The sequence below is a fragment of the Mauremys reevesii genome, linkage group 11 (genome assembly GCF_016161935.1).
Source record: "Mauremys reevesii isolate NIE-2019 linkage group 11, ASM1616193v1, whole genome shotgun sequence".
Taxonomy (NCBI): Eukaryota; Metazoa; Chordata; order Testudines; family Geoemydidae; genus Mauremys; species Mauremys reevesii.
Window position 1 is genome coordinate 38,594,100 of NC_052633.1, and position 123,273 is coordinate 38,717,372.

Consider the following 123,273-nt stretch of genomic DNA (forward strand, 5'->3'; position numbering starts at 1 on the left):
ACAAGAATATAGTATTGCAATTTTTTTATGGAAGGGGCCCCCGAAATTGCTTTAACCCAGGCCCCCTGAATCCTCTGGGCGGCCCTGGTTTGCCCTACTGGCAGGGCCGGCTTTAGGCCTATTCCACCAATTCCCCCGAATCGGGTCCCACGCCTAAGAGGGCCCCGTGCCCAGTGAGACTCCCTTCCCTGGCTAGAGGCGCCTTTTTAATTTTTACTCACCTGGCGGAGCTTTGGGTCCTCAGCGGCACTTCAGCGGCAGGTCCTTCACTCTCTCCGGGTCTTCAACGGCACTTAAGTGGTGGGTCCTTCGCTTACTCTGGGTTTGGGCGACACTTCGGCAGCGGGTCCTTCAGTGCTTCTGAAGACCTGGAGCAAGTGAAGGACCCACCGCCGAAGTGCCGCCAAAAACTCAGAGCACCGCCCGGTGAATACAAGCCCCACATGTTTTTTTTTTTTACATGGGGGTTTTTGTTTTGTTTTTTAAGTCATCCCTGCCAGGGCCCTGTCAAAACTGTTTAAATTGGGCCCCGCACTTCCTAAAGCTGACCCTGCCCTTAGGAACCCTAACCCTAGGAAGGGAAGCCCTACCCGTAGGAACCCTAACCCTAGCTGCAAGTGCCCTACACTTAGGAATCCTCACCCTAGGGCAAGAAGCCCTACACATAGGAACCCTAAGCTTTGGGCGGGGCGCCCTATGCATAGGAACCCTAACCCTAGCTCCAAGTGCCCTAACCCTAGAAACCCTAACCCTAGGATGGGAAGCCCTACCCATAGGATCCCAAACCCTAGCTCCAAGTGCCCTACACTTAGCAACCCTAACCCTAGGGCAGAAAGCCCTACCCCTAGGAACCATAACCCTAGCTCCAAGTGCCCTACCCATAGAAACCCTAACCCTAGCTCCAAGTGCCCTCCCCTTAGGAACCCTAACCCTAGGGTGGAAACCCCTACCCAGTGATGAGCTGCCAAAATCATAACAACCGGTTCTCTCCTCATCCCAGGAGGGATCATGCCCCCCCCCCGGACTCCTGCCCCAACCAACCCCCCACGTTCCTTGATGCCCCCCCCCCCCCCCATCCCGGTAACCAGAGTACCCTCCGCTGCCCCATCCAATCCCTCCTCTCATTCCTGATGGCCCCCCAGAACCCCTGCCCCATCCAACCACCCCTTCTCTCTGTCCCCTGACTGCCCCTGGAACCCTTGCCCCTGACTGCCTCCCACCGCCCCATCCAACCCCTGATCCTTTCTGACTGCCCTACCAGGACCCTTGCCCCTATTCAATCCCCCTGTTCCCTGCCCTCTGGCCCCCCACCCCAAACTCCCTACCTCTCTCCAACACCCCCTCCCTGCCCCCTGACCACGCTGCCTGGACGTGGCTGGCGGCGCTACAGTCCGGCCGCTGCTGGAGCCGGGAGCCCGGGGACGCGGGGCCGGGACAGGAGTCGCACAGCCGGAGCTGGAGGATGTGGCGGGAGCCCGGCGGCCGGAGCCAGGCGGCTGGCCGGGTGGAGCCAGGGAGGGCCGCAGCCAGAGCTGGAGCCGGGCAGCCGGGGCCGCCGCCACGCCCAGACCCGTGCTGCCGGAGCCCGGCCCCGTGGCAAAACAGCAGGGGCGGCTGGAGCCACGGGGCCAGGCCGGGCCGGAGCTGGGGGGCCGTGTCCAGAGCTGGGCATCCGGGTAGGTGGGGCACGGCAGGGCCAGGGACGTGGGGCCGGGGATGCGGCCGGGCCGGGGACGCGTGGCCGGGGGTGCCGGGCCAGTGGCAGTCGGGGCCGGGCGGGGACCCGGGAGGGGGCACGGCCGGGAACGCGGGGCCAGACAGGGGCGCGGCCGGGACGCAGGGCCGGGGCCGGGCCGGTGGCCGGGAGGGTTGGGGCCGGGCGAGACCCGGGACGGGGTGGGGCCGCGGCCGGGGAGGGTCGGGGATGCGGGGCCGGGCAGGGGCGGGGCTGGGGACAGGGGGGGTGCAGGGGACGGGCGGCCGGGAACGCGGGGACGGGGGGGGTCGCGGGGTCAGGGGGGGTCGCGGATGGAGACGGGTCGTGGATGGAGACCGGCCGGGGCACACGCCCCCCCTTAGTTTCCTACCTCAGCGTCGTCTTCCTGGGCCGGGGAAGCCTGCTTGCTTCTCAGCCCTCCCAGGCTTCCCGTGCCAACAGCTGATTCGCGGGAAGCAGAGGGGAAGGAGAAGCAAGGAGGAGCATTCATGTCAGGAGGTGGAGGCAGAGCTGAGGTGAGCTGGGGCCGGGCAGCAGGGAGCGCTTGTTAAATTTAAATGCCCTTTTAGAACCAGTTTGTCCCATGGGGAACAACCGGTTCTAAAAGGGCTTCTAAATTTAACAACCGGTTCGCATGAACCGGTGCGAACGGGCTGCAGCTCACCACTGCCCCTACCCATAGGAACCATAACCCTCGGAGGGGAAGCCCTACCCTTAAGAACCCTAACCCGAGCTCCAAGTGCGCTACCCATAGGAACCCTAACACCAACTCCAAGTGCCCTACGCTTAGGAACCCTAACTCTAGGCCGAGAAGCTCTACCCATAGTAACCCTAGCTCCAAGTGCTCTGCCCTTAGGAATCCTACCCCTAGGAACTCTAAACCTAGCTCCAAGTGCCCTACCCATAGGAACCCTAATACTAGGGCGGGAAGCCCTGCCCGTAGGAACCCTAACTGTAAATACTGTAATAAAATAAAAGATAATAGCAAACAACGTTGTTTGGCTACTTATTCCTATGATTACTTATATATATTTATTCACACAATCATTCATACAAGTTCTGTGTCGATATTATAGTTACCAGCCTAAAGTTGCTTGTGACAGAATACTGGCCAGGTATCCTGTACACAAGAGTGGAGCCAAGTCCAGGTCAGGTGCACCTGATGCTCCTTGAGGCTGGCAGCAGAACCATAGACTCAAAGTCCTCAGTCTTTAGAGTCCAGTTTTATAGGAATTTATTCCTATGTCAGTCCATGAGAGCTGCTTCATTCTGCTGTTGCTAAATCAATCAGCAGGTGGCCGGCTCCATGTTATCAGATGTTTGTTTTTCCTTCCTTTGAGGTATAGTGGGGTCGATTCCAGTTTGCCCTGGGGGGGGGGTGTCATCTGGTTGATCCCACTTGACACCTTCTTCAGCGGACACTGAATTCTTCAGGCTGGTAACTCCCTAACCATTCATTCATTATTTAAACTAGGCACTCATTCACATACATTCTCTATCTCAATCACATCTATTTCACTGTCTCTTTACCTTTTCGGGGTGTTACCAATTTAGAGAACAGACACTTAGAGTCAATTCATGTCAATTAACCAATTAACAGCTTACAGCTGCTGTTACAAAGTAAAGTAGTGACTACAAAGTTTCACTTAGAGAACAGGCACTTAGAGTCAATTGACTTTTAACAAGTTTTATACAAAGTATTTCTTTGAGCAGGCTTCACACAGACACAGCTGGTAGCTTGCAGGTTAGAGGCTAAATCTTGGGAATCACATTTACTTCTAATATAAACCTTCAGTTATAAAGTATCAATTCACAATAAATCATTTCTAACAATAAATCATTTTTCATATAAACCATGTCTAAAATAAACCTTTCCTTAATATCCCTACATAATCCCCCTTTTGACACTACGATATACACATGATCGTTAGTGTCACTTTCTATGTAACCTGTTTAAAAGAAGGTACTGTGAGGCAATATGGGTTTGTGAGCCCTATCTATTGTACATCCTTTTTATCCAAAAGCACATGCTAAACATTCCAATAATACAAATAAAATTCAATACCAAGACAACTATCAAGGGATGTAGCATTACTGATAGGATGCCAGTGGTGGTTGGGGACCATCCAGAGAATATATTATACCAGTGGTTGGTTGTAATTTGTAGTAAAAACAGTACTGACATTGCATTTACATTCATCTACTGGGGGGCTGCTAACACTCTGCCCCTTGATCTATGATCATTACAGTAGTTGTTATGGTAGGGCACAGGTGATCTGTTGTAAACAAACCAAACAAGTATAACCAGGTGAATATAACTAAAACCATTACAATTGACTAAACACCAGATATACCCTAAACACAAATCCAAACAAACAATTATAGTTATAATTGGGAATACAATAAAACCATAACCATTACAATAATTGGGTACATTGACACACAAGATGAGGCCCAAGTTTGATGCTGCAATAGCCATCAAACAATAAAAGTTACTGAGGTCAGGACCTCCTTAAGCACACACAACAAATAAGATTTTGTTGGAGGACCACAGTTGTCATGCAAGGTTAAGCTGATTTGGACTTAAACTAACATTTATTTGCTAAAATGTTGCAGAATTCCCTATTTTTAACAGTTGTACTTAAGAGGTTTTTGGGGACCTGAAAGATGGGGCCAAGGTCTTACAGGTTATGGGGGCCCAAGAACTACCCTTTAGAACTTGGGGAAGTAGAACCAAAGTGCATAGAGAAGTGTGGAATTAACAATACAAGCAAATGTAACTAACAAAACAAATGTATTAATAAAACCTAACAAAAAATAAACCTGATGCACTGGGGACCAAAGTTTTTTGGACACAAGTGGTGATTGATAAGTTGGATGGACATGGGGGAAGTAGAGAGAGGAAAATACATTTGCTCTGTCTAGTGTAGTATTTTTTTTTCTGGACCCAATGCTAGCACAGGACACCACTAGAGACAGACACAGAACATGCAACACAGAACACTGAACACAGACTTTGTCGCGACACTATAACCATGGTATTTTATAACTCTTCAGCTGGTACCAGCTCTTCTGATGTTCTGGTTTTAGAGCCTGAAAGATAGAAGCTTAGAAATAAATTAGCACAGTGCTTCCACATGGCAGACCCTGCTTAGTCTCTGCCACTGTGTGTTTGGTACTTGGGGCTGCACAAATGCTAATTAAGAGGTGAAAAAAAAATCATTTAAAATTCCCAGCCACTGTGGCCTGGAGGTCTGAGGCAGATGCAGGAATTCCCAGCCACTTTGCCATGGCATTCTGGCCCTGCGAGTTGGAATATACACAAATATCCCCCTTTCCAAACCCCGCGCCTCCCCCCGTCCCCGTCCCCGCGTTCCCGGCCGCGACCCTGGCTGGCCACCCGTCCCCGTGTTCCCAGCCCCGCGTTCCCTGCCGCGACCCTGCCCGACCCCGCATCCACGACCCTCCCCGGCCGCGGCCCCCCCCGTCCCCGGGTCCCCTGCCCGGCCCCAACCCTCCCCGGCCCCGCGGCCCCCACCCTCCCCGGCCACAGCCCGCCCCCCCGGCGGTGCCCCTGCCCGGCCCCATGTCCCCGACCCCCCCCGGCCACCGGCCCGGCCCCCGCCCGCGTTCCGGCCGCGACCCTGCCCGGCCCCACGTCCCCGACCCTCCCGGCCACCGCCCCGGGCCCCGCGTTCCCGGCCTCGCCCTCCCAGCCACCCGGCCGCGCCCCACCCGGGTCCCCGCCCGCCCCGACTGCCACCGGCCCGGCACCCCGGCCCGCGTCCCGGCCCGGCCGCATCCCCGGCCCCGCACCCCTGGCCCCGCCGTGCCCCCACCTACCCGGATGCCCAGCTCTGGACACGGCCCCTCAGCTCCGGCCTGGCCTGGCCCCGTGGCTGGCTCCATGTTATCAGATGTTTGTTTTTCCCTCCTTTGAGGCGTAGTGCGATGGATTCCAGTTTGCCCTCCGGGGGTCATCTGGTTGATCCCACTGCTGGTAACTCCCTAACGATTCATTCATTATTTAAACTAGGCACTCATTCACATACATTCTCTATCTCAATCACATCTATTTCACTGTCTCTTTACCTTTTCGGGGTGTTACCAATTTAGAGAACAGACACTTAGAGTCAATTCATGTCAATTAACCAATTAACAGCTTACAGCTGCTGTTACAAAGTAAAGTAGTGACTACAAAGTTTCACTTAGAGAACAGGCACTTAGAGTCAATTGACTTTTAACAAGTTTTATACAAAGTATTTCTTTGAGCAGGCTTCACACAGACACAGCTGGTAGCTTGCAGGTTAGAGGCTAAATCTTGGGAATCACATTTACTTCTAATATAAACCTTCAGTTATAAAGTATCAATTCACAGTCAATCATTTCTAACAATAAATCATTTTTCATATAAACCATGTCTAATATAACCCTTTCCTTAATATCCCTACAGAGCCGGGCGCCCTGCCCGTAGAACCCCTAACCCTACTTCCGGGTGCCCTGCCCATAGGACCCCTAACCCTATCTCGGGGCGCCCTGCCCGTGGGAACCCTAACCCTAGCTCGGCGAGACCTGCCCATAGAAACCCTAACCCTAGCTCCGGGTGCCCTCCCCATAGGAACCCTAACTCTAGCTCCGGGTGTGCTGCCAATAGGAACCCTAACCCTAGCTCGAGGAGACTTGCCCATAGGAACCCTAACCCTAGTTCGGGGTGTCCTATACTTTGGAATCCTAACCCTAGCTCCAAGTACCCTGCCCATAGGAACCCTAACCCTAGTGCCGGGCGCCCTGCCCGTAGAACCCCTAACCCTACTTCCAGGTGCCCTGCTCATAGGACCCCTAACCCTAGTTCGAGGCGCCATGCCCGTAGGACCCCTAACCCTATCCCTGGGCGCCCTGCCCATAGGTCCCCTAACCCTATCCCTGGGCGCCCTGCCCGTAGGAACCCTGACCCTAGTTTGGGGCGCCCTGCCCATAGGAACCCTAACCCTAGATCAGGGAGACCTCCCGTAGGACCCCTAACCCTGGCTTGGGATTCCCTGCCCGTAGGACCCCTAACCCTAGCTCGAGGAGACATGCCCATAGGAACCCTAACCCTAGCTCGGGGTTCCTTGCCCAGAGGAACCCTAACCCTACCAAGGGGAGACCTGCCCATAGGAACCCTAACCCTAGCTCGGGGTGTCCTATACTTTGGGACCCTGACCCTAGCTCCAAGTACCCTGCCCACAGGAACACGAACCCTAGATCCGGGCGCCCTGCCCATAGGAACCCTAACCATAGCTTGAGGTACTCTGCCCATAGGAATCCTAACCCTTTCTCCAGGCGCCCTACCCATAGCAACCGCTAACCCTAGCGCCGGGCGCCCTGCAAGTAGAACCCCTAACCCTAGCTCAGGGTGACCTGCCCGTAGGAACCTTAATCCTAGCTCCAGGCGCCCTGCCCGTAGGAACCCTAACCCTAGCTAGGGGAGACCTCCCGTATGAACCCTAACCCTAGCTCGGGGTGCCCAGCCCATAGGAACCCTAACCCTAGCTGTGGGGGGCCTGCCCATAGGAATCCTAACCCTAGCTCAGGGTGACCTGCCCATAGGAACCCTAACCCTAGCTTTGGGAGATCTGCCTATAGGCTCCCTAATAGTAGCTCCAGGTGCCCTGCACATAGGAACCGTAACCCTAGCTCGGGGTGCCCTTCCCATTGGAACCCGAACCCTACATCCGGATGCCCTGCCCATAGGAACCCTAACCCTAGTTCAAGGTGCCCTGCCCATACGTACCCTAACTCTAGCTCCGGGAAAGCTGCCTATAGGAACGCTAACCCTAGCTCAGGGTACCCTGCCCATAGGAACCCTAACCCTATCACTGGGTGCCCTGCCCGTAGGAACCCTGACCCTAGTTTGGGGTGCCCTGCCCATAGGAACCCTAAACCTAGCTCGGGGTGCCCTGCCCATAGGAACCCTAACCCTAGCTCGAGGTTCCCTGCCCAGAGGAACCTTAACGATACTTCCGAGTGCCCTGCCCATAGGACCCCTAACCCTAGCTCGGGGTGCCCTACCCATAGGAACCCTAACCCTTGCTCTGGGAGACCTGCCCGTAGGAACCCTAACCATAGCTCGGGGAGACCTACCCATAGGAACCCTAACCCTAGCTCTCGGAGACCTGCCCATAGGAACCCTAATTCTACGTCCGGGTCCCCTGCCCATAGGAACCCTAACCCTACCTCTGGGTGTCCTGCCCATAGGAACCCTAACCCTAGCTCGGGGTGCCCTGCCCATAGGAACACTAACCCTAGCTTGGGGTACCCTGCCCAAAGGAATCCAAACTCTAGCTCCGGGAGACGTGCCCATAGGAAGCCTAACCCTACGTTCGAGTGCCCTGCCCATAGAAACCCTAACCCTAGGTCCGGGAGACCTGCCCATTTGAACCTTAACCCTAGCTCTGGGAGACCTGCCCATAGGAACCTTGCCTCTATGTCTGGGTGCCCTGCCCATAGGATCCCTAACCCTAGCTCGGGGTGCCCTGCCCATAGGAATCCTAACCCTAGCTCGGGGTACCCTGCCCAAAGGAATCCAAACTCTAGCTCCGGGAGACCTGCCCATAGGAAGCCTAACCCTAGCTCTGGGAGACCTGCCCATAGGAACCCTAACCCTAGCTTGGGGTGACCTGCCGACAGGAAGCCTAACCCTAGTTCAAGAGTGACCTGCCCATAGGAATCCTAACCCTAGCTTGGGGTGCCCTGCCCATAGGAATCCTAACCTTAGCTCGGGGTGCCCTGCCCATAGGAACCCTAACCCTAGCTCCGGGAGACCTGCCTATAGAAACCCTAACCCTAGCTCGGGGTGCCCTGCCCATAGGAACCCTCACCCTAGCTCAGGATGCCCTGCCCAAAGAAACCCTAACCCTAGCTCGGGTGCCCTGCCCATAGAAAACCTAACCATAGCTCGGGGAGACCTGCCCATAGGAACCGTAACCCTAGCTCGGGGTTCCTTGCCCATAGGAACCCTAACCCTAGCTCTGGGAGATCTGCCTATAGGAACCCTAACCGTAGCTCCGGGAGACTTGCCTTTAAGAACTCTAACCCTAAATCGAGATGACCTGCCCATAGGAACCGTAACCCTAGCTCAGGGAGACCTGCCCGTAGGAACCCTACCCCTAGTTCAGAGTGCTCTGCCCGTAGGAACCCTAAGCCTAGCTCGAGGTGCCCTGCCCGTCGGAACCCTAACCCTAGCTCTGGGAGACCTGCCCATAGAAACCCTAACTCTAAGTGCGGGTTCCCTGCCCATAGGAACCCTCACCCAATCTCTGGGTGCCCTGCCCATAGGAACCCGAACCCTACCTACGGGTGCCCTGCCCGTAGGAACCCTAACCCTATCTCCAAGTCCCCTGCCCATAGGAACCGTAACCCTAGTTCCCGGAGACCTGCCCATAGGAATCCTCACCCTAGCTCGGGGAGACCTGCCCATAGAAACCCTAACCCTAGCTCTGGGTGTACGGGCCATGGGAATCCAAACCCTAGGTCGGGGTGCCCTGCCCATAGGAATCCTAACCCTAGCTCGGGGAGACCTGCCCACAGGAACCCTATCCCTAGCTCGAGGTGCCCTGGCCGTAGGAATCCTAAACCTAGCTCGGGGAGACATTCCCATAGGAACCCTAACCCTAGCTAAGGGTGCCCTGCCCATAGGAACCCTAACCCTAGCTCAGGGTGCCCTGCCCATAGGAACCTTAACCCTAGCTCGCGGTGCCCTGCCCATAGGAACCGAACCCTAGCTCGAGGTGCTCTGCCCGTGGGAACCCTAACCCTAGATCCTGGTGCCCTGCCCGTAGGAATCCTAACACTAGCTCGGGGAGACATACCCATAGGGATCCTAACCCTAGCTCCGGGACACCTGCCCATAGGAACCCTAACCCTAGCTCAGGGTGCCCTGCCCATAGGAACCCTAACCCTAGCTCGCGGTGCCCTGCCCATAGGAACCGAACCCTAGCTCGGGTAGACCTGCCCATAGGAACCCTAATCCTAGCTCGGGGTGACCTGCCCATAGGAACCCTAACCGTCGCTCGGGGTGACCTCCCCTTAGGAACCCTAACCCTAGCTCGAAGTCCCCTGCCCATAGGAACCCTAACCCTCACTCGGTGAGTCCTGCCCATAGGAACCCTAACCCTAGCTTGAGGTGCCCTGCCCGTAGGAACCCTAACCCTTGCTCTGGGTGCCCTGCCCGTAGGAATCCTAAACCTAGCTCGGGGAGACATTCCCATAGGAACCCTAACCCTAGCTCAGGGTGCCCAGCCCAGAGGAACCGTACCCCTAGCTCGGGGTGCCCTGTCAATAGGAACCCTAACCCTAGCTACTGGTGACCTGCCCATAAGGACCCTAACCCTAGCTCCAAGTCCCCTGCCAATAGGAACCCTAACCCTAGCTCGGGGTGACCTGCCCATAGGAACCCTAAGCCTAGCTGCGGGTGCCCAGCCCAGAGGAACCCTAACCCTAGCTCCAGGTTCCCTGCCCATAGGAAACCTAACCCTAGGTCAGGGTGCCGTACCCGTAGGAATCCTATCCCTATTTCCGGGTGCCCTGCCCATAGGAACCCTAACCCTATCTCCGGGTGCCCTGCCCATAGGAAACCCTAACCCTAGCTCCGGGTGCCCTGCCCACAGGTACCGTAACCCCAGCTCCGTTTGCCCTGCCCACAGGAACCTGAACCCTAGCTCTGGGTGCCCTGCCCATAGGAACCCAAACCCTTACTCGGGGTGCCCTGCTCATAGGAAGCCTAAGCCTAGATCCGGGTGCCCTCCCTATAGGTACCTTAACCCTAGTTCGGGGTGCCCTGCCCATGGGAACCTAGCCCTAGCTTGAGGTGCCCTGCCTATAGGAACCCTAACGCTAGCTCCGGGAGACATGCCCATAGGAACCCTAACCCTAATCCGGGAGACCTTCCCGTAGGAACCCTAACCCTAGCTCCGGGAGACCTGCCTATAGGAACCCTAACCCTAGCTCGGGGTCCCCTTCCAATAGGAACTCTAACCCTACTTCCAGGTGCCCTGCCCATAAGAACCCTAACCCTAGCTCCGGGTGCCCTGCCCATAGCAACCCTATCCCTAGCTCCGGGTGCCCTGCCGATAGAAACCCTAACCCTAGCTCGGGGAGACCTGCCTATAGGAACTCTAACCCTATCCCCAAGTGCCCTACACTTAGGAACCCTAACCGCAGGGCTGAAAGCCCTACCCAGTGGAACCCTAGCCCTAGGGCGGAATCCCTACACATAGGAACCCTAACTCTAGCCCCAAGTGCCCTACATTCAGGAACCCTAACCCTAGCTCCAATTGCTCTACCCTTCGGAACCCTAACTCTAGGGCGAGATGCCCTACCCGCAGGAACCCTAACCCTAGCTCCAAGTACCCTTTACTTAAGAAGCCTAACCCTAGGGTGGGCTCCCTACCCATAGGAACCTTAACTGAAGCTCCAAGTTCCCTGCGCATTGGAATCCTAACTCTAGGGCGGGAAGCCATACCCTTAGGAACCCTAACCCTAGCTCCAAGTGCCCTACCCTTATGCACCCTAACCCTAGGATGGAAACCCCTACCCATAGGATCCCTAACCCTAGCTCCAAGTGCCCTACCCTTAAGTAGGGCCTGGTTTAGGCCTAGTCCACCAATTCCCCCGAATGGGGCTCTGCGCCTAAGAGGGCCCTGCGCTGTGAGAATCCCTTCCCTGCCTGGAGGCGCCTTTTTAATTTTTACACACCTGACGGCGCTTTGGGTCTTCTGCGGCACTTCGGCCGTGGGTCCTTCGCTTACTCTGGGTCTTCGGCGATACTTCGGCAGCGGGTCCTTCAGTGCTGCTGAAGACCTGGAGTGAGTGAAGAACCCACCGCCAAAGTGCCGCCAAAGTCTCAGAGCACCGCCCGGTGAATACAAGCCCCACGTGTTTTTTTACGTGTGCTGTTTTTTTTTTTTTAAAGTCATCCCTGCCAGGGCCCCGTCGAAACTGTTTGAATTGGGCCCTGCACTTCCTAAAGCCGGCCCTGTCTACTGGTGCCCTTTCATAGTTAATTTGCCAGTTCTGGCCAGAGATTGCTTTCTCCAGCCCTAAAGCCATTTAAAAAAAAAAAGTACCCCAAAGCAAATGAGTTCATTAACTAACTTGCATAAAATTGTTTTGTGACAGTGACTTAATGCTCCTGTTTTTTCTCCTCAAAATTGGTGACCCTCCAGAGAGGGAATATCCAGCCCCCACACATGGAATGGTATGGGTGGATGTAAAGACAGACAAAATGACTTGTGCCACTTTATTAACCGTCTGTTGCTTTCCCCATAACAGGTTTGGCTTGTGGCCCTTTTATGTATTTATGATGTATAATGAAGGCTGCAAAGTTTATTTAAAAGTTAAGGTTTTTTTTCTGCTTGTTAGACTTAACATTCTTTTCTTCTCTGGTTTTATTGACAGTCAAATGTGAGATAAATGGATGTTCAAGGGGTTAAGAGTTCACAGTAATTGAAGGGAGTGAGGGTTGAACCTTTTACAAACACTTCCTTTATTCAAAATATTAAATAGTCAAGGAAGTTAAATAGGCTTTAGCAAAAACGCAGGAAGGAGAGAGGAGGTTGGATGGGGGTGGTGGTCAGGTTTAGAAAACTATAACTGATCACACAAGTCAGAGTCAGAAGGCTACACCTAGAGAGAGAGCTGGGTTCTCACCATTCCATGAAGCTTGAATCAGTCGGGGGTCCCAGGTGGTGGTGGTGGTGGTAGCCGCAATTCCGGAGTGCTGGACAGGCAGAGCCCCCAGCACGATCAGTCAGGAGAAGATGAAGTCCCAATGGAACTGATGCAGACTTTGGATCCAAGCATCAGAACACTTGAGCATGGGAAGGGGTTTTTGTAGGGAAACAAGAATGGTTCAAGGGAGAACACTAGATTTGTTTATGGGTAAACTGATGGCTCTATGGAGTATACTGAAGTTGTTTTATTCAGGCTAGACAGTAGGAACTGATCATTCCTGGCTATGGGTGTTGTTCTTTGGAGGGAGCCCACAATGCAGTTAGGGACCTTCACTATTTTGGATACCAATAAAGGATTTATTACTAGAATTGGTCTGATAACTACTGAGCTGTGTGTGTGTGCAGGCATGGGTTCATTAACTTCTGGAGCAGATCCCTCATCATGCAGTGCTTCCCTGCTTTTCTGGTCCCAGAGTTCCATGCAGTTATTGCCTTGGAATCTCTGTTCTCCATTCTGTATGCTAATGTCTCCCTGTCCCATATTCGATGCAGATGAGGCTAGGGGAGTTTTCTTAATCCTGTCACCCTTGTTCCAGGAGTTTAGGTGTGTCTTCCACTGCCTTTTCATTGCTTTTTTGTAAGTCTGTCTTCTGATCGGTTTTGGTTCAAGCAGAGGCGGCGGGGAGGTCTTTCATGAGTCAGACAGGCTGGTACTGCGCCCTAGTTCCCCAAGAACACAGCGCTGACAGGTAACACTGCTGACTTTGCATCAGTGTTGCTCCTAGGCCTCTCTCTGAGGCATCACATTGTAGCTCTAGCTGCTCCACAGGTCTGTAGTATTTTAGGTCTGATGCTTTGCTTATGGTTCCTGGGATAGCTGCAGCATTGGGAAAATAAAGTAGCTACTGTTTTCTTTGCTTTTTGCAGCTTTCTTTAATAGTCTTAGCAATTCTAAGTGCTTCTAACTTTGCATTTGATGGTTTTGGTATCATATATGATATGATATGTGGGTAAATCAGAGTCTGTTGTTTGATACTATATAGTTTGGGATACCAGACCTGCTGAAATGTTTCATTGCTGTTGTGATGGGTTCTCCCCTTAGTGCCACCTGGAACTGAGGTACCACTGAGCCCCCACCAGCCTGGGCTCCCTTTTACGCTGTACTGCTGTGACAAGCTGCAAAGCCCTCTCCAGCCTGCACTTTCACCAGCATATATACAGGTAGGGACACAACCAGGTGCAGTTACATGCAGGCTCATTGACCAGCCCCTGCATGGGAAGGCTACTGCTAGGGCAACTATCGGCTCCTCAGGCATGGACCCTCTCTGGAGTATAAACCCAAAATTATACTGTCTTGCACTGCACAGGGAACTGTACAATGTAAACTCATACAATTTGCCCCCTACATCAATGTGGAGAGGAATATGGAACAGCCTTTTGCCCCTGAGTTATGATTCCCACACACTGGTTTAGATAAAGTAAAAACAAGTTTACTAACTACAGACAATTTTTTTGGTAAGTGATGGCAAACAGATCAAAGCAGATTACCTAGCAAATAGACACAAAACACAAACTTACTATACTAACTAGATTTGAGTATGAATAGGAGATTCTTACGGGGCAAGCTGCACTCCGGATTTGGCCTGTGGTCTGCCTATTGACTACCCTGGCCTTAAATGACTGCAAAGTAGTAGTTGCTGTTTCAGCACACTTTAGGGAGGGCAGGAAGTTAACCTTGCTCAGTAGCTGTTTTGGTACTGGCAAAGGCTTCATTAAGTGCAGACATTCCTGCATGTATATACATTTCTCCCTTAGAAGCTGGAAGCGGCTGGCCACTCAGTAGTGAGTGCTGTCAGGGGGACAAAACTGTCAGTTTGAGCACCTGTCAAATCCAGGAAATAGAGGTGCCAGGGGTAAGCCAGGCTCAACCTGGGGAGTGGATCTCAGTACAATTTCCTGTAGTTTTACAGAAGGCAATGGGGATTGACTGGTAAAACACCTAAAAGAGGAATTGCAGAGTGGACGCCAAATGTCTTTGTGAGTTCTATTACATCACTGAACCAAAGACACTGTGTGAGCCTAGTGCCTATAGTAGCTATTGTAAGTTGTTATTTGTTCTTTCTTGAAGTTGTATGTGCTCAGTAATGAGGATGCTGAAATAACTGATTATGTAGTAAACAGAGGTGGGCAAACTACAGCCCCTGGGACCCTCCTGCCTGGCCCCTGAGCTCCTGCCCTGCTGTTCCCACTCATCGCACAGTACTCTGGGTGGCAGGGCTGCAAGCTCCTGGGGCAGCACAGCTGCAGAGCCGGGGCCTGACTTGGTGCTCTGTGCTGTGGCTGGGCAGAGCAGCTGCCTGACCTGGGTGGCGCAGGTGTAGTACTGCAAAGAGCTGGAGGCAGGGGGGTCGGGAACAGGGGGTCAAGGGGGGCAGGGGTCGGTTAGGGGGCAGGAGCTGGGCCATGCATCCCCTCACCAGCCCTCCATACAATTTTGGAACCAGAATGCAGCCCTCAGGCCACAAAGTTTGACGTCCCTGATGTAGTACAACTAAATGTTTTGTTTTAATTATCACTATAATACCCAGGGCGAGCCTATGTGAAAGCAGATCTCCAGAAGTCCCAATCTCTATCCCTGTATTTATTTTGTAAGGTTTTATGGATATATGTACTTCTGGGTGTAGGCTCTTCAGATATTTTCCTTTAAAATAAAAAATAGAACAGTGATATTAGTCCAGCTAGGGTGCATTATAACTGCTGTGCATTAATGGTTTATCTTTGGAGCCTTTATTCATAAAAAGGAATTTGAAATTGTGTGCACATGCCTGTAGCTATCTTATGGTAAAGACGAGGAAGAGATATTAAAAGGTGCTCAGTTACTGCCCTTAGTTAGCAAAGCAAACTGGCGCTGACTGCTCTACTGGAGGTAGCAGCTGTGCAAAGGGGCAAGCTATCCACCTCTGCAAACAGTGGTGACAAGAGGACAGCCCATGAGCCACTGAGTGATACTGGGCTGCAGAAAGCTGAAGTGTCTCATATATACAAGGCTTCTGTATCAGACTACTTGCAGGGAGTGAGGCCAGTAGGATTTGGCATTAATACCTAAATGTAGCATGTAAATCCTTCCCCTTTTATATAAACCCAGTGATTTTCAAGTAGACTAGTAAATTAAATAGTTCATCATGTATAGTTCCTATTTCTCACTTTAATTCATGCTGAAAATTACATATAGAGGAGGCTGGCTTTAGTTATAACACCTTGGTGAGCTGTGAAATCTAAGCACCACTTACAGGACAAGTTTCTTTTATCAGAAAGAATTTGTTAAACATAAAATAAACATTAGCAACTGAGTTTCTGTAAGAAATATACTAGTAATATAAAGGCAATGTGTATTTTAATTTAAAAAATTAAATTTTTTATACAAATATCCACAGGTAATTTCTAATTGTGGAATGATTTAGCATTACTAGTTTTGTGTATGAGAGGATAGTATACCAGTGACATGACAGGAGATGATATTTTCAATAGTCCTAAATTTTACACTGCCAAGACATCTATTATTTTGCTCTTTATAATAAAAGGGTGCCCCCCATACCTAACCATATGTTTTGTTTTAACAAGGGCTGCCACAGTCTCAAAATTCCACTTCTTAGCAACTGATGAGCTCAGTTTCTTGGGGTTTTGAGCCACTGGGAAAAGGAGCTGGAATTTTAGACACTGCTGTAGCTCTCATTAGGGAGACAGACTGACATTATGCAGTAAACAGCGATGTACACACACGTTGCAGAACAGGGGTCACAATGTAATTTCGGAAGTATGAGATTGAGGGAGGGGAGGAAATTATACATGGGACCTGTTAACCTTGAAGCACAAGAATGCAGCTTCTAAAATAACATTTTTAAAGAAACAAAGCTTCAAAAAGCCTGACTGAATGAAATAAATGAATAGTACAAAACAAAACCCTCCCACACAATTGGTGACCAGTCTTACTTGCTTCAGTCACCCCAGCAGTCTGCATTAGAACAATGGACTTCTGGGGGAAGGTAAAGCCAGCAGCTTCATCCCTATGCAAAACAATTATGCATTTTGTATATGGAATAAGAAATCTTAATTCTTATTTAAATAGTACCAACATTTTAGAATGTAGATTAAAAGACCCAATAAACTCTTTAAATAGCTCTTATGTTACAACAATTAGGTTACTGAGCTGCACAACATTGTGGCACTATTCTTACAATTAACATTTAGCTATATTTAGGACATCACTCAGTAGTCTCAAAAGGGATCAGCGCAGATCTATTCTTAAGGACAGATAGGAGCTTGTTTTCTTTCAAGTGCTATATAACATTTTCAGTAGTAGACACACCTTTTTCTAAACATGAAATCCATACAGAGCTGGAAAATTGTTTCCAGAAGCACCTTTCACTTTTTGTATTAAGTATAAAAATTAGATAGAAAAACCTATACATTTTGGATGTACAAAATAAAATTGAAATAGTCTCAAGCAACACACACATTATGTTACAGGAACATAATTAGTCATAGAAATGAAGGGCTGCAAGGGGCCTCAAAGTCAATCCCAGACCAAGTAAAACCTAGACCAGGCCTTACAGGTGTTCTTAAAATCCCCCACTGAGGGGATTCCATAGCCTCACTTGGAAGCTTATTCCAGAGCTTAACTATCCTTATAATTAGAAAGTGTGTTTTGTTTTGTTTTTCTTTCCTAATATCTAACCTCACTCTTCCTTGCTGTGATTAAGCCCATTGTTCCTTGTCCTGCCTTCAGAGGACAAAGAACAATTAATCATCGTTCTCTTTACAACAGCTTTTAACATCTGAAGACTTATTATTAGGTTCTCCCTTCCCCCCTCAATCGTCTTTTCTCAAAACTAAATACATGCCCAGTTTTTGTTTATATACACCTGTTGCTCATAAGTCAGGTTTTCTAAACATTTTATCATTTTTGTTGCTCTCCTCTGGACTCTCACCAATTTGTCCACATCTTTACTAAATCCTGCTGCATAAACAGAAATAAGAAAAAATGCCCCCACAAACTACTGGCATGAATGTTTCTATTTCAAGGATGTGCCAGTGATTGAAATTTTACATTTTAAAAAAAGCACTGGCACTCTTTAAATGCAGTGAAAGCTTCACGTCTAACTGGACTTTCATATCCTATTTAAGAACATCCATACCAATTTTAAAGTTCACTTAAAGTCTTTGGCCTAATTAGTCAAAGACAAATGGTTGCTGATAAAAAATAAATACAAGAAATAAAATATATACAAAAACATACAACTAATCCTCAAGCTTTTTTTAAAAAAACCTGTGTATATTTGGTGTGAGAAACATAACAACATGACCTATTGCACATTTAATTTAAGACACTTTAGGTTAAGCCCTCATAGCTGCAGAGTCTTATGACAAGAATAGCACATTCACAGATTCCCCAAATTCTATTTGAATAAAGTGTGTCAAGGCTACAGTGTGTTAATAGATTGCATATTGTGATTGGAGAATATATTTGGGACCAGATCCTGCATTCCTTGCAAATCCATTGACTTCAGGAATGCAGAAAAGGACCTTTTGTGACATTATAAACTAATGTGCATATTTCATAGAATGCTCAGTTCAATGCACCAATTTTGCTTCTTGTCTCTATCTGGAAGTTTAAATAATGCAGATAAAATCAGTCAAGCAATCTTAAATTTAGCTGTGCAAAACAAAAGCTTCAATATAAGTAAAAATATCTACATTCAAAAATATAGGTCCATATTGTATGTAGGTCTGAGTCCATCAGTATTCCATTAATGAAGAAATATTAAAATCTGAATTTGGAGTTGAGGGGGAAATTTTTCCCTATGAGTAACTTTCATTTTCATTCCATTTTGTAATCCATTGTTTTTTCTCAAGATTCTCTTTATGTTTCCCATCTTTGATCTGTCGCTCCTCTTTCCGAATTCTTACAGCATGGTATCGGGGGACACTGTCATCGTACCTGGAGCGCTGGAAGAATCCACACTGGGAAAGGGAACAGTTTAGGATTAAATTACAATCAAAGTACTGTAAGTATAAAGGTCAAAAACTCTTTGCTTGCATTAGTACAAAAGAAATGGCTTCTCTCAAGAAAGAAGTGACAGGCAAGGTAACGGAAAAGTTTAAAAAAAAAAAACGCACACCAAGAAGTGTCTACAGATGTGAAACTGTGTCAAAGTCTATAAATTACAACTATCAGCAGCAGGTGAAAGCAAACTGCACAATCCAACAATTCAAGAGTGTAAAACACATTCCTTCCATTAATTTTGTAAGTGTAATTTTAGATGCACAGTCTTGCAGCATTGTGCATTAATTCCTGTTGACTTCTACAGGATTACTCGTGTGGGTATGTCTGTTATAGTGCTGCTGTCTGTGCCACCATCACACTGCAGCCGCTTCCTGCATCGACAGAAGGTTGTTTTTTTCCATTGTAGATAATCCACCTCTCTCAGTGGCAGTAGGTAATTAGATGGAAGAATTTTTCCATTGTCCTAGCTGTAGCTACACTGGCAGTTACTTCACATAGGGCAGTTTTGCAGACTTGAGCAACATAGCTAATTTGTATCTGTAGACTAGGCCTTTGCATTGCAAGATTAAAACCCCGGTTCAAGAAAGCATCCCTGTGATAAATATGGCAATTCCTTGAAAAATACTTATTGAATTAAGTAAGTATCTTTGGAGGCAGTTGTATTAAATGCAAAGTTTATGTATTGTTGTGGGTCAGGAAGGAGATGTGATGTGAGGCCTGGGAGCTCAAAGGACTATATGGAAAATGTACCATACACAAATGGATTTCTGGGACAAGAAGTGTGAAGTGAATTTTCTGGGGAATACCTAGGGGGAGAGGTTAATGCAAATTCCCCAACCTTTGGTTATACAAACTCAGCCTTTTAAAGTTATGTGCAGAAGAATGGGATATTTTCTGCTGATTTACCTGTTCCTGGAGATGAGATACCAAGCCCAAAATGCACCAAGAAACAGCTGAACTACCCAGCGTGGGTTCTTCTGAATTTGTAAACATGGAAAACCCAGTTGTGGGTTTTGAAGGACTGACACACAACCTGACCTAGAAGTGACCTCTAAGCTTTTCATTGTTTTTAAATGTTTTCTCTGTAATGCTTTCAACTTAATAAATGTGTTTGCTTAGGAAGAGCTGTGTGCTACCAAACTGCGGACAGTTCATAGCCTTTGGAGAGAAACCAAAGTGCAGATGCTAGCCTGTCCTGGCAGTCTTGCTAAGAATATCAAAGTGTAGAGAGGGAACTGAGAAGCCTTGTTACCGGTGGTCAGGAGGGAAAGGGAAGAGCTGCCCATAAGAGATGATGGCTAGGAGCTCAGAACCTTTAAGTGAGTGACATCAGGAATGCAGGTGCAGTTAATCTGAAATGGTGATCATTCCTAGTCAAGAGAGCATTTAAATACATTCTTAAAGTTAAGTATGTGCTTACAGTACCTTCCTGAATCTGGAAATAATCCAGTTCCCAGTGAAGTCAATTGAAAAACTCCCACTAACTTCACTAGGCATTAAATTAGGGTCTCAGCTTTTGAGCTCCTAAGACTTACCAAACAATATTATGAATATAGTTGTTTAACTACAAATATCTTTATCAAGTGAGTCTTGTTTATTTTAATCAAATATTGGCTTAACTGATTATAGGGTACAATTTATTATGTTCATTCATCTGTAGACTCAAACTGAGGAGTCGAGGGATGCATTGCATTAGATTAGTTGACCAGGGTATTCCAGGTCTCTAAGGGAGATCTATTTTTAGTAGTAAAAAGAGTTCAAGATTGCAGGGTCAGAGTGGGAGATGTTCTCCATTAAGAATTGACTGAAGAAAAGCTGTGATGAACAGTTCACCATTGAGGCCCTGGTCTTCACAGTTATATATGCAGACACTTAACTTTGCACAATGAATAGTCGCAGTCCGGTCAAAGTTAAGCACATGAGAATGGCTTTGCAGGATCAGGGCCTTAGAAATGAAGAGAGATGCAGACAAAGAGTAGAGAGAGTTTACTACACAAGCTTTCTGAGCAGAATACTTATTCAGTGGTCTACTGCAAACTCATAAGAAATATCGCTCTTTAATTATATAGTACTGAAAAAAATTGTCACTTTAAAGATGATAAATGGTAGGAGAAAAGGTTGAGACCAGTATTCCAAAGTCTGGTGCTGTTCAGAGGTTTGGTTCAAGCTCATCTCTATTATCTACCCTTTCACTGTGTGCACAGTGTTGACAGATTTTAGTTAGATCCCAAAGCATCATCAGATAAGAGATATGTAGATATATCTACATACACACACCACATTTATGATTTCCTATGCTGAGCAAAATTTACGAAAAGCATAAAACATCTGGCAGTTTTCAGGAGAAACAAATGTATTCAGATCACAGCAGAGTATATTTTAGAATGTCTTAAGTAGTAACCAAAAACCCATTAAACCTTTATCAGTTTCCACAGCAATTAAAAATAATTATAAGGAAATGCCTTTTCATCATGAGCAGCACAAGACTTTTAGCATGCGTAAGAGGTTAATAAAGCAATTTATGTAACATCCAAATATCAGGAAACGCTAACACAAAACCAAATAAACTTTATTTTACATCTTAAAACTTTGCTCTCTGTAGTTACCATGTGTAAAGTTTCAAACTTTAAAATACTTAGTATACAAATGCTCGATAAAGTTATTTCATTGGGTAGAACTCCACTGTAGAGGTTAGGATTTTTTTGTTGAAACACACACACAAAAAGCATTTAAAGTAATATGTAAGAGCCTGTGTCTCTTCTCATGCACTGAAAAAGGTGATTATAAACAGAGTAAGCAAGCAGATATTGATATTTTGAAACCCAGCAGCAAGCTTCCCATTGTTAGCCACCACAACCCTAGCATGTCCCACAGCTAGAAATTAAAAAATATTGATCAATTACCAATTACAGAAGTAGATCAATACTATGCATCAGAAGTAAGCCTCTCTTTATCAGATGGCTGAGTATGGATCTCAGCCTTGTGATATGTAGCATCATAATGATTTTTCTTACTTCTCTTGAAGAAACCACACTACAAGGAAGCAAGGTATTTAGTCAATTTTATGGATTGGTACGTTAAGGAAAAAAGTGACAGCCTATTAAACCATTTTAAAGCCAATTCACAAGACAATCAAATGGAATGGACAGTAATTCTTACCATCCCTTTCACAAGAGCATCAACTGTGAACATAGGTGAGGGTGGAAAAAGGTATTTCAAAACACTTCCCAGGATAGCATGTCCCTCTACGCAGAACCAAAAAAAACCCCCAAAAAACCACCACCTCCTCTAGAGGAGAGAGAATTTGTTACACCAGGTTGTAGTTTCTGACTAATCTGTCAGCATCCTAGGGCACCTTTATGTCGACAGCATGCAGAGTCAAATCTTAACCAATTGTTTAGCAAGCATTTTAAAATATCTAAAACAGTATTGCAAAAATACAGATTAAGTATTAACTATTAAAACGAGTACTACAGAACACCAGGACATTATTTGAGAACCAAGAGTTTATGGATTGGCTCCAAATAAAGAATACACAAGGTAAGAGAAGGAATACCTACATTTTAAGACACCCGTACAATGCTCAAATGGTAGAAACACAAATGGGTCACATTAGGTCCCAAAAGACAAGTGGACATTTATTGTACTTTCACCCAAAAGGGTCATTTGTATGTCGTTTGCTTTGAGATGGTCACTTTTTCTTCAGGACTCTACTGAACTTCCCCCAATGGCGAAAGTTCTTGTTGCTTTTACATAAAAAAATTAAGTAAATCATTTTGCCCTTGTGGTGAGGTAGGCATATTATATTCTATTATCTTAAGAAGCTTTGACTTTTCTCTAGTAGTTTTAATTCTCCTTTTTGTATAAGATACATAGATGATAGATCTTTTATATTGAAAGAACAACAACTGCTTAATACAAACGACACACATGTGCGCAATCAATCCTTAGCAGTCAAAAAGTAGCACCTCAAGTGAGTTATTAAAAATTTAATCAGAAGCAATTTTTTTGGTGCAGTTATGTGCTGTTACTTTACAACAGAGGCTGATGTACCTACTAGAAGAAAGCATAACAGGACAATCAAAAGGGAATTTAAGAGCACCTTAGAAACTCTGAACAAGAGCACCTTTTATGGTCAGCAAACAGCAGCAGCTGTTCAGAGAAGCTATTTTCAAGTGAAGTTCCTCAGGGTCTCTTCTGAAAACATAGTAGAAGTGTCAGAGCACCAGATGGTACCAAGGACTGAAGGGATTTTCCTAATCCAGGAATTTGCTTCCTTAGCAACAAGGTCTAGCTAGGAATTTTGGAGTGTGGGTGGGAATCAGGAATAAGAGGATTGTACTCCTGCCACTTAAAATGATTCCTGCCCCACTACTGGTTTCCCCTGACAAGGGTGGCTCTGTAAGGAAGTCTTAAGTGATATACAACTGGGACACTGAGCCTAAGAACCAAACCGCCAAGAATGAAAGAATAAGGTGAAGGCCAAATGCTTATGTTTTTGACTTTATAAACAAAGCTTTAATCTCGTATTAACTTAAAGGGAGAAAGTAGGTTTTAAGATAATGCTGCATCTACAATCAACATTTTTCAGTAATGTCTGCATTATTAACTTCTCAGCACATTGTACATAAAGGAACAATGCATTCTGTCTGGGGTATTAATAGGCATCTATTATGTTTCATAATATTCTCAACCCACAAGAATGTATCCAAATGTTTTATCAGAACAAGAAGCTTTACTGTTCCAAGTACTGTAGATAGTACTAATTTGTGATGCATGCATTTTGACAGTTTCAATGAGCAGGCCAATTTGAAGTGGTTTGAACTGTAAACCCCAACCAGATCTAATCCACATACCAATCAAGTTAAATAACTTTTTATACTGTAAAATAAATGTTAACGTATCACCAAAATTTGCCCCCAAATTAGGATTTATAAAGTGTGTGTACAATATCTAACAAATAGAAATGTTCCATAAACATTTGTTTTAAACAAACATTTCCATGCATTTTTCTTCAGCCCAAATGTTGCAGAAACTGAAAATACTATTAATTTTTACTACAAAGCAAAAATACAACTTCACTGGTAGTTTTCCAAGATGAGAAATAAAAAAAACCCTTGATTTTTAAATTAATTTTCAGTAAGGTTTTTACTAATAGCATGAAATGAAACTTGTTTAATGATTAAGTAGACTATGTCCCTATAGCAATATTTTGAAAATGCAGTTTTGGAGAGTTGCTTAACTAGTTTTCTATCTTATTTCATATGTTGACCTGTACCTGGAAAGATAAGCGTGATCTGTAAAATAACTTACCTTCCATAGTAAAAACACCAACAGTGCGAGCATCAGTATTCCAGCAAGGATAGCCACCAAGATGATCCACCAAGGCACTCCTGTATGAAGTGCTACTGTCTTTGCAGGAAAAACAGTAAGTCGCACCTAAAGGAGGGGAAAAACTTTTGAGTAAGGGGGATGGAAAGTTTAACAAGTTCCTAATTGTAACCCAAAATTCACTTCTACAGCAGTGCCTTGAGCTTTTTGTGCTAGGGAGTCTAGTCACTAGTCTGAAGAGGACATCATGTCTCCTACAGTTCTTATATACCTACTTGAAGCATTTCTTATCACCCAGTTTTCAAGAGCAGCAGTTGACCGTGCCTGGCTCTTGAGAATGATGGTGGGGATTCCATGGGACATACTCAGGTGAGATGTATCCCAGTGTGCCAGTGAATTCTTCCAGACTAATGGAAGCTCAGAAGCATATAGGACCTACAAGCCAGAAGTACTGAACTCTTAGAATGAGAAGAGGCTATGGGGAAAGTACTGGATTAAACTAAACATTCACTAGAACCCTTCCTGAATTACAATTTTTTTGTGGATGAGGTTGGGGGGAAAGAGAGGTTAAAAAATAAACCTGCCCAACTCAAAGCAGGGACTGTCATTTTATTAATTATTTGAATGTCACACAACCAGGGCCATTCCAAGCCATTTGGGTGCCCTACGCAGCCCCCCCTGGGTCTGGGAGGCAGGAGCTTTGGGGGCCCCACAGGCCCAGAGTGGCCAGGGGGATTAACGAGGGGCCGGGAGCAGCCTGCTCCACTTCCTGTGCCCCAACCCCAGCCGTGTCGCTTGGGGGAAAAGGATCCTCCCACTCACTGGCAGCAGTGGGAAGCGGAGAAGCCCAACCAGAGCCCACTCTACTCCGCCAGCTCCCAGCCACTGGGCTCCACTTCCCGCCGCCGGTTCTTTCCCCAACCCGAGCAACATGGCTGGGACCAGGGCCACATCTCTCCGCTTCCCACTGCTGCAGGTGAGCGCAGGAGGCGATCCTTTCCCCACACTCACGGGCAGCGGGAAGCGGAGCATGGCGCTGGGAGCTGGTGCAGTAGAGCAGGCTGGGGCCAGGTTGCTCTACTTCCCACTGCTGCCTGTGAGTGGGGGGGAGGGTTATGTCACTGGAAGAAGGGGAAAAGGCAGGGCAGAGGGAGTTGTCCAGGGCCCCACACCCCCTTAGGGACAGCCCTGCCCCCTGCGGGGGTGGGGTGGGGGAACAGGGATGGGTCTGGTGCTGCCTAGCGCACCATGAAATTTGGGGCTGCATATGCCTATGGATGGCCCTGCACACACCACAATGGGGCTCTGATTCCGTCTCTGCCAATGCAACACAAAATAACGATCATCTCCCTGATCTTCAGTAATCCTTCTTTGGAGGGGGGAAAAAAAAGTATCTAGTCCAGCGGATTGACCTGGAATTATGTTATTCCTCCTCACAACCCACACAGCACATAACTGGATTAATTTCCCCTGGGTGATCCATTCAACAGACCACAGAATTAGAAATACTGCAGCTTGGGAGGCAGAATACTAATATGCGTATTTTCTCCTTCCTAAGCACCCCTTGCTCATGCAGCCACGAAGCTCTGAGTTTTGCAGTAAAAAATGTTTGCTACAGGTAAATCAGCCTCCTGCAAAGCCATGACCCATGGTTTTCCACAGCTTGTGGGGCTGGAAAGGCAGTGTACTGTTAGTGACCAAATCTAGCTAAAAATGACTGTGTACAACCTACACTATTCACTCTCATATCATATAGAATGCCTCTTGCTACAGAAGAGAAAGATCTATGGAACCAAAAGGTGACGATAGAAGCTTCTGGATTAGAATGTTCAATATGTGATCCATTACTCCTGAGGAAATTCTGTGCAATATTTTAAAATTCTGCCAAAATAACATACTATAATCATGCCATTTTCAATTATTTTGGTAATTTATTTCACAATAGCTGTCAGCAAGTATGTCTGTAACAATACAGACACCAAACAAGAGCCAGGACATGTTGTTTGACAAATAGATTCCTTACTAGGCATATCTATGCCTCTACAGAGCAGAAGGCATTACTAAGATTTCCATATCTGTCAAGCACAGAAGACTGTAAGGGTATGTCTACTCAGCAAAGAAAAACCCACAGCTGACCCATGGTAGCAACTAAGGGCTCAGGCTGTTTTGCTGCTGTGCAGACTTCCAGGCTCAGATTGGAGCCAGAGCTCTGGGACTTCCTACCCTGCAGGATCCTACACTGTAGCCCATCACTGTAAATCAGTGTTTGGGGCATGGTGGGGTGGGTGTCAGGATGCAGGGCAAGGGGCAGCTCCCCAGCCAGTGACCCCTCTGACTCCAGCTTGGGAGCAATGGGGGCAGGAAGTGGGGAGTGGAAGGGGAGTGTGTGCGGAGCTTCCTGAAGCCAGGGAAGTTTGCCAGGGGTGGGTGCAGGGGAACAGGAAGTCCTGTGCCAATCCAGATTAGCAGCTGGAGCCCCGCACAAGCTAGAAGCCACCAGCCAGGGCATCCCCAGCCCTGCCTCTCCCTAGCACCAAGCTCACCAGGATAGTGGGCAAGAGGGACAGTCTCTTGCAGGCACGCCCAGTCCCACCCTCTGAGGCGGTGATTTACATCTCCCTTGGCTGCTCCTGCCGTACCCACTTGGGACCACTGCCTGGGAGGGCACACGAATCAATTATACTGTTGGGAAAGAGTAAAATCTGCAGGGGACAGTAGTCTGCGCTGGTGCAGAATTCCCCCAGGAGTAATACATATTATATACACAGGAAACTTCACTACAACCCATGTTAAAGAAATTTTGAAAACTCACTTGAGCAACTTCATTTGTGAGCTTAATGTTTTCAGCTGCAGCAGGAACACTGATTTTAGCCCTAACGAGGATATCTAGATAGTTCAGCGCAGAATATTCCTGTTTCAAAATATAATGAGGATACATTAGAAGAGAAAAGACAGGGGAGTGCAAAAATGCCTCAAGAATAGCAATAGGACATACCTCTAGGAAGGTACTATTCCACAACCTTGAACGCAGTACAACCAATGCCATTCTGTCCAAGCCTTGCAAGGGACATTTTATATTCACACAGCGTGCATTCACATTACAGTCCTGTAATTTATATAAATAAACAAACAAACATACACACACACACACACACATCAAAAGTCACATTTTACAGAAAAATATTTGAAAAATTACAAGGTGGGTTAAAATAGCTGTAGCAAAGAAACAGGAGTATGTATGTCCAGTAGACTTACAGGTGTGGTCCCTTTAGAAGGCCCAATCCTTGGCTTGCTGAAATCATTGGCAAAATTGTTATTAATTTCAATGATAAGATAGGAATGGATACTGTCAACCAAATAGCTGTCAAAATGTAGGAATCAGTCTGTGCACAATTTCTTTACTTTGTTCTTATCAGTTATCCCGTTCCCTTTTAAAGTCCATTTCTGAAATCTAAATGCTTACCTAGATACATTGCTAATTAAATCTAGAGAGATGTATTAAATTGTTCTTTTACAGCTGTCTGGAAATTATTCCAATATACTTGCCAGATTTAGAAGAGAAAAATATTTAAAAAAGTTATCAAAGTCAAACAGAATATCTATAGCAGGCATCGGCAACCTTTGGCACACGGCATTGCTGATTTGTTTACCTCCAGGCCAATAGGGGCTGTGGGAAGCGGCAACCAGCACATCCCTCGGCCCCCGCCGCTTCCCACAGCCCCCACTGGCTGGGAGCTGCGATCGGCCGAACCTGCGGACCTGGCAGGTAAACAAATCAGCAATAAAGGTTACCAATCCCTGATCACAACAAAGTGCCTTCCTTCACGCTGCTAAACCTAAAAGAGTTCTGTAGGAGTAAAGGGAAGGTAAAGAGATGGAAGAGAAATTGTTGTTTTGATATGGAAATGCTTACCAGGGTCTTATATTTTCTTTCTGAAAATAAAGACATTTTTTTGCCATTATTAGTCTGCTTCTCTGCAACTTCACGTTTCCTTCTTGACCTATGGGACTCCTGTAAAACAAAGAATTACATATTGATAAATGATACGAAATTGATTATTAAGCAAAATAGAAATGTGCAAAAGACTCTGAATATTGGGCATTTAGATATTTAGCTTCTTCGAGGTATTAAAAAGCAATTCAAGTACTAAAGCGTAGAGATATAGGCCAAAAGTCAGGCATGTTTAGTGTCAGTTGCAGTTCCCATAATATAATCCCGTTTTCAAGGATGTATATACTGTAAACATAGCTCAGGTAAAAACAAGTTTTCCTTTTTAGACTTGAACAGACTTTCAGTTTCAAGAAGCAGGCCTAGGAATAAATACAGACAAATCTGAAGCTATTTCGCCACAATGTAAAATGTTCATTCTCCCATTAATTGGTGGCATCACAAAGGGTATTTCCTAAACCTGACCCTCCAAGTAAAAATACGGAGATGAAAGAAAAACACAGTGATAGTAGGGCTAGTGCAGGTGTCACACAAGGCAAATGTATGTGTCTGCCACATGACCACCAGGATTCCATATCTGAGCGCTGCTGCCAGAGACAGTGTTTCTATGCATTCCTGCTACCGCTGAATGCTATCACAGCAATTACCAGGATTTAAGATGTGACTTAAAAAAGTGATCTAAACAAAAATGGAGGGCAGTGAGGCAAAGTGTTTCACTTGCACTCTACTTCAAAGCCATTTCATTTTTTAACACACCAAAAAGTGAGTGTGCTATTCCTACTACACTCATAAGGAAAAAAAACTATTCTAAAGTTGGTCCAATGAAAGATATTACCTCACTCACTTTGTCTCTCTAATATCATGAACAACACTGCATATATTCCAAAGTAGGTAGATATGCTCCTGTTAAATGTGTTCACTGAGTATGTACAATAAAAGTGTTTCACACTCCACTGGTTCACCAATATAGCAAGGCCTGGCAAAGTGGCTTATAAGAGATGCATGTGTTACTAATTAGATTTCAATGGGAAATTTGCAAGCTTTTGCAAAACACGTAGAGAGTTCACGTTGTTTAAATGTAAAATGAAGGAGCCATAGTCTAATAGCTATGGCAGGATGTATATTTAGCATAGGATATTGATGCACTTCTCGAGTCACTGAAGATACAAAGCTCATTCCAAGGCAGGCACCAGTATCCTACTAACACGCTCCCTGTTGTGTTTTAAATGTTACATGAACTTGCTTATAAACAGGTGAAAGTACATTAACATACCTTAAGTCGCAAAGAGTTTATTTCATTTCGAGGTTCACAAGGGATTTTCTCCAATTCTTTGGAATCTACTTTCATCAAATAAAGCAGCCATTTGCCATTGCTGATTTCTTTTGGCCACTGGATGTCCAAGGAAGCTGTGCCAAATGTTTTAAGTGGTCTACCCAAGTTAGTTATCTGTTAGGAATACAAAATCCACAAATTCTCTTATAAACTGGAATTTACAGCTACAGATCTGCACTGACAGTTGTTGAAGAAGGGTTTTTCTGGCATTAAGAAAAATCATAGGAAAAACACAAATTCCGAAAATACTATACATTTGGGATTTGCCAAACAACTTTTGATTGGAAATAAAAGGCAGCTAACCTTCCTAGTTATAGAAATTATCACAGCATGATGTTCTGGATGATCTAGCATACAATTCTGTATAACAAAATCAGGAGAAACTAGATTTGCTAAAGTTTTATTTAAAAGTTCTATTGATAAAAATAAAACTAGAGTAGTTGCAAGACTTAGTCTATGAGATCTGAACAGAATACAAAGGTGATAAAGTAAGCAAAAGCATATATATAAAGACTGTGGCTGGCCTGGCTGATACCAGCCATATTTAGTGTAAAAATGTTTTCCAGTGCAGGAACAATTGGAATGTCTGCTCCCTGGGCCAGTAGTGTCTGAAAACATAAGTGGGATCTAGTCTCCTGTAAGACAGCAACCGGAGCCAGAACATTCTAGCAGTAGCAAAAATGTGCTCAGTTAAAGACAAGCAGGAGGATTACAACTATAAGGGAACATCTGATGCCACAGAATTGCACTTCTGTCCGTCTTGCTCCAGCAGTAGGGTAGTTGGTTTTTGTTGTTTTTTTAGTCAGAGAGCAATGCTGCAATATCTAGAGCTTTGTCATCACTGAGCCACAGAAACTACAAACTACTCCAAGTATTCTAATTACTGCATCAGCTATATGTAAAGAGAACAGCAGAAGGGAGTCTTCAGGAGCCCAAGGCAGGGACACAAATGATAAAACAGATCTAGGTGCTTCTGAACATGAGACATGCTCCTTTCCCTTCCCCTGAAATCCTTCTCTCCAACCCTCTAACAGAGACCATGAATGCACAAATTAACAACCTCGTCATGTGTCCACTGGGGGTCTGAGGAGAGGCGGCCAGGATTCCAGCTTCAAAACACACCACAGCCAGTCAGGATGTGTTTTGGAAGATGGGGAACAAAGGGGTGGTTCTGGTGCAAGAGCAGCCAGTCTTGGAAAAAAGGAATGGGCTACACTGAGCACGTGTGGAGCACAAACGTGTGGGTGGATGGAGGGAAATACCTGGAGCAAAAATTTACATTGCCAACACTGGAGCATTCAGGAACCTGCAGACCATGCAGAGATAGGTGGATATGAGATCCTTGTCTTAGTAATTAAAAGGCAGAAGGCCAAGAGAGTGAGCTCACGGCCATATCTTCAAAAAGGGCTGCAACACCGCTTGTTCGTGGATACTCGGCTTTATGTGCATAAATATCTGCACGTACTTTCTGAGCACTAACACTGGTCATACCATGGATGGGTTTTGTGCATGTAAGTTTTGTTACCTGTAGGCATGGATGTTTATGCTGGAAAATTGTAGGTGCAGGGGACTGCACACAAACAAATGGAAGATGCTTTTTGGAAGTGTGAACCTGAACTTTCAAGGCTGGAGGAAGCCCCAGTCTTGATGGATTAGTCAGGTTGTGTGTTGCAGAAGTGAGGAGGGAGATGGTTAATGCTGGTGATTCAGGTGCTAGGGCAGCCATCTTCAAATCAGCCAGATTTTAAAATATTAAACACAAATGTCAGAAAAAAAAATCAATCATGATTTCTTAATAATCTAGATCAACTCACTCTGAATTCATATTCTATTACGTTTCCAACATCATCTTCAGATTCCATAGCACTCTCACCGATTACGTTACCTCCAAAGTACACCTGGGAAGGCTTAGCAACTCTGTTCAATTTAAAAACAAAACAAAAAAAAAAACAGATCATATTTTAGTATGGGTTGCAGCAAAGGGTTTGTTCTCACACTGATTTGTTATGCTAACTATGAACACTTACCCAGTGAGTGACAAAAGCAATTCAATAACCACTTTAGCAGTAGCAGTAATTGGAGCCAAATTAACTTGATTGCTTGTTCTATAATGAAAAGGAAATGGCAGTGTTTATTTTAAATTTTAACAGTTTTCACATTACGGTAAAATTGCCTTTACAAAACAAATTGAAGCCATTCCTTAATGTTTACAAGTATATGGGAAAACACCAAGAGAAAAGGTAAAAACAAAAAACCTTACGTTTCCAATTTCAGATGAACATCCAAATCAGTTGTGTCAATGTTAACTTTAGTTGTACTTAAAATCAGATAAAAGGTTACCTAAACAAGAAAACAATCCACACAGTATGATGTTAGGTGAATACATTTTTGTAAGCATAAACTTTGTTTTATGAAAAAAAATATATCATAGAATTCTGACATGTTGAAAACCGGGATAGGCCCCAAATCAAACCCCAAAACATAAACACTCTTGAACTTAGGGAAACTTCAGGACTAGGTCCAGAATCTAACTTTATATATTAGGCCCATCTTTAATTAAAAAAAGAAAAAACAAGCCACTCACATTGGAATTTCTCTTGAAGGGATTTCCAAGTTCACACTCTGCTTGAGAACCGTTTTGATTGGCACCACAAGTTAATTGTTTTTCCTGAATTAAAGATGTGCAGAAGTCAAAACACAGTAAGTATTTAAATATATGTAATATACCTTTGTCCTGGTTTTCTGGAATACTTACAGGATAAGCCTTCAGCTCTCTGAAAGAAGAGTAGGTCAAGCTATCTGGAAAAGTTGCAACTAGTTTAGCTTCATGGGCATCTTCACCATCTTTTTGGAGATTTTTTGCATCTGATGGATTATTTGTCACAGTTATTTCTAGCGCAATATCCTTCTGATCTTTGAGGACAAGCACTGGAACATTGTTCTCACTATGGAAACAAAATATAACAAGTCTCACACATTAGGGGAAAAAAACACGTCCCTTCCAAACATCCACCCAAGTGTATTAATTTATACATTAGCAAAAATGAAGTCTTACATTGGTAAATAAACAAATCTGCCTTCATTTCCTTCTCTGGTACAGAATCTGTATTGAAGTTTTAGGTTGCTATTACATATGTTATCCTCTCCACAGCCTTCTTTTAAGAACTGCACCTATATAAAAGCCAAAAGTCAGTTTATTTTAGGACATATGACAATACTAAAAATCTATGTTCAAAAAACAAAACACAGTTGCTGACATATGCTACAGTTAGTTCAGAGCCACAGACACTTCATACACCCTTCTTTGTGCAGACATGGCCTTAGTCTGACTTCACCTTTTCAGCTGTAAGGAGATGGGGACACTATTGCTTTGCTGGAAATTTATCTTGTTGCTGCTAAGTGAAAGCATCATGTCATGTGGAAATACAAAATCTGGGTCAGTTTGGGGCCCACTGTTTCAAAGTGATATGTGCCTCTCCTGCTCATTACTTTAATGGGAGTTGAGCAAATACAGGTATGTCTCCTCAAGCTGGGGACTACAGCCCTGGCTTTAAGTGTAGACAAACCCCAAGTTCCAGGGACAATCGTTCCAGGGCACCCTGACCCTGCAAACATTAATTGCATAGTGCTCGTGTGATGTAGGACATGCATTCACAAGGATGAGACAACTCAATTAATTTTCACTTGTAACTAAAGCTAAATTTCAACCTGAGTCTTCTGGGGTGCAAAGTTAGTGTGTTAACCAGCTGTGCCATCTTCACTTCTGTTTTAGGATGATGCAGGAGCACGTTTTAAATTTCTGCTACCACAAGTGATGAGAGCCCATATAATCCCACAGCTGAGGTTATAAATTAATTGTATGTCACGTGCCTACTCACTCACTTCTCTTTGGTCAGAGCTTAGTTCTTTACAGCCTTTAATTCAGTGACTTCTGATACAAGTGCATGTGCCATGCGTGCGCGCACACACACATCCCTCTGAACTGGAGACTATACTGGAACTAATTACCTATGCAAATAACCCAACCTCTCCACTCTTCTGTCATACAAACTTTGTGTTTTGTTGGCTTAACAATCCACTTTGCATTATCTTCCAAAGATCTGTTCAAGAAGAGACTTACTTCTGAGTTCACTGTTTCTGGTTCGTTTGAATTTAGAATTGGAACAAGATCTGGAAGTGATCTTCCTTGTCTTCTCTTTGATGGTAAACTGGATTCTGAGCCGCTGATTTTAACGCCAACCGATACAGGAATGGGACGTAGTTTATCTTTGATATTTTCCTGTTAAACGTTTGAAATAGCTTATTTAATATACAATGTAAAAAATCCCACTAGATTTGGTAACTAAGCAATATATATTCTATTTTGTTTAAGAGTGCAAGCAAGATTCTTTCGCTATGTTTCTCAAGGGAAAAAATTGAATGTATTCATTATATGCATTGACTTAAAGAACATTAACAACAGACATGCTGGTAAGGGCCATCTGAACCCCAGGGCTCACTGGTTTACTAATGATCTCTCTCACAGGTAATGATCACTAGGAATAACATCTGGGAACACAGAGGTAAGCATCATATCTTTAATAACCATCCACTAGAAGAGGAAACAGTGGACATACTTCCCCGCTTCCTATAGAGCAGTGGTTTTTAACCCTTTTTCATTTGCAGACCCCTAAAATATTTAAAATGGAAGTGCAGACCCCTTTGGAAATCTTAGACATAGTATGCGGACTCCCAGGAATCCATGGACCACAGGTTGAAAACCACTGTTCTATTGTAATGGCAACCTTTCACGGACCCCTTAGACATAGTCTGCGGTTCACCAGGAGTCCACAGACCACAAGTTGAAAACCATGGCTGTAAAGGATTCATTCAATTGTGGAAGGAAAAGTGAAGCAAAAATTGGCTTGTAACAGTGACACTTCCAAGGCTGTTGCTTGGTCGCAGACTAGGCATGGAGTGCAAAGATAATTTTCCTGCCCCTCACACTCGGCCCCATGGTAGAGTCCTCCAGGAAAATAAATTTATAACAAAGTCCTCCATAACAATCCTTTTTCTGTCCACTAAGAACCACATTAAATGCCCAAGGCTATTTAGTTTTGGGGAATTCTGTGCCACTGCATAGGTAAAGAATACATTGTCTCCACAGATTTTTTTCCCCCCTTTTCAAAATATAGATTCTGCTGGAGAGGCAATGCAGTTAAACCTTTCACTCACCAGGGGTGGCTGTGGCACCAGAAGAGACAGCAGCCAGCTGTTGGCTGAAAGGTTGATTCCTCACAGGTGGGGCCAGGTGAGGAGACAGAAGGGACAGAGGGGGGCACATGGGGCTGCTGGGGGATCACAGACTGGGGTTCAGAAGAGCTAGTGGGAGGAACAGACTGGGGAGCTGGCTCAGGAGCCAGTGGAGTGACAACACTGAGCCAGGGGCTGAATGGGAAGGGAGCTGCAGGGCCACATGGAGACAGGGAGAGGAGGAGCAGCAGGGGATGAGGGCAGATGTGCTTGACTGAATGGGAGAGGCTAGAGGTCAGCCAGGGTCTGCATGAGGGAGGCTCCCTAACTCTGTAACAATCACTTCTCTCCAAATAAACTTGTTCCATACTTCTCCCACCCACCCACAACCACCCTCCAGGTTCACTCCCAGGTTCCTTCTCTCTCCTGCAGCTCCTCTGTTACCCCTGACTCCCCCAAGTCTTCGCTCTGCTTGTGAGGGGTGCAGGAAATATGTTTCTGTATTGTACTTTAAATGAATTATTAGTCAAAGTTATGTACTGATGTACTTAATAAGGAGTCTATTTGTCAAAAAGAGTTTCCTGAATTTTTTTGTTTTGTTTTGTTTATAGTTACAGACATACTTGCTGACAGGTATTTTGAAATAAATTACCAAAATAATTGAAACTGGTGTGATTATATTGTGTTATTTTGACAAATATGCAGAATTTTAAAATATTGCGCACAGAATTTTTATTTTTTTGGTGCAGAATTCCCCTAGGAGTAGCCATTGTTCTTGTGTACAGGTCTTCCATGAGGGTCCTCGGTTTTTACCCTCTCTCCTTTGTTTTGAAAGCCTCAGTCTGTTGATCTTCAGGGAAGACTACAAGGCTCATATGTTTTAATTCAGGCTTTTGGGGAGGTAGGAGATGGCATTTGTGAGAGAGTCAGGGTCAGTTTGAGCTTGATTTTGTTTCTTCTGGGTTTTTTTTGTTTGTTTTTGTTTTTCCCCCCCTCCCCTCACATTTTGAAGAAAGAAGGTGGTACTGGGTTTATTTTGTATGTCATACTTTAAATTATGTCAAAAAGGTACCTGGTACCCAGGATAGAAGTTTTTCTATTGGGTATAAATAAAAAATAAAATAAATACTCTCCCATCACTTTACCTGCATCACAAGAGAGGTTGTCACACATTCTTTTCTATTCTGTCCTCCTAGAGTTATACTTCCAATCAACTGATCAGACAGATGCTTAGAAAACTGAACTCGAGATGGCAGGCCTAACCGCCTCCTGTCATTTTCTGCTTCAAAAGTATAGTTAAGTTCTAGATAAAAAATAAAAGGAAAATACAGAACTACAATTAGGAAATATTATAGCACTAAGAATGCTGATTTATGAGTTGTGGGCTTGTCATATTAGCCAGGAGAACTACACACTGTCCAGTACTGGGCTTATTAACTACTCTCCTTTGTTTGCAAAGCCATCTTTGAAGCATAACCTTAATTATCTGCCTGTTTTGGCTATTTCCCATTTGACAGCCAGCTTCCCTTTCCCTGCACATGTCCAAAAGGAGCTTTCACAATTAATAGGCTTTTTTGTTGTTGTTGTTGTTAAAGAAAAGTTTCCTGTTCCGTGTATCAATGTCCCCTATGTGCACACTGTTGTGACAATACAAATGGTAATTACACTGCACAGCCAGTAGAGGCAAGGCTGGAACACAAAACATTGTGAAGGCCCCACATAAACTCTCTCTTTTTCCCTGATGTGCCCCACAAGCACCTGACTGGATGAGACAACAGCATCCACTGTCAGATATTTATATAGAGACTGTGGTATAAGCCAACCATGCAGGTCAGTGCCCTTCTAGCCACGTCTGGTTTTGGTAGATACAGACCCTGCTCAGTTTTAACCTGTACCCGCAGACCTGAATTAATATTACAGGGCCTGGCCAAGCAGCAGATAGGATAGGCTCTAATTGTAAACACTTATGCTTAGGTATGCATAGTCACTGAAGTCAACAGGGCTTCTAATGAACATAAAATTACTCATGTGTTTGCAGGATCTGTGCCGTAGTCAGCATTAGAGTGCTGTACTCAAGCAGTTCCCTGGGAATTTGGCTGCTTGTCCCCAATAAACACACACTGGAGATGAGGAGAAAAAAATAATTTTTAAAGCCCCCTCGTGTAAGATTTCCCCCCCAAAAAAACAAACAACCCCCACGCCTTCCCATGGTGCAACAAAAGCAGTATCTTGGTCACTTAAGAAAAAATAGAAAACATCTGAAATTGGTCTTAAACTTTTACAAGTTTATTGCACAGGCCTCCAAATCCTTACACACACAAGTAATCCTTACTCCAATTGCTGCTTCCAAGGAACCATTCATGTGAGGAACACCCTTAGTAGTAAGTTTGTAGGAAAAGTCCCTCGACAAACGGCAAATACTACTTATCAAACAGGATTTTAAAATTTTATATTTTATGGAGTGACACTGGTGTGTGAATAAGCTTTACTGTTCCTCTGGGAGTGTTTGTTGGCATACACTACATGGCTTTGAACCAGCCAAAACTCTAGCTTTCACCCAAGCAATTTAGTAATACAACTTAATTACATTTCTACAGAATGCTACACTTCTGGTAGCTCAGGCTACAGCTCTCGAGTGACAGCTAGTACTGGCAGCATGTACTGAATTACATTTTAGATCTGGCAGACACAGCGTGAGTGTGTTACATCATTTACATACCTGCCTCTGCAGATAACTTTTATTGGCCACATCTTTGTTCTTCCAGAACATTAAATAGTCTTAAAAAACAAGCAAATAAAAAACCTCATGACAAGCAGGTAAACATTCATAACTACTTACTTATTTTTGGATTGAAGTCCTTGGGGTTAGCAATATATTCAAAACATGCTTCAACATCCATGCTGGAAAGAGTCAAGAATTTAAAATTAACATTAAAAGCCATGATCCAACAGACTGAAAGTTTGAATATTTCATTAAACAATACAGTCACCTGTCCGTTATCTTGGCTTTTATAATACGATTCATATTATATGAATTAACAGAACTGGCATTTTGCTTCTCAGTGAATGGTAAATTACAAAGCCAGAAGAAAAAGTGCTTTTCTCTTTTACTCTTTCAGATACTTTAAATTAAAAAAAAAAAAAAAAAAAGCTTCAAGAAGTTTTTACAAAAGCAAATTGTTTTTCACATTTAAATAAATAAAAATCTTGTCTTTCCTGTATTTGCTGGATAATCTCTTGGAGAACTAATTGGATTATGACACTACAGGAGACTGAAACCTGAGACAGTGAGTGGGTAGGAAATATTTAGTCTGACTGTTTAACATGAATGGGCTTGATTCTTTATTGGCTGCATCCAGTATAGTCATTTACACTGGTGCCACAGCAGGATGTAAAAACATATTTTATTTTTTATGTATTTAATGTCTGCTAATGGGTCTTTACTATGGAAGTCTTCTTCCACTTGGCAAGTTCTAGCTATTAAATATCTAAAGTAGATAATTGCTTCTTGTGACTGTCACTATTTGTAGAGCACCTTATAAAAAGCCAGTGCATGAGGAGATAATAGCACCAAATTATGTTTATCAAGATCTGTTTTTCTATAAAACTAGGTTGGTTTCTAATTTACTTTCTGATACATGGGAAGGTATTTCCAGTTTCAGCTTTTCTAATATAAAACACCCATGTGATACTTCCCTGTGGACGTAACTCACAAGTTACCACCAATACACCCCATGCCTTCTACCCTCTTACATTGGTCCTGCAGCCTCAATATTTCATTAAGAGTAAGTATAGAACAGGGGTAGGCAACCTATGGCACAGGTGCTGGAGGTGGCACACGAGCTGATTTTCTGTGGCACTCACACTGCCCTGGTTCTGGCCACCAGTCAGGGGGGCTCTGCATTTTAATTTAATTTTAAATGAAGCTTCTTAACCATTTTAAAAACCTTATTTACTCTACATACAACAATAGTTTAGTTCTATATTACAGACTTATAGAAAGAGACCTTCTAAAAACATTAAAATGTGATACTGGCACGCGAAACCTTAAATTAAAGTGAATAAATGAAGACTCGGCACAGCACTTCTGAAAGGTTGCCGACCCCCGGTATAGAAGAATCAAGCCCTTCTTTGTATTACTCAGATTGAAAGGATCTGTTCTTTTTCTTCTGGTAGTTTGCATTTTTAGTTTGTTACAAAAAGAGTCAATGTTCATTTAAAAGTTATTTATTTTTGGTCTTTAAACTTCCATTTAGTGCCAATGATTAAAAGCCATCCCAGGTGCTCTAAAATATGCATGTATGTTGAATTAAACAGATAGTGATAGATCACATGAGACCAATACACCTATACATGACCCACCGACCACTTCATTCTTGCACTGAAGTTATATTAAAAACTTTTTAAAATGTAAGTTTCTAAGGAAGAGTATCATCAAATTTAATTATTGCCCAACATGTCATCTTGAAGAAGTCTACTACTCCTATTTACCTAACCTTTGCCTTTTGGGATCTTGATTAAGATATCTGCCATACAACTAATAGGTTTTCCAGTCTGGATAAAGCCTTAAGAGTAACAGGCTCTAAATTATAAAAGTTACAGGACAGGGAATAAATGCACATAGATGGCAACCAATGGAAACCCATTCTCCTGTTCTTACTTTTCAGAAGCAAAGCTAGTTATTGGACAAGAAGATCTGAATATGTTTCACATATATCAATCATACTGCATATGCCTCCCCAGCTCAGTGGGTCTGCATGCCCATCCCCATTACACTGAAAACATGAAGCACTCAACATGCCAAAGCTTACAACAAAATAAATATCCTACCAGATTCCACTGGGTTCCGAACAGGTCTGTCTGTTCAGGTCAATTTTGTCAGGAGATATCCTGATGGTTTTCTTAATGCTTATAACAGGCCGGGATCTTTTTTTTTTTGGGAGGGGGGGGGGGACAGGTGTGAGGAGGGGGAGGGAAAAAGAGGGAAAAAAGTTACAATTAGTAAAATAAATGATGTGTTACTCTGAGTTTAAACAGAAGCAGCAGACTCTTATACTTGCATTGATTTGCTGTGAAGATTCCCTACATCCCAGTACTATTCAAAGAAATGTTTTGAGTTTCAGAAAGGTTAGAAATAAAACTTACAGCATTTTGAAGAGACAAGGTGGGTGAGATAATATCTTTTATTGGACCAACTTCTGTTGGTGTGAGAGAGAGAGAGAGAGAGAGAGAGAGAGAAAGGGAGGCTTTGGAGCTTAAAATAGAGCTCTTCTTCAGCATTTTGTAGAGAAGCTGAACAACCCTGAAAACCCACGAAGGTCAAGTGATTTGTATTAATGTTTTTTAAAACACTATGTTAATGCAATGTTACGGTTGTCATTCTACATGCACAAGAAGTCAGGAAATTCAATGTGATGGTTCCCACAGCAATTGTAATTCAGACCCTGTGTGTATACAGTGGGTAGCAGAAGTCATTTAGATTAACATATATGTCAACTTTAATGTGCAGTGTGGATGGCTGAATTATGGCTGCTGAGACAAACATAATTTTTCATTTCCTGACTTTCATGCATGTAGGATTGCTGGCATAATACTGCATTAGCAGCTTTATTTTATTTTATGTTTTAAACATGAGAGAAGTACATTTCTTTTCTTTTTTAAAAATAGGCTTTTTTACACAGATGAAGAAAATGGCTATCCCTGCTCCCACTGAAGTGACTGAGTTTTGCCATTAATTGTAGCAGAACAGGGGCAGTAGGTACATTTTTTTAATATTTAGAAGCTGAATGCAGCTGTGCTTATTTCAGTGGAATTCTTTCACTGACTCACCCCTTTTACACCACACCAGATTCGTGTCCTCACCTCCTGTTTATATAAGGACTTAGACTGCCCTCATCAGCATAGTATTGAGAGACACCAAGTCTTGTATGACATGACTAATGTCCATCACACATGGGTTTTGCTCTCATCCTCTGCCAAGGGGGAGAATTGTGGGTGCAGTCGAGTGTCTTGTTTTTGTACTTTTCTTGGTATTTTTAGGGATTTTAATTATGTGCACACTGCAATGCTTATATTAGAGAAGGCACAGTCAATGATGGAATGGTCCTTAGGTCCCGTGGGAGTCTGTTCCAGTCTCAGACCGACCCCAGTAAAGCTCTGTCCCCTGAACAGACAAGCTTTAGCCTTGTTGTAGAAAGCTCCACTATGCCCAAGGAGCAGAGTTGTCAAACACGATCTTCATCCTGGGGCGATCTTTTAGATATCCTGAGCCTTGGCCATGAGTGCCTTGAAGATATGGACTGAGACCTCAAACTTGACTCAGACCTCAAAGTCCTGCCCATGTTTCCCCTTCCCCTACTACTTAATGTTAGTGGTTCCATATGATGACAGGAATTACGTTAAATGGCAACATTAAATCTTTCTGCAGCCAAATCCTATCCCCAGTGCAAAGCCTGAGTAACCAGGCTATAGGCTTAGGAGGTCAGCAAGGGGTCAGATTCTTCATCCCCAAACTGTTCTGTGGCCACGAATGTAACCTGAGAGCTTCAGTACACCCTACATCTACTGCACCCGCATCTGCAAGAGAGCCTGGGGGGGAGATTACAATTATTTGTATTATGGTAGCACCTAGAGGCAGCATGGGGGTCCCACATTATGCTCCACATGGTACAGAGTAAAAGGTGGTCCCTGCCCCAATCAAGGGATGACAGGTAGGTCTGCAATAGCAGATCCACTGACCCTGTTGCTCACACAATATTTCTTTGCAGACTAGTGTGAAGGGAGCCCCATGGAGCAGAGCTCCACATGTCAGTTTTAAGAGCTACCTACATGGGCTTTCTGAATTTAGCCCTTCACCCCTCAAACAGCAGAAATGCATAGATTCCTCAGTGTTAAGGCCTTACTTGGTCACGGTGGGCATACATGCATGCAGGATTTTCCCAATAGCCACTATAATTATCCCACCTTACATGCATCATTCCAAGAGCTCATAATCTACAGTTCTCTTAAACATTGCTACATTTTCTTGAGAAACACATAACAAAAGCTAAACATCAGAGATGTTAGGTTATCTTTCAGCCAGTTTTGTAGAAGAGTATGTCTACACTGCACACTAAGCCCAGGTCTGCGAGACTCAGGCCTGTGGACTCAGTGTTTCCAAATCCATGCTTGAGCATTCACACTACACTGTAAACCTGTGTTTAGTTGCTGGATCTGGCTCTCACAGCCATGCTGATAAGCGATAATATGCTAATATGTCTATACTGCTCTACACCAACCTCTCACCCAGGTGTGTGGCTTGAGCAGCATCCACACTGTAAAATGACAGAGCTTAGTCCTCAGTTCCAGCGAGACTTGGGCTCTGACCCACCCCCCTACCAGGATCCTAAGACTCAGGCCTTGAGTGCTTGCTGATCCAAGTCAAACTGATTTGTGTGTGGATGGAAGGGTGGTTTGGACTCAAATCTGAGTCAGAGCCTGGGCTAAGTGTACAGTGTAGACATACCCAAAAGAGACCAGACTGATATGTGTGTATTCTTCGTCAGCACAATTTTCAACCTCTGGAGGAAAAAAAATGCATTACGAACCTGAATCAAACCATTCATCTCTTCAAAGCAGTTCATTAGAAACCAATCTAGATTTAGTTAAAATACTATATACAGTACACACCTGTAAACAGAGACAGAATCTGAAAGTGACCCAACAGCAATATCGGGGTAGGAGTTTCTATCAAGATCCATATTTCCAGTAATAGAATAACCAAAATATTGAACACTGGATTTTTTGCCATCAAGAATCTAAAAACAAACAGATTGTTGGGAATAAGACATTTAAGTAATTATCATTGCTTTATACTCCAAAAATCTGGGAAAACTGGAGAAGTTTTCCGCATGTTCCTTTGCTCTGTTCTGTTTGTGCATAGGGCTTCCACCATTTGGGGAAGCCAGCATATGAGAAAAATATAACTGGCTGGTGAATATAACATGCTCACTTGCACTCTTCCTTTTTGAACCTGTGTTCTCAGTTATGGAAAAGCAGCAGATGACATGCACTTTTCCAAAATGCCATGCCTCTGAGGAAGTGCTCCCTTCAGGTGGCACTTGCTCCTGTTCCAGACCTTAGGTCTGGCAGATGCAAGGAAGTCTGAATTTGGCCCTTAAATATTATAGGCCAGATTGGCACAAAGCATGCACTGCAATATGGCCACTGTGTGGAATGCAAATTAAACCTCAAGTCATAGTAGCCAGCCAGGAAGATCGTACCAGCGTAGTAGGATCATTGGGTAGCTTAGATGTCCATCTCAGGGTTTTATGCTGCTTCTCATCACTGTTGTATCTAAGCACCATGATATATCTGTAGTAAGAGGAGGCCCTAAGATATAAACCTTGGTATCAGAGGCCTGGTATGAGGCCTGAGGCCTAAACTAAAGTAATGGTCAAGACTTTGCTAACATAAAGCAAAGTTAAGCTGTGAGCCAGAGGCAGGCCCTGCTCACAGAAGCTGGCAAGGAAAGGGCTGATGCTGCAAGAAGATATGTACCTAAAAGGTACTGAACACTAGATATCAGAACATTCACATCCTTGCACATTCCACACAGATAACAAAGAACAGGCTGGCCCATCCCAATGACAGGGGCAAAAGGGTAATATGATAGATAGAGTTGTTTTGATCGAACCAACATGTACAAGGTGAGAGGCGGCACCTTACTACGTAAAGGGGTTGTACCTTGCTGCGTAGAGGGGTTGCACCTCAATACGTCAGGTGTGATGTGTAACTTGTTTGTACCTGTGTATAAGAATGCATCCCTGGGGCGGTGTCTTTGTCCAGCCGAGGGGGCAGTGGAAAGTCCCGCCACTGACTGAGCTGAGTCCATTGCCAAGAGGCACTTTCTCGTAGTATGCCCTGAATTAGGCTAAGAAACCTACAGGGAACTGCCATTGTGTCCGAGGTCGCAATAAACCTAGTCAACGTGACTTTGCATCTTACTAGACTCTGTGGTTATTGGGGGTTCTCGTCGGGTCTGCTGTGTCAGCTATCTTCGAAGAACTGGGGCAGCACACAGAGGGAACACACGCACGCAGCCGAATGATATCAACATTGGAGAAAGCAGAGCACCACACCGGTAGCACTCTGACAACAATATCCTCTACCATCACCACTCCCTGCTGCCGGCATAGAAGATGTGGCTGGGTTTCCCTGTGCTCTGGTGACTGTTGTGTGCTACAATGGCTTCCTGGGAATCCTCAGGCTCCTTTAAACACACAGCCAGTCCAGGATTGGGGGGAAAAAAATCAGAAAAAAGAGCTAAAAGCCACTTTTGCGCACACACCTCCTTGAGCTTTGCTGTAGCCGAGGATCATTGCACAGAGCAATGCCTATTGTGGAGGTTGCCCAGTATTATATACTTTTGTGGAACAAAACTTCTTATGCTTATAATGCTCTGCAAGGCTGAGCACAGGGTGTTTGTTTACCTGTGCTGGCTTTGTATTTATTCCATTCTTCGATCCATGATATATGAACACCTTGCCAAAATCATCATAAGGTGCCCCCACTGCAATATCTGTTGAAAAGGAATTAGGAGATTTAGCTAAATGTTATCCCGATGAATGGTTACAGTCACGATAAGGTAAGATGCTCTGAATCTAGTTTTAGAAAAAAAATATATGGACATTCATCTTCGAAGGTCAATTTTCTCACCTGAGAATCCATCTTGATTAATATCACCAATATTTTCAACTGCGATACCAAACATAGAATCAGGGATTCCATTGAGGCGAATTGGCTTTACCCCTTCCCATTTGCCTTGTTGGTTAATGTAGATGTACACAGCACCCCCAATTTCTCCATCTCGGTCAAAATACTGTGGGGCTCCAACAACAATATCTTGCCAACTTTAAATGAAACAAAGTACAGAAATTTTTAAAGAATTCTGAGAAATAAGTGAAAATTCCTGGCGAGTTAAAAACTACAGGCTGAATACAATGTAAGGAAATTGGTCAGATAAAGAAGCAGTTGCTGAGCAAAGGTCACTAGGAAGCACATTAAATTGGTTCAATAATGGAAAATTAACCTGGCAATTTTTATAAAAGAAATAAGTTGAGTTTGTGGCTTTTCCCCCTCTTTTCTGTGTTGTATAAAGAAGACCTAAAAGGATTTTTGCTTGAATGTGATTTTTTTTCTGCTTGGTTTCTTTTACATATTACCCATTCACGTTTCAGTCAACTTTTCATCTAGCTGGATTGCTCTAACAATGAGTAGAGAAGACGTCTAAAACTATTCAATAGTCACATCCCTTCAAATAAATTCGGAGACAGCACCCAGTGTACTTCTCTGAAAAGGAAGCCCAGACTTAGTATGCCCTATATTGCTAATGTGAAAATCAAGCAGCAAAAACAAGCAAACTGGAAAGCTTTCCCTATACATCCTAAAGTCGGGGGGAGGGGCACACAACTCCATTCCTCCACTTTTTCGTCCATTTGCAAGTCATCTTGAGGTACACTATACATACAATGCACTGCAGCAATACAAAACTAGAATTTAATAGCATGAGCTTAACAAGAGCCTTACCCATCATTGTTGAGGTCCACAACTGCAACATCATAGCCAAAAGAAGAGGCCAGCCCTTCTCCTTCAAATATATGCACAAGCGAGAGTGCTCTCGGAATTTGGGTATCTTTTTTCAGCAGAACTACAGCTCCACTGTGGTTGGCTCTTGGTGCACCTGATACAAAAGTTGTCTCTTCTTGGGAAACGATACCTTTACCAGTATCCAAAGAGAAACCTAGAACAAAAAGAAAACAAAAGCCAATAACTAGAGTTTTTTATTGTTAAATCTGAAAATAATATATATGCACTATATTAAAGTGGTGCCTGGTAGCACTACTGAAACCAAGTTTAGCAAATATATCGACTACATGCTACCAATTTCATTTAGTTTTAAATCTGCTATAAACAATAAACACCTTATAAATGAAACAGTACAAGTGTGAATATAGAATGATATGAAGCATATATCATGTAATTTCTTTCTACAGACAAGACCCAAAGTCAAAGTTTTTAATATTACAGACATGTCTCTCTATCTCCACCATAACCATGTGTAGCATCTGTAAAACGTACAGATGATTGGTCAAACAAATCTGATACAAAAACACATCAATAGAGTATGTGTCTATAATGTGTGTGTAAATGCACACAAACACATCAACCATCTGTACACATGGTTATGGTGGATATTTTTAAAAAAATGTATAACTTAAAACCAATTTAAATAAATCTAACCACTTTAATACTGCTTAAGTACTTAGCCTCTAACAGAATGAACACTTATGAATTTCATACAAATGTTATTTTCTGTTATAAACATGCAAAACATTGTACAAGCACAGTATTTTATGTTAATGTTGGACAGTATTTGAGAATCTGCTGTATACAGTAGTGGTGAAATCAGCAGTAACATGCTAATTATGTCTATAAAGGACATTTTAAAAAGCATGCAGTCCTAAATATTCAGTTTAAATTCTAAAGTTAATACACCTCTACCTCGATATAACGCAACCTGATATAACACGAATTCGGATATAACGCGGTAAAGCAGCGCTCCGGGGGGCGGGGCTGTGCACTCCGGTGGATCAAAGCTAGTTCAATACAATGCGGTTTCACCTATAACGCGGTAAGATTTTTTGGCTCCCAAGGACAGCGTTATATCGGGGTAGAGGTGTACATCGAATTAATTATTATTTTACATATTTTAACAGGATTACTGCATACATATATTAGGATAATGCATGAATTTGTGCTATACATCCAAATATCAAAAGTCATACAAATTGTGAGGAAAAATCTAGGTTAGAAGAGAAGTAAATATCAAGCCCCCCTCGTCTCCTTTTCTTGGAATCCTTCACCACTGCCGTTCTGATTCTCAATTACAAAAATAAGACAGAGTTTCAGATAAGCTTGGTAAGAAGGCTACAGTATATTTTGAGAGCTACTTAACAGATCAAGTCCTCTCCGAAGCCCCTTACTTTATAAGCTATCCTTCATCTGAATCTCTGCTGTTACATGCTTTTTACTTGAATGCATTTGAAATGGGGGGAAAAGTAAATAAATAAAAATTATGTCAAAGTCTGGATACACACACACATATACACAAAAAGGTATGACCAAGACCATATATAATGTCACCTCAGGTAACAAACCTAGGTAGCTATTCATCATCACACCAGTGGACTTGTCCACCATTACATTGGGAGGCAATGTTTTGTATACAAACTGATCAGGATCAGTATCAGACACACTTGTCAAAAACAGAAGACCTGTGAACATATATGTGGGAGAAAGAGATCAAAAAAGAAAAATATGGTAGTTAGGCAGTAAAAATAACTGCACATCACATATAACCTAGGGCACAGCAACTGCCAATTAATGCCAGGCTGGCACGGCAGTACTTACCAATGAAAGAGGAAGTTAATTTGATTCCAAAGACGTGTCAAATCAAGCAAAGGAGCTTTTTAGAGTGACAAAGCCTCCAGGATATAAATGCAACATTAGCCTTGTTATGAAAATTTAATGCGGATGAACAGGAAGACAAAAATACTATTGTCATGCTTATTGCAGTCTTATTCTGTTCACAACAGCATGAAAGTTCCTCCATAACATTCCTAGTCCTGGCATTCCTGCCTCAATCCAAATGGACCATTTAGATCTTTAGAAATGCTATGAATTCATCTCTCTACCATCACTATTTATGGTCCCCAGCACCTACAAATTCTCGATCTGATTCCTGTTTAACTGCAACTGATATTCTATTTCTTCTTATAACAAGTCTCATTCTCACTTTCATTTCTTCACTCTAAGTGGCTCTCTCCGTGGCAATGCTCTCTCTCCGACGTGATGCTAAGAATGAATCGTTCTCTCTTTCCATCACCAGCTCTTCTGGCTTCATTTTACTAGCACTCCATTTTACTAACCCATTGCAAACGTAAAGAGTACTGGTGTAGAAGTGTCACACAAATCAGCATTTGGAGCAGAAAGACGCTTCTTTCTCTTGACACTATTCAGTTTTTCAAAGATCCCATTCAGCCTTTCTGGTTTGTAATAGCACCTCTCATTTGGCCTTTCTTCTTCATTGTTTGCATTAAGCAGGACAGTTTTCTTTTGCTTTTCATCATAAAAATCACACTACATTTTTATCAGTGTCAATCCATGCTAATGATTAAAGCTTTTAAAAACGTATCTGTAATTGCTATGTTGTATTTGAGTTATTTAGGACAGCCATTAGCTGTTCAAAGAAGCTTTAGGAGTTAAGGGACTGGTAGTTGGGTGCAATGTTTATGCTCTCAGCACACACACAATGCCGACTTAAACAGTTATTCTCAGAAACTCAGGCTTTACTACAGCTCCCAATTCTACATGTTGGTGGCCACGTGATCTAGGAGTATGAATCCACAGACAGTACTTACTGTTAGAGGGTGATTATAACCACATACTGAGAATTTGCAGGTCCTCATCACAGCTCTTAAATGTCTCATTACATTTGTAGCTCTTATAGGTACCTCAACGGAGTATCATTTTATACTTCACGCTAGCCCGTAAATGTAGAGGAGGATGTGAACGACCAAATATGGGTTGCATTTTACAGGGGCATAAAATAATTGCTTTCTGCTTTTATTTTTTGGTATTGCACATCATTTGGATAGTGAGTGTTCAAGAAGTCTGAAGAGTTTTACCATCTGTGCTTAATCCTACCTAAATAACTGTTAGCTGGAACAGGAACTAGATTCTCAGCTCGGCGACTCTCACTACCAACTTCATAAGGCCCATCATCAAAGATATCCAAAGCATAAAACGTTTGATTCTTTTGCTCTGCACGAACCACCCCTAAAGGAATGAAATGGTAAAATAAAAATGGATGAATGACAAGAGAAAAATAATAGATATATGGTTCCTGATTGACATTAGCAACATTGTCCTTGTGATCATGTTTGAATTGGGAGGAAGAATAGCACACAGCCTGAAGTTATGTTTTAAAATCTCATGGTATTGTATACATATGGGTCTCATGATGCAGCAACTTTAGGTTGCCATGCAATGATCTGGAAATTATGGTATACATTATTAAATTTGTCAACAAAAACATGAATAAACTGATCATCAACCCCCTTCACTCAGCATATCATTTAACTCTTTCAGCAAAGGCATTATAGAGAAAGCTTCTAGATCCACAAGATTTCAAAATACTGATAGTAATTTTACTATCAAATTATCACTAAATGCAGCCAATAATATAAATTAAGTAACATTCTTTTTTTAAAGGGAAAAAGAGCTACATCTCACACCTCTACCTAATCAAAATGGGTGCTTCTCTTTAGTCAGGCATATTTTAACAGTTTGCCAAGTACAGACATGTTTTTCCATGATATGAAAGCATATTCATAAAACTCATGTACTGCCATAGCAGTTCTTTGCAATTAACATAAAGCATATGCTCTTTCAGCTTGTTCAAATTTTCTTGACAGAAACAGATATTTGGAAGATTAAGTCTTCACAAAAAGTATTCCTTGTGCCAGAGCTTAACTCAAATACTTTGCATGGTTTACAGGTGTGTGAAAGAACACTGTATAACAGGAGTCAAAGATCAGACAGGCATTCTAAAGGAGAGCGAGGGAAATATTGTGCAGCTATTGGTGTAATGATGTGCAAAAAGAAATCTCTTAAAAAAAAAAAACGGGCCGGGCATTTGAAAATTTCTCAACATAAACCAAAGGATACAAATCTATCCATTTTTTTCCTGAGTTTTGCAACATTTGCTAGGTGAGATGTGCCAGTTGCCACAGTCCTTAGTTTTTACTCAGGCAGAACACCCATTAAAGTCAATGGAGTTTTACTGGAGTAAAAACATAAGGATTTGCCCTTGAATGTTTAAATATTTGCTCTGTCTCCAATCAATCTTCCCATGATCCTGCCATACTGAATGTGTGATATATTAGAGTATGTCTACACTGAGTTTTAAAAACCTGCAGCAGCGAGTCTCAGAGACTGACTACAGACACAGGCTGATGGGCCAGTCCAGACGTTGTGGCTCAGGCTGGAGCTTGGACTCCAAAACTCACCCACCTCCCTAGGCTTTGGAGCCCAAACTCCAGCCTGGGCCTACACTTCTGCCCTGATGTTTTTAGCATGATAGCACGAGCCCCACCACCCTGAGTCTGAAGACCCAGGCTCTGAGACTCGTGGCTGCAGATTTTAAACACATTGAAAGGTACCCCCAGTTTCTACAGAAGATGACTGATGTAACAAACACAAAAGAATGATCCAGCAATGTGCTCAATTAGGATAAACGTTTTAGTGCAGACGTTAGTCTGAATAATTGCTCAAATGCAGATAAATGAGATGTTGGCCAAATAATGCTAAAAATATGTATATACACACTCAGTGTGAAAGTTCCACCCTTTGAAACAAGCACTGAATCCTGCAAGAAAATTAAGACCAGTGAGGTAGGAGTTTCCTACAACAGCATGTTAACTTATGTAATCCGTCCATTAGCTATTCCAATTTTTTTAAATTCCCCTTACAACACTGGTCCCCAAATTTTTTATCTCATGCCCGCCCAGAGCTGAGGCCTGGAGCAGGGCCACGACTCCAAGAGGGGGGAACGCAGACGGGGTAAGAGGGCCAAAGTTGGGGCCATAGCTGGAGGCAGGGAATGGGAGCAGAGCCTCGGCCAGGGAGCAGCTGGGACCAGGGGCGCAGGGCCAGCAGCCGTGGCTGGAAGTGGATCCCCAGGCAGGCAGCCAGGGCCGGGAGCGGGGCTGGGTGGCTCTCCCTCACCACCCCTCATGGGGGCTGGCCCTGGGCCCCTGCCACACCCTCCCAAATATTCCTCTGTGCCCCCATCAGGAGGGCGCACCCATAGACTGGGGACCTCTGCCTTACAAGATTTTGATGTGACATGAGCTAATAATTTAGCATTTACAAAACGGGGGTAAATGCTGAAAAATGTAGGATGGGAGAAGAGAGGGTCATACCTTTCCAGTTATAAGTTCCTGGTGCACCAAATACAACATAATGATAGTCTCTAGTAAAAGTAGCAGCTACACCTTGCTGACATGAACCAAATTTCTCATGGCCCCTCAGTCGGCCATCACAAAAACTCCATTCTCCACCATCCATAGCAGACTCATCATCCTTAGGATCCTTAATAGTGAGATCCTGACTCAGCAGGTAGCACCTTCCAATGATATCACGAGATTCCTGAACTGTGTTTACATATTGCCTTTTCTCATAGCGATGTGCACATGTCTGCAAGAAAAACAGATACAGTCGATAAGCAAAATATTTTATGCCTTCTGTATTTTTTTCCTGCAAATTATCATTAAAACCAAATAATGAGAAGGCCATTCTCTATAAGCCACATACTCCCCTAGCAACAATAAGCATACAGACCAGGTACTTATGTCTCAAAGAACAGTGACAACAGAGACTCAGATGTTGAGTCACATCTTCTTGTAACGTCTGCATGCTACCAGGAAGAAAAAACACCACCACCGCATAGGCTTTGCTAACCCATGTAATGTTACTGTAACCTTGTAGATCACAGCACTACTATGCACATACTCAATATTTCACATAGGTTGGAGGGCGGGGGGCATGTTTGCTTCTCCCAGAAACGGCAGCATGGTTTGTGCAGAAGCCAGGCTGTCACTGGTTCCCTGTTGATGACAAGGTGAATTTGCCCCTCCCTCCATGCAAGTTAATACTGCCTCCAGCAGCATTACTAACTAACAGTTTTGGAGGGAAGGGAGAGCCGAGATAGGTGAGGGAATACATTTTATTGGACCAAATTCTGTTGGGGAAAAGGACAAGCTTGTGAGCTCCACAGAGCTCTTCTTCTGTGGAGCTCAAGAGCTTGTCCTTCTCACCAACAGAAGCTGGTCCAGTAAAAGATATTACCTCACCCACCTTGTCTCTCTAATATCCTGAAACTGGTGGCTACAGCACCACTGCAAACAATTCTGGAGGGTAGTAAGGTTGGAAGCGGTAGTTTTGCATGAGCATAGCAACATGGGGGAAGGATCCTCACCATGCCCGTTTCTGATCCTTAGCTAATGTACTGTAGTGTATTTAGCAATCAGAGCATTAAGATACAAAGATCTATGGCATCATTCTGTGGTATCTTATGAAAGTTTCTTCCCTCTGCACCGTGTAAAATAAGGGTATATGGACTTATCATTAGCATCTTTAACAGAAAGTAGAATTACAAAATGTGATTTCACTCCACAATCAGTGGAGTGAAAACAATCATCAGATCCACTGTTGGAGGCCATCAATTCCTTTGTAGTTATCACTCACCCATGGTGAACCTCAGACGGAGGTTTGTATTTACTAACATACTGACAACAAGTCCAAGAAAATGTGACATTTCTCCCAAAATCATACAAAAGAATTAGAAGGATAAAAAAAATTTTAAATGAAAAGTACTTTATGCTTTCATTTTAAAACCACACTTTAGTAACACCAGCCACAGAGATGCTTTACTAGTATCTACTGTCTACCCTAGATTACTCAGATCATGAAATCAAACCAATTCAAAATTCAGAGAATTAGAAACACATTCAAAAACTCTGCTGTTTTCTGAGTTGTCATGATGGGGGGAAAAAAAACAAAAAAACGTTCAGACTATCTGCAGTGCCTCATTCCTCTAGGGAAAAATGTAATTCCTTATGTTTAAGAATCTAATAGCAACAAAACCTAGAAAGAGTTCTATAAAGGTATAGAAAAGCAGACAACTTTAAAACATGCAGAATAAGCCTGAACAAATGCTAATGAATATTCAAGTCCTATAGACTTACCACCACTTTTCCTCCTGGCCCCTGACTTTGGACAGTTACACCCATCCACTGGTCTTCTTTACTCTCTGTTGCTGGATCAGCTGCATTATCACAACACAATTTTACACACTATGGTTAACTCATGTCAGAACATTTTGTGCTTTGATTATAAACATACAATTTTAATTCCAGTTTCAGAGGGGTAGCCATGTTAGTCTGCTTCAGCAAAAACAACGAGGAGTCCTCATGGCACCTTAGAGACTAACACATTTATTTGGGCATAAGCTTTCATGGCCCATAACCCACTTTATTTTTCACTCCATGCATCTGATGAAGTGGGTTATGGCCCATGAAAGCTTATGCCCAAATAAATTTGTTAGTCTCTAAGGTGCCACGAGGACTCCTCGTTAATCTTAATTCAGTATTTGTTAACAACGCCATACAGTACCTGAAACAGCCTTTAGGTGGCACTATCTGTACACTTTACCCATACAACAAAACCTTAATTGATGAGGAGGATTAGTTATATCAATGAAAAAGGATTTTGTTGTGGCTTTTCTTTTTTCATTAAGATATAACTTACACTTACTGAAGAACATGATCATAAGCAAAACATCTGGATTCAAAGTCATCAATATTGCTTTAGCAATTAAGCTAAGACTTGTTTTCAGTCAAAAAATAAATAAGAAAAGCTGTAAAAACATTTAAAGAGGATAAGAATAAGTTTTCCTTGTGATCACTGATTTTAAGAAAAAGAAAGATGCTATATTCAGTGGGAGAGACCACTGAGGCCTACATCTGATAAGAAAAAACAGGCAATTGCTTCACTCGAAAGAAAAATATGGAAAAGACTACCGTTATCATCAAAGAGGACACGTGTGCAATGCGTCTCTGGGGATGTAATGTCACAGCTATACAACCCTCCAGTTCTGTTGGCTTGCTGGGATGGAAAGGCTCTCTCCCGAGGTGCTCCAACCAGCAATCTGTTGAGAGAGAAATAGAAAATCATATATTTTGAGGGACTTGAGTAACTTGAGAGAAGCAACAAGAGTATAATCAGAGGATGCTATTTTGATCATATGTCAGTAGAGATCTGATTTGTAAACTATTGAAGGAGGATGGCATACACCATGACAATTTTTTTTTCCAAGTAGACCATTTAAAAATTGTGTCTCTCTCAAAGCATGGTGGTTCTATGAAAACTGACTACAACAATGGCATTGTGAGGTTCTCCAATTATCATCTAATATACTCAGTTTACAAATATTTTTCCTTAATTGCCATCCAAGCAAATTCAGCCTGACATCCGAGAATCAAGTTGGATTCTTTATGGCTAGTTAACCTTCAACAGTAGTACAGAAGGTGACCCTGAAAATTTAAAAACCCAGAGTTTATAGAAAATCAGAATTTACATCCAATGTAAAATTCTGTTACAGTATTTGGAAATTTGTTTTCCCAAATCAAGATGAAAAATTGAAATAAATTTTTTCACAGGATTGAGTTCCAAAAATTTGCTTCAAAATATTTCATTTTGACATTTCTGATCAAAACTAAACATTTTGACATTCTGGAATTGAAATGCTTAATTTTGGCTCAACACAACATTAATCTGTGTTCTCCTGACCTGCTGTGGTATAATGTGCTACAACCTGCTGTAGTTTGAGTGCCTTGTGCCCAGAGGCTGGGCTCCCCAGCCAGACTACATTTCCCATGAGTTTCTTTGCTCATGCCATTCCCACAACACAGCCTATCAATTCAACAAGAGGTCAGACCCTGGTGAATCATGGAAGATGTAGTTCAGCCCGGAAGCCCAGCCCACAGAAAAAAAATGAGGGCACATGGCACCCAAACTAGAACTCGCATGAGGCAACATGGCAACTCACGTACACATATATTAATGTTGAACTGACCCATAACAAAATGTTTTGATTGATTCAAACTAAAATGCTTCTATTCAGTTCAACCTGAAACATAATATTTTATTTAGATTTTCCTAATGGGAAAAAGTTTGCAAGATTTAAATTTTTCAGAACCTGCATTTTCTGCTGAAAAAAAATCAATACAAAATTCCCAGCTCTATTAAAATTGCTTCAGGCCTTCTTTACACATCATAAAGGAGTAAAAAAGAGAGCATACCTTTATTTTCTTCTCCAGGTTACTGGATTTTTTTTAAGGTATCTAAGTACTATCAGCTTGTGGTTGCAATAGCATAATCCCCAAAAGTCTAAACATTTTTCAAATGGTTTTTGCCTAGGCAGCTGCTGTTTGTCCTTTGAGACTATTACTGTACCAGGTTCATGAACCAAGAAAAATCTTGAATCATCTTACATAAATTACTGCTGAATGGTGCTGTAAATCTTAAATCTTATCAGATGCACAAGACAGTTAAACAATCATACACATTATAAACAGGCTCTAGTGAAACAGGTTTAAATTATTAGGTCAATACAATTGGTACATTCTAGAATGCATTTTCAAGTAGTGCCCAAAGAGGTATTAAAATGTGGTAGAACGAAACTATGCTGCGGCACTACATGTCTGCCCTGTACAGCACAGCAGAGTGGGCTAAAAGACCGTTTCAGCACTGTAGCACAGGTCATTGTAAACATGCTGAGAACTATTAACTTTACATTTTAATTTCTTTCATTCCTAATAACGTTCAATTAATCTTTAGTTCAATAAATCAAGCAAAACTTACTGTAATGGTTCAAGTCAAGCATCCCAATGCATGAACAATGCACTCTACTCACCCGGCATACCATTCTTAAATAGCAGAAGTCCATAATAGAAATTACTGTACTACCATCACAAAGTAAAGCTCAATCTCTGGTTTATGATGAGATATGCACAAAGCTAGTGATGCTGGGCCTTATGCACCAGGATGAATTTCATCTGCCTGAGGCAGTCCAAATGAATCAGATTGTATGTTGCCTAGATGAGTTCTGATGGATGCACATGAGTATCATTACAGATTGAGCATCTCTTTTTTACATCTGAGTAGTCATTGGACTGTTACTTATTCTACATTTTTTTTAATAAAAGGAACCTGAACAAAAATAAATGTGAGCTTATGTTGAGAAATGTAATTGCTTCTGCAGCTGTATGCATTCTGGAGTCTATTTTAGCTCTTTTGCTGGTGACCAAAACCCCCTCTTCCCAAGAAACCAGAACAAATGAGGATTTAAAAAAAATAATTATGTTTATTTTGGCAGGGGAAATAATAAAGATTAAAAACAAAATGCTTACTATGAAAATGGAGTTAAGTGAGTTCTTGAATTTTTCTGAGGATGATTTGCCTATTTATTGCAAGCGCTCCCTTAATGCATAATGGCTATGACTAAAACTTTCAAACACAAGTACCTAAAGTCAGGCTTCTAGATCCATATTTAGACACCTTCATAAATATAGTCTGATTCTGAAAATTGCTGAGTCAACAGGAGCAACATGTGGGTGCTCACCAGAGACTCAAAGGCTCAGGTTCTGTAACTGATTTTTCTACTTTATGTGCAGCTTAATATATTACCATTTATGTCACAAAATGTAAGCCATAAAATATAGATGTATAGCAAGTTAGCACCGCTGTCAGAACCTTAACTTTTTTACAATTTCAGTTGTGCAGACTTAGGGATGATTACTGGCAAATAACCTCAAAGGGACCATGAATACAAATAAGTATTCAATCCCTGCCAACCAGTGTGGTGTGTGTGTGTGCTTGAAGCCATGGCTCATTGTAGTTAAAAGTACTTTACAGAGTAATGCTGTACAACACTAATAATTGTTCTATACAGACAGAATTATGGAGACAAAACTTACTTGTTTTTTCCAAAAGTATATGGGGAACTATACTACTCCCCCCACCACCAAAGACAACAGCAAAATTCCTATTGATTTCAGCTAGAGCAGGATCCGCCCCATGATTTTTTTTAAACACACACATGCAGTCTGTATACATTTCTAATAAGTGAGAGGAGGTGAGAATTGGCCATCCAGACACTATCAGGGGGGAACTGTTGCTGATCATTGTTCACTGAAAAAAGTCTGAATTTCAAATAGATAAATGGGAGCAACCTAGTTTCATCAAACCTAGTCCAATTAAGTGCTTAAAAAATTATGAACAACTACTGCAATATCAAGCAAAACAAACCAACCAGCAATAGATTTCCAGTTTAACAGTCTATATGGAATACTAACCAGAAGACTATTTTAATTTAAATTTCCTTTCTGCTTTCATCAATAACACTTAACAAACTTAACAAGTGACTGTGATGGAACTGCAGCATTATATGCTTGCAGAATCCTTTATAAACTTTAATGAAAACTGTGGTAACGAATAGAACTCAAAACTATCCCAGTTTCCCCCCCTATTTTTTTCATGTAAACAATCCATCATTTGTGAAGTGGGACCTGCAGTCAAGATAAAAACCACATATCAGAGAGATTATTTTAAAAGTGTATTTGTTCATACCCCTCACCACTAACACTTGACCAAACTTCACTGGATGCTTTCGCAGCTCTAGTGAATGTCTTTATCTTGTTCATGTCTCAGTACTTTCCAAGAGACAATAAAATTTTGTAAACATATTTCTGTAAGAAATATAAATTCAGTGATTCATTACATCAACTTTAGACCAAACACTACGCTGCGTGAAACAAACTGAAAGGGAAAACATCCAATTAACATACTAGAAAGAAAATCCTGTTCATACACCCTATATTTGACATGCTCTTTTTTAAAGTGACAGGATTACGTTAATGATGCCAGCCTCATCACCATTATGCAGGCTGGAGGAAGCATAGAATGATAGAGTTAGAAAGGACCACAAGGCATTATTGAAAGTGTTTTCTGGCTAACAAATTACCTGCATCTACAAATAGGCTGAATAAAGTAGTCACAAGTATTTGCAGTTTTAATTTTGGTTATCTTCATCCACCACAAATATCCAATTTAAGGTTGCTATTACTGGGAACAGTGTAGGATATTGTGCATTACTGTACTTTTCAAAAAATTGCAGCATAAACACAAGTAGCACAAAATTAGGAAAGTGATGAAGGTAAGTGCTGCAGTGGCTGAACTTTCACTCTACAGACCGCTATGGAGGAGAGAGTGATTCTCTTCTAAATGCTTTTTCTCCCATAGTCCCAGTGCTTGGTTCTCAAAGAGTTTAATTATATTGACCAGAAAGAAGAGCTCTGATGACTATTGGTAATTTACAGACCATAGTTTAATCCTATTTGTGTTACCCACTCTCCCTCCCCCCCGCAATACACTCCTTTTGTTTGCCACACTCACTGGTTTCATATCAGATGAAATTTTAAGCTTTTCTGGGCAGAGACAATTTCTACCATAGTACAATATGACCCTGCTGACTGAGGCATCTGGATAACCTTCAGCAGGAGACTGAGTCTGAGTCTTTGTCCCCTAAGTTTGTGTGTCTGCCAATGCTGCCAATTAAGGAATCTAGTCCTTGAGCTGAAGCAGTAGATGCTCACGCTTTTAGCAGTGAAGATCCCAAGTTCAAACCTCTTTCTCAGCATAAGCAGGGGCAATTACATTCTTGCAACACTTGTAAATAATTCTATATTGAAGGCATTTATGAACAATTTGACTTAGAAGATTGCAACAGCCCATAACCATGAAGAGATCACAGGGAGAAAGTCAAGTGGGAAACATTCTGTGTACGGTCAGAGCAGATTGTGCCAGAAGTTAATGAGAGATTTGCATTGACCTCAGTAGGAACAGGATTGGCCCTGTGCGTGTGAAAGCACTGTTCCAACCCATTCTAGGCATCTATCTCCAAGTGAGCGCTGTCCCTATAAATGTCTTGACTGTTGTTGGCTTTTTAAAAACGAAGGTAGACAGCTCAACCCACACAACATTGCTAAAACAAGCTGGTCAATACAACACAGAAGTTTAATTTGAAATGTTAGTGTCACAGACACCATCTCTGCTTTATGATTGGATTCAACTCTCAGGGGTGATGAAAACAAACAGTACAGGTCACTGCCTACATACCTAGTGGGGTCTATTCTTCTCTCTGTATACTTGCGTAATTCCTGTTAACATGCACATGAGTTATATGGCATATCATCAAGAGATCAGCCCTCCTTCCCCCCGTCAACACCCAAGATCTCCCAAAAATCCAAGAGGTGTTTATGTTAGTGCAGAACTGCTTTGTGACACTTTCTACAAAGATAAACACCATTTACAGTTTGTACCAATGGGTATGTTTAGGTCATTAATACGTGACATCCTGCCTAGAGTACAGGGGACTGTACTAGAAGACCCCTCAAGGTCCTCTCCAGTACTATAATTCTATGACTCCACGGGTGTATTTTCAAATTATCAGTGTAAAGATGCTTCCCAGATACATCACTAACCTGTTTTCTAAAGCCCTGGTGTTTAAAGGATTGTGGTTTTCATGGCTCTCCTTAAAGAGCAGATTGCGTCATAGGGAATGGGAGAAGAAATGGACAGCACCACAAGGGATGTTTATTCACCTGCCTATCTGTTGGCTTGTAAATTCAGCATTGTGAGCTAACACAGGGCTGCAGAAGCATGTTGGCCCCTTCCGGGAGCGGGGTGGCCATGTGGTGCACTACTGGCTGGCAGTGTAGGGGGTGGCCCAGCTCGTAATTGGGAGGAGGTGCTGATGTACGTGAGTGGGGTCGAGGCAGGCAGGGATCCTGCCTTAGACCCGCTGTGCCGCCCATCAGGAGCTGCCCGAGGTAAGTGCCCCCCGACAGGAGCCAGCACCCTATGCCCCCTCCTGCACCTTGAATCCCCTCCTACATCCCAATCCCTGCCCCAGCCATGAACCCCCTCCCAGAGCCAGCACCCCATACCCTCTCCTGCACCAGCCCTGACCCTCCTCTCAGAGCCCTTATCCCCTCCTGCACCCCAACACTGCCCCAGCCCAGAGCCCCCTCCTGCACCCAAACTCCCTCCCAGCGCTTGCACTCCTCACCCCCTCCTACACCCCGACCCTCTGACCCAGGCTCAGCACAGAGCCCCCTCCCACACTGCAAACCCCTCAGCCCCGGCCCAAAGCCCGCACCCCCTCCCAAACCCCAACTTCTGCCCCAGCCCAGTGAAAGTGGGTGAGGGAGAGCAAGCGGGGGATGGAGTGGATGGGGCTTTGGGGAAGGGGCAGGGCCTCAGGGAAGAAGCAGGGTAGATCCTGGATTGCCCTTAGTGATCTTGGGCATAAAACGGTTGGAGACCACTGATCTACAGTAACAAGTTTGATTGCCATCCATTAGGTTAAATATTAAGTGTTTCATATTGAAAGAGCAGGGACCTGGTAGATACAGCATTTTGGCACAAACTATATTTTTCTGGCAAACTACAAAGATGAACTTTTGAACCAAACAAATCCTTTTAAAATGCATGTTTCCATTTCCTATGTGCAGTTCTATCTGTCTGACTTTGGAACAGGGTAGCCATTGTTCAAGAAGGACCAGTGGGGAGAGGGGAAGAAAGCAGGTGCTGCATTTTAGATCAGGAATCTAAGCACTTGTCTGATGTCCAGAAGGAGGTGAGATGCAGACCAGCTGAAAGTCTCTGGGTAAAGATAAAAGGGGTAGGGATGGTAGGGATCTATTACATAATGGTAGAGATCTATTACAGACCACCAAATGAGAAAGAGGATGAGAGATTTCTAGAATAGAAACATTCAAACACAAGAACTGGTAGTACTGGGAGAGTTAAACTTTTTCACACCTTTTGGGTGGAGTTCTGGGAGAGAATGTGTTTAAGTACTTGGAAGTCTGGAGGGCACCCAGAGCAGCCAGCCAATGGGGTCCAAAACTCAGAAACAGATGTCAGAAGGTCTGTGCCCTGAGAGTGTGCCTTCAGACCCCTAGATTATGGGCAGTGGCTTGACTGCAGGAGCTTGAAACATACCAGGGATCCAGAGCAGCAGAGGCTTAGTAATCTTAGAGGGTAGCTTGAAGGAGGCACTGGAATCTGTACCAGTAGATGACTCTGCAAAGCAATCCCACTGAAATGAAGTCAACAGTATTATGAGCTGTATTTGTCAAAGAGAAGCTAGTGATTAGGTTTGTCCTGCTATTGCATTTCATTTTTCTAATGACCATGATTTCACAAGCTCCATATTTCTTATCTGCCAGAAACATGCTGTAACTAGACTCACTTTCTATTACCTAAGATATCCTGAAAAGTCTGAACCTGTCAGTTATAGCTCTTGTTTTTGCATCAGCTTTTCTTCATACACTCTACAAAAGGCATCTCTCTTTCAACCAAGAGCCTTATAAAATAAAATGCAACACCCATGTACATAATCTACCGTGCTGCTTTTCTGAAATGTGCACTCAGAAGGGCAGTAACTAGAATATGGGAAAAAGCTGGTTTGCACTACTTTCCCAAAAGCAATTTGAAAAAAAGCTTAAAACGTCTAGTTGCTGGATATATTATATTCTCATGTGCACAGAAAGCTTTATTAGTTATATTCTGATCACCCAGTCTACGCACATTCACTATGAAAATGAACTATTGATTTTTCTCTATTGATTTAACCCCTTACCCAACTCCACAATTGTATTCACAGTTCTGGGTTTTGGAGTCTCTGCAAAGCAAATCTTAGCAGCTGGGAAGACAAATTTCAGTTCTAAAACCATATACTGCTGGCATTGTGCAGAATCTCTCACTACAGGCTTTGATAGCACTCTTTGGCCAAACATGGGTGAGCACCCACATTGCTGTCAGACTGTGACTTAGGCCTGGTTTACAGCTAAAACTTAGGCTGACTTAGCTACATCGCTCAGGTGTGTGAAAAATTTCAGCCTTGTGCAGAGTAGTTAGGTTGACTGAACCACTGTAGAAATTTTTTCCATTGATAGAAGAACTTTTCCATCAACCTAGCTACTTTTCCCAAAGGTGTGAATTTACTACCATGACAGAAACACCACTTCCATCCTATAGATGCTACTTTTATGACTTTTCTCAAATATTGGCAAACAGTTTGTGCCCCTTATAATTGTTAACTCTGCAGCAAATAGTCCCTTCTGAATAGCTTATTGGCATCATTATATATAGTTGCCAAAGTCAAGTCAACATACACACAAGCCAACAACATGACTCCAGTTATAAAACCATCATGGCCCTCAGTTAACTGCAGATTACAGGACAAAAAGGGTTACTATCAAAAATTCAAATAATAAGTTTGTAGAATTTTAATATGAAAATTCTTCTTTCTACTGCAATAAAAACTTTTCCTTGAATTCCGAGCCTAATCAAAAAGGAAATGTGGTATTAGATAAGTCACCCAAAAAGATACAATGTATTCAAATAAACTGAAAACGCGGATAGTCACCTCACTTGGAAGAGCACCAATCTGTTAAAATGTTTTATAGTAGTACAGACCATAGTTCAAAAGGAGTTGTATGTTTATTCAGAACACCCAAACAGCTTCTTTAGTTTAACTCCATACATACGTACAGAGTAGTTATCAAGGAGGTAAACTGAAATTAATGAGATATTATTAAAAAGATACAGATCTCCTTCTTTAGGGTGAGTAGGAACGGACAAACTGCATGGAGTTCAAGGTTTTTCAAGGTCTCAGAACAACTTACTTGTTCACAAAACTAACCGAAGATTGAGAGCTTAAGCCTCCGAAGTTAAAACCATTTCCTTATACAACACAGTTTTCTCCCCTGCTTTTTTCTTTTCAGTCTGATTTAAGCAGAACATGAGGCAAACAACACTGGAGCTCAAGTACAACTTTTGAGACCCTGATATTGCCTAACTTTCAGTCTGAAAGAATATGAGTTCTCCCTTTTGTAGTTGTTAGAACTCAGTTGGAACTCGGCTGACAATCGCTAATGTTTCCTTGCTACATGTGTGGGGAAAAAATGTGAAAAGAAAATAAACTGATTGCTAATCAATGTTCTGAGACATCACAGTCACAATCAACAAATGTCTCAGTCTCACCAAGTACGATTTGTGCTGATGAAAATGTAACTTGGGCTTATGCAGTTACCCCCTGTGCTCAAAATCCATCCAATATTACTCTCTGGTATGTATGAAAAAATTATGTATTTCTGACAGCTTCAAATGAGTGCATTGTGTCATCTTCACCTAAGACTTGGCTCCCATAAATAGAGAACAGCTCACATCAAGTGAATATGGAGAAGTTTATAAGTGGGAAAACAGTGAGCAGTTTTCATCATGTTTCACTGTAGAAAGCAAAGGCCAGGTGCAGCCAGTAGGTTTAACAGTTACAAAACTTTAGCACCATATAGTAGAACAGGGAAATAAAATTATAACAGTGGTCCTTTATCAAGAATGGTAGAAAATAAACAGCTATGAAAATTGAACCAAGAAAGCCTCAGACTTGCTATCAGCAACACCTGGTTGCCTAGTTTGGGTGTTCCCTGAATAAACATGCATTTTCTTTTGAACTTCAACCTGTGCTTGTGCTGCTGTGCAAACATCGCTTACTTTCAAGCGCACTGCTTTGTAAGTGTGATGCGACATTCAAAGGCTGTTTTCAGTTTTGTTTTGCTGTGCATTTACAAGATGTCATGCATCCGACGAAGTGGGTATTCACCCACGAAAGCTCATGCTGCAAAACGTCTGTTAGTTTATAAGGTGCCACAGGACTCTGCTGCTTTTACAGATCCAGACTAACACGGCTACCCCTCTGACACTTGACAAGATGTACTTTGTGGACCCAATTTTCAGAGGTATTGAGCACCCAAAACTCCAAAACAGAAGCCTACAGGAACTGCGGGAACTCAGCATTTCTGATAAAAATCAGGCCCCAACTCTTCATCAGCAGTTCATCTATTTACACAGCTATTATCCATTTTGGCACTCAAGTCCCACACAATGTAGAATGTTCTTTAGACTTGAGTCAGCAGATGAAGTTACAGAAAAGATGGTTCGTGATTACTCTGTCTTGGTATTTCCTGGTATCTCAAAGATTCCTCATTTCCTTGAAAGAAGGATGTATGAGCAAAAAGAAGTATACGAGCATAGTTTACACAGTGGCGTTGGAACAATTTTTATAGTGGGGGTACTGAAACTGTAAACTCTGTATATGATGGAAACAACTTCAAGCCAGGGGGTGCTTCCGCACCCACAGCATCCCTAGTTGCAGCTCCCCTGAGCTTAGAGGTTGCTGAGGAGCTTATTACTGACTGTAAAATACAGATTTCAAGTTCTGTATAGTATACTAAAACAGGGCTTCTAAGGCACTTTTCCATGGTGTATAGTACAACTAGAGAAAGCATCTTATGGAGCATCTCTCATTGTTGATCCTGGGGACCTCCACCCTTTCTAATGATAATATCCCTATAGAAACTACAGCAATTGCTTACAGAGGAAAGTAATATTATGAACATGTATTTTTAGCTGTGATTTAGCAGTTGGAAACAAGGAAGAGAGCCAACATCATGCACAGAGCCAGCTGTACATGGACCACATCAGCAAGTGCTTTGTGAACCACAATTTGAGAACCATCGCTTTAAGGTTTTACTAAGATTCCTGAGCACTGTACAAGTATAGTCTCTTTCCATATATTTTACAGCAGAATACTTCTGAGTTGCTCATTCAAATAAAATGGCTAAATTGGACTCTTGTCTGCAAAGCAAGAATACCTGTATGCAGCCTCTAAGAAGTACTGGGCACATATTGCTCTCATTTCTTAGATACAAGGGGATGTTCCATCTTATCACGAGTACCACACATCCTATGCTAAAGGTGCAGAAGGGCTCTGAGCACAACACACAAGTTAAGATACCTGAGGCGCCATTATTTTTAAGTGTTTATAACCTTTTTAGGGGTGATAAAGGTCAAAGAGAACAGTCATTTAAAAGTGACAGACACAATCCACTAAGACAACACTATAAACAAATCTTTCTTTTTTCTACTGTACAGCAGCTTGCTTGTGTATATCCAAAACAAATTACAATAATTTAATTTCTTAGAAATAAATACACCTCTACCCCAATATAACACGACTTCGGATATAACGCAGTAAAGCAGTGCTCCGGGTGGAGGGGCTGGATCAAAGCATGTTCGATATAATGCAGTTTCACCTATAATGCAGTAAGATTTTTTGGCTCCCGAGGACAGCATTGTATTGAGGTAGAGGTTACTCATGAATTTCCCATATCATTTTGTACAACTTGTTTCTTTCAAAATGTCCCTAAGTATATTTGCATCTTAATACCCCAAGTCTTAGCAAGCATACTACCAGAAGATGGTAACTTTATATCAAAATATATTTCATTGAAAAAGTTAAATACAGTCTGTCCATTTGGTGTGGATCATTTTCGCCTGCTTGTTTTTAGAGTCCATTAACCTACTAGCCAGCTTTCCTTTAGCCTAGTTTTATTCCCTTCCATCTCACCTTTCCAAACCACTTTGTTTCTACCAGTCCTGGGATACAGATGTTTTTTTCAGTTCCAACTTGATTTTGAAATGTTTTAAAAAAAAAAAGTGCCACAGAATAGATTTTAACAACAGTCATTCTACAGTGGATCTGGCTATTTCTATGAGCAATTTGCCAGATAACAGTCACATTTGGAGTGAAGCTTTGCCTAGTTTAACAAAAGAAAATTGGACTGGCGCACACACTGTGGCTGATGAAAGATTTACTTCTATAAAAACACCAGGCATCTAATCAATATACTGCTTTGGGAACCGTTCTGTTTTATTTTGCGAGATGGAGAAACCAGACAGCACTGAATTAGATCTGGAAACCAATCTCCTCTGTAATTAGCCTCACACGGAATACCATTTGTGGGAAGTCAGTCTACCTGCCCTGTTTCTGAATGACAAGTTATTTGCCTTATTTAAAAATCAAGGTTAGTTGTATATAAAAAAAGTGTTGCATGCAGCGCTTTAATCTGCTCAGCTATTTCTATAACAAAAATTTTGTGCAAGTCACTTAATCTCACTTTCCCACATTTTCCCTCTCTCTAAAAGGGGGTAACACCCACCATTGCAAATTGCTTTGAGATCGTCAGATGAAAGATGCTATACCAGTTGTTTTTAAGACTGTTTATTACCAAAACAGATTTCTAACAAACTTTAGATAATATGACTTTTTCCTCCACTTTGATAACCCCATTATGCAAATTTACAATGGCCCCAACCTATTACAAATTCAGTCCATCAAATGAGCCAGATCAAACCAACTTTATCTGAAGCTTCTACTGAAATCGCTAATTAAAAAAATATAAGCTAATTAAGACTGTTTGTCATACCTCCCATGCAAGGAAAGACTTTTTCTACCTGGGCATCATGATTGGAAGAAAAGGGTGAATTAGGGCTTGTCTGCATACAAAAACTGTACCACTTACCCTCCCAAGAGTGGGTGCAGATACATCTGAATAAAGATGTATATAGTTTATTCCTGTAGCAAAGAGGAAAGCGCTGTACGGATATAAGGCCACCTTAATATCAATCAATATAACTCCATCCACACTAGTGGTTGCAACTATGTAACTGCAGTACCAAAAAAAAATCCCCCTGCTAACCATAATAGTTAAATTGGTTTAAAAAAAATTGAGCATGGAAAAGGAGCAACTCTTCCTAATAAAAACCTGACATGCAATTGCAACAATGTGGAAATTCCTTCAATCTCCAAGATTACTGCTACATACCATCCACTTTGTTTCACCACCACCATCTGCATCTTCATCCCAAGCCCCAATACAGTTATTCCTTCTGCAGAGGCCAGTCTAAAAGCTTCTTCCTCAGCATATTTACGAGAGGAGAACTGAGATTGTGAGCAGAAGGTTTCTCCAAGTATAAATAAGACTCCAATATCTAGAATACTAGACCATACAATGTTCTTTCAAATGCTACTGTTATGGAGGGATTTCTAAATCTAAATGGCATGTTTGTCCCAAACTCTGCTCCTTTGAAGCAATACAGCATACAGCATTGTGGGCCCTGTTTTATGCACAAGACATGCTTCTGAAGGCACTTCCTTAAACCTCTTCATCTTGACACACAGATGCTCTATGCTCTCTCTTTCTACCTTTCTTCAGCTGACTGGGTCATAGTTTCACTCTAAAAAGCAATACAAATCTTCTTGTGCCAGTCAATGAGATTAATGCTGAAACTGGTGTTTGTGAAGCTGTTTGCCAGCTGAAGCTTTCAGGGTTCTGATTCCACACACAGCCTCAATTCTTAGCTCCAAGCACCATTTCTGTTCAGACTGGAATTAGAGAAAAACACACAAATAGCAAGTATGCCACAGCCACCATCATTCCTTTGGTTTCAGTTTTCATTTGAACAATGAGGGCTGGGGGACAGAGTCTTCTTCAGTTCTTCCCTCCTCAGACTTTTGCTGGTAACAGTCATGCTCTTCAGATAAACTTTATCCCATCCCATCTTGGATTCTCAGTCTGGAAGGTACCAGATGTTTTACTTATTAAAATGGATGTGTTAAGTATCATGACCCCTTTGGACAAAAGAATGATTCATCAATAGCTTCATTGAAGACATGAGGTTTACAGTTTAAGTAGGCAGCATGATTGTGTTGTGTGTCTGACTACATGGCAGAGCTCTGCCCATCTGTCTGTGCATGTCTACATCAGCCTAGTCTGGAAGAAAGGAGCAGAACAGCTGTGTTATTGTTCAGCCCTTTCTTTTTCCATTAACTTTTATGCATAGTTCTTGGACTGGATTTAAGTTCAATGATTTTTATAATTTACCACCTTTGCTCAAGGATAGAATGAACATTTGACAAAAAGAATTCTTTTCCTTCTGTCCTCAACCTGTACATTCAAATATTAATTTAAATTGAACAAGGACAACTGCCTTCTCCCTCTTTCCCCAGTTCAAGGTCTGCCCTTGTTTGCACTGACTATGTACAATTTTTGTTCCGTTTGCACTGGCCTACCCTCACCTTCAGTCTGGGAGTATGCAAGGTTAGTTTTTAGATCTGATTCCTTTCCTATTTCTGAGACATTTTTAATACTGTACTCTGATCACATCAGAATTGACTAAGCTAGCCATATATGGTGTTCAGAAGGTTGAATTATTTACTATAATATTATTTAATAAAAACTGTCTTGAATACTAAACTATAATCACAAATTCACCCCTTTCAGAAAGGATGAGTGCAATAAAAGGGAAGAGTAAGAACTTATAAAACTGTTCTTTTTACCAAAATTGCTTTATTTAGGCTTGGCTGAATTCAATTTTTATAATTAACAGATAAATCTTAAAAATAAATATTGACTTTTTCTGTTATCTGTTTAAATTCTCACGGTTGTACGAAATTGCAAAGGAGGTCAATGACAGCAGACACTGAGATTCAAAAATGTGAATCTTTATAACTGTTAAAAAACAAATTGTCAGCATTCTGTGTCAAAATATACAGATTAAATATCCTTAAATCAAACTCAAATTAGTTCTCAAGCAACATTTTTTTCACTTTGCCTATCAGTACATTTCAATTACCATGGATGGAAAAATTGCGTGTTGGTTTGGTGCATGCAGTGAAATTGATGTTTATTGACATTTACTAATAAAAATCTAATCCTTCCAAGCCTAGTTATATTATAAAGATGTTCTTACAAAGGCTGCCACATCCATGTTTTCTGCACCCAGTAATCTCAGCTTGCAGAACACTGTTAGTTATTGTTCTAAACACAATGTTATTGTTCCAACCTAATGAGAGACTAATAGAACTGCCTGAGACTTTTTAAAATCAGAAAGATGCAAGCTATCAACCCATACTGCTTCTTAGCTCATCATCTCTGCCATCTGCATATATCCTCTTTTCAGAGAGCCAAGGCCAGATTCAACACCCATATAAGCTACTGAAACTCCATCAAAGAAAATGGAATGGCATGGGCTCACATTAGGAACGTATTTGACCCTCAGCCTCAACATACTTAAAGATGAAAATATATTAAACCGAGCAGAGTGATTGGCTGTGTGAATCTTCCAATAGTTAAAAAAAAAGTTTTACAACCTTTAATTGTAGCTGCTGATCCAACTTGTTTTTTGAAAGTTGGAGACTATTTATCATCATTATGCACACTGGGCGAAATCCTACAGTCCTTCCTCAGGCAAAACTCCTCCTGAAGTCAAGGGAGCAAAGCAATGAATTTTTCTTTTATTTGGTCCTAATATTTAACAATGCTGTTTTAAAAGACATTGTGCTAAAGAAGTATGTCACCATGTTCTCTTGCTTAGTCAGAGTGGGTACAGTCTGAGGTCTTGCCTACACTTGAAAGTTTTACTGCTTTAACTTTACTCACACAGTTGAAGCAGCAATATCCCTCTACTGCACATGCAGTTTTACCAGCGTAAAAGTGTTCTTAAGTATAAGTGGGTGTATAAGTGCACATCTTATTCCAATTCAGCAAAGCAAAATAAGCAATAGATGTATAAAGCACCTTATACTGCTATAACTGTATCTACACTAGGGCTTTTTCCAGCATAACTATGTCAGCAAAATAAAATAAATAAAATCAAACCCCTTACCAGTAGAACTACACTGTATAACTTTTTGAGCGTAAAACTAGGCCTGAGAAATGGACTGCAGTGAAAAGCTTCATTGAGACCATGAAGGGCTGCTTATTCCAAGATCCCAATTTTACATTGTTCAAACATTCTCCACTGAAAAATGACACGTTCTACAATTCATAGTACAGTAGGTGCATGTGTTTGCAGAAATACATTGTTGCAGTGTTATCCTCCTCAATCTTTTGACATAATTCAGTTTCCCTTTTGCCTTGAGGCTCTCAAGATGCTCTAGGCTTCAGTGGCTCTCTCAAGTGGACAAAGTTGTGCCAATTAGAGAATCAGTTTTAAAACTAAAAATTAAACTTAAATAACTAGAGATGTGATTCTAAACCAGTCTGGTCATAGCCCTATGTGAACACTTATTTTTGATTTAATAATTGCTTGTTTCAATTTAGATTAAACCAGTTCCTGGTCAATTTAAACTAAACTGAAGTAAGCTTGATTTAAACAAAAACAAGAGTGTCCACACAGCCTTTTATCCCAGGTTAACTATATCACTTTTTTTTAAGTCACATCTTTGTAAAACCAGGGCAACTTTCTAGTTTAGATGAGCCCAGAGACCCCATTTGCTCCCAGTTCTCCTCCTACATCTCTGACCACTCTTTCAACCTCTCCTTTAGTGGGTGATGATCCTCCACCCATCACTGTCAATGTCCTTCAGAGTTCTGTCCTTGGACTCTGAAATCTCTCCTCCTCCATCTGTTGTAATAGGAATGGGAGTCAATAGCGACCCCTTTCTCATGACAGGAGTAGTAACCTTTTGCAACCCATGTCAAGAGACTGGACCAGGTAACGGGAATGGTGGTAAGAGACTGCTTTCTATGTGTGGCACGCTTATTACAGCAGATAGTTCCTTATCATCAACTGTCCCTTGAGATGAGCCACAGACAACTCAAATGCAGAGGGAAAAAACCTGAGCTCTTTATCTTTCCTTGCAAAACCTCCCTTTCTCCTCCACTGGTGAAAATTCCATAATTCTCCCTGCCACTTAGGCTAACAAACCAAATCGCTTTCAATTTCCTCTCTTTCTCCCATCACACTGATATCAATGACCTTATTACTTTTCCTTCTGTATCATCTCCAAAATCTGTCCTTTCTTCTCTATTGCTAGCACCAGGCCCTAATGCTCTCATACCTCAACTTCTGCACCCTATTTCTCCTCTCCAGCCTCTCTGACACTCATCTTGACCCCGCTATTCTGTCCAGAATGCAGCTACAAACTGATCTACCATCACACATAAAGGCGGGAAGGAATCCTTTGGATTAGGTTACCCAAGTATAGGATGTAGGGAGAGAACAGGTGTATGTCTACACTACAAGCACTACAGCAGCAGTGCTGCAACTACACCGCGGTAGCATAGACACTACAGTGACAGAATGGGTTTTTCTAATCACGCTAGTAAATCCATCACCTCTAGAGGTAGGTCAATGGAAGAATTCTTCTATCGACCCAGCGGGGTCTACACTGGGACTTAGGTCAGCTTAACTATGTCTCTCAGGAGTTTGGATTTTTCATGCCCCTAAGCAACATAGCTAGGTTGACCTAAGTGTTATGTGTAGATGGGGGAACAAGCACAGGCGCCAGCTTTCAATTGTCCCAGAGATGCTCAGCCCCAGGCCCCACCCCCACTCCACCAAAACCCCACCCCCAACCTGCCTCTTCCCACCCCCACTCTGCCCCCACTCCGCCTCTTCCGGCCCCCTCCCACAAGCGCATCCCGTCCCTGCTCCTCCCTCTCCCTCCCAACACCTCCTGCACACCATGGAACAGCTGACTGTGGTGGGTGGGAGGCGCTGGGGAGGGATCTTGGCTGCCAGTGGATGCTAAGCACCCACTCATTTTTTCCCATGGATGCTCCAGCCCTGGAGCACCCACAGAGTCAGCATCTATGGGCACAAGGACAAAATCCAAAGGATCAGACCAAAGGGATCACTCACCAACGACACTGGAAGAACAGTCAGAGCAGTAGGAGAATCAAGAAAGCATAGAGTCTACTCTAAGTGCAAAATTTTCAAAACCATTGACATGACCAGGGAACTTAAGTCATATTTTCAAAAGTGATATACGCATGATGAGCCAGATTAACAAAAGTATTTATGTGCCTAAAGATTGGGACCTGATTTAAAACTTATGTTGACATAATTACAGCACTCAGTGGGAAAAATCCATGGACCTACATACTGTTACTCAACACTGACAGAAAAACCATTTCCATCAGTCTAGACTGCGTCTACACTGTTGAGTTACAGTAGCATAGCCACAGTGCCACAGCTATGCCGCTATGGTGCCCCTGGTGGAGACATGGCCTCAGATAGGTAGTGGTATTTACAAAGGTGCCTAAGTGAGTTAGGTTCCTAATTCCCATTGATTTCAGAGATCTGGACTTTGCTCTCCATCCAGACAGTTTAACTTTCATCTAGGTCCTCAACATCTTGAATCTTGACTACTGCCATCTCCTCCTTTCTTGACAGAATGTTATCCCTTTAAATCTATTCAAAACACTAATTTCATTGGGGCTACTCTTGCACATAAAGTTACACACAGGCTTAAAGGCTCCTATGATTGGCAGTCTAAATCACAACATTCAGGCTGACACTCTTTCAATTTGTGTGACTTTGCAAAGAACTAAATCAAAAAGTAACCCATGGCAGTCAACATGAATTGTGACATTTTACTCTATCTACAAATATCATTATGACGTACATATAAATTCCTTGTTTTATAATTTTTTAATCATTAAATTAACTCTAGGAATATATATCCATTGCATCCCGTGAATGAGGAAAAGGATGATCAAAAGCAAATGCTGTGCTATATTAAAGGCAACTGCCCTTAGCCCTTTATCTCAGTAACACTTCTTCAGACTTCTCCAGCCCTCATTCTACTGATTTTAACAATTCTCACTCTGACTCAAACACTGCCAGTAGGGAAATGAAAATCATTTATCTTAAAAAACCTCATCAGACAAGGGGCAGGAGGAGGAAGAGATTAAGGAAATGTAACAGAGATAACTGTGGTTGCCTTTAATGAAATGTAGTTTGCTTTTATCACCCTTTTCATCAGTCACAGGCTGAAATGGGTAATATATTCCTAGATTCAAATAACGACGCCTGAGGCTTCTTTATTTGCTGCTTGGCGGTTGTTGGGTTGGTTTGCGGTTTGTTCGTTTTGGGGGGGGGAGGGGGGGTTGGTTGTTTTTGTTTTTTGCTAAAAGATCCAATTACATGGCATGAGACATATGTATCCAGTTTTGATTTTATAAGGTTTTTCAGTTTAGAATGAGGGCCCATGCCAGAAGATGTCACAGCAGTGTATAAAACTATCTTTACAAAAGAGCTGGAAAACATGCTGAAAAGGAGAAATATAGCTGGGGATTCACAGGTATTCCACCACCACTGCCCTCTCACCATGGCCTTATTCTCAGCTGCGACAGTGAAAAAGAGTCATTTTTACCAACATACGGGCTCAATTTCTGTCAACTTCTCTCCCACAGGTTGGCCTACCTCCCTGGAATACCTGGACAGTAGACACAACATAGCGACTGGTTATAGGCAGGACATGTTTGGCATAGCTTCCATTAGTATCAGTACCCAGTAGGCATTCCAAATAGGAATTATGAAAATGAGTGTCATTAATTTTGCAAACATAAGATCAAGTATGGAAGTCCTCATTTAGAATTTCTCAGGGTTTGTTTGGTTTTTTTTCCCCCTCTTCTCAGCAGAACTTCCATCAACGTCAATTAGATTTTTGTCTAAGTAAGGGCTGAGTAAAAACAGGTTCAGATTCTGATGTCATTTACACCACCGGTTCAATGGGTTACATCAGAAATTCGACCTGAGTGAGGAGTTCAGGATTTGACCCGCAGGATTTGACACTTTTCCTGCCCCAGTTTAAAAAATGTAAAACCTCTGGAAGGCAATATCATCATCATCTTGTAAGGGTTTCTATCTATCCTAATCTGGTCTCCATTACTGTTTGAGCACCACACAATCTTTCATCTCCTATTTATCCTCACAACAGCCCTGTGAGGTAGGGAAGTGCTATATCCTCATTTGATTTGCTCACAGTCACACAAGAAATCTGCAGCTAAGCAGGGAACAGAACCCAGGCTTCCTTAGTTCCAGGCTAGTATTCTAAATCACTGGACCATCCTTCTTTATTCTACATTTGGGAGAGTCAGATTGAGAGGAAAAAGTGGTCCAAATGTCTTTACATACCCAAAGTACCTAGCAGCCTCTGAATGTAGCACCCACAGTTTGGTTTGTCTTCTTTTAGAATTTTGTTTTTTTCCTTTTCATTAAAGTTTAGATCCAGAAAGCCATGTCAAAGTTGAAAGAATCTATGGGTTTTCTCCATCCACAGATTTGGATTACTCTCGGGTACGGAGAAGGCAATTTCATGCTAATCATTTTTAAGACGTTTCAGTTAAATTTCAGAGAGCTCAACAGAGTATTGTGACTGCCCTCCAAGGGATTATTAGTAACCCATGAATGACTGCAATTGTCCCTGCACATCCTGATACACTTACTAGCAGCACTGACAGTACCATGGGTTTCTAATAAACTTTAAGATAATCCTTTTACTGAGAAAAAGTAAAATGAGACAAGCTTTCAAGAATCACATGCATAAGCTGTTACATAGGGCCATGATGTATGAATCTAAAAAAGGAAATTCTGGGGGTTTAGATTTTCATTCTTTAGCATTGAAGTAGTTTATATCCTCAATAACTATGGAATTCTTATAGCTCAGGATTTAAACCCATGCAACCTCCCTGCAATCAATGTATAGGGTGCAAGTCAGGGCAGAATGTGGCCCTGGAAGTTTTAAGTAAGGTTATCAGGTAACTTTCTTGCTGGCTTCACTTCTTCTCTTATGCACTATGGATTCTTTTTGGACTCCATGCTCTTCTTTTTGAATTAAAATAAAATATTAGTTTTGGTCTTTCATAAATCCTCACATAGTCTTGTATCACCCATAGATACCATATACAGTAAAATCTGTAAATGTGTTCAGATTTAGAGAGACAAGGTGAAGTAATATCTTTTATTTGACCAATTTCACACAGGACCAAATACTTCTGCATTCAGTTACTGCATGGGCCTCCCTGAAGCCATATAAAGGAATGTTTTATTTTGCTATTGAGTCTTCCATGAACAGTGCCTTTATTATCATGATTACGTTGGCAACACCGGATTTATTTGCCCAGCCCTTCCTGAAGGAGCTCACTTCTGTAGTGTGGAACAGGTTCAGTCTTGAACACCAGTGATTTTATTGCAGAAATACACACACATCATCACTTGGATTGCTTTTGATCCAGTCATCATGTAAGTCAGAGAGAACCTAGGATGATTATTTTAACTCAAAAATTCAAATCACATTTTATTAGAAACAGCCTACTTCATCTCAGGACAATGTCTAGATTAATTCCTACATCAACAAAGAGCATGGATCAGCATTTTGTGATTATGCAGCAAGAGTACAGCTCATCAGTAGGGTTATAATATAAAGTGATCTGCACAAATGGGAGCAGATTTAAAAATCAACAGTAAATACTGATGATGTAAAACGAAAGATTTACTAATATGCATCAGTTTCATCATTTGCTTGAGTCTGCTTTTCCTTAAGAGGAGTGAGTACACTTGCTTTCCTGAGCCCTTCCTTCTGATGCCACTGCTGGCTGCTGGCTTGATTTAAGAACACTGAAGTCCTTTGGGGGCAAGGTCCTTTTGTTGTCATACGCCCCTTTGGAATTCTTTGTTCGCAGTGACCAAGAATGCAAGGTCAGTGTTTTCCACCAGGCTCACACGTCTCTCTGCAGTTTTGCTGTTCCCCCGAAGAAACCTCTTTAGTTTTAAATCATTATGACATGAAAACAATTGTGAGGTTCTCAACTAGACATTTATGACGGAGCTCCCCCTTGGCTGCTGCACCAGTGCACACCAGTACAAAGATTTTGGTTTGCCCCTTGGTTTTTAAACAATCAAGCTCAGCTCAGACATTTTGATTTAAACCAATGAGAAGACACAGTAGATCCTGTCGGCGGCAACACGGTTTCCCTGCTCTGAAAAGCAGCTGGTGTCCTCATCTACGCAACTTTTGCTAACAGGTGGTTGTTCCGCCCGTTAAATAAAAAGTCTCTTTTTCGTGCCCTGCAAGCAGAAGCCAGGACCAGCCCGCGCCCAAAGAGCCGCACGCACCTTGCGGAGAAACTCGCAACACGCACAACACGGGGAGTCCGTCCCTTCCGCAGCGCCGCCGCCAGCTTCCCAAACCCCAAGCGGTGCTGCCGCCCGGGTGTGCCAGAGCAGCGGCCTCACATCCAGCAGCTTTAGTAACCGCTGGCTTCGCCCGGGCCGCGGCAGCCCGGCCCGATACCCCTGAACCCAAGCGCACAGGGCTGCAGCGCCGCTAACCTGCTCCCACCTGCAGGGCTCGCCCGGGACCCCCAGCGCCCAGCCCGCAGCGCCGCACAGCTCAGCCGGGGAGCAGGCGGCGGAGTTTGAAACCGATGCCAAGGTCCCGCCCCGGGCGGGGACCCCCAGGCGGCGGGGAGCGGCTCCCGGCCGGGGCTGGGCGCAGCCAGCAGTGGCACCGGCTCGGCAGCCTGGCGGCGCCCTTGGCCCCTTTCCGCCTGCTCGCCCAGGAGCCCGCCCGGGGCGGGGGCCCGGGGACCCGCGCCGCACCGCGCCGCAGCGGGAAAGTTTCCGTGCGGGGGAGGGGGGGGAAGCTCCTGCCCCGGGGCCGGGGGGGGGGGGGCACTTACAGTCTCTTGTCCTCCGGCTGCAGCTGCCAGTGCATGGCCAGGGAGAAGCCGAACAGACTCCCCCGCTCCCCTTTCCGCAGGATCACATTGTCCGTGTCCAGGTTGAAGGCGGCGGCGAGCCAGGGGAAGAGGGACAGGTAGAGGAGCGTCTGCCCGGGGGCCATCTGCTCCGGCCTGGGACCGAGCGGGAACCTGCTGCTTGTGCCCTTCGCCCGACTACGGCTGCCGCTCCCCTCGCTGCCACCCGCTGAATGAGCCCGTTGTTCTCCTGAGACTCCCAGGCTTTGCACGAAGTGACGAAGAGAGGCGAGCCCCGCCTCCCCCAGCCACGCCGGCCCCGGCCCTCAGCCTCGCCTAGCCCTGCCCTGCCAATCTTCCAGCCCCTGAACAGCACCACGAGGCTCCTCCAGCCCGGAAAGGCGCCACGGTAAGTAACCTCTGCAACCGTCCAGGATTTAGAGCCTATCCCAGCCCTGCAGCCTGCCCTGTCCCCACCAGCTACCTCAGCCTTGCACAATTCCCCCAGCAGTGTCTTGCTGTAGCACTCCATAGCTCAGATGCTGCAATCAAGGGTCACCTAGAAGGAACCTGCAGCTAGATACTTATTCCTAGTATGTTATTCAGGATTCCAGTTCCTTATTCAAGGGTTCTGAAATTGAGTAACTAACTGAGGTTCCAACACATATAAGCAACAATAACTCCTAGGTTACCCCAATCATGTGTATTTGTGTCCATCAGACGTTTGGGAAAATAGCAATTAGAGTAGGGCTATCACACTGCACAGAAATAAAGCTTTGTGTCAGAGAGTGATCTTCCCCAGGCTGTTCAGAGCCCTCTGACAGATGCAGAACATATGAGTTGGGGTGACCCAAGAGATATTTTGTCATTTACATCTAGTCAAACCCCAGTTTCTTATTCAAATTAAGAGTCCTTGAATAAGGAACTGGGAATAAGGAACCAACACTAAACAAACATAAGGCAGCCTGAGCACATTGATTACACTCTCTTCTGGTGTCGTCTTGGTCCCCAAAAGCCTAAAAACCATATCAGACGCTGCAAGCGGAACTCCACCAAGGCCATCTCCCAACAACACCAAGCTGTAAATGACCCAGTGGAAGATGATGGGCTGGGGAAAAAAAACCAAATATGCTTGACCACAGAAAAGAAGTAAACCATAAAATACTGAAAACTGATTTACTAATATGGAACATGTACCAGCAATAACAATAAATGTCCAATAGTAAATACAGTCCAGGTCATGAGACAGTGACTACATGGTCTGAAACATTTTCTAAAACCATTGCCTCTATTGAAGATGAAGAGCCAGTTCTGGACAGCAGCACCCAGAACATCAGCTGTTTCTAATGTTCACTTTACATATTTCCCAAAAGACAAACTAAAAACAAAAATAAACCCACCATCAATGCTTTTCTGTATTGGTTCTTTTAGTCCCTGTTGCAAAGCATACAGAAAAAAACTCTACATATACATAAGTCTTCTCTAAATTGTCTTCAGGGCACTGTAGCCTCAAACCTCCATAATAGCTGAAGAGATCTGAGATTACCTAACTCCTAATCTATAATTGTTACTAAATAATCTGCAGCTGAAGCATCCCATGTCATTTTATCTTATGCAAATCACATTACAAAACATCTACAGGGATGTTTTGTAATGTTCATAACATACTGGAAGGTTAAAGAGTGTCAGTGGTGATTTTTAGTTTGTCTGCAGTTGACTTTTGTCACCACATCCTGTATTAATTTTCTTTTCCTAAAGTAAAATTTAAAAAAAAAACTACAAAAAATCAACAATGGCACGGCACAGTAGTCCTTCTTGGCCATTAGTTAGTATGTATTCTCTGAAAAGTAGGGGCAGACCAACTTTTAGCTACAAAGACTAAACAGCCATGAATCAGGAGTCATGATGCCTGTGCTTCCATAGCATGGGTTCTTCTAGGTCTTTCATCAAAATGCAAGTATCATTGTGACCCAAATGTTCTTATAACATGATGACAGCTTGTGATTAGAATCTACTAGACTTGAAGCTGACATGTTCAATTTAGTCAAGTTAGTTCTGTACATGACTGGTTTGAATAGGCTTGTATTTTTTCTCCTAAACCTTTTACCAAACCCCTATGGCAACATTGCTGTAGTGGAATTATTTTGGGTGCTAGTGTATGAGCAATTGAGTCTGCTTGAAATGCCATTCAGGCAGATTTTTAAAAATACATTTCACCAAGGTCCTCATAATACATTTACATATTTTCTTATGGTCATTGATACTGCAAATAAATTTTTTTTTAAAGAGAAAAGAAATCCATCTGCTGCTGTTATGAAGCCCCCTATCTGCTCCAGAAATGTGCTTCTGTAGCCTGGAAACCAAAACACATATTTGTTGATTTAGGCTCCAAGATATTCATTCCTAATAGAAGCCTTCTCTTCCTGCCTGATTCATTCAAAACCATAATCCAGTGTTCAGTCACATCACAATCACTCCCATGGCATGGACTTGTGTTGACACAAACACTAGACTGTGATTTCACAGGGACTGGGAGAGGACTGTACTCATAAGGGAGAAAGTTTATTACAATTCATAAATTTGATGGTAATTAGCAATTACTTGAAAACAAGTGTAAGCCCTTTAAAAATAATTTTGAGGTTTATATCAGAGTAGTAGGAATTTTCTCTGCAATAACATCCAGCCTACAAACTGTAGTACTTTGAAAAAGTAGCAATAGTTCTGAATAACTTTGGCAGGGAGGGGGTCATTCAAATACTCTTATACTGGATCCAGAAAATAGTTTGGACAATGCTGTTATGTTACATTTATTGGACCCCTCTTGCCAATGCTGTCTAGGCATTTTTTACTTGTTCACTATAAGCCATATCAGTGGTGAGATGAAAAACAATTTCACATTTTCTTATTACCAGAACTAACTAATAATGAACATTAAAAAATGTAGTTACATGATAACCTCTCCCAGGACCAACAAAAATGGATTGTTTATAAGGTGGAGCAGAGATGCACTCAAAACTTTTAGAATTACATTGGGATAGCCTCTTAAACAGGTGAGACAAGGTGGGTGAGGTAATATTTTTTATTAGACCAACTTCTGGTCATGAGAGAGACAAGCTTTCGAGCTACGGGTGGTCTATTATACAAATTTCACTTTATTTGCTTTAATATGTCCTACAGGGGGGAAAAAAGCAAGTTTGAAAATGTCAGTTTCCTTCTTTGTCCAAGTGGCCCATGATATTGCCCATCTGCAGAAAAACGATATGGGACATCTAGCAACCAACACAAATTTCAGCACTTCTTATTTTGTCCTGTCCCAGTAAAAAGGAGGATGAAAATTTGGTATGACAGCCAATTAACTTTGACCGCTATAATAATGCATAATAATGCAATGTTTCTGAAAGAAGCAATAGCCATGCTACTGTCTCAGTCAGCTCAAAGCCATGTGTCCTTTCTCTAACACATGCTCTGCCTTAGCTGAATTTTCAGCTGCCTGTTTTTTAATGGCATGTTGGTATTCTGCCAAATGGGCTGCAAGACATTGACCTGCTGTGCCTACATATTGAGGAAGCATCAGTGCCAGAAATGCTCTCCTCCTCAATGTAACAATTGTTTATTTAATTATAAGAACTAATTTTTCATTTTTAGAAACGAAAGTGGAGAGCTGAAGCCAGATAAAGCATTTTAGTCTACATTCTAGAGAAACTCTAAGAGTGATGCCTTGCATTGTTGACCCTTTATCTTTCAGATGAAAAAAACACCTTAAATTTATTTGGCATAAAAAGTAGAGGATCGTTTACTGGTACACGTGGACACACAGCTGTATATCTTTCATGCCGCACATTAAAAATTCTTGAAAAGCAAAAATATGTAGACATGTCCCCTTTTCTTCCTTAAATCAAATTGTGTGCTTATTTATTGTATTTAATTTCAGATGGAAAATTGACCCAGGCCTATAGTACTAAAACTAATTATAAGCTTCTCTAAATTCTTAATTGAATCAAACTTTGTGGGTTCAGAATTTATACATGTACTCAACCCTTCTGAATGATTTCTTTAATGCAATGGTTTTACAATGTTTAGAATTGCTGGCTTTCTCAGGGTTAGTTCAATACAGCTGATGCCTCTGAGCAGCTATAGCAATCAGCTGAATAGACTACTACTCTTTTGTGCACTAGCACATTTTTGCTAGAATTTCCACTACTGCTATCTTCAGTTCTGTTCCACCAGTGTTAGCACTAGCGAGCAGTAGAGTAGACAAGGTGCCTGCAGCTGTTGGCATTTTAAGCAAAATGTGCTCTGAGCAGATTAGATGTCATGGTGATTAAAATGCCAGTGGCTCCCTGGAGGCCTGTCTACACTAGCACTCCCATTGGTACAGCTCCACGAATTGAGCTGAACGTGTACTAGCAAAGGAGGGGCATTTATTTATTTATTTTATTTTTTTAGAATCCTAATGTAGACACCCTGGCCCAGATCTACACTGGGATTTAGGCGTCGCAATCACAAGAACACGCTGAAATCCACAAAGCCTGAGTTCGATGCATAGGCTCCCTATAAATAAATGAGGAGAGATGGGCACCTTACAGTGAGATCTACAAAAGCCAACATGCTAGGTAAGGAGCTGCCTAAAACATCCAATGGAGATGCCGACAAGAGGGGTGTGTTGTAGGCCCTGCCCCTCTCTCAGAGATAAGTGCCTAAATCCAGGCTGCAAGGAAGCATCTACCTCTGCATAGTGAGCCACAAAAAGTAACCCACCACCTGGAGTCAGGCAGATTAGGCGCTTAAGTAGTTTCTTGTGGGAATGAGTTAGGTGCTTTCCTCTCTCCATGCAAAACTGGATAGAGGCGGAATGGGGGGATGGGATTCTGCTAGTACCCAGCTTGTAACTTTTAACTCAGTGGTTAGAGCACTCATCTGGAATGCGGGGAACCCAGGTTCAATTCCCTTCTCTGCCACAGGGGGAAAAAAGCTTTTAACAGGAGTCTCCCCATAACTCTCAGGAGAGTGCTCTAAACCCCTGGATATTCTGACTTGGGGGTGTCTCAGTCTCTCAGTTTGAGCTGTTCCACTGTGGATAAATAACAAGAGTGATTGGGGCAGGGGTACTGTACCCTGGCCAGATGAGTGACCTAGCCACTGGATTTCAGTCTCTCTTTCTCATCCCCATCCCACCATGACTTTTCCACTGGGACTTCAGTGAGAAATAGGCATCCAGACACCTGGAGTGAGGCAGCATAGCACCTGCTCAGAGACAGAAACTAGGCACCCAGGAAACTTTTACACTGAAAACTTAGGCACCAAGTGAGTTTAGGTGCCTAGTGGATTCAGCAGGAATTTTGTGGATCTGAGCCTCCGTCCCTCCAGTGGGAGTGGAGAGAGATTCAAGCAGGGTATTGGTCTATGAGGACCCAGAGAAATCTCAGTAAATGATGTGGCAATAAGAAATGTGTAATTAATATAAAGCTTACTGCAAAAACATATATTTCTTAAAAGGGGGAGAATAGAGTGAGTGGGGGTGCAGAGTCCAAACATACTGACGTTTGCCTAGTACAGCTAAATGTACAAGGGCCGTCATGCCTCAGATTAGAAGTGCTGCTCCATTGGCATTATGTTGTCCCATAATATGTCTGCCATGGCTGACTAATTTTACATTTGATCCCTGTTTGTTTGTTTAGTGGTGGAGGAATATAGTCCCAATTCAACACATTTATTAAATGAACTTGTTAAATATACATAAACATTTCCAATTTTTCTTTCAATTTATCACCAACAAAATTAATTATCTTGTTCATCACAATTTACTATGCACACATAGGCCCAGAACCAGCCCCTCTACTCCCTATGCAGCTGGGAACAGGGAGAGGGAGCTGGTTGAAAAGGTGTCTGGAGCTCCCTGATCCTTGAAGTACTAGGCACGGAGCTATTCCCAAGGAAAAATTTCAGGCTGCTCTAAGTTGCAAGATGCATAGATAGCAGTGACTCCCCAAAAGTCCTTTCTAGCAGCTAGAGATCACCGCAGCACAAGAGTACACTGGCCACACTCCCTTTTCCTTGGCCGTGCCGCTGATGCCTGGTACTGCAAGTAGGGCTGGCTTAAAGCCAATTATGCCAGCTCTGTCCCATGACTGGAGGATTCCTCTATGCAATGGGGATCTCCAGGTGACCACTGCAAAGCAGTCTTAGTGGGGATGATGATTTGGCTGCTTAGTGTGTAGAATGACTTTTACCATAATACATTACCACAAATATTCTTATATAAAACAACTCAGGAATAACTGTCATTTCCAACTGAAGTCAAGAGAAAGAATCCCATCAACTTCAAAGGAAGTTGGATCAGGCTCATAGCAGACAAGGCTCAACTGCAAAGTTGACTTTTGCTAGAAACAGACTGTGAGGGAGGGTGGGCAAAGGTGGCCTTTAACTAACTTCACTTTCACTGGAGTCTGGGGCTGACTGGCCCCAGCATAGTTTGGCACAGCCTCAGGCCAGGACCGTGAATGAGGGACAGCATTTGCCCACAGGCCATGTTTCAGTAAACAAAAACTAAACAATACTGAAGAATTAAGACACATGCTATTTTGATCTCCTTACAAGACAAAAAAAGACTTTATAAAGGCCTTGAAAACAACAGGACCTAGATTGCCAGGCACTTGGAGTCTGCATCACCCCTGCTGCTAGTCATTGGCTTGTAGTCATGTCAATTCACCTAGTTTCCTTCATCTCTGCTCCACCAAAGCAGACCACCACACTATACCCATAATCACAAGTCTGCTGAGACTTGATTTCTATGACTGGTTCCACTTTCCCCTACCCCAACCCACTAACGCAGGGTTCCCGTTTGTCAGATTTTTAGACAACTCTCCCCACTCTTTTTTCACATTACAATTTACATTTTACTCTTTTTGTACATTAGACCTCACAAAATTGTAGCTGCAATTGACTGCCAGTGCAAATCCTACAGTGTAGATAGCTAAAGATGTGATTAGCACCCATTTGGGCCTGAGCGGCCCAAAGGAGAGAGGGGCTGTGAGCAAGGTTTTTGCAGCTCTCTGAGCTACCTGAGCCCAATGCACATTAGAGCTTCAGGGAGCAGCGGGGATCTTACGCCAGTGGAGGATTGAGCATAGAAGACTCGGTGCCCCCTATGGCAGGTAAGGGCCAAGGGTGGTTGACACAGGAGGCAATTGCGCCGTCTCTGCCAGCTGTACACCAGCTGAGTTCCGCTACACGTGAAGAATTCTCCACTGACCATCTCAGGCCTCCCTAACTTTGTGGATATATTTACACAATTAATCATTAAATGAAGGCTGCTGATGTCTAATTATCTAGCCCATTCTCTTTATTTGTTTAGAAATTAATTTCTAAAACTTACTTTTCTATTTGCTACTGGACTTTTCCTTCTTTTTAAAAATAAACTAACTGTGGCAGTACCAGATTAATAGATGTGCAAATCTTTAACATTTAGTTTCCCTTTTCTTTTAAATATATAAAAAACAACAACTTGTAGCACTCTACCAGATTAGTATTCCTTTACAAAGGAAAAACATACTCCACCTTTGTAGATAACGATTCAGACCTGAGTTACAATATTTCTGATCTGAAATCTTCTACTGCTGTATGATGTTTTCAGTCATCGTTTTAAAAGATATCCTGGATGAAGGAAAAATTTATGTTGAGAATTCCAGTTCACAGATTCTAGATTCACGTTGCTTTCAATGTTCTATATCAGCTCCTTTCCCGTGTTTTCCAGAATAACTATCTACTTTTATCTTTGACAAGAAGAGATCATTTTTCCACCCAAGTTCTGAGGCACGTTTCTTCAAGAAGTTTTAGAATGATCAGTTTGAACTGTCTGGAGAGCAAACATCTTCGGCTGTGTCTACACTGCCACTTTCAGTGCTAACACTTTAGTCATTCAGAGGTGTGAAAAAACACCCCCCTGAGCGACAAAAGTTTTAGTGCTGAAACACGGTAGTATAGACAGTGCATTATCGCCATGGCCATGCTGTAATGGTGGGCAGTGTAGACATACCCTTATTAGTAAATACTCCTGGGGCAGTTATCTTTTCTGATGAGTTAGAGAAATGGTGGTGACAAATGGGAACCCTCCTGGAGGGTATTGGATACCTTTAAAGGAGGCAAAAATAGGATTCTGAGATATTTATAATTATGAGAGACCTCACTACACTTCCCGAGCCCTAAAAGTCAAAAAACAAATAGGAGAAAAAATCTCATGTAGAGAAACAAAGATTCTAAAGAACCTATGAGATTCCCACCTTACAACAGAGTTCATTGCTGACATGTGATAGCTGTACACCACATTTGCACACAGTGGATGAAATCTTGGCTCTACTGAAGTCAATGGAAAAACTCCCATTGATTTCAGTGATGCCAAAATTTCACACAATATTTGTTTATGCCTGAGTGCACAATCCAATCACCCAAGGCCACCATGTTCTGGTTCTTCAGGTATCGTTTCATTATTAACAGATATTTAGATAGATCCTAAAGAGACCATTACTTGAGTTAATTTTATGAGGAGCTATAAAGTGGCTTGAGGTGTTCATCATGAATAAAATTAGTGGCCATGTAATCAGAGTATATACATTAGAGCAGATTCTCCTGTGCATGGGACTCACCAGAAATCCATGGCCAGCAGCAGAAGCTCAGGGCTGGAGTTGTCCACCCTTGTTGTAGGTTGTTCAGAGGCAGGGCCTAGAGATCATGAAGTAGTAGTGGAATAATGCATATAAAAAACAAGCAAAAACTTTAAAAGAATACCTTTGGGCCTTTTTCATTTAAAAAACAAACAAACAAACAAGCCCCACAATAAAGAGCATGACTCTATTTCATCCCATTTCCTCATAAAGGATTGATGTAAAATGTAAAGACTTAATGATGGTTGCATTTTATGACCTTTCTGAAGATAACATTTCAGTACTTAAGTTGAAACAATAAAACGTACACTATCCTTGTTCTCTTCCTTCTCACTGAAGGATGGGAGGTGCAAAAAAGACTAATGAGATGCAGTTCTTCTGAGGTGGAACAGCTAAAGGAGCGAATCAGCACATACTCATGTTGGTAAATGGAGCCTCGAACTTTTTGCTCTGGACAAAGTTTACTTTCTCTATGAAATCAAAACACCTTCTTTGTTGCTATTGGTTGCAGGAATGCTAAGTGCTCTGTCAGAGGAGAGCTTGGAAGACCTCATCTTTTTTAATTTGTAACTACTGTATAGCCTAAAGGTTAAATTCAGCCCTGCTATAAAGTACTGCAACTCTACTGCCTTCAGTGACCATATATCTAATTACACTAGGGCTGAATTTGGCCTTAGGTGTTCAAGTTCTTTCAGAATGGGAACATGTTGAGCTTCAAGATGTTCAATAAATATTTAGGTTCTTTTTTTTGAAACATAGTTTTATCAGCTTCTATTCACTTTGCCTTTAGTATGCCTTGTGGCAACAGATATGACTTTGATACCTTTTAATGTAGTGGACATTAGCTATCGAATTGTTGTAAAAAAAATATATCCTCCATACTTTCTGTCACTATAGCTCTAGTTTCATTTATTTATTTATTAAAAACAATGGAGACTTGGTCTAGGTATTTTTGGGGAGTGTAATTAGGTGGCTTTTTAAAAAACTCTTGGGCTTTCACTTACACAGATTATTTTGTATTTCCTCCTCTTCCTTGCTTTGGCAGCAAGCACCTCAGCGTTAATCATCAAAGAATATGGGGGAGGTAGGCACAACTAACCCAACAACCACATATGGGATTTGTGCATTTACTATGCACCTGTTTGACATTTACCCACAGTTGTGTGAGAATAATGGCTGTGTCTCTTTTGCCCCATTCTATTCCAATATTAAAAACAAAACAATGCTCCCCTGTACATTGTTCTGTAAAACACCAATTGCATTAGAGCCCTCATGAAGTACTTTCTACATTCTCAGGAGATTCACAGTTATCATGGAAATGGAGGGAGGGATCTTGAGCTATTTGGGTTTCCCAGTATCACAGTGTACCTTAGAACATAAGCTCCAGGAAGTGTCAGAGGGAAGGCCCACTGAGTCTTTGTGCACCAGAGTGGGAGAACGGGATGCCTGGTTGCTCCCTGAGGAGGGATGAAGCAGACTGCTCCTGGTATCCCCTGAAGAACTAAACTGGGAAGAGAGCATACTACTGGGGCTCCACCCAAGAACACAACACAACAGGTAGCTGCAGGCTGGCGCCCACTGACAGAGGAAAGCTTGCATGGAAGGTCACAGGGTCTGGTGGGACCAATACAAGATTCTGATAAATCTGATTAGTTTGGGATAATGATCTGAACTTTGGTATTTTTTTCTAAATTGAATCTTGATAGTCATTCTAATTATATGTTAGAACTTCGATACTTGAGGCATGCACCAGCCAAACCACACTAGTAATTGATTCAGCTGGCACTGTGTTTAAAACAAGTTTAAGCTGGGCTTTCGACTCATTTCCCAGCCCAGTGTACTAGGGGTGGCTCCAGGCACCAGCGCACCAAGCACGTGCCTGGGGCGGCAAGCCGCGGGGGGTGGCTCGCCGGTCACCGTGAGGGCGGCAGTCAGTCTGCCTTTGGTGGCATGCCTGCGGGAGGTTTGCCGGTCCCATGGTTTAAGCGTCAATTCGGCAGCGGATAGACTGAAGGTGCAGGACCGGCGGACCTCCCACAGGCATGCCGCCGAATCCGCGTTACCAGTGGACCTCCCGCAGGCATGCCTCTGAAAGCTGCCTGACTGCCATGCTTGGGGTGGCAAAATACATAGAGCCACCCCTGCAGTGTACACAAGATCAGGAGAGGCAGCTGAGATCTTCAAGGGCTGGTCTGAAAAATTAGTATTTAATCTTAGAAGTCTCCAAGCTACTAACGGTTGTAGTATTTCAGACAGAATAAGAAGAAAACAAATGAAGCTTTTCCTTTTAAATGGACATTATGATTTTCTGGAGAGTAAATCAGCCAAGTAGACACCAGATGCTACACAGTTGTCATTTTCACCTCCTTCAGATGCCTATTTATAAGGTATATTACTTCTGAATAACATCATTGGATAGACTAGGGTGACCAGGTGTCCGGTGTTTGACCCGAATGCCTGCTCAAAAAGGGACACTGGCAGCTCCGGTCAGCACCGTCGACCCGTCCATTAAAAGTCCAGTCGGTGGCGGTGCAGGGTAAGGCAGGGTCCCTGCCTGCACTGGCTCTGCTGGGTGCCCCGGAAGTGGGCAGCAAGTCTGGCTTGTAGGCGGCTTGGGCCCCCACCCAAACACTCACCCCCCAGCCAAACCGCCGCCTCTGGCTTCTACCCACAGCCAGGCCGCTACTTCCGGCTCCGAAGAATGACGGGCAAGCGGCACGGTCAAGAGGAACTCAGAGATAGGCGGCCAGCGCTGCACAGTGTTCCATGCAGCCAGTCCATCCTGGCAACGAGGGTACCACAGAGACCCAGCACCGCAGGCCGCAGTGACACCGCCCATGCGCAGCACCAGGCATGGGGCGGGAGCTGGGGGGCAAAGCGTTTCTGCCCCCCCAGATGGAGATTTACCAGCCCAAGCCTTCCTGCGCTGGAGGCTCGTGCCAGAGTCCACTCAGGCCATGCACAGGGATCCCTGCTCAGACTGAGCCTCTCCTTGCAGCCAGCTGGAGCACACCACAGCACTGGGGCAGCACTCCAGCATTTGGGTCAGCAGACTGCAAGTCAGGACTCAGAGCCTGCTAGCCCATTGAGGCCCCCCACACTCCAAACCCCTCAACTCCAGCCTGGAACCCCCTCCTGCACTCCGAACCCCTCATCCCTGACCCCACCCGAGAGCCCACACCCCCAGCTGGAGCCCTCATTTCCCCCCACATCCCAACCCCCTACCCCAGGCTGGAGCCCCCTCCCGCACCCTGAACCCCTCATCCCTGACCCCACCTGAGAGCCCACACCCCCAGCTGGAGCCCTCATTTCCTCCCACATCCCAACCCTCTACCCCAGGCTGGAGCCCCCTCCCACACCCTGAACCCTTCATCCCTTACCCCACCCTGGAGCCTGCACTCCCAGCCAGAGCCCTCACCCTCTACCACACCTCAACACCCTGCAAAGTGAGTGAGGGTGGGGGAGAGCAAGCCATGGAGGGAGAGGGAATGGAGTGAGTGTGGGTGGGGCCTTGGAGAAGGGGCGGGCAGGAGGTGGGGTTAGGGTGTTCGGTTTTGTACTATTAGAAAGTGGCAACCCTATGGATAGCCCTACATTGCAGATAGGATCTACAGTTTAAACTAGGCAGCCAAAGCTTGAAATCCTTTAACTGATTGTACTCAACCTCCCTAACGGAGGCAAAATTCCCACGAAAATCAGCTAAGAGTTTTAGCTGAGCAAAGACTGCAAAAAACACTAAGGCCCTCAGCCCATTGTTTATTCACAGAAATCATATAGTAGGACATCTAACCACTTTGTAAGTGTAAATAGCAGTGCTGTATATACAAAATATTACATGTGGAAATGAGGTACCTGGGTGCTGTTATAGGGGCTGAATTGAGGTCCCTTTGAAAATTTCACTCGTGTAACTCAAAGTAACCAAGAAAAACAGATATAGAACATTGGGAGTGTGGAGGACAACAATTGTTAATTGCATGCTGCATAAACCTGAAAAAGGTTTTCTGTGGATGTTCCAGGATCAGATAGTATTGCTATGCAACAAGGTATTTTTCCTACAGCAAAACAACCACCATAAATGAAACCCTTGAATATAAAAGGAATGTACATTGCAAAATCTGGAAACATTACATTGTTTAACAATGATTACAAGTTTTCATGGTGTATCATCAAATTCGTCTTTTAGTGATTCAAACCTTCATTAAAAACTACATTTTTTTTAACCTCTTGATATTTTGAACATATAGGTAATCACTTAGATTCACTTCAGAGTCTATGCTAGTTTACACAGTTTTCACACTAGAAGGCATCCCATCTGGTAGAGGTCCCCAGTGGTGGAATGTCTGCAAAGAGGCCACAAACTCCTTTACACTAGCAAGGCCATCAAGGTCCACTGTTGCCCAGAAGATATGCAGCTCTGGCCAGAGAACTGCATAGCTGAGGAATAGGATGATTCAGCATCCTCTCCCAGTGACTCATGCCAGTGGAACCCTAACAGAAATTAAAGCAGCCCTGCCACCTAAGAGAGGGCAGCAGCAGAACCACTAACTTCACCCGGGTGAATCCTCACCAATGGGCATTGATCAGGTGTAAATTACCTCCCTGCACCAGCTATGTCAGCTGTTCATAACCAAGCCCCACTGTATATATTTAAGAATTAACTGGCATATAGCCACTAGCACGTGTAATATTTACCTCTTAATAAATGCATTTGTTTTATTTATATTTTTTATAAAAAATACATTTATATAGCAGCATATTCCACAGTGATGGGGTTGTGTACACATAAACTCGCTTTGATTTAGTTAAAGTGGTGCAAAACCCTGTGTGGAGAGTCTTATTTTGTTTCAAGAATGGCTTGGCTTAAACCTGTTCCTAATCAACTGTAATAAACCCAATTTAAATAAAAATAAGGGTGTGCATACAACTTTTTGCACTGATTTAACTAAATTGGTTTAATATTACATCATTAGATAAACTCAGCTGAAGGTACATGCTACAACTGAGTGAAAGCAAGCTCTTAGATAGAGGCATATTTTTTGACCTGGTGCTTTCAAAACCAAGATATCACAAACAAAGTCAGATATCACAAACAAAGAAGTGACTGGATTTAGTGCTTCTGAAATTGTGGATGTTCGCATTACTCCAACCATGCAATACATTCCTGTAGATAAACGTGGGGTTAGGGATTCTCTCGATAAACGTGTATAGTCGTCTCTCAGTGGACTCTCTACTTTGAAAATATTAAAATATGTAATATAAGTCTATACAACATTTATGAAAACACTAACAGTGTTATACCTAAAGATGATGTATACTTGATTTCATTTTTATTATGTGACACATTAAAATAACTTCATGTTGTGTTAATGTTCCTTTTTGGGAAGATATGAAAATCTACTGTAATTAAACCTAGACTTCTATTTATGGCTCTGAACCTGCTAAGACTTACTCGTGCTGTGAGTTGTTCCATTGATTTCAGTGGGACTACTCACAGTGCATAAAATTAAGCACAGGAATAAGTCTTCTAGGATCAGGGCATAAGTTTAGCTCCAGAGGCTTCAGGAACTAAACTTTTATTGTACAGAAACATTGGCTTCTTTTGCCTTTTCACTTCATATACCTATTTTACACCCTAAAATAATCCGCTGTCACTTTCCTGTTCTTATTTATTCCAAGGAATTTTTAAAATGTTACAACAGCTTGCTAGCCAAGGAGGAATGTTGAAGTGCATTAATTCTTATATAACCGCTAAACATTTACAACCAGCAAAAGGGAAAGGTCACTGGGAACTCTAAGGAAGTATGGACACATGAAAACTCCATCTGTGAGGGTACTGTTCCCCTGAAGTTCCAGTTTCATTCTGTGATAAGATTCATTGCATTATGCTGCCATAAGCAGACAAGCTTAGTGAGTGAACTGTAAATCTAATCAGTTTGGCAAAAGGGTTTCATGGAGCAGTGTAAACAATAGGGATAGTTGTGTTGGCTTCACTGATTTCAAGTGAGTCACTGTTTTCCTGAACAGCTGAAGATGTAAAAAACCAGACAATTAATTACTGACGTGAAATTCTAACAAAAAAAGAAAACAAGTATGCAGTGAAGAGATTTCAGATGCTACAGTTATTTACAGGATTTAAGATGTTACTTATTATTATTAAATTTTCTTACAGTTTTTCCATATTTCTTTAGTTTTAGTAGCAAATTCTAGACCCAGTGAAGGCAATGGCAAAATTCCTATTGATTTCCATGGGATCAGGATCTGGCCTTCAGAGTTTTGGAAACTATACTGATAATGATATTCACTGATAAAAACAGACAAGCTACAAACATCTTTCCAAATTCCTATATAGTATGGAGTACTGAAGTAATGATCATTTTCAGAGGAAGATTTGCTCAGACAGTAACTCCAGACTGGCAGTTGCAGGACCAATTATTGTTCTTCGTGTTCTAGTGATCAGTTCTGGAATATTCCTAAGGTGTTCACATTTACAACAGTACGTGTTTATTTTATAAATGTGTACTTCTGTTTGAGAAGATCAGTGGTGGCTCCAGGCTTCTCCAAGTGCGTGCCTGGGGCGGCAAGCCACAGGGGGTGCCCTGCCGGTCCCTGCGAGGGCAGCAGTCAGGCAGCCTTCGGCAGCGCGCCTGCGGGAGGTCCGCTGGTCCCGCGGATTCGGTGGCAATTCAGCGGCGGGTACGCCGAAGCTGCGGGACTGGCGGACCTCCCACAGGCAAGCCGCTGAATCCGCGGGACCGGGGACCTCCCACAGGCACGCTGCCGAAGGCTGCCTGACTGCCGTGCTTGGGGCGGCAAAAAAGCTAGAGCCTCCCCTGGAGAAGATGACAACACTTTGGAAATTTTTGAAGTTCAAATATAAATATGGAAGCAGTCAACTCTTTTTACCACTTAAGTCACTTATGACTTCAGAAAATATAAAAACTGGATTCACCAGCATCTTTTGTCACAGTTAAAATTGTGACCCAGCTCAGCTGTCATTATCAGTGTTCTCTGGAATTTACAGGCTATGGAGAAATTCCTGTTAATGGAAATTTTGCTTGAGGAAGAAATGTCCCATCTCCTACTGACTTCAAAAAGAGAGAAGTTTCACCTGGCAGGTCAGGGTCTAATTTATGCAGTCTGACAGAACAAGTGATATGCAGGGCCATATTTGTCAGTGTAATTCATGTTTGCTCTTTGCAGTAAAGGTGTATCTCTTCTATTTGCTGTGGATCTATCCTTCACATTAACAAAACAAAAGTGTAGCAATTCTTTTAAAGTAATAATACTTTCCATTGATAGTACCTTTCATCCTATCACAAAGTACTTCCAAACAAAAATGAAACACCTCTTATTATACATCTGGAAGTTAAGAATATTGCCCTATCTCCATTTTACAGCTGAGAAAACTGAGGTATCATGAAGTCAAGTGGCTCCCCCAATACTGCAAAGGAAATCTATAGCAGGGCCTGGAATAGGACCAAGTCTCCTGACTGCCAATTTGCCTCATTATCAGTCTTCTTTTGAAAACAAACTTTGGCTATTCTTAATAATTCATAATGACACTATCAGAAAATATTCTTTCAATAGCATTTTAGTTTGGAAAAATAATACTTATTTCAATGAGTAGCATGCCACACTAAGTGTCCTGAAGATATTACTAGCTGTAACACTTTAACTTCAAAGACACCCTGATTCAGAAAAAGAATGGAGTGTCAAGTTTCTGAGAATTAGTGGGGCATCATGAACCATTACATTTCAGTTTTCTGCTTTATTTTGGTTAAATCTAAGATTATATCTAGTTGGCTCTATCTTTTTTTTACATTTTATTTTATTTTATTCTAATCCACAGCAGACCACGGAGTATCTTGCTGTAGGCAAGTTTCAACCAAGCTGCACTATGACTTTTTATATGATTAGTGAAATCAGGGCTAGATCGTACACCCATCCTACATCTTCCAGAGACAGATCTCAACCTTTCCACAAGGGAACAGAAGGATGGTGTCAATGGCCTCCACAGTATTATTCCACCCCACCCCAGGGGTCAGGATCCACATGGAGGGAGGGGACAGGGCTTGGGAGTACCAGAGCAGGGCCCAGACATGAGCATCGTCCCCCTGACATTAGAAAAGAAAGGGGTTGGCATCCATATTTATTTCTCTTCGTTTAAGTGATAAAGTGAAGTAGTAAGGTTAATGTTTGCAATCAAGCATGCTCATGCTGTCAAGTTAGTGAAATACACCTGTGTTAAAAAGGCAGTAAATAAAAGGAATTGAAACAAAATAGTGTGTTTATAAGAACATAGCCACAGCATGGAATATTCAACAATGTAACTGTTTGATTATTAATGCACAGAGTGAGCTCGCCATACATACCAAGCTCCCACCATTGTTGTTAATATATGGAGATATACCTATCTCACAGAACTGGAAGGGACCCTGAAAGGTCATTGAGTCCAGCCCCCTGCCTTCACTAGCAGGACCAAGTACTGATTTTGCCCCAGATCCCTAAGTGGCTCCCTCAAGGATTGAACTCACAACCCTGGGTTTAGCAGGCCAATGCTCAATGCTGGAGCAGAGGCAAAAGAGATTTCTTTTCTGTCCTCCTCTTTTACAATGATTGTTGTAAATATTATGTCCTTTCCTGAAAACTGTGCAGTTCTAGTACGGTTATTAAACCAAATCTGCAAACTTAAAAAGGAAGATACAACCAACCTAGCCTTTCAAAAACCTTCACCCTTTGGTATAAATACATGTCAATAAGGGAGACAAGGTGGTTGAGATAATATATTTTATTGGACCAACTTCTGTTGGTGAGACAGACAAGCTTTTGAGCTTACACGGTGCTCTTTTTCAGGCCTGGGAGACTTAAAAGAAGAACTCTGTCTAAGCTTGAAAGCTTGTCTCTCTCACCAACAGCAGCTGGTCCAATAAAAGATATTACCTCACCCACCTTGTCTCTCTAATATCTGGGACCAACATGGCTACAACATCACTGCATAGGTCAATAAGGGTCAAACCAGGTACCATAAGGGATGGAAATAAAAATACTCCATGCATTGTACAGTATTAGTTATTGGAAAACAGGGGGAAGTGAGAAGTGTTTAAGTAAGGAAAATTTAATGTATAAGAAGAGATCTAACTTTGATGCTTTGAAAAATAGAGCCATAACTGATATGATTATGATTAATATAAAATTCGTTCTATTAGTTTTATTTTTCCTCAGCTGAAGTGGGGCAGTTGGTATATGACATGTATACTTCTAGGACATTTAACCCCCAATCCAGCAAACACACACATGCTTAATTTTACACATATGAGTAGTTCCATTGACTTCAGTGGTACTAATGAGGTGCATAAGTTAAGGACTTGCATAAGTGCTTGCAGGATTGAGGCCCTAGTAGCCAGCTAAATACAGGAATTTACTCTCTTCTCATTATTTAGAACAAGCATGCTCAAAATGTGACCCACCGAGTCCTGAAATACAGTCTGTGGATGCCAGTCAAGTGACTCTATGCCTACATGATCCCTTCAGAGGACCAATTTGACTTCCAAAGACACATGAACAAAAGCTGAAATCACTGGCAAACCCCTCACTACTTAAATGGTACATTTACTACAGGTAAAATCGTATGGTTACTATTACCCTGCCCCCCACTCACACTTTTTGGTACAAAGCTAAACAAACTCACAATGTCCCCAAGTTTGGGCCACCCTGCTTGGTGTAACACTAGCATGCTGACATATTTAGAGTTTCTATTTGCATAACTGCTTTTTCCAAACTCTCATGAACAAGTATATAACAGGGTGGCTAACGGGGGACCAAGAGTTAAGATATTAATGACTTTTCCTCTGGGACCTTGAGTAATACCAATGAGTATGTATTTGCTTTCTAAAGGTTGACTGTCTCTGTCTGTCTGTCTCTCACTCTCTCTCTCTCATACATGCACAGATACATGTATAGGTGGTACACATTATCCTTGTCTGTATTTTTCCGTGTGGGTAGGCCCCAGTTCCAAGCAACACTCAAACTGCCTCTTCTATACCCAACAGCACATTGGTCCTTTGATATTAGGATCCTGCAAAAATAAAACAAGCAAATAACAATATAATATTGCATTAGTTAAACTGAGGAAACAAAAGAGTGGCTGATTTTCCACTACCTTGTATCTTGTGTAGTCACTTACACCTGTGCAAATTGGGTGTACAACTCTGCCATACCTGGCTACACAAGGTGCAAAGCAGCAGAGAATCAGGCTCCAAGATTTCACAAACCTGAGATGAATGTACCTTTGTTTTGTTTTTCTTTCATTTACATTTTGGAGTGTGTAACAGGCAAATTAAAGCATGTTGGCCAGATTTTGTGCTACGCCACATCCTGTGATACCCTGCTGAGGTCAATGTACAGAGTGTAAATAAAGGCAAAATTTACCCCACAACTCCAGGGTGTCTAGAGAAAGCCCTCCCTAGCATCATCCCAACTACAACAAAACACTCTATAAAAGCCCAGGTGAGTAACTCAGGTGGTTAGTGAGTAAGGAGCAGTTTATTGCATGATTATATGGTAGGAAATCAATTTCAAAGATGCATTACAGGCCAAACCCCTTAATGCTAGCGCAGCGCTTGTTGTTTATGGTACTTTATTTCATTTTTAGTTTAATTCACAATAAATTGTTTATACTTCTACTCTATACAGTGACTTCTTCATTAGAACCCTGTGTCATGCTGTCTGGAGAGGCTCACAACCTTGAGTGCCAACCTCAGGGCAGACTGTCCAGAAATAAGGCATAACCCCAAATTAGATTTCAGCAACGAAGTAACAAGTGTGAACTCCTAAGACACCTATAACAACCTTAACTTGGAGTCAGAGAGTCCCCTTGGGCACTCCGGTCTAGCTTACCACCTCAGATAAGCCTGCCTCTGTGATAAATGGCCCCTTATCCCAAAAATTACAACAATATTCAGGTTGCTCCCACCCCCAAAGTCACTTACCCCAGGTCAATTGTACCCTAGATCTCTCACCAAAGACCAGGGGCGGCTCTAGCCATTTCGCCGCCCCAAGCAGGGCGGCATGCCGCGGGGGGCGCTTTGCCCGTCGCCGGTCCCGTGGCTCCCGTGGACTTCCCGCAGAGCGCCCCCGGTGGCATGCCGCCCCAAGCACGCGCTTGGCGTGCTGGAGCCTGGAGCCGCCCCTGCCAAAGACAACATTTGTAGCCAATCCTGTAATTAACTAACTAAAAGTTTATTAACTAGGAGAAGGAAATGAGAGTTATTTACAATGTTAAAGCAGGTAACAGACACACACAATGAGTAACAGACTTAAATGCCAAAACATAATGAAAACTTCTATAATAAGCAAACTTTTTATGTCCTTTAGGGCTAACCCAATCTAAACAGATGAGGACTCCTTGCTTATGCTTAGACATCATTGCCCCCTCAGATTTCAAGCAGCACAGGGACATTTTTATTCCCTTTCCCCAGCATTTGAGCTGTGATGGGCCATGGGCTTGTGCACCTACCCTCTTCAGTGGTGTGGGAGGAGCAGACAAGTTTTTTGTCCACAATGGCTTGGCTGATGCCTGTAGACCTTGTTTTGCTGGGGAGGAGATAATCGCTCTTGTGGTAAACTAGCATTTTATACATGGTAATGCTTCTCCCCCGACTGTAGAGAATTTAAAAATGTTTGATAAGACTGTATAGTTACAGATCAAACATTTAAACATTACCTTATACATGGGATAGAGATATTACAAGTAGGATTAATACATGCAGCATCCTACAAGCATTCCATAAAGTCTAAATACTAAACGCATTTTTATAACTCTAATATTTATTTTAATAATACTAACACACGGGCAACCCAGACTGGTTTCCAGTTATGCATTTGTCCGTGTTCAGTGGGGCTTAGGGCCTTGGCATGAGCTGGCAACTGGTCTGCCTGCATCACACCCTGGTTCTTAGATTCACTAGTCTGCTCCACTAATTTGACTCCACTGATTCCTGACTGGTTGTTCTGTTTCACTAGATGCTGGGTCTGAGCAGGAGAAGCCTGAAATTTCTGTGGTATTCGTCACTGATTTTGTTCTGTAAAATGGGGACTGGATAACTGCCCTTTATTACTGAGAGTCCATAGATTAATTTTAAAGGCTTTCTTTCATCTACATAACAATATAGGTTCAGAGAGCTTTCAAAGCCATTATCTTTAATTGGAAGTGAATGCTGGAAAGTCATACAAATTTTACAATAGGCATCTGTTATAAATAATAGACACTGGAAGAGAGAGGTTGACATTCTCCTTCTTCCCCCTCCCCGCGCATAGGTGGAAGCTATATTTAAATGCTGATTTACTGGAATTTCAGTGAGCTAATTTTAAAAGGAACTCACTAAATAGCCATGATACACAGTGAACAGTAAACCCGAAAGACATGTCACTAAAGTACAATTTTAAAAGGAGAGCACTAGTGGTTACTTTGAAAAGAAAGCCATTATGGTACAATTTTCAAGCCAATTCCCCTGGAATTTTCAGTGCTTTGGAAGGAGCAGTTGCTATGCTACAGTATTGTTTGAGAACATAACTATTCTGTGATAGAAAAGTAAGGGGAAGTAAATTGATATTATTTATTGAGGGGCTATCAGTACGCTCGGCAATCACTAATTCATACATAATAATACATTCATCTCCCACACATCCATCTGGGCTGCAGTCAGGGGCGGCTCTAGACACCAGCGCGCCAAGCAGGCGCTTGGGGCGGCCGTTTCCCGGGGGGGCGGCATTTGGCTCCGGTGGAGCTCCCGCCGACATGCCTGCGGCAGGTCCACCGGAGCCCGGGACGAGCGGACATGACTGCGGCGGGTCCCATCTTCCCGCGGCTCCGGTTGAGCTCCCGCAGGCATGACTGCGGCAGGTCCGCTCGTCCCGGGCTCCGGTGGACCTGCCGCAGGCATGCCGGCAGGAGCTCAACCGGAGCCGCGGGAAGAGGGGACCCGCCGCGGGACCGGGGAAGGGCGGCGCAGCGCTCCGCGCTGCTTGGGGCAGCCCGATTTCTAGAGCCGCCCCTGGCTGCAGTGATGGCCTGAAGATACTCTTCCCAGGGGCCACCCTGTAATGTGCATTGCAGGCACCCTTTCTGCCTTCCAACAGGTGGACTGAGCAAGGAAGGAGCAGCTGGAGGCAATGCAGCAGCATGCAGAAAGGGCAGCTTGGGAGGCAAGGGTGGCCACAAACACACCCTCCACCCAGCTAACCCGGCTTCCCAGACAGTTCCTGCTTGTCTGTCTCAGGACCCACCCCATTCCTAAATTCTCATGCTTCAAAGTTTCAGTGGGTCACCTGCCAGGGTCAGGAAGGAATTCACCACCACCAAAAAATGTATTATGGGATGGATTGAGGTTTTTTTGGGCGGGAGTGGTTTTTTTTAAACTCCTTCCTCTGAAACATCAGGGATATCCATGGCTGGAGATGGGACGTTGGATGGAGAAGGCTGGTGCTGTCAGGTGGCACCAAGGATTCTGTCTCTAAGGTCCTTGGCTGGCTGGTTCTTGCTCACATGCTCAGTGTCTTACTCAACACCATATGTGGCACAGTTGGGAAGGAATTTTCCCCCAGGTCCGACTGGAAGTGACCTTGTGGGGGTTGGGGGTTCACCTTCTTCTGCAAAATGTGGGTGAAGGCGTTTTGCCAGAATTATCTGGGTATATTTCACTTAATCAATTTCCTGCTATTGCAGGAGTCTCAGTTATTGATGCAGCTCAGGCCTGGTCTACACTACAAAATAAACTTCCTTGCGAAGCCCTAGCTGTGGAAGTGTCTTCACTTAAATTTGGCTCCTGCTAACATAAGTGCCTCTCTATGCTGATTTAGTAACACCACCTCCCCAAGCAGCATAGAATCATGGTCAATGTAATTAGATTGGTGCAGCGTCAGTGTAGACCCTGTGTTGGTAATGTCGACTATTACTGGCTTTCAGGAGCTGTCTCACAGTGCCCTACATTGACAATACAATTGATACAAACCCTCCTAGTGCGGATGCACATTGCTGACACAAGGAGCCAAGTGTGCACACACACACAAGTGATTGAATAACTGTGGTGGCTGTGTGCCAACGTAAATTAGGTTGACATAATTTTGTAGTGTAGATATGGTCCCAGTCCCTCCTATTCTCTGCTTGTGGCACATAATAGTTGGGTCTCCTGAGAGCTGTAAATACTTTGATCTAATTTGGTTGTTGGGTTTAGTGTGCTCGGTGGTGTTGGTGGCCTGTGATACACAGGAGCAACTTCCCCCATCAGTGCCTCCCACCCACCAGAGGGCCTGCTGATCAGTGCCTCCCTCTCCCTCCCTGTGTCTCCTGCCAATCGCAATCAGCTGTTTCATGGCATGTAGGCGGCACTGGGGGAAGAGCAGGGAGAGGGCAGGAAGAGGCATGGCGGGGGCTGGAGTAGAATCAGGATGGGGTGGGGTCTTGGGGGAAGGGTGAGTGGGGGCAGGGCCTGGGGCAGAGCTGGGGGTCAAGCACCCTCCAGCACATTTGAAAGTGGACACCTGCGCACAGGAGGTCAGACTAGATGATCTGGTGTTCGTGTTCCCTTCTGACCTTAAATTCTATTACTCTAGTCTCCATTTCCCAGAGCCCATAGAAGGGTCAGGAGAAGCAGAGCATAAATTAGACAGCAGTTTGAAGGGCTACAAACTTATACTGGGGGCCAGGCAGGGCTGTAAACATCGGCAGTATATGTGGAGTGTAAATGTAACTTAAAGCTACCATTTGTCGACTTCCCCCTCTCTGTTCCTGATTCAAATGCAGAAACAGAGTAACTGAGAACTGGCCTTATGCCTTTGGAATTCCTCCCACCACACATTGAGGACCAGCTGGAAATCCTTTCTCATGACAAAACAGGAATGCAACCTGTTTGAAAGGAAGAAACCAACAAGCAGCTACTCCACCCCCCAATCAGTTATGCAAATACTTGGAATCTGTGGTGAGGAAATCCATTGGAATTTATTGTTAAGGGTGGGTATCTTACAGCTGTCAGGATAACAGGTGGTAAAGACAAATAGGAAGTTTCTGTCTAACACAGAGATAATTGTGCTTCTGAAGGAAGGAACTGACTATTAATAAATATATAGTTGAATCTGAACTCTCTCACCTAAGCTGTTTTAAAAGCCCAAACTGAGCCTTTAATTTCTCTTTGCCAGCTTCTAGAGCCCTGACTACAACAACCATCATGCTAGTGTACAGTTCTTTGTCACAATTAGGGGCCTCTGTGTCATGGTTTTACTGTTTGTGTGACTGGGAAACATGCTTCCATAGCCATGTTAGAGAATTGTATTCTAACCTAGAGTGTCTTAAGACTTGTTTATATAAAGTAAATGTTCATTTTTTTAAAGGCACATCATGACACCTATCTGCCAACATGGCTAAGTTGTGCTCACACAGCAGCTTTTCCCACAACACAGCATTGTGTTGTCCATGCACAAACATAGTTAACTAGCATGCTCACACTTTCCTTGCATCATGTGACATCTTTCCCAGCCCCTAACCTGCAAAAAATATCCACAAGTTTGGACCCTTCCCTGGCATAGGAATTCTGTGTCTAGCTAAGTCAAAAGTCTGTGTGTGCAGATCCCTTCTTCAGGAGTAGGGGCTTAGGCTTCAGTCCTGCACATGTGCAGAGCCCATTGAAATCAACAAAGCTCTGCACTGGCAAAGCAGTTTTGCCCATGGTACTCTACACACAATGAATTGCAGGATCAAGTCCTAGAATGTTACCAAATAATAGTATAAAACATTTCAGTTTTTCATCAATAGTTGTCAAAGAACTTCACAAAGGAGGTCAGTATCACTGTCCCCATTTTACAGACAGGGACACTAAGGCACAAAGAGGTGAAATAACTTGCCTACAGTCACTCAACAGGCAGAGACAGTAATAGAAGCAGGATCTCCCAAGTCTCATCATTGCTTTATCACCTTAATGCCTACTATAAACTGGAGGTTAGTGTAAGAATACATTTATATAAACAATTAGGTAGTTGTGTGTGGTTTTATGAAACTAAGGAAACTAAAACATATTATAGTACAGAGGAAACATCATCACATTTAGCTTGCAAGGGGTTTTTATAATGGTTTTATTTTGTCTTTGATATGAGGGTTAAGTGGACTACTTTCAACCACACAAGCTCCATACTAAACATATGGTAAACACATGGATCTTGGTATCCCTATAAGCAAAAGTCATCTAAGATCAAGGTGACCAGATGTCCCGATTTTATAGGGACAGTCCCGATTTTGGGGGCTTTTTCTTATATAGGTGCCTATTACCCCCACCCCCGTCCCGATTTTTTACTCTTGCTATCTGGTCACCCTACCTAAGATAATAAAGATTAAAAGCAAGAGGATCAACTATTTCAAATGCATTTATTAGATCAAAAACGAAACATGATATTTAGAGAACTGGGGGGGGAGGCATCCAATTTCTTTGCAGCAAAAAGTGAGTTACAAATTGCCCTTTAAATAGTCATTAAAAGTTATTTTTATTATTTTTGCAGGTTTGTTAAGGCATTTTAGTGACACATTGTATAAGAGATTCCAAATACAATGTTTTCTTTATTAGCAGTAATGAAGTTTAAAAACTTATCTCTGCTATTGTACACTGCTACTATTAGATAACTTTCAAAGCAAACTAAAGTTGTTTCAAAGCAAACTAAAGAGAAGCTGTGGCGGTGTTTATTGTAGCTTATATAAGATAAACATTAAAAAAAACTAAAAGGGGAGAGTGGCCAGTCTTTATAATTGTTACATTGTTGTTTATGTCAGGATTTTTTTTTGAGTACCCAAAAAGGACAGAGGGGAAGCAGTTGTTTCCTGTGTACAAAATTTGCTTTCTCATTCAAGCAAAACATTCCATTAAATAGCTGGTAATGGTCACCTTTTGTTTTGGTTTTCTATAAAAATATTAAAGAAAAAAGTCAGTCTGCTTTTGAACTGGACTGTTCCTGTCCATCTTTTGAATTTGATGGATCCATGATCAACAAGCAGTACTGTAGTAAATAGCACAACTAGAGGTGTATTGTATTTCCAAATTCTTTTGAAATACCTTTGAACTGTGAATCATCTTTTACACACCTCCTGTGGAAGAAGACTCTGATGGGCAAATTTTCATCCCAAACAGGAATAGTTTCTCTAAATAGTGGTTACTTTAGGGCACATCTAAGACGTAGAGAAACTGTCACTGAAAAGTTTCAGAGTAGCAGACATGTTAGTCTGTATCCGCAAAAAGAACAGGAGTATGTGGCACCTTAGAGACTAACAAATTTATTTGAGCATAAGCTTTTGTGGGCTACACCCCACTTCATTGGATGCATACAGTGAAAAATACAGTAGGAAGATATATATATATATACAGAGAACATGAAACAATGGGTGTTACCTTACACACTCTAACGAGAGTGATCAGTTAAGATGAGCTATTACCAGCAGGAGAGAAAAAAAACTTTTTGTAGTGGTAAACAAAATGGTCCATTTGCAGCAGTTGACAAGAAGTTGTGAGGAACAGTGTGGGTGGGGGGGGAATAAATATGGGGAAATAGTTTTACTTTGTGTAATAACCCATCCACTCCCAGTCTTTATTCAAGCCTAATTTAATGGTGTCCATTTTGCAAATTAATTCCATGAACAAGAGGCTGCTAGGCAGCTCTCCAACACCACATTGTACAAGCCATTACCCTCTGATCCCACTGAGGGTTACCAAAAGAAACTACACCATCTGCTCAAGAAACTTCCTGAAAAAGCACAAGAGCAAATCCTCACAGACACACCCCTTGCACCCCAACCAGGGGTATTCTATCTGCTACCCAAGATCCATAAACCTGGAAATCCTGGACGCCCCATCATCTCAGGCATTGGCACCCTGATACCAGGACTGTCTGCTATGTAGACTCCCTCCTCAGGCCCTACGCTACCAGCACTCCCAGCTATCTTTGAGACACCACTGACTTCCTGAGGAAACTGCAATCCATTGGTGATCTTCCTAAAAACACCATCCTGGCCACTATGGATGTAGACGCCCTCTACACCAACATTCCACACAAAGATGGACTACAAGCTGTCAGGAACAGTATCCCCAATAATGTCACAGCAAACCTGGTGGTTGAACTTTGTGACTTTGTCCTCACCCATAACTATTTCACATTTGGGGACACATATACCTTCAAATCAGCGGCACTGCTATGGGTACCCTCATGGTCCCACAGTATGCCAACATTTTTATGGCTGACTTAGAGCAATGCTTCCTCAGCTCTCGTCCCCTAATGCCCCTGCTCTACTTGCGCCACGTTGATGACATCTTCATCATCTGGACCCATGGAAAAGAAGCCCTTGAGGAATTCCTCCATGATTTCCACAATTTCCACCCCACCATCAACCTCAGCCTGGACCAGTCCACACAAGAGATCCACTTCCTGGACACTACAGTGCTAATAAGCAATGGTCACATAAACACCACCCCCTACCGGGAACCCACTGACCACTATACTTACCTACATGCCTCCAACTTTCATCCAGACCACACCACATGATCCATTGTCTACAGCCAAGCTCTACAATACAATCGCATTTGCTCCAACCCTCAGATAGAGACAAACGCCTACAAGATCTCTATCAAGCATTCTTACAACTACAATACCCACCTGCTGAAGTGAAGGAACAGATTGACAGAGCCAGAAGAGTACCCAGAAGTCACCTACTACAGGACAGACCCAACAAAGAAAGTAACAGAACGCCACTAGCCATCACTTTCAGCCCCCAACTAAAACCTCTCCAGCGCATCATCAAGGATCTACAACCTATCTTGAAGGACGATCCATCACTCTCACAGATCTTGGGAGACAGGCCAGTCCTTGCTTACAGACAGCCCCCCAACCTAAAGCAAATACTCACCAGCAACCACACACCACACAACAAAAACACTAACCCAGGAACCTATCCTTGCAACAAAGCCTGTTGCCAACTCTGTCCACATATCTATACAGGGGACACCATCATAGGACCTAATCACATCAGCCACACCATCAGGGGCTCATTCACCTGCACATCTACCAACGTGATATATACCATCATGTGCCAGCAATGTCACTCTGCCATGTACATTGGCCAAACCGGACAGTCTCTATGTAAAAGAATAAAATGGGCACAAATCAGATGTCAAGAATTATAACATTCAAAAAACAATCTCCCTGGTCACTCGATTACAGACCTAAAAGTCGCAATATTACAACAACAAAAACTTTAAAATAGACTTCAGCGAGAGACTGCTGAATTGGAATTAATTTGCAAAATGGACACCATTAAATTAGGCTTGAATAAAGACTGGGAGTGGATGGGTCATTACACAAAGTAAAACTATTTCCCCATATTTATTCCCCCACCCCACCCACCCACACTGTTCCTCACAACTTCTTGTCAACTGCTGCAAATGGACCATTTTGTTTACCACTACAAAAAGTTTCTCTCTCTCCTGCTGGTAATAGCTCATCTTAACTGATCACTCTCGTTAGAGTGTGTATGGTAACACCCATTGTTTCATGTTCTCTGTGTGTGTATATATCTTCCTACTATATTTTCCACTGTATGCATCCAATGAAGTGGGCTATAGCCCACGAAAGCTTATGTTCAAATAAATTTGTTCGTCTCTAAGGCACCACAAGTACTCCTGTTCTTTTTGACACTGAAAACATTCTGATGGCAGGAGGTTAGTTATGTTTCTTCTGAGAATTCACTTCTCTTTGAGGGGGAGATAGGAGCAGATTTAGGGTCCCGCTACACTTCAAATTGGAAGGTGTAAATTCCAGCACAAGGAGACATACCCCCACTAGCTCTGATCAAACTAGCACATTGAAACCAGCATCGTGAGAAGGGGCGGGGTGGGGGGGAGGCTAGTCATCCCAAGCAGGTACCAAACATCTTGGATGGGTTCATACTCGGGGCAGCTAGCCACTCATGCCAGAACAGCTACACTCTATTTTTAGCAGGTGGCTCAGAAAATGCTACCATGGATATGTCTCCTCAAGCTGGAATTTACATCTCCAGCTCAAAGTGCAGATGTACCCATAGTTGTATTTATCCACAGAAGTGGCACATCATGGATAGTGGCAGTGAAAGTTTCCCTGTCTTTCTCCTTATACCAGTACATTATTAAAAAAAAAAAAAGTACAAGAATGCTGTGCTGGCTTCCAAAAGAATGCCAGAATGGCATATACTTTTTTATTGCATACCTGTAGCCCCAGCTGCAGGGGCAGGAGATCACAGTGAATCCCGTGGTGAAGGACAACACCCTAGACAGGCTGTCCAGGCCCTCAGCCCAGCCTAGTAGATCCCAGAGGTACTGGTGCACCAGAGCCGGCAAGGCAAAGCACAGTGCTGCCAGGATGCACACACTCAGGTTGGTGCCAGCACACAGCAAGAGCAATGCCAGGTCCCGGCCTTAGGCAGCCTGGGCTCTGCACCACCCACCTCAGGCAGCTGGTACAGCAGCAGCTCAGAGTGCTGCAGCTCAGTGCAGCAGGAGTACACGTGCAGTATGACCCAAGCAGGAGCCCACCAGCCCCAGCTGCCTCTGCTGGGTGCAGCCAGCTGGCTCTTCGCCTCCTGACACTCCACCAGCCCGGGGCAGCCAACTGTTGAGGTCCAGCTTGGGCCCCCAGCAACTGCATATTTGCCCTGGAGAGGAGCTGGAACATGGTGCTCCCAGAGCTCCACATCCCACCAGTGCTGAGCTTGGTGGCTCTAACTCAGTAGCACACTCCACCAGGCAAGGATCAAGCCACCATGCCTAGCCAGTCCCTGCTCCCCAAACCTGCTGGGCAGGGGCAGCCACTTGCTCATCACCCTGCTGTGGCCCAAGTCCCACCATGGAGAAGAGATCAAGCCACTCATAGAGGCAGGGGAAGGAGGCCATTGTGTTTGTCCAGTACTGAGCAATTGCATTGCGGCCCAGGGTTCTTGAGTCATAAAAGAAGAGAAGTACTGGAGAAGTACTCCCCCAAAAAGTGCCAGATCAGCATTCTGGACCAAGTGTTGCCTTCGATACTTTTCAGAAGAGTCTATCTCAATGGGGAAGGAAGTGCTTGTCCCTATGGCTTTGTCTTCGCTGCATACTAACCTTGTGCTCAGCTTAGTTTTCCCAATTAACACAGTACATGTTCTCACACCCACACACCTCCATCAGTGCCACATGGTGAGGCAGCCACTGTGCTCTGAACTATAGGGTAGAACTTGAGGTAACTTTTAATGCGTGTTGCTATCACAAGGTTAATACAGTGCAGAGCTGGGCACCCACAACAATCTGGATACTATGGTCCTCCAATCCATCTCATGGGCACGCATTCCTGTGTACTACCTTGCATCTCCCTGTGCTTTGACCCCTGACTGGAAGTAGTCTACCTTTATATCCCTCTGCTCAGTATCAATGGGCCCACCATGCTTTCAGTTTCTCCAGTTTCATCCATCTCTGATGTTTGGATCAGCAGAACAACGGCTCCTGTTAAGCCTGTGGATGTTTTTTCCCCCATAGCCTTCAGGGCCATACAGTTGTTTAAATTTCTAAAATTTAAAACAATGCAAAGCAACGATCACTGCAACATTAGTCACAATCAGAAAGCAAGATGGTTGGTTACTTACAGGGGTGGCTGTATGTATTTTGCCACTCCAAGCGTGGCAGTCAGGCGGCTTTTGGTGGCATGCCTGTGGGAGGTCCGCCGCCAGTCCTGCGCCTTCGGCGTACCCGCCGCCAAATTGCCACCAAAGCTGCAGGACCGGAGGACCTCCCGCAGGCATGCTGCCAAAGGCAGCCTGACTGCCGCCCTCACGGCGACCGGCAGGCCGCCCCAGGCACGCGCTTGGTGCGCTAGTGCCTGGAGCCACCCCTGGTTACTTAGTCAATAATGTATACTTTAGATCTGGAATAAAGCAACACTATAAACAGTAAGTAGATGATTTCTGTGCCTCCATGTGGATGTAAGAATACCACCTGCAAATAAAAAGAGGCCAAATCCACAACTCGAAGCTGGATCCAAGATTTCCCAATGATAGATGAAATTTAAAGCCAGTGTTCTGATTAGTCTCCTTATTAAGAAAGTCCTGAGCCATGAAGTTCAGAACTGAACTTCTACAAAGTTTATTGGGTTTGGATCCAACATTAAGGCACAAACTCTATTCTCTAAAGGGAAAAAAAAAACAAAGACCCATGAGTCACTTGTATGACTAAATCAAATGTCATTTGATTTACTAGTACCAGCAACAAACTTTGCTTTCTTTTCCCTCGGATTCTACATTTGAGGAAAAAAAGAGAGTGAGAGAGAGAGAGAACTGGGACTTTCTGTAAATACATTGTGTATTTCCTGGTATATGTCACACATCTTAATTGTCCAAAAATTGTTTTACAATGAAATAACCAAAAACCGCTTGTGCCTGCAAAAGTCCAACAAGCAAGTATTTAGGACAGGAGTTCCTTGGAACTTAGCATTCATAATCAAGTGCCTATCCAGCATTCATATCCTTCAACGGCTATGTTAATTAACTTGTTAATTTGTTGGTCACATTAACATCTATCTATAGGGACTGCTGCACAGGAGCTCTGAATCCTAACTCTTTGTAATTTCAAGTTTAGAAAGACCAAGGGGTTACAACAATGCTGAATTGATATGCTGAGCTTTAAGAACATTTTAAACACTTGGATCATTGTCTTTAAATGTAACAGATCAGCATTTCTTTAAAATGCACATTGTGCAAATTCACTGGGTGTGTCACATTACAGTGAAAAGATGTTTGCTGAAATGGGGCTGGGCCATGAAATAGGCAGCTGATTAAATGGAAAGCAAGGAGCCTTGGGCAAAATGACCTTCAGAGTGGCAGACAAGCAATATGCAAAATTTAGACTGAGATTTATAGCTAATTCTTCTGGATCTGAGTTATTACTTTAAATAGAAATTTAATTATCAGCTCTTCCAAATATTCCACGGTACTATCAAGCCAGCCAGCCCAAAGCAGTAGTGGAATGGGAACAGTGTAACACAGCCAAACACTGGGTCTTTATCAGTGTTGCCAACTCTCAGGATTTTGTCACATGTCACATGATAATTATTGTTTTCCTTAAAGCCCCAGCTCCTGGAGTTAAGTGGATATGTTATGATTTCAGCCTTCTAGCCCTCGTGGCTGTGGGGAGAAAGCTTCAAAATGTGACCCCCAGTGCACCCTAAAGGCTCAAAAAGCAGAAGACAAATAAAAAGAACAACAAATCTATTATTTTATATAATCTCGTGATTTTAAAGCCAATCTCATGATTTTTGGTGAGCCTGACTCATGAATTTTGAACATTTGGGGTTGGCAATACTGTTTATTGAACAAGAAAATTGTGGCAGTGTAAACATCGCTAGGCTACCATGCACTAATACAAAATCACTCTGTGACACTCCGTACCCCAAGGCAACACCCTGGCACCCCCATATTCATCATGGTGATATGATTATACGGTTATGATATAATTATATGTTTTGTACAAAGTATGCCTTGTGAGGTATTTTAAAAGTCTTGATCTGTTGAGCATTAATACTCTGTTGGATTGTATGTGCTATCACTGTCTGTGAAGTTTGCTATGTATGTGTTATTTAAATATATTGTGAGTTGGGAACACCCACAGGCAGCCTTCCATGTACAACAATGAAGAAGCCAGACAGTGTTGGTGGTTCATTAAGGGGAATCCACACTACCAAGGACTATTACAGGATCTGTGTACAATGAAGACTTCTCAGAGGAGGCACATAAACAATGGACAGTGTTTGACTCATCTCATGGCAAAAGATCTTTCCAGCAAGCTTAGGGTGACCAGATGTCCAAATGTTATAGGGACAGTCCTGACTTTGGGGTCTTTTTCTTATATAGGCTCCTATTACCCCCAACCCGATTTTTCACACTTGCTGTCTGGTCACTCTAAGCAAGCTGGAGGAACCTATAAAAGGGGGAAGTGATATCATCACTTTGTCCTCACTCCCCCCACACAACTCAACACCTGGAAACATATCTGAAGGACTAAAGACTGAACTGGGGAAGTGGTCCCAGGTTGAAGGGATTTCTAGCCTGCATATGGAAGATCTGTGACCTGCTTGTATTGTCTATAAGGGTGATACACTGCTTGGTTCAAATCCTGTCTAGTCTATAGAACTCAGATTGCATTTTTATTTTTATTTCTAAAGTAATCGCTTTGATCTGTATGCTTACTACTTATAATCACTTAAAATCTATCTTTCTGTAGTTAATAAATCTGTGTGTGTATATATACACATTTTACCTAAAACAGTGTGTTGTTTGAAGTGCATGGGAAATCTGCTCAGTGAACAAAACTGGTGCATTCCCACTCCACACAGAGGGAGGGGCGAACTGGATAATAAACTTACACTGTTCAGGCTTCTGATCAGGGCAGGACGGTACAGCTCTGGGGTCCTAGGCTGGGGAGCTGGGGAGAGTTGGCTGGGGCCTCTCTATTGTTGGTTCATGCGTGGCTGGCGAAAGCATTCATGTACCTCAGCTGAGTGTGCCCTGCCTGTGGATAGCTGTGCAAGTGCAGGACCTGGAGGAATTTGCAGCTTGTCACAGCATCACAGTGTGAGAGGGAGTCCAGGCTGGTAAGACAGAGGCTCAGTGGTACCTCAGTTCCAGGTTGCACCCCAGGAAACCCGTTGCACACTCCCTCCAGAACTATGCACACATCTCACAAAACTGGGTGGCTTGGCAACAAAATGGCAGATGAAATTCAATGCTGATAAATGCAAATTGGAAAACATAATCCCAACTATCCATATAAATTGATAAGGTCTAAATTAGCTGTTACCACTTAATAAAGACAGTTCTCTGAAAACATCTGCTCAGTGTACAGCAGCAGTCAAACAAAGCTAACAGAAAGCTAGGAACTATTAGGATAGGGATAGATAATAAGACAGAAAATATCATAATGTCCTGCTATAAATTGATGGTACTCCCACACCTCAAATACTGGGTGCAGTTCTGGTCACCCCATTTCAAAAAAAGTATAGTAGAATTTGGAAAAAAAAAAGGAGCAACAAAAATGATTGGGATATGGGACAGCTTCCATAGGAGGATAAATTAAAAAGACTGGGATTGTTCATTTTAGAAAGGAGACAACTAAGGAAGGATTTGATAGAGGTCTATAAAATTTTGAATAGTGTGAAGAAAGTGAAAGTGTTCTTTACCCCTTCATATAACACAAGAACTGGGGGTCACCCAATGAAATTAACAGGCAGCAGGTTTAAAACAAACAAAAGGAAGTACTTCTTCACACAACACACAGTCTTCCTGTAGAGCTCATTGCCAGGGGATGTTGTGAAGGACAAAAGTATAACTGGGTTCAAAAAAGAATTAGATAAATTCATGGAGGATAGGTCCATCAATGGCTATTAGCCAAGATGGTCAGGGATGCAACCCCATGCTCTGGATGTCCCTAAGCCTCTGGCTGCCAGAGCTGGGCTTGGACAATAGAGGAAGGATCACTCAATAGTTGTCCTGTTCTGTTCATTCCCTGTGAGGTATCTGGTATCAGCCACTGTTGGAAGACAGGATACTGGGCTAGATGGACGATTGGCCAAACTGGGCCAGACCATTCTTAATTTTTGTTTAGGAAGCTTGAGGTTTTGAGAGATTTATTTATTTGAATAATCACTATCACGACAAACGTTTTAAACTGCATCCTAGGATTTGGATTGAATATAAAATACAAGGAGCTCTTATACTGAGGAAACTAGATGTATTTATTCTTTAATTGAATCTAACCATATAAAATGGTCTCATTAAGTAGATTAGAAATCTGATGTATTGGGCCCCCATGTGGTTTATCTTTAATATTTCTGAGTTCAATTACTGTTTTTGAAAAGCAAGGAATTACTCATTGCAACCCTAATGCTATATTTATTCAGGATTTAGGCATATTTTAAGATTAGACCTGTCTTAATTGTACTAAACTATAAACAATCTTGAAGCCAGGCTATTGAAATTCATGATTATGTATCTATCTGGCATTTGCATGCAGCAGCACTGCGAAGAGGAAAGAGAGAATATTAACATACTTGTAATATTTTAACTGTGAAAGAATCAGCCTCTTGCTACTAAGTGAATTAAACCAGAGGACGTCTGTGAAACTTGCAAGACATTTTTATCCATATGGTTCCAGTAATATATTAGTTTTCTGATGGAGAAAGTTATAAAAACTGTACTAGAAAGCAAGATGTATCATTTGGAGACATAACCTCCCAGCTACCTCTCTTATGGAGAGAAAGTAATTGCAATAAAAAGGGAGATCAAAAGACAGAAGTCATTTTAGGGGCTAGCAGCACACCACATACTGTAGATGGTGAAATAAATGGAACAATCATTCCTGCTCTTTTTCCCTGCAAGCCTCAGCCCTGCACCACCTATAGATTTGATCAAGTCTGCAGAAAGGAAGGCCTGTCCTGCTAGGCCTTAAACTCTGTGGGAAGAAGGTTGCTCTTCTGAAGACGGTATATTCCAATTTTAATTCAAGTTCTGGTCTTCAGTAAAAACCTAGGTGGTTACTGCTGCCTATAAAAACTCCTTACAAAGTCTCTTTCACCTTTCTTCATGTAACTGTATATTAAACACATATGTATACACATATTTTTGTGGTTTAATGTATTTTCTTCATTAATTGAACAGTTCTTAAGCAGATTCCAGTCTTATTACTTTTTGGGGCCTTTTAATGCAGCACATTGAAGCTATTGCGCCAAGCATAAATTCCATCCTTGATCTTGCTTGATGTGAAACACGTATCAGAGAAGTACAACACATTCTATTTTGGTTTTAAGTTAAATGCTTTGTATATTAAATAATTTGATTAATTTTGTGCATTACTTTAGCAATTAATAAAAAGAGATTAAATAATAGCAATAGCTGCTCTGAGGAAAAATGTGTAATTCTTAAGAAAATGTTTGATTTTGTCAGTCAGTACACTACATTTGTCATGACAGATCAAATGAGTAAGATGTCCAGTGTGAGATTTACTAAGGGGTTGACCTCTGTCTTTGTGCACATAAATGCTCATTAATTGTAATCAGAGTTACACATGAATAAGGGCAGCAGATTATTACTATTTGTTAATGGTTTTCAGCAGCACACATAAACTGTGCTTTCCTAACATAAAAAGTCAAAGTCCCTGCCCCAGAACACACAATCCCTAAATTAAGGTGTTGAAATGGTCTTACCCTTATAGTGGATCATGACTTTGTATAACAGATTAACATAGTCTTCTTACTCTCCTCACAGATGGCACAGGGATAATTAGGGTACCAGATCCTGTATTCTTTGTTCACTCAAAATTCCCCTATCAAGCCAATGCAATTAAGGTATGTAGGATCAGGTCCTAAATGCGATAGCTAGGATGTTGCTATATACTCTAACACTAGATCACTAGGTGGGGTGGAGGTGCGGGGGATGACACCATGATCTTCCAAATTAGAATGGCCTATATTCTGGAAAGATTATTTTCATTTTTCTTATTAACTCTGTAATGTATTCATCATCATTCATTCATGCCCGTCACCCCAACCGGGGTATGGGCCGCCAACCACAGATCTCCATAGTCTTCTATCCTGGGCCATTCGCTCTAGCTGGTTCCAGGTATAGCCCATTTTTTTGTCTGTAATGTATTAGCATCTGAATATTGACATTCGTACAAGAAATAAGCATGTGTTTATCCATTTAGTTTTTATATCACACCCATCACTATGGCACTTGAGATCCTTAAAATCTATAGATGTGCAATGCAAAGGAAATCTTGAGTTTAATTAAATCAAATAAAAAGAGTACATTTTAAGAAAATGCTTTATAATGAAAATCTGAGATGTGATTGTTTCAGCTATTCTTTGATGAAATTTTTGGGCAAAATTGAAGCTGGATTTTAGATGTAGATTTCTACCTAAAACTGAACAGACAGTGTCATGGAGTCCAGACACTTGATTACAGGCTGTTGTTATCAAGAGAGAACTATTCTAAGAATGCAGAAGCTAAAAATTGTTTTGGTTTGGTTTTTTTTTTATACAGACATGTTTGAAATGCGAGCTCACCACACACTGAGGTGAGGTTGAAAAAAAACTCATCCCTTAGGTTAAATCCTATCTGGAAAATAAATCCTTATCACAGGGTGTTTCTGAAAAGTATTTCACAGCGTAACTTTTTAATCACAGTATTTCCTGGATATTTCATAATTGCTGTGTTTATAATGAAAATTATTTTAGTTATGTATATGTCTCAGTTCATGAAACCTCTGACAGAATGAAAGAGGTATTTGGCAAGTCCTAACTAGTGCCTTGGTCTCTGATCTTTCAGGTACTGTTGACTTTAAAAGGTATTAAACAATTGAGAGCTCAGGCAGAAAAATCAAATCTCATTGGAAACAAAAAGATCCTGCTCCTGAAAAGTCAGGGTGGAAGGGCCAGGAATCAGGTGGAAAACATCCTATTTACTACTGCAATAAAGTCAGTTTTTAGCCAAACCTCAGACACGGAATTAACTTCCAAATTAATTTTAGCTTTTGCTGCTGCTAACAACTAATGAAATCTGATACACGTCAGGTAAGAGAAATAGAGCACTTGATTGCCCTCAGGTCTTGGGAAACCATGGAGACAATAGTGGTAAATCTCATATTGTAGCAGAGAAATAAATTCTTAGCTGGGGGTGAAAAATGTTCTGTTGAGCGTGGGGGAAGAGTGTCAAGATGTGAGGGGTGTTTTTCTATTTGGCTAAATCTTTTCCACATGTTTCCCTTAGACGGTTATCTCATTATTCATCTCTACATGGCCAGATTTTAAAAAGAGGTCAGTACTCAGCAGTTCCCACTGCTCTGGAGCAGAGCACTTTTGAAAGTCCATCCCCCAGTGCTGTAAGTGTACAAGTGCTGCAGAATAGGCAGGATGTGCCAAGTAAAGAAAGCAGTTCTTGCACTGAAGAGGTTACAACCTGAGCACCTAAAAGCACAAGCAGGTACAATGCACACACCAAAAAAGACAAATATGTGTATGTGGTCATTGTAGTAACTAAGCTTCAGAAATGAAGTGGATTTCTGAGGAGAGATTTGGAGGAGTAAGAGGCTCAATATGTGAAGGCAAAGAATAAAGTAGTTTCTAATGACCTTAGCTGCCTTTCGCTGCTTAACTGAGATTATTTCTAATATCTCAGAGCAGAGGAATATGTAAGGCTTGTAACATTTTCATTCCTTCCAGAGCAAAACAGCAGCCAGCAAGATATAGAAAAGAGTCTCTTCAAGCTAGTCTACACTGGCAACGTTAAAGCGCTGCTGCGGCAGCACTTTAATGTGGCTTGTGTAGTCACGGCAAAGCGCTGGACAGTGGGAGAGAGCTCTCCCAGCACTCTAAAAAACCCATCCCCATAAAAACCATCCCCAGGAGGGGAGTAGCTATCAGTGCTGTGAGCACAGCTCCCAGCACTGGTGCACTGTTTACACTGGCGCTTTACAACACAAACTTACTGCGCTCAGGGGGGTGTTTTTTCTCTGTAACTTGCCAGTGTAGAGAAGCCCTTAGGGTTAGTCCTATGACTACACTTAAAATGCGACAGCTGCGCCACTGAAGCACTTCAGTGTACACACTCAGTACAGTGACGGGAGGGGTTCTCCCACTGCTATCTTCCGGAGAGGTGGTAGCTAGGTCAACAAAAGAATTCTTCCGTCAACCTAGCATTGTCTACACCCAGGCTTAGGTCAATTTAACTACGCCACTAAGGGAAAACTAACTAACTGCACCACACCTGGCTGCAGCAAACCAGCAAGCAATTTTAAATTTTTTTTTTTTAAAGGGGAGGGGGCCTGAGGCAAGGCAAGAGAGGAACTGAGAACTGCAGCAGTGTTGTGCAGAACAGGAATTCTGATTCTGGGATAGCTCCTCCTTCCCTGGAGGACAGTAAGCGTGGTGTGGTCACACCTGCTGCTGAGCTGGCGCGGTGTGCGCTGCACTCTTATACCCCAACCCGGATGGGTTTTCAGCCAGCGCCTGCCCAGGGGTTGCAGTTGCTGGTGTGTTCTCCAAGTGTGGACGGTGTTGTTAATGCAGGAAAGCCTCCCCCAGCGCTGCGCTGCTTAAGTGTGTAGCCAAGCTAAGGGGGAGTAGCTGGGTCTACTTATCTTTATAGTGTAGATCTGGTCACTGCAGGCACAAACTATTGCAGCAGGAATCATGTTACAACATACTAGTCTACCAAACCTTTAGGGAGCCAAACCATGTTTTTAGTAGTTTTACTGTTTTATAACAGCCGAGGCCTACTGATGCTATGTCTTAATGTCCTGACATTATATTTGCCTGTGTAAAGATCAATCTTCATTCCTGATTCTAAAAGAATTGGTATTACATCTAAGCAATGAGTTAAATGCAAATATTCAGTAGTAGAGGGATGAAAAGACTAAGGAATATTCCCTGAATGTTTGAAAACCTGGGACAAATACATCTACATACCAAGCAGCTGCAGCACCAAGTCTCAGAGCCCGGTCAACAGACTCAGGTGTGTGGAGCTTGCGCTACAGTGCTAAAAATAGCTGTGTTGACATTGCAGTTTGGGCTGGAGCTCAGGCTCTGAAGCCTAGGGAGTGGGGGTGGGGTCTGAGATGCACTGCTGCAGGCTGTGTAGACATACCCTGAGAGATTAAGTGGCTATTGGATGACCCCTTCTATAGGCTTAGGACATATTTTGGTTGCCATTTCTGGAAGATGTCTCCTGGAAGGTGGTACTTTCTAGAATGATAATATAATGCTGCTATTTGGCATAGACACAAATCCTAGTAAAAATCTAGTTTCAAATTAGTAGCCCCATGCAGGGCTTCTAGAATTTTATCTTTTATTAGGACTAGGTAAACCATGCTCAAACATGTTCAAGTGACACTAGACTGCTAGTCTTCACTTAAGTCTATAAAACATGTTGGTACAGCTAGGCATATTTGGTACACCATTTGTTAACATTAATATAATTGGCTCTCTATGCTCAAGACAGATTCAGGACTGAAATATCAGGGCTGTTAGACACTAAGGTGGAGTAGAAGAGCTGTATAGGGAGAAAAATTGTGCATGATCTTCCTGTGCTCTATGAACTTCTATCCATTGTTATTTCTGTTCCATATTTGCCATGTGAGCATGAAATTACTCTTTAAAAAATGAGTCCACTTTATTCATATGCTAAACAACCACAGAATTTAGCATGAAAACTCTTGACAAGATACAACTGAAAAATAAAGAAGACAGAAAATTAATTTTAAGCTTCCTTTTGTGCTATTGCTTCCCACTGAGCTACAGTTCAGCTACAGAAAAGTGTTAAATTAAAAATTAAACAGAAATTATGTATTAACAATAATTGGCTGAGTTGTGAAGCCCTTACACAGAAATATCATTGAGTTAAGTGTATGTCTATAACATGATAAACTTTTCAATTCCAGAATTTCAGAGAATGTTGTAAGCTAACAAATGACCATAACCCTATTGGCTTGGGGGCGGGTCAGGGAATTAAAAAACAAAAGGGGGAAGCGGGAAGGACTGGAACCTCTGCCATCTGATTAACATAGCCACAGCTTCAAGTACCTCTGCAATTGTCTACAGAGGAAACAACTGATTGATGGCACCCATTGATGCCTTCCAACATAACAATACCCCATCTCATCTTTGCTCATCCTCCCAATAGAGTTTAACATGTTGACAGCCTGACAACCTGAATGTCTTATCTCCCAGACAAATGATAGTGGTGGGAAGGGAATGAAGGCATGCAGACAACCTCTGGTATGAAGAGGGAGAATTAGGGATCCTGCTATAAGGCAGGAGGTACACACAGTCCCTAACATGGGAAGGAAGGAAGGAAGGAATGGCAGACAAATATAGCACCCACTATGGGGAGAAAGAAACGCAAACTGAGATCCTGGAATAGGGAGGGGGAGATTGAGGGATCTGTTATGGAGGAAGGGGAGAAATGGGGCTTGAGAGGAGTGCACACAGAGTCCCTGCCATTGAGGGTGTACACAGAGCTGCTGGAATAGGCATGGAATGACAGACCCTGCTATGCATGGGTGGAGGAGGGTAGGGAGGGCACATACCAGAGTGTATGGAGGAAAGTTTGGAGGTTGTTGTAGGGAGTCCCCAAAATGAAGGAGGCTGGGAGAGATACAAGGAGCCCCTGGTGCGTGCAGTAAGCTCAGTCTACTCAAGCTACAAAGTGTACAAACTCCTACCATTTATAATAATATATTGTAATCCTCAGGGGGGTGTAAGGGCTCTCGAGGAGCCAGCCTTGAGCTGGCTTAGCATTTAAAGAGAGCCAAGAGATTACAAAAGCTGGGCCCTAGTTGATATGGTGATTGGAGGGAGTAGGGTCCCCAGAACAATGCGCTAAAGAAACACAGGTTTCAGAGTAGCAGCCGTGTTAGTCTGTATCCGCAAAAAGAACAGGAGTACTTGTGGCACCTTAGAGACTAACAAATTTATTTCAGCATAAGCTTTCGTGGGCTACAGCCCACTTCTTCGGATGCATAGAATGGAACACACAGACAGGAGATATTTATACATACAGAGAACATGAAAAGGTGGAAGTACGCATACCAACAGGAAGAGTCTAATCAATTGAGATGAGCTATCATCAGCAGGAGAAAAAAAACTTTTGAAGTGATAATTAAGATGACCCATAGAAGGTGTGAGGAGAACTTAACATAGGGAAATAGATTCAATTAGTGTAATGACCCAACCATTCCCAGTCTCTGTTTAAGCCTGAGTTAATTGTATCTAATTTGCATATTAATTCGAGTTCAGTAGTCTCTCTTTGGAGTCTGTTTTTGAAGTTTTTTTGTTGTAAAATTGCCACCTTCAAGTCTGTCACTGAGTGGTTAGAGAGGTTGAAGTGTTCTCCCACTGGTTTTTGAATGTTATGATTCCTGATGTCAGATTTGTGTCCATTTATTCTTTTGCGCAGAGACGGTCTGGTTTGGCCAATGTACATTGCAGAGGGGCATTGCTGGCACATGATGGCATATATCACGTTGGTAGATGTGCAGGTGAATGAGCCCCTGATGGTGTGGCTGATGTGATTAGGTCCTATGATGATGTCACTTGAATAGGTATGTGGACAGAGTTGGCATCGGGCTTTGTTGCAAGGGTAGGTTCCTGGGTTAGTGTTTTTGCTCAGTGATGTGTGGTTGCTGATGAGTATTTGCTTCAGGTTGGGAGGCTGTCTGTAAGCGAGGACTGGCCTGTCTCCCAAGATCTGTGAGAGTGAGGGATCATCTTTAAGGATAGGTTGTAGATCTTTGATGATGCGCTGGAGAGGTTTTAGTTGGGGGCTGTAGGTGATGGCTAGTGGCGTTCTGTTATTTCTCTGTTAGCTCACGAAAGCTCATGCTGAAATAAATTTGTTAGTCTCTAAGGTGCCACAAGTACTCATGTTCTTTTTAAAGAAACACAGATTCTAGCATGTCTCTTGAAATAAAAAGCCCCCACATTGTATTTGAACAACAAAACAAATTATTAAAAGATTGTAAGAAGGAAACTGACTGAAGAAGTTTGGAAACAGATAGAAAAAGATTAAGTTTGAAAATAAGAAAGAAAGCAAATGGTCAACTCAAGAGCCTCTCTTCTGTTCTGCAGTCTCCAATATACCATATTGTATATCCATTGATTTACCAACTTGCACCTATGCTTTAGCATTACAAAAATCCATCTATTTTCATGTGTTAGTACAATGGATCCAGAACTGAAAGTGAGAAGAGAAATAGAGGGATCACATATCCCAATACATTTTGCAGTCTGCTCAAGAGAAAGGTACAAGCAGTTTTTGTGTCAGTATAACTATTTCAGTTGGGAGTGGAATTTTTACCAAAACAGATACAGCAATATAACCCCTAAGTGTGGATACAGTTAAGGTGCCTTATACTGGTATAACTTATTCCCCTTACAGGAGCTATACCAGTATTAAGCACCTTTTTACCAGCATTATTGCATCCATACAAGGGGGCAGAACCACTTTTACTTTATGGGTAGAGTTACAAGAGTACAATTTGTATTTGTAGACAAGACAGCTCAGATACTACAGGTGTTGGAACCTGCAGGGCTGGGACCAGGGTGGTTCTGGGCTGCTGACACCTCTGCATCACCACAGCAGGCTTAGATTAGACGACCTTGCGAGGCTGGGTGGGCTAGGCAGGAAGTACTGTCCAGCAGTACCGGAGTCGTGACCCCACACAGCCCTCTGACTGGCCTATATCAGTACTTAAACCAGGAAGCCATGAAGGGGAGCTGTCTGAGCAACACTACAGACTGCCTGCCTGCCTTCGAGACCCTGCTTGTGACTGGCCCTAGACTCTGGCTTCTGACCCTGGTTTGTCCTCACCTTGGCTCTTTGATTGCTGTCTGTAACCTGGCGCCCAATCCTATCTCCTGGTAACCTGACCCTGCCTGCCTGCCTGCCTGCTGATGCCTGACTCTCAGTTCGCCCTCTGGACTTCTTTGGACTCTAATCTCCTGGTACCCATCTCCCAACTCCAGCTCCGGTCACTAGATCTGAGCACCCCTCCTCCCAGCATGACAGAAGATGGGCAGGGCTACATGAGGAAAACTTCTCTTGCCACTAATTTGATTCTGGCCAGTGCTATCGTTCCTTTATCTCAAAAGATAAATGCACTGCTTCCACTTAATTAGATCACTGATCCTTGCTTTGTTCAATCAACATCACTGCAATCAAAACCATTTGTATCTATTTTTATTCCATTTATTTATTTATTTATGCTGGAACTAGCTAAGTTGATCAAGAACATATTGGAAACTTCCATGGTAACTGAAATGTACTCAAATATGAAAGAGTGCACTCTATTTCATTTCTGTGTGATCAACTGTGAAAGAAAGTGGCAAACATTCTACACAATTCTGAAAGAAGAAAAACAAATCCACGTGAGGTAGCAAAGTGCTACGTGATAACACAGTCCTCATTATTAGTAACATGCACTAGCCAACCAAAACTTCAAATGTAAACATGAACAATATATCTGCATTGGGTCACTTAGAATTTTTATTTATAAAACTAATTTTTCAGATGTCAGAGGCCTATCTCTTTTATAGATCAAAGTTATTCTACACTAAACAATTAAGAATGGCTCTGATTTTTATTCATCGATTTTAAGATCAGAAGGGACCATTGTGATCATCTAGTCTAACCTCCTGCTTAACACCAGCCATAGAACTTCCCCCAAAATAAGTCCTGTTTGAACAAGAGCATCCTTTTAGAAAACCACTGTTGTAAAAAAAACAAAAAACAAAAAAAAACACCCTCCTTTAAGAAAAACACCTACCTTTTTCTATATCACAAAATAGCTTCAATGATTTTTAAAACTTTCAAAATAAGTTTTTATTTGTACTATCAACAAGCATAAGAAATTTCAGTCCATTTTTCTCTTAGAAGTTTGTAAATGGCCTGAATATAAGGGTTTAAAAGGGAGTTACTTTTTCAATCTATGTTTACGATGGTTGTAAAGCCAATCCTTGTGGCAGGGAAACCAAGAAGAAATCTACAGCTCTGATTTCTCAAGATCTTCAAAAACTACTTCATTTTCTTAACTTTTTTTATTAGCTAAATTTAACTGTGGGCAGGGCCAGCTTTAGGGCGATTTCCCCGATTCCCGGGAATCGGGCCCCACACCTAAGAGGGCCCCGCAGTGTCCAGAAGAGGGGCCTCATGCCCTCCGCTGAAGTGCCACCGGAAACAGCAGCAACCGATTGAGCTGCTGCCGAATTGCCGCCGCTATCTTTGGCAGCAGCTCTTTCGAATCGGGCCCCACACGTCCTAAAGCCGGCCCTGACTGTGGGTCTAATACTGTTTCCATTGAAACCAATGGCAAAACTTCCATACTGGTATCAATGGGAGAAGATGTGGGCTCTATATTAGTCCTATATTTTATACTTCCTGCTTTTCAAATTTTTAAAAACAAATGTGGGTTTTGAGCTGGTCTAAACTAGAAAGTTAGGTCAACCCAGCTACATTGCTCAGAGGTGTGAAAAATTCACATCCCTGAGAGACACTGTTAAGCCAAATTAAGTCCCAGTGTAGACAGCGTTAGGACTTCCATTGATATAGCCACTGCCTCTCCAAGAGGTGGATTTACTACAGAGATGGAAGAATCCTTTCTGGCACTGTAGAAAACATCTATATTACAGCAGTGCAGCTGCAGCGCTGCTGCTGTGCCATTGTAGCATTTCTAGTGTAGACATAGTACTCTTAAAGCATTCAAACTGTCCTGCTGCTGGGTTTTTTGTTTGGTTTTTTTAATGAGGTGGGAGCACTAAGAAGGAGGGTCATTCGGTTGCCTCAAATAGCTCATTAAAAAAAAATTCAAACATGAACTTATGACCTGCTCCTGCTTGCATGGGTTTTAGTGAGAGCAGGCACTTTGGATCAAGTCAGGCAGTGGAAGTCTTTCCATTTATTTCACTGGGCATTGAATCAGACCCTAATGCTCAAGGAGGACAAGTGTCTTTAGGTTTTAAAAAAAAAATTGCTTTAGAAATTCTGAAGATGAGATTTTTTTCTGGTGACTTTTGATAAGATTCAGAAGTTCTCTCTCTACTGTATGCACACTCTTGTGTGCATACGGTAGAGAACAAGCTCTGGACAACTAAGTTAACATTGGTGGTCTTTGCAACATGCAGTGATCCATTTATAAAAACACTGAAATGACAGTGATGCAGCTCAGTGGGGGATAGCTTTATCCCATCACACAGGGTGGTTATTATTTTAGGGTTTTGTGGGGAACTGGGGAGAGATGAGGCAGTCTAGAAGGGATTAGTGGGGCTGGAACCAGTGGATCTGCTACTACTCAGCACTAGCTGTTGCCATGCTGAAGAGGATGAGCTGCAGGAGATAATGCAATCCTGAGCAGAACATGCAGCATAAGGAAGGGTTCTCTCAATTCTCTTCCCCCAGGAAGCCTCTCCAGACATTTTTTTGGGTTGGATGCCATGAACAAGATTTTCCCTGCAGTGTCTTCTATTGGATATTTTACTTAAAAAAAAATAGTTTGTGTATTTTTCAATATGAAAGTCAAGGTCAATATTTTCAAAAATGGCGTCTTATTTTGAGGTAACTTGTACTTGATTTTAAGAAGCACTGGGATTCCACAACTCCATCCGAGGCCCAGGAGAGTTGTAGGTGCACAGGACTCCTGGAAAGCAGACACAAGAATTGAAAAGTTGGTCACCCAAAAACTGAGGCACCCAAAAATCACTCTTGAAAATTTTGACCCAGTGCATATATTTGAATTTTCTAATAAACACACAGCATAACAGCTGAGGGGAGAACAGCTAGTAGCAGATCCACTGGTCCAAACCAACTAAACCCTTCAACTCTGTGTCACCTCTTAAAAAAATAAAATCTGTGTGTTGGGGACACAGGCTGTTCCCCATAGAGCTCTGCCTTGAAGCACTCAGTGATCCAGGCCTCCTGAACTCCGGTTTGTTCTGCGGCATCCAGGGCTTTCCATGCTTCAGTTAATACAAAATTATGATTGAGAATTTAGCCACACAAAAAACAGTGAATTCAAAGCCACACAGCACTTATCCCATAGACATAAATTCAACAGCACATACATTAATAACGAAGACTACATGCGCACAAGGAGGATGGGTTAGTAGGGCCATGGGAATTTCCTGATTTATGCAACTGAATTCAACAATAATGTTGCGTTCATTTAGGGGCAGTTTGCACTTAACATATATGTGCACAACTGTCTAGAGATAAACTCTGTAGAAACATTTCAGCTTCTTTATACCATATAAACAAACCAGCATGGCCGGATCCTCAGGTGGTGTAACCTGGGATAGCAACTCTAACATCACTAGAACTACATCAGTGTACACCAGCTGAGGCTCTGTCCAGTCACATCTATTCAAAGAAGCATTTCTTCATGTTTTTGGCATAATAAAAAGCTTATTTCTTTCTGCTGACCTGCAAGCTCTTTTATGTAGCTGGCTGAGGGAACTCAATAAAACCTGCCTAGCAAGCCAGCTAGGGCGTTTTGTGTTTGGTTGGTTGGTTTGTTTCTGAATTAAGAAAAAAAGTTATCCAAGTCTGCCAGTGCTGGAAAACAAGAGTGACCTACATTTAAAAGTAAATTAAGATCTCTAATGTGAGAAGACAATTAGGGCAGGAAAAAAAGACTTGGTTTGGTTATTGTAGAACAGCATCTCTCAAACTTTTTTACCGGTGACCCTTTTCATACAGCAAGCCTCTGAGTGCTACCTCCCCTTATAAATTAAAAACACTTTTTAATACATTTAACACCATTAGAAATGCTGGAGGCAAAGCGGGATTTGGAGGGTGGAGGCTGAGAGCTCGCAACCCCCCATGTAATAGCCTCGTGACCCCCTCAGGTGTCCCAACACCCAGTTTGTGAACCCCTGTTGTAAAAGATTTTCTTTCTAATGAATCCTCCAACAATTCTCTGTGCAAAGCAGCTAGTGTGCAACAGGAGTGCTCTGCAGCAGTAGCACAGTTGCACATATTTGGTTTGCAGGTGTTTGCTTTTAGACTCATAGTGCTAGTGAAACCACACATTATCCAGCAGCTAGTTGCAGAAATGCTGAAACAATGCTCAGCTGATTGGTTTCTCAAACCCTTCTCTCTTGAATCCCCCCATCCTTTCTCAGTTCACAAGGACTCTATTTGAAATGCTACATAAAAGAGTTAGTTGTTTCAACCCTGTTTTTAGCTCAGCCTTACATTTTGTCTCTTGACTGAGCTTGACACACTTGACCCAGGATGTATTTCTTTCCTTCTTTTTTTCAAAAATAAAATAAAATCTGCTTAACATTTGTTAAAGTCATAGCAGTTAAAAAATAGAAGTCAGTTTCAGAAGCTGTTTTTGTATTGCTACAAGTTAAAACGTCTGAAATGTAGAAGCTAGTCATAGGCTGGGTAAAATTCAGTTTTCTTTTTGACAGATAATGTTTATTTTAAGGTTTTAGATTTTTATTTATAGCACACTCCTTTTTATTCCAAACCCTATTATCTGAACCTCTGCATTATCCAAACCCTGTCTTTGTCCCCCAGCATG

General features: G+C 42.8%; 1 protein-coding gene and 1 long non-coding RNA gene across 3 annotated transcripts; one reads left to right on the forward strand and one right to left on the reverse strand.

Moving 5' to 3' along the window:
• Positions 1 to 16,493: 16,493 nt before the first annotated feature.
• Positions 16,494 to 75,647, reverse strand: ITGA6 (integrin subunit alpha 6). Of its 2 annotated transcripts, XM_039495107.1 has the most exons (26): positions 75,447 to 75,647; positions 53,022 to 53,149; positions 52,188 to 52,267; positions 50,364 to 50,637; positions 48,085 to 48,216; positions 44,905 to 45,118; positions 44,035 to 44,228; positions 43,809 to 43,897; positions 42,007 to 42,134; positions 39,169 to 39,264; positions 37,178 to 37,239; positions 35,484 to 35,641; positions 33,227 to 33,385; positions 32,162 to 32,277; positions 31,862 to 32,051; positions 31,691 to 31,774; positions 31,367 to 31,446; positions 31,134 to 31,211; positions 30,921 to 31,023; positions 29,047 to 29,220; positions 27,738 to 27,836; positions 26,820 to 26,930; positions 26,637 to 26,735; positions 23,807 to 23,932; positions 21,397 to 21,526; positions 18,313 to 18,450 (listed from the first exon to the last, which is right to left on the reverse strand). In XM_039495107.1, exons 1-25 carry the CDS (start codon positions 75,608 to 75,610, stop codon positions 21,419 to 21,421), a joined length of 3,246 nt encoding a protein of 1,081 aa, XP_039351041.1. In that variant the 5' UTR covers positions 75,611 to 75,647; the 3' UTR covers positions 18,313 to 18,450; positions 21,397 to 21,418. The 2 variants fall into 2 exon arrangements, with proteins under 2 accessions (XP_039351040.1, XP_039351041.1); XM_039495106.1 differs by lacking the exon at positions 21,397 to 21,526 and having other exon boundaries at positions 16,494 to 18,450.
• LOC120374817 lies at positions 74,654 to 93,865 on the forward strand. The gene is made up of 4 exons (XR_005586256.1): positions 74,654 to 74,789; positions 75,527 to 75,873; positions 79,911 to 80,077; positions 93,565 to 93,865. It is a non-coding gene; the product is annotated as an uncharacterized LOC120374817 (long non-coding RNA).
• Positions 93,866 to 123,273: the final 29,408 nt, after the last annotated feature.

Bases quoted from the DNA above. Each gene is read 5' to 3' on its own strand.
- ITGA6 (XM_039495106.1), bottom strand. From the start codon at position 75,610: ATGGCCCCCGGGCAGACGCTCCTCTACCTGTCCCTCTTCCCCTGGCTC. The intron at 42,135-43,808 runs GTAAACAAACAC...GTTTGTTTTTAG, and splicing joins TAAATACAAAGCCAGCACAG to ATTCTTGATGGCAAAAAATC. The intron at 31,775-31,861 runs GTAAGTATTCCA...TCTTTAATTCAG, and splicing joins GAGAGCTGAAGGCTTATCCT to GAAAAACAATTAACTTGTGG.